Consider the following 130,989-nt stretch of genomic DNA (forward strand, 5'->3'; position numbering starts at 1 on the left):
TCCCAAAGTAGCCGAGCTCTGGGCCCGCCTTCCTCGGAGACGGCGCGCGGCGGTCTGGTCCGCGAGGCCCGGGCGCGCTCCGAGCGGCGCTTTGCGATTGGCGGAGAGCGCGCTCGGACCGCCCAGGAGCGTTGGCTGTGATTGGCAGGAGGGCGGGCCGGCTATTTGAAGGAGGCGCGCGGACGCGCGACGCTCTTCGCGGGCCACGGATTGAGGCGGCGGGAGCGGTTCGCAGCGACGCGGGTCTCCGCGCGAGCCCCCTCCCCTGACCCGACGCCGCTGGGGCGCGGGTTCGGCGCCAGCCCCGGCTTCAGCCGAGGCCCGGCGCAGCCATGGCCAAGGTGTCGGTGCTGAACGTGACGGTGCTGGAGAACCCGAGCCCTTTCTACAGCCCCTTCCGGTTCGAGATCAGCTTCGAGTGCAACGAGGCCCTGGCAGACGGTGAGGCTGGACGCTCCCCTCTCCCGGACACCCCAGACCCGGCGCCCCGCAGGGCCACCCTCGCTTCCCAGGCCTTCCCGGGGACACCGCCCTCTTCTCGTTCACCCCCACTTTCCCCGCAGACAGCTCCCCAGCCTCCACTCTGCAGCAGGACCGCACTGGGACGCCCCGTCTTCCCTCTGCCCTCCCGGACCTCGCGTGCAGCCCCCCGCTCCCCGCCTACTCTGTCCCCGATGTGGGACACCCGACCTCCAGCTCCTGCCCGTTTATTCTCCAGGGGGTGCTCCGCGGGCCACGCGTTTCCCACTCTTACCTACAACTCCCACATACCCTGTGCTCTCCCGGCTAGACTCACCGTGATCCGCACTGGTCCTGTGTGCTGGCATTGATCGCAGTATCCCGGCCCCTCTGGCCTCCCCACCTCGCCGCCTACGTTTCTCAGACTGGCTGAGGTTCTAAGGGACAGAGTCAATCCGCAGCGGGGTTTGACCCCTGCCAGCAGGCTTCCAGTGGCAACCTTGGTTCATCCATCCAGTGTGTGTGTGTGGGGGGGGGGTCTAAGCTGGGAGGCCTGGGCAAAGCCTCGCAGCTTCTGAGCGCGCAGGTCCCCCAAGTGTCCGCCTTCCCTCTGGCGCCTTTCCAGTGCAGTGGGGGCGGGGGGAAGAGGAGGGGAAGGGGGTTGGCACCGCAGCATCTGGGCAGTGCTGAGTTCCACTGCAGCTGAGGGCCCCTGCCTAGCCCCTTAATTCCATCCCTCCCTGTGTTTTGTCTTGTTTTGTTTTGGGGCTAAGCTCAGGGCTCACTCCTGGCTCTGAGCTCAGAAATCAACTCCCAGCAGGATGCGGGGATTTTGAATGTGGGGTGCTGGGTTTTGAACCAGGTCAGCCATGTGCATGACCAAGAGCCTTACCTCCTTCTCCTGACTCTGTACACAGGGGTCGCTCCTGCCCAGAGGACTCTGTGCCTTAGCATGAATAGAACCTGGGTCAGCTAAGGGCCTTGCCTGGCTGTTCTCTCTCAGGCCTCATCCCTGCCTAAGTGGAGGTACTAACTAGAGATCTAATCTGTAGCTACTAACTACACAGCAGGGTTAAATCCTCCTGGACCAAGTGTAAGTAAATCAGTGAAGCGTGTGTGCCGCTTCAGTGACATTGAGTTTTGGGTGCAGGCGGATGTGGGGGCTTGAGATGAAGCAGGCCGCTTTCATCCAGCCGTGTGTGTGACTCCTTTCCTCCAGGAAGCCCCTTTTGGCCTCATCACAGGCTCACGGCGAGTGGGAGTGGCAGGGGCTGAAGCCACCTGTTCACGAGATAGCGCAGAACTAGGGTGATGATGGGGTGACAGGGATGGAGAGTCACGCCCTTGACTTTAAAAAGGAGGCACCAGGGTTGGAGAGATAGCACAGCGGGTAGGGTGTTAGCCTTGCATGTGGCCGACCCGGGTTCAATTCCCAGCATCCCATATGTCCCCTGAGCACGGCCAGGAGTAACTCCTGAGTGCAGAGCCAGGAGTAACCCCTGTGCATTGCCAGGTGTGACCCAAAAAGCAAAATAAATAAATAAATAAAATAAAAAGGAGGCACCAGACCAGAGCAATAGGACAGCGGGGAGGGCACCTATTCTGCAGATCTAGTCAATCCCTAGCATCCCCTAAGATTGCCAGAGATCTGCCAAGAGTGACCCCTGAGCAGCTAGGTGTGGCCCGATAGAGCCACTTCCTCAGTGCTGCTGTGCTTCATGTTCTCTTCCTGGGTGTTGGAGGACCTCGAGCCGGGCTCACACAGGATGTGATGTGGCTGGGTGTGAGGTAGGGGTGAGTCTGGGCCTGCTGGGGGCCTTACCCCCTCTCAGGATCTATTGTTTTGGGTTTGGGTTTGAGGGCCACCCCTAGCTATGCTCAGGGTCACTCCTGGTGGGTCTCAGGAGATCCTTTGGAGCCCCATAGATTGAACCTGGATCAGACACATGCAGGGCAAGCACCCTCTCGCTGTCCCATTGCTCTGGCCCCCCAGGGGTCTATTATTTTGTTGTTTTGGGGCCATACCTGGCAGGACTTGGGGGGGGGCTCTGGGTGATGTAACCGGCTTTGTTCACGTGCAGGCAAGCACCTGACCCCCTGTGCCATTGCTCTGGCTTGGGGGCCACACATGGCAGTGCTCAGGGGCTACTTGGGACGCTGGACTGGAGGGAGGGACAGACCGACAGTGGCAGGATGCACCCAGTCCAGGGTCCCTGGGTCACTATATCCCCAGACCTGCGTGAGCCCCATCGAGGAAAGTTGGGGTGACCCACAAGGGGACAAAATCCTGCACGACAAGGAGGGGCTGGGATGACAGGAGTGCTCCAGACCTGCCTCCAGGTCCCTGGGGAGTGGGGGACCCCAGGGCCTGCAGCTGCCCAGGGCGTGTGCTTCCTGTGACAATCCGGGGCTTGTGCAACTTCCCCCACTGGAGACCAGGCTTGTGTAATCCCAGAGAGCCCAAAATAAGCCGCGCTGCTCGCGCCAGGCTACCCCTTGCCAGCCTGACCTTGCCCCTGGTACACTTGGACATCCTGCCCAGGCGGCAGCAGGCAGGGTCCCCTGAGCTCTTGTCACCCACCTCCACACTGGAGATGCCCCCAGTCCCAGCACTGATAGGGCACAAAAGTCAGTTGGGGTCTCATGGTGGGCTCAGGTCGCTGCCCTTGTGTCCCCAACCTGGAATTTCCGGGAACAAGCTGGATCTGGGGTGTTGGTTGTGTAGAGAGCTCAGGGCAGGGGACCCTCCAGCAGCCTCATCTTCCCCACCCGTGGCCTCAGGCCGCCCCTGCCCTGTTGTTGAGGGATTGGCCAGTGGCACCAGTTCCTGTGTGTGAAAGAGAATTCAGCGTCCACCCAGCGCCCTGCCCTGCCCTGCCCATCACCTGCTGCTCAATTCAGCCTCTGCCATATGGGCCCGGTAGCCCCTGGAAGGCCCCCATTCCTCCTGGATACATGAGCCAAGGTTACCCAGGGCAGGGGCACAGATGTCACCCCTGCCAGCAAAGCTCTCTGCTTGTCTTGGTGCCAGTGGGCTGAGAAGAATGTCCCCGAGTGGAGGGAGAGGCCAGCAGGGACGCGCTAGCTGCGCACACGCTAATCTGGCTGGGTCCCTGGCACCACAGCTGCCCCGGAGCTCAGCCAGGGGGGAGCAAGAACAAGGATGTGAGGAACATTCCATGGGTCACAGACCTACCCAGGGCTCACCCCCCCACACACACACACTTGCTGTCACACTGTCCCCTGCCCTCGTGTCTCTGCAGACCTGGAGTGGAGAGTCACCTATGTGGGCTCAGCTGAGAGCGAGGAGTTCGACCAGGTCCTTGACTCTGTGCTGGTCGGGCCTGTGCCTGCCGGGAGACACACGTTCCTCTTCCAGGTAAGGACGAAGGAGCCCCAGGTTCTGCCCCCGTTTCCCCAAATGTAGCACAACCCTCCCCACCAAAAAAAAAAAAATAAATAAAGATGGGCTTGGGTTTTTTGTCCAGGAGTGCTGACTCCACCCCAGTGTCAAGTTCCAGTCTTTGGGGCCGAGAGACAGGACTGTGGCGAGGGTGCTGGCCTGGGGCACGGCCAACCTGAGTTTGATCCCCGGTGCCCATATGGATCCCCAAGCTCACTGGGAGTGAGCCCTGAGTCTAGGTATGGCCCAGAAAGCAAAGATTGAAAGTGGAAAGAATGCAGTGGTCTGCTGTGCCTTGAACTGGTGCCCTCCTGGGCGGCACTGCCCCGGGGTTAGGCTCAGGAAGCCCCTGTGGACCTTCCTTACCTTAAGCACCATTTGGTGGGATTTAAGGATGGTGCTGCGGGTCTGGTGACGGATGCTACTACCCCAGATTTGTCTCCCCTAGGCCGATGCCCCCAACCCATCCCTCATCCCCAAGCTGGATGCCGTGGGCGTCACTGTGGTCCTCCTCACCTGCATCTACCACGAACAGGAGTTTATCCGCGTGGGTTACTACGTCAACAACGAGTATCCCAGCCCCGAGCTGCAGGAGAACCCACCCCCCACGCCTGACTTCTCCCAGGTGGGTGTGGCACCCACTGCAGTCCAGGCGGTGGCCTTGGCACCATGGACACGTGCGAAACTTCTCCAGGTTGGCCCGGGAGCCTGTGGAATGGGGGAGCGAGGCCTTTGTTTCCAGAAGCTTCCCCCTCACGGACAAGATTAGATAGCCCTGCTGTGGACAGGGGAGGCACAGGCCCATGCTGCAGTCCCACATGTCCCGTGTGGGGGCGAGGGTGGGACAAAGGTCAGCTGTGCCTGGGCTGGCACAGGGGCTCAGGTGCCCAGGCTGGCCTGAGGACCTGACGCCTCTGTCCCTGTGGCAGCTCCAGCGGAACATCTTGACCTCGAACCCTCGGGTGACCCGTTTCCATATCAACTGGGACAGCCCCGCAGACCACTTGGACAGCGCCGAGAGCCGGGATCTGACCCTGGCCTCTAGCCCCATCAAGGGCCCAGGACCCCCCAGCTGCATCTCCAGCCTCCTGACAGAAAACTCCATGGACTGCATCTAGCTGTTGGGACCCCGGCGCTAGCTGGGCGCACCCAGGACATCTGGAGGGCAGCTGTGGCCCCGGGAGGACCCATTGGCCAGCCAGGGCCTGAGTGACCAGCTTACCCCAGCAAGACTGAGAAAAGCAGGTACTGCTTTTGCACACTCCAGACAGAGACTCCCCTGGGGCCACTGTGCCCCAGACTCCCCAGAGCCAGGCCACAGGCAAAGAACCTGGATGCTCGCTTCCTACCCCACACCCTTGGTGAGGACTGGAGAAGCCCCTCCCTGTGGCCTCCTGAAGGATCTGCTTTCTTGAGGGGCCCTGCAATGCTTGGCCCAGGTGTGGGCAGCCAGACCTCCCCCCCAGCAACACACGGGACAGCAGGAACCCCCCAGCCTCCCTGCCCCACCTCCAGTGTCCTCGCTGCTATTCAGGTCTGCTGTGATCACCGTTTGTTTTAGACGGGTTTTATATTCAGTGTTTGGTTGGTATAAAAATAAAGGCACTTGGGACTGGAGCGATAGCACAAAGGGTAGGACGTTGGCCTTGCACGTGGACGACCCGGGTTCCATTCCCAGCATCCCATATGGTCCCCTAGCACCACCAGGAGTAATTCCTGAGTGCAAAACCAGGAGTAACCCCTGTGCAACGCCAGGTGTTACCCAAAAAGCAAATAAAAATAAGTGCATTTAAGGCTGGCTGTGGGTGCTGCCACAGGTGGGCCTGGCCGGCAAAACATCTCCCCACACTGGGAGCGCCTCAAGAGTTTTCCAGGTTGATCCCCAACGAGGCCTTTCTCGGCAGCAGTGTCCGGGCTGGACACATCTAGTGACGCCACAGACTTTGCCCTGGACCCACACAGAACGGTGAACCTTGTGATCTTGGCCCTCACACCCGGACCCCGCAGGAAGCAGCCCGATTACCTCCTGGAGCCGCCTGGAGGAGCCCTGCACTGGCAGGGGTGCAGCCAGGACGTCCATCCCCTAACCCCTCTCCTCACCTGAGAAACCTGCCCATGGGGTTGGGGGGGGGGGGGCTGTGACAATCGGGATATGAACCGAGTTGTCACAGCTGAGGGTGGAGTGAAGTCCCCATACTCCGCGCTGGCAGGGAATGAGGATGCAGAGACCCTCCCGGGGTGCTTGCAAAGGTCGCTCAGAAGGAAAACCCCGCCTGCCTCCACGGCAGAGACCTGGATCCCTTCTTTCTCGCTCTGCCCAGACCCAAGGGGGAGCCCTAGGCTCGCCGGCGCCCCAGATTCGGCCTCTGGAAGGCCCATGACGGTCCCGGCCCTGGACTGGAGGCGCGCAGGGTCCTGCTTTGCCGGCGCCCCAGGCGGTGGCCGGGAACACCCGCAGCCCACGCCGAACCGGCCACTGCCCCTGTGCGCGCGGCCTGCCGCGGCCCCGCGACCTCTGACCCCCACGCCGCCGGCCCCTCCCCCGCTGGCAGGTGGACGGCGGCTGCGCCGGGCCAGGAAGTGTGGCCCGCGGCGCCAGCTCTGGCCCGAAGCTGCCGCACTGGGCACGGGCGGGGGACTGCGGCGCGCACGGCCCCGGCCGGCCGGCCGCCCGCACCGCCTCCTGGGCCGCGCCGCTGCGCGAGGCCGCCTGCCAGGCTGGGCCGCCCCGCCCGGCGGGTCCTGGGCCCCGGCCGCCGGCCGCGCCAAGGCCCCGCCCCCTCACCCCGAGATTGACACGGGACGTTCTGCGAAGGGCGGGCGGGACGGCACGCCCCCACCAATCGGCAGCTTCGCTGGGCGGGTCCCGGGCCGCCTTTCGGGAGCCCCGGCCAATCAGGCGCGTGCGTCCGTCCAGCCCAGGCCTCGCGAGCGCGGGAGTGGCGAGGCGTCTGCGGCGCGCGTCACGGGGCCGCGAGCCTGTGACGGCGCGAGAGGGTCGCGGAGAGCCAATGGGCGGCGGCGGGGAGCCGTCAATCAGGCTGGCCCCGGCCAATGGGCGGCGGGCTGCGGGGGCGTCACGGACAGCAGCAGCGGACTTGGGCTGAGGTTCCCGGGCGGGCAGGCGGGCAGGCGGGCGGGCGGGCGCGGAGAGACGCGGGAAGCAGGGGCTGGGCGGGGGTCGCGGCGCCGCAGTCCGCGCAGCAAGCCCGAGGGGCCGCCACCGCCGCCGCCCCGCGCGCTCCGGGGCCGCCGCCAGCACCCGCCCCGCCGCAGCTCCGGGACCGGCCCCGGCCGCCGCCGCCGCGATGGGCAACGCCGCCGCCGCCAAGAAGGGCAGCGAGCAGGAGAGCGGTGAGTGCCCGGCCGTGACCCCGCCCCCGCCCCCGCCCTGGACATCACCGCCTGGCCCCTCCCCCCCGGAACCCCCTGCCTCTTTTTGCCGACCCCCCTCAGCACCCCTTACCCATGCCTGCCCAAAGTTGGGGACTGAGGTCCCTCAGAAGACCCCCGCGCAGGGGCCCCCGTGCACAGACGCGCCCTCGCTGCAGACTGTTCCCCCCCTTCCACACCCAGCTGTCACCGCCAGCCCTGGCACGCATGACCGCTGGGGCCCCACATGGAGCCCTGTCGCCAGTCCACCTCCTCTTCTCCTGGCCCCCCTTCCAGATTTTAACTCGCCCCCCCGCTGCCTCACTCAACTTCTTCCCAGATGGTTCCCCGGCTAGACCGTCCCGGACCCAATCCACTGCCGGTCTGGAAGTGCCGTGGGGTCCCCGTTCTCCCACCCCCACCCCAGTCCCCCAGACCTTGGTCACTTGGGTGACCACACCCTCCCCACCAAAACCCGGCCATCTTTCTCCTGCCCTTTCCCTCTTCACTTTATTGCAGACCCCCGCCCCCCCCAACATCTCCCAGAGCCACCTGCAGACTTGTTTTTCCCGTCTGTCAATTTGGGGGGGTCCCAGGCTCCTCTCTCTGGCGGTGCCCCCTCTGCTTGAGCGCCTGTCTCCCTGGAGAGCCCTCAGTGAGCCCACAGGAGTGGAGGGGTGCGTTCAAAGCCAAGTTTCAGTCCATCTTGTTGGGCCAGTGTATGCGCTCCCTAACTTGGGAGTGGAGGGGGCTGGAGAGCCCCTTCCCGGTATCCCACTGTGCAGTAAGCGGTAGGGCTCCTGGCGGAGCCCCTCAATAAATGGTTGTTTCACAAGTAAGGCTCCGTCTCTCGCCCAGTCCCCCCTGGCTTCTCCAGCAGCTTCTGACTCCGAGGAAAAGGTGGAGGAGGGGGGCGGTGTCGGGTGAAGCTGGGCTCATTCAACCTGAACCGGGCTTGTGTGTGTGTGTGTGTGTGTGTGTGTGTGTGTGTGTTGGGGGGGTGTCTGTTGGGACGGTAGTGGGTGACTCGTTTTGCCTGTAAGAGTCTGATCATCCCCACCCCTCAAACTCCGAAATGATGGTGCCTTTTGCTGCTAGACTGAGAAAGACCCCGTTTCTGGAAAGGCCTTGAAAAACCGCCTCAACCCCCTTACTCAATTCTTTCCACTTAAAAAAAAAAGTCATCACTCTAGGCCTAAAGATGGCCCTCAGCTAAGCCCTCAGTTAACCCTCCTCTAGATCCCCCCAGATTGACTCTGGGACCCAAACGGAACCCCCTCATGTAAAGTCTCCCTTCCGAGGACTATTCTGGATGCATCTGGTGGGCTCCCGGTCGCCCCTGTCCAGGGATTCACACCCGGACTCATGGCCTAGCGGCCAGTGGGGGACGTCTCAGCGATGGTGGGGGCCAGGGCGGCCAGTGGCTGTAGCTGAGCGCTTGATGACAGGGCAGCAGGTGGAGAGTGGCCCAAAAAAACATCCTCCGGCATGAGCTTGGAGGGGGAGCCACGGGCCCCAGCAGGTGAGGCCGACTGGGCAGTGGCAGGCAACTGGTTGCACGAGCTGAGTTGAAAGTGGGGAGGTGACAATCCTGGAGAACTTTCAAGGGTATCATATATAGGGGGCAGGGGAGAGGATCCCCAAGAAAAATAGCAGAGGCTCGGGAAAGAAGCATTAACTCTGTCAACTCAGCCAGGACAGCCGGGGAAACCGTCCCCTGCCGCCGACCCTCCCCACTGCTGGGCCACAGTCGGATGGAGCGTCCATGCAGCCAGCCCTCTACTGCTGGGCCACAGCCAGGACAGCCAGATGGACCATCCTTGCAACCGACCCTCTCCCTACTGCTGGGGGCAGCTGGGACCGCGGGATGGAGCATCCCGTGCAGCCCAACCCTTTCTCTGCTGTTGGGCGCAACATGCTTGGTGCCCCGCAGGTCCAGCTCAAGTGATCTCTCGGCTGCAGCAAGAGTGAGGCTCCCCACGTGCCCTGGGAGTTTGGCCCACCTGCTATCTTCCGCTATCTCGGAGTCAGGGATTTGCCTGGGGACCCCGGAGTTCCCTGCCCGGAGTTCAGCAGCCCCCTGGCCCTGACTTGGTTCTCTGCTTAGTCGAACATCAAAACAATGGGGGCTCCCCTGAGTTCGGACAGAAGCCTTGAGCAGCTTAGTTAAGCAGAGGATGCATCAAGTCCCGGTTTGCCCTGATCCACCATCAGATACGGGGCGCAGTATCCCGACAGGCTCATCATACTGGGGGGGGGTGTGTACAACCCACTTGGTGCAACGCCAACAGCCGGATTTGGGAGGCGCGAGGAAGCCCCCTGTGTCTGGACGTTCTGGTCCCCAGGATGGGATGAGGCCGATTTGACCCTCTCTGGTCGGGGGCAAGGGGCGGAGGGGGGGGGGGGGAAACAGTAGCGAGGCCTGCCTGCAGGGGGCACTGCCTGCATTTCCACCGCCAGCCCGCAAGCCCAAGGCCTCGGTGCGAGTGTGGGGCGAGTGAGCCCCGTCCTGTTCTCAGGAGGGCCAGGATGGGGATCCAGCCTGCGGTGTGGTGGGAGAAAAGGCGACACTTGGGCGGCAACAGACCAAAGCCCTGGCAGGGGCTCAGCAGAGATGCTGGGAGGTTGGAGGAAAGAAAAAAGGAGAAAGTCCAAGCTCTGAACCCCGAGCTCGGGCGGGCAGGAATCGAAAGGCAGCGGGGCCCCAAGAGGCCCCAGGGCCAGGCGGCCAAGTGGGGCGCAGGCCTTGGCTGGCACTGGGCAAAAGTACCCCTGGGGGCAGGCCCACAGGAGAAGGGGCAGCGCTGGGGAAGAGCCTTTGCGGGTCTCCGGGGCAAGCTTGGAGATGTCTCCCCGCGAAGAGGTGCAGCGGAAAACCAGCCCCCGCGCCTACAGGGGCCCACGGGGGCCAAACCCCTGCACGCGTTGGCCGTTGTACGGATGCCCGAGAGGGTCCTGCCAAGTTCCCACTTCCCTTCGCCCCCGTGGGGACTGTTGAGGTTTGAGGGTCCTGTGTGCGGGTCCCCTGCGCCCGTGGTCTCCTCGGGCGCCCCTTCCCTGCCCGCGCCCCCGGAGCGCCCCCTGGCGACGGGGTGTGGCATGGGCCGGCCGCAGTCTCGGGAGCCCTCGGGGCCGCCGTAGTCCGTGGCCACCCGGGAGGACGCGGTGGACCGAGTGAGTGAGTGAGTGATGGCCTCCAGCCCCAACGACGGTGAGCGCTGCCCTGTTGCTATAGCAACTCGCAGTCATGGAGGGGCGGCGGTGGGGATGGGAGCCTGGGAGACCCCGCTTGCGCCCGGGAGCCCCTCCCAACTGACCCGCCGGGCCAGGGACTTGGGGGAGGGGTTGACTCAGGTAGGGGCGATGGACCCCACTCGGCCTGGAGTGGTGGGTGGCGACCCCCGAGTCGGGGTTCAGCTCAGTGTTCAACTCCAGGTCCTGTTTGGCGGGTGAGGGTGTCAGGCCTAGGAAGGGGTCGGTCCGCCCCCTGGAGGACCCTGCCCAGTGTTGGATGAAAAGGGGTTCTGCCCCAGTGTTGGGGCCGGGCGGGAGGATGTTCTGACGTAGAGCGGGCATCGGAGATGCTCTGGGACAGCCCTTCCCTTGGTTCCCCACACTCTTATGTGCTGTTTGGGGGGCTGCCGGGGTAGGGTTACTCCACGGTGACCTAACTTTGTTTTAAGGGATGCCCGTGACCTTCCCTCTCGGGAGCACAAATGCGTTCAGACCAGGGTGCAGGTTGTCCCCCCATGCCCGGAAACACGGACAGGGTGGTGGCAGGTGCCTGCCCCTCCCCCATCTTGCCTGGGGCCCACAGGTGCCAGCCCCTAACCCTCCAATTCTTGGGGGATCTGGGAAGACAGAGAAAGAGGCAGGGTGCTCCCCCCGTTCCCCGCTGGGATTCACCCCGACCAGGCGCAGACCTCGAGGCCCAGTGTGGAGCAGCTGGGGTGGGGGGTGTGGCACCCCTTCTCTCGGGGTTGCAGAGAGCCCAGCCTCTGCCACCCCACCCCCACCTGCTCTTACAGCTAATTAACGTGGGGGGAAGACGTTAGCCCCCAGGGAGCCCCTGGCTGCTTCCTGGGCCAGAGGAGCCTTAAGTCCTTCCCCTCCACCCTCCCCCGCTGTCTTGCTGCCCCCAGAGCTGGTGAAGCCCCCCGCACAGGAAGTCAGCTTGAGCGCCCCACGGGTGCCCCGGGCAGTGAGTGCTGATGGGCATCCACATTACCAGCAGCTGCTTGGGCCCCTTTAAAGGGTTCCGTGGCAACAGGCTCCTCCTCCGTGGTCCCCAGGGACCCCCCACAGCCCTGCCTGCCTGCCCTGGGGCCCTGCGGTTCCGGGTCCTCAGCAAAGGAAAGGTGCCAGGGGGAGCCGCGACCCAAGCATGGATGGGGGCCCAGGCGGCCGGAGCGGGGCCTCGGAGCTCACGTTCCAACTGTGCGTGCAGCTGTTTCTCTGGGCACACCTGGCCGGGCGCTTCCTGAGCTACCTGCGCCGTGCCCGCCGAGCCCGCGCTCACCGGCCTGCACTCTGAACCCCACCCCCACCCTCTGTACCCTAACCCTGACTGGGGGGGGCAGGAAGCAGAGGTGAGTGAGGGGGCTCTGGGGATCCCCCTCCCGCACCCTTGTCTGTGCCTGATTCGTAGGGCGGTGCCTCCTATCCCCAGACCTGACCCCTCACTACCACCCGGGGACCACCTGACCCAGGGTGATGGGCAGCCAAGGCCTGGGCATCAAGGAAAGTTCTCCTGAGTCCTTCCCCCACCCCCTTTGACCTTTGCTGACTTCGGATGTGAGGAAAGGCACAGCCTGGGAAAATGTGGTCCCTTGGTCCCGCTGGGGGGGTGTCAGGCCCAGGCTCGTGCCCACTTCTCTTGCCGCCACTGCCCAGCGCCCGCCGCTGAGGTCCCAGGGGAGGTGGTTATCGCCTCAGCCAGGCAGGGTGGAGTTCTCCTGCCTCAGTTTCCCAGAGTGTGAAAAGTGGTGAAGGGAGACAAGGGGTCTGACTGTGTCCCTGGGATGTTTCCCGCGAGGCACCCTTGGGGCAGGCAACCCTGGAAGCAGGTCAGGCTCACACACCCCTCGCTGGGCCAGCCGGGGCCCCTGGGTGACAGCTGAGCCCCCCAGGGCGCCTGCTCACAGCCCCAGCCGCTCCCCAGAGGAAGGCCTGGCGGAGCAGCCAGATCGTGGCTATAAATACCTCGGGCGGCCGCTGCTCCCCGCTCCTGGAATGTCCTCGAAGCCCGGCGGGTGGGGGTGGGATGGCTGGGGTGCCGCTCCCCGTCCCCCTCAAAGTTACCCTGAGCTCCCCTGGACCCTGCAGGATCCCATCCCTGTCGTGAAGGGGTCCCAGGCCATCCCTGATCTACCCTGCACCCCGCAATCTGCCCCCAGGCCCCTCCAGGGACCCCGAGACCCTGGGAAAGGTCAGGACCAGGCTGAGACCCTGCACCCCACTCTGGGCAAGCAGCTGCACCTCAAGGCACCGGGTCCCCTCTAACTGTGCCCTCTGTTCCTTGCAGTGAAAGAGTTCTTAGCCAAAGCCAAAGAAGATTTTATTAAAAAATGGGAAAACCCTTCTCAGGTGAGCTCCCCCAAATGCAGGGCCCAGGGTGTGCCGAGGGGTCTCCCCCCACCCCCTCCAGCAGGGGCCCCTGCCCCCCACGCAACTGCTGGGCCCCAGGCCAGGCCAGACCTGGCCCTGCCACAGCCCTAAGAATGAGTGTGCCGCCAACCCCCCCACGGCCCCCCCCCCTCCTCGGCTCCACCTGCTCCCCAGGGGCCCCCTCTGCTGGTGGAGGACGGGATGCCCAGGTCCTGGGCGGGCGCCAGCCACTGACTCCCCTGGACAGTGGGTCCCTGAGCCGCCCCTGTGACGCCCACAGAACACAGCCCAGTTGGACCACTTTGAACGCATCAAGACCCTCGGCACGGGCTCCTTCGGGCGGGTGATGCTGGTAAAGCACAAAGAGACGGGGAACCACTACGCCATGAAGATCCTGGACAAACAGAAGGTAAGCCCAGGCAGCCGGGAGGGAGCAAACTGGAGGGCTTCCCGGAAGAAGTGGCACTGCCCCTCTCCCCCTGCATGTTGAACTGTAGAGAGGTTTTGTCTTTTTTTTGAGAGGGCAGGGTTTTTTGTTTTTTTTTTGTTTTTTTTTTTGCCTTTTGGGTCACACTCGGCGATGCTCAGGGGTTACTCCTGGCTTTGCACTCAGGAATTACTCCTGGCGGTGCTCAGGGGACCATATGGGATGCTGGGGATCGAACCCGGGTTGGCCACGTGCAAGGCAAATGCTCTACCTGCTGTGCAATCACCCCAACCCTGTGTTTTGGGCCCGCTTTTTTCTTCTTTATTTCATTTTCTTTTTTTTTTTTCTTTTTTAATGGTCAGGCTCCCCTTAAGCACATCACTACACTATAAAGCTCAGCACGTGACTTGGAATATTCTAGAAGCCCTGCGGAATAAGTTTAAAAAGTGGAGTGATGGGTCGAGATAGGATCAGGGAGTGTCCAAAGCACTAGGACAGCAGGGAGGGCGCTTGCCTTGCACCCGGGTTCGATCCCCAGCATTCCCTGAGCCCTGCCAGTATGATCCCCAAGCCCTGAGAGCTGCCATGTGCAGCTGCAAAACAAAAGACACAAAACCATTTCCAGAGAGCTGGAGCATGGGTTCGACCTTATCCCCACATCCGCCACGGCCTCTCTGAGGGCACCGAACGCTGAGCTAGGCCAGCCCCCAAGCACCACTATGTGTCACCCCCAAAACCAAAACATAAAAAATGGGGCGGCTCCAAGCGGGGAGTTGAGGTCCCAGACTCCGCCAGGCCCAGCGCCACGGCCCCCTGACCAGCTCCCCAGGCACTTCCGGAGAGACCTGCCCCCACAGCAAGAAAATGATAAAGTTGGGCGTCTGGGTACTCGCTTCATGTGCTGGGGGCGGGGACCCCGTGTTCCAGGTTCAGTCCCTGGGGGTGCCCCTGAGTTCTAAGTCACAGCCAACACAGCAGGGGGTCAGTCAGCCCCAAGCATAGCTGGAGGGCGGGACAGGGACCCAAGCCATAGGACAGCGGGGAGGGTGCTGGCCTTGCACACCGATGACCTGGGTTCTATCCCAGCACCCTGTAGGGCCGTCGAGTCCACCAGGTGTGATCCCCGAGTGCAGAGCCAGTAATACGGCCTGAATGAAACGAAGAAGGCAAAGAGAAGGGAGAAATGATGCAAGGAGAAGGACTGGGACGGGAGGGAGAACAGCCGAGGGAGGAGGGAGGAGGCCAGGGCAGGAGGGAGGAGGGGAAGGCCCACACAGGAGGCCTGTGGCTAACAGTGGCCACTACCTTGGCCCCACCGTACTGTTTACTAGGGACGACTCCACCCACAGGCTGTACCCAGGGGGTGGGGGTGCCGGGGGAAGGGCCCAGCAGGTGTGAGGCCCCGAGAGTTTGGGATCCAGTGCGTCCCCCGCCCCCCACAAGTACTGCTCATAGAGACCGAACTGTGAGAATGAGGCTCTGGGGGTCGAACTCGGGAGTCCCTCCCGCCCTGTCGCTGTCCCTACGGCCCAAGAAAGGGGCTTCACGCTGGCTGGGCGGCTGCTTTAGGTCACTGGGCCACCCTCTCGCACCCCTGCCCCGGTGTCTCTGGCTGTCTCAAGAAAGGGGTTTCATTCTGTTTCATTCATTTGGGTTTTTTGGGAGGCCACACCCAGCGGTGCTCGGAGGACTGTGTGGGGCACGGGGATAGGGCTCGGGTGGGCCTCAGGCATGGCTAGCGCCTTCCCTGCTCTCTCTCCAGCTCCTAAGAGGGTTTTTTTTTGTTGTTTATTTGTTTGTGTTTTGCTTTTTGGGTCACACCTGGCGATGCACAGGGGTTACTCCTGGTTCTGCACTCAGGAATTACTCCTGGCGGTGTTCGGGGGACCATATGGGATGCTGGGAATCGAACCCAGGTCGACTGCATGCAAGGCAAATGCCCTACCCACTGTGCTATCTCTCCAGCCCCATAAGAAGGTGTTTTTGACTCCCTAAGGCTATGCAGTTACTCGGCTTCTAGTTTGCTCTGGGGGGACTTTCCCAGCGGGGGCGTGTAACTCGGGAGCCGTGGTACTCTGGAGCCATGCAGTTACAGGGCTGGAACCTCAAAACTTGCTGACATGCGCTCCCACTCCAGGCCCCCAGTTTCTGCTCAGCGCTCCTTCCTCCAGGAAGCCTTCTTGGGCTGCCCCTGGGTTCTGCTCTCACCAGCCCCTGCTCGGGCCATCCACCGGCCTCCCATTTCCCTGGCTCCGTCCCCTCCCGGCGGGTGACTCCGGCAAAGAGCCGTGACCTTGCTGTCTGGGGCCGCGCCCGCCCACAGGTGGTGAAGCTGAAGCAGATTGAACACACGCTGAACGAGAAACGCATCCTGCAGGCCGTCACCTTCCCTTTCCTCGTCAAGCTCGAGTTCTGCTTCAAGGTGGGCTCTGGGCACATGGTGTGCCCCCGCCCACACTCTGCTGTCCTCAAGTCTTTGTTTCCTCAATGTGGGGGGGGTGGCGCAGAGTGACACTATTCCCCACGGGGTGCCGGCCAACCCAGACTCCATCCCCAGCACCCCAGAGCGGCCCCCAGGCCCCGCCAGGAGGGATCCCTGCACACCATGGGGGGTGGTTCCATTTGGAGCCTTCCGACCCCCACCCAGTGCTGACCCAGGCTGGCCGCCGCCCCCACAGGACAACTCAAACCTCTACATGGTGATGGAATACGTGCCCGGCGGGGAAATGTTCTCGCACCTGCGACGCATCGGGAGGTTCAGGTGAGCTGCGCCCTGGGGTTTCCCCCCCATCCCCAGGACTGCCCACCCGTCCGCACCCCTCCAGTGCATGTCCTGGTATAGCAGTGTCACCCAGGACATTCCTGCCCCCCAATAAACTCCATGGGTCGGGGAGGCGGCACCAGCTGGGAGCAGCACCTGGGAAACTGCCTCAGGCGCCAGATGGCGGGTCACCTCCGTGGTCCGCACATGGGCCCGGGCCCATCAGCACTTGGGGCCGCATTTACTGGATATGAACCACGGCCGAGCAGGCCCTACATGTGTGAGGCCCTGAGTTGGATCCCCGTCTACTGCCTGGCCAGAAACTTAATTCACCCCCAGCTCCTAGGTCCAGGAGCTACCTCTGGTCCCCAAGCTCTCCTGGCCCCTATAAAATTTATTTTTTTAAAATTAAAAATAAAGGGCTGGGGGTTGGAGCGACAGCACAGTGGGTAGGGCGTTTGCCTTGCACGTGGCCAACCCAGGTTCAATTCCCAGCATCCCATATGGTCCCCTGAGCACCGCCAGGAGCAATTCCTGAGTGCATGAGGCAGGAGTAAGTCCTGAGCATCACTGGGTGTGACCCAAAAAGCAAAAAAAAAATAAATAAAAATAAGGGGCTGGAGCAATAGCACAGCGGATAGGGCGTTTGCCTTGCATGCGGCCGACCCGAGTTCGATTCCCAGCATCCCATATGGTCCCCAAGCACCACCAGGAGTAATTCCTGAGTGCATGAGCCAGGAGTAGCCCCTGTGCATCACTGGGTGTCACCCAAAAAAAGGGGGGGGAGGGACACCAGCTCATACCAGCCAAGCTGGGCTAAACCCCTGGCACCACACAGGTTCCCCTGAACTCGCCAGGAGTGACCCCAGAGCACTGCTGGGTATGGCCCAACCATTCCAAATCAATAAGAATTAAAAAGTGCAAAGCTCTTTCACCCAAAGAGCGGGGCAGTTCAGGAGGCCGTGCTGTACCCAATGGTGGGGTCAAGCAGGTCTGGCTGGACGTGCACCTCCTTCCCCGGTGGGGGCGCCCGTGCTCACCCCCTGCCCTGTGTGCTGCCCCAGCGAGCCCCACGCCCGCTTCTACGCGGCCCAGATCGTGCTGACCTTCGAGTACCTGCACTCCCTCGACCTCATCTACCGGGACCTGAAGCCCGAGAACCTGCTCATCGATCAGCAGGGCTACATCCAGGTGCTGGGGGGCAGCCCAGGGGGGCCCCAGCCCACCCACCCCCGCTGCCCGCCAACCCACTTCCCGCACTGCAGGTCACGGACTTCGGCTTCGCCAAGCGCGTGAAAGGCCGCACCTGGACTTTGTGTGGGACCCCTGAGTACCTGGCCCCCGAGATCATCCTCAGCAAAGTAGGCGCTAGCTCCTCAATCTGCTGCACCCCCTCCATCACCCCTTCCCCCTCCACCTCACCCCTGCACCCCCTCCACCCCACAGGGCTACAACAAGGCGGTGGATTGGTGGGCTCTGGGGGTGCTCATCTACGAGATGGCTGCGGGCTACCCCCCTTTCTTCGCTGACCAGCCCATCCAGATCTACGAGAAGATCGTCTCTGGAAAGGTGAGGCCCGCAGGGTGTGGACAGCCTGGTCCACAGGAGGCTCTCAGCCAGCGGGGTGTGGAGAGGGCAGCCCAGCCCAGGCCCAGAATGGCGGAGCGTGCCACCAGGGTCACACAGCACCAGGCTGGGATGCCAGGGAAGGGGGCGGGGCTGTGGTGCTGTGAGCCCCGGCTGAGCGCTGCCTGCGCCCCCCAGGTCCGGTTCCCGTCCCACTTCAGCTCCGACCTGAAGGACCTGCTGAGGAACCTGCTGCAGGTGGACCTGACCAAGCGCTTCGGCAACCTCCGGAACGGGGTCAGCGACATCAAGGGCCACAAGTGGTTCGCCACCACCGACTGGATCGCCATCTACCAGCGCAAGGTGGGCTTGGGGGCGGCCCCGGGGGCGGTCCTGGGGAGCCCGCAGGCTGAGGGGGCCCTCTCTGCCCGCAGGTGGAGGCCCCCTTCATACCAAAGTGCAAAGGGCCTGGGGACACGAGTAACTTCGACGACTACGAGGAGGAGGAGATCCGGGTCTCCATCAATGAGAAGTGTGGCAAGGAGTTCTCGGAGTTCTAGGGGTGCGCCTCTGCCCCCCTCGCTTTGCTTAATTTTTTCTTTGACCTTTTTTTCCTTTCTTTCTTTTTTTTTTTTTTTGGTGGGGGATGGCGGGTTGGACAGCCCGAGGGTTCCTTCAGAGTCCAGATTTCACCCCCAGGAGGTGGGGAGCAGGAAGCCCAGGTGTTGGAAAGGGTGGGACACCGCGCCTCTCCCCTCTGCTTCTCTCCCCAGCCCCTGCCTCGCCCCACCCACTTGTTTTAAATGAGTTTTTCTAGGGTCGGGGTGCACTGGGGTCACATGGGAAGAGGGCAGCTCAGTCCAAGCGCCCCCTGCCCCCACGGCCTGGCTGTGCCCAGGGAGTGAAGGGAGGGAAGGAGCACGAAGGCCCTGGAGCATCGCAGCGCCCGCAGCTCGCTCACCCTGGGACCAGAGAACAGGGCGACCTGCGGAACGCGCACGGGGCTTCTCGCTGGAAGATTTGAAAAGCGGATTGACTATCTCACTTACTTTCCAGCAGTGCCTCCTGCCTCCCTCCCGCCACCCCTCTCCTGCCCACCCGCCTCCCCGAATCCATTTGAACCCGGCTGGGAAGCAGAGCACCTTTGGAGGAAGGAGCTGGAGGGCTCGAACCTCGAACCTCCACCGCTCCCTCTGCGGCTCACCGCCACCCTCTTCCTGCCGGGGCAGCTGGGGTCCCCGGCGGGCAGTCCCGACCTCCAGCAGCGCCGCCTTCTGCCCCGACACCATTCTCAGCCCCTCGGGGCTTCGGGACCCAGACAAAGAAGCCGCCCCTCTCCCTGCAAAAGTCGCAGGCGCCCGGGCCCAGGGCCCATTCGCCCTGCCCCCTTCCCCAAACTCTGCAGTTTTATTCTCAGCTACATGCCCAGCCGCCCCTGCCTCAGCTCAGTTGGGAAGGCAAGCCCCCCTAAAAAAACAAATACATAAAAAGACTTGGATTAGGCAGAGACCCTCCCCCACAGAGCCCGGGGTTCAAGGTCAGGGCTGCGGGGGAGGGGCCGCCCATTCCATCCACCCAGCAACTCCGGGTCTCCCACCCACCCCCATCCCGGCCCCCCACCCCCATTTCTGCTGTCTTCTCCCAGGAGAAAAGCGGGGAGCCACCCCATCCACCGGCCCACTTGTCCTTGTCCCAACTTCTCCCGGTCCCGGGAGGAGCTTCGAGGCCGGAGTGGGCGGCCCAGGGGGTGCTGGGGCAATTCAACCTGTCTGCGGGAAGGACCGACTTCCTGAACCGTGTGCTGTTGTAAACATATTTGAAAACTATTACCAATAAAGTTTTGTTTAAAAAAAAGTGTTGCGGGTGTTGCTGAGGTCGGGGGGCCCCCCAGCACCCCGGGGAGGCGAGGCCGCTCGGGACCCCGGCGTCCGGGCTGCGGCCCTGCAGAATCGCGGGTGCCGCTGGAATTCCGTCACTGCCTCTGCCCCGCGGGAGCTGGGGGGCGGGGGGCGCCGAGCTGCCCTCTGACCCCGGATCCGCGCACCCCCACCCCCACCCCTGGGCGCTGGGCGCCCGGCCCCCGGCCGCGAGGGCGCTCGAGGGAGCCGCCGGGCGGGTGCGCCGGGGAGGCCGAGCGGCGGCGGGGGCGGCCCTGGCAGAGCGGAGCCGCGGGGCGGGGTGCGGGGGGGTCGGTGCGCGCCCCCTCGCCGCAGCCGCGGCGCGCGGCAGCCGAGCGCGGGGGCGGCGGCGCCGGCCGGGGGGCCCCCGCGGCGGCGCGGCCCGCGGGCCGACGAGTTCCCGGTAAGTGCGGTCCCGCGAGCGGAGCGCGCCGGGGAGGCGTGGAGCGGGGGGCTGGGCGCCGGGGACGTCTGGGTCCCGCGCCCAATGGCTGGAGGGCGGCCGAGCGCCGCCCGCGCGGGGGCCCCGCCCGCCCCGCGCCCCTCCCCCGCGCCCCTCCCCCCCCGCCCCCGCCCCGGCGCCAACTCCGCGGCGCCTCCTTAAAAAGCGCGCGGGAGTTGTAAGGGGGGGCCGGGGAGAGCCGGAGTGAGCGCGAGCGCCGGGCGCGGGGGGCGGGCGGGCGGGGGGCCGCGCTCCACCTTAAAAGCGGGCGCGTGGGGGTGGGAGGGAGGAAGGCGGCGGGCGCGGGGAGGCGGAGGGCGGGCAGGAAGGGGGGCCGGAGTGTCCCGGGCGCAGGGCGCGCGTGCGGCGGCGGCGGCGGGGAGGGGCCGGCCGCGCCGCGCTCCCCTCCTCCCTGCTCGCATCCCCGGCCCCGCGCGCGCCCAGCACCGGCGGGGCTGTGTGTGCGTGCGTGCGAGTGAGTGAGTGTGCGCCTATTTTTTTTCCTCTCTTTTCTTTCTCTCTCACTGTTTTTTTCTCTCTCTCTCTCTCTGCCTCTCGCGCTCCCTCGCTCTCGCTTTTTTTTTTTTTTTGCAAAGAAACAGCAGCGCCGCCGCCGCTCCGCCGAGGCGCTGCGCCCCCCGGGGGGGGGGGAGGCGGAGGAGGCGGGCAGCGGCGGAGGGAGGGGAGCCGGGGAGGGGGGCGCCGCGCTGGGAGGGAGGCAGCGCGCACCGTGCAGCCGGGCCGGGCGGGAGGCATGGCGGGGCCCCCGGCCCTACCCCCGCCGGAGACGGCTGCGGCCGCCACCACGGCGGCCGCCGCCTCGTCGTCCGCTGCTTCCCCGCACTACCAAGAGTGGATCCTGGACACCATCGACTCGCTGCGCTCGCGCAAGGCGCGGCCGGACCTGGAGCGCATCTGCCGGATGGTGCGGCGGCGGCACGGCCCGGAGCCCGAGCGCACGCGCGCCGAGCTCGAGAAACTGATCCAGCAGCGCGCCGTGCTCCGGGTCAGCTACAAGGGGAGCATCTCGTACCGCAACGCGGCGCGCGTCCAGCCGCCCCGGCGCGGAGCCACCCCGCCGGCCCCGCCGCGCGCCCCCCGCGGGGGCCCCGCCGCCGCCGCCGCGCCGCCGCCCACGCCCGCCCCGCCGCCGCCGCCCGCGCCCGTCGCCGCCGCCGCCGCCCCGGCCCGGGCGCCCCGCGCGGCCGCCGCCGCCGCCGCCGCCACAGCGCCCCCCTCGCCCGGCCCCGCGCAGCCGGGCCCCCGCGCGCAGCGGGCCGCGCCCCTGGCCGCGCCGCCGCCCGCGCCCGCCGCCCCGCCGCCCGCGGCGACCCCGGCCGGCCCGCGCCGCGCCCCCGCGCCCGCCGCCGCCGCCCGGGAGCCGCCGCCGCCGCTGCCGCCACCGGCGCCGGCGCCGCCACAGCAGCCGCCGCCGCCGCCGCAGCAGCCGCCGCCGCCGCCGGAGGGGGGCGCGGTGCGGGCCGGCGGCCCGGCGCGGCCCGTGAGCCTGCGGGAAGTCGTGCGCTACCTCGGGGGCAGCGGCGGCGCGGGCGGCCGCCTGACCCGCGGCCGCGTGCAGGGGCTGCTGGAGGAGGAGGCGGCGGCGCGGAGCCGCCCGGAGCGCACCCGCCTCGGAGCGCTCGCGCCGCCCCGCGGGGACAGGCCCGGACGGGCGCCCCCGGCCGCCAGCGCCCGCGCGGCGCGGAGCAAGGTGAGCGCGGGGGGCGCGGGCAGGTGTGGGCCAAGTTGGGGGCGGGGTGGGGGCGCCGGGCCCGCGGGGGCGGGGGCTGCCGCGCGCGTGGTGACCTTGGCGAGCGACTTCATCCCCGCGAACCTCAGTTTCCTCGGGGGCGCACGGCGGCCCGGTGACAGGAGCGACCTCTTGGGGCGGCGGCGCGAGTCGAGGGCGGTTGCGCGGCCGAGTCGCGAGTGGACGCCGCCGAGCGAGGGCGGAAAAGTTGGTCCGGGGCGCCGCGCCGCGGGGCCGCGGCCGCCGCCCACCGGGCCCGTGTCCCCCCCACAGAGAGGCGAAGAGCCGGTGCTCGAGAAAGACGACGACGACGACGACGACGAGGAGGAAGACGACGAGGACGATGTGTCCGAGGCCTCCGAGGTGCCCGAGAGTGACCGCCCCGCGGGGGCGCCGCCGCACCACCAACTTAACGGCGAGCCCGACCTGCAGAACGCCAAGGAGCGGGTCAAGGAGTGGACGCCCGCTGGCCCCCACCAGGGCCCAGAGCAGGGGCGCGGACCCGCGCCGGGCACCCGCCAGATCTTCTCCATGGCCACCATGAGCAAGGACGGGGGCTCGGGTAAGGGTCCCTCTGCGGCCGGGGGGACGCCCCAAGCCGGAGCCGCAGGTGTGACCTGTACTCTTTCCCAGGCTGCGCCACCCCTGGACCTGACTGTCCCTCCCCCGTGCCTTTGCCCCCGGGAAAACCAGCCCTCCCTGGGGCCGACGGGATCCCCTATGGCTGCACGTAAGTGAGGGTGTCGGAACGCCCACGGCGGTGCCCACATATCCGAATGGACCGCTGGGGCGTTGAACCTCACTGTGCCCCCCTTCCACCCCCCCTTCCCCTGCAGTTCTGGCCGCAAGGAGAAGCCGGCTGATCCTGTGGAGTGGACGGTCATGGACGTGGTGGAGTACTTCACCGAGGCCGGCTTCCCTGAGCAGGCAACAGCTTTTCAAGAGCAGGTGACTCCCCCCCACACCCTGCCGGGCCACCCCAACCGCACACGCCCTTCGGGCCGGAGGAGGTGGGTCAGCCCTGACCTGTGCTCGTGCTCACGTGCCTGTCCAGGAAATCGACGGCAAATCTCTGCTGCTCATGCAACGCACCGACGTGCTGACTGGCCTGTCCATCCGCCTGGGCCCTGCCCTGAAAATCTACGAGCACCACATCAAGGTGCTCCAGCAAGGCCATTTTGAAGACGATGACCCTGACGGCTTTCTTGGCTGAGCGCCCGGCGCACCCTGCCCCGCCCATCCCTCCCGGCCCCTGTCCACTCCCAGCCCCGCCCCCCTGCGCCCAGTCCAGACACTGGACAGGGCCACACCCTTGGCCCTCATGACAGTTTCTAAGGAGGGGGCACCCCAGTCCTCATCTAGGGATGAGACAGGGACAGGGGCTATTAACTGGACCCCAGGAGGCCAGACCTGCCCCGCACCCCCTCCTCCCCCCAGCCCTGAACATTTTTTTTTTTTGAGAAGAAAAAGTGGTGGGCCTCCCTTCTACCCGAGATCCCTTTGAGTTCACCCAGATGTTTCCTATATAAATGTTTTGTTCAGCTGTTCTGTTCTTTGGGGTGGGCGGCCATACCTTGCTGGCCCCCCCTGCCGTGGGGGTGGGGGTCCCTGTGTCTTTCTTCTCCCTCCCCCCTTTCTTTCTGTTGGTTGTTGCTCCAGCTGGCTGTATTGCTTTTTAATATTGCACCGGAGGTTTTTTAAATAAAGTTTTAAGAAAAAGAAATGGGGAAAAAGAAAAAAAAAGGTCTGTATCCATGTCGTGGCTGGAGTGGGGGAAGGGAGGGCCCAATGGTTAGAGTTAGCCGAGAGGAGCAGCGTTTGCTGGGGTCTGTGCCCCAGGCCTTGCCCAGTGCCCAGCAGGCACGTAAATATCGGTGGTTCGCTTTACTTTCTTCTGCACCTTTGGAGCGGCTTTAAAGTTTGCAGCTGAGGGTAGGGGGGAGGCAAGTGCTTCCCAAAACCTCACTTTGGAGAGGAGAACTGCTCACCACCAGCCTTGGGGGCTGAGGGATGGGGAGTCACAGTTGGAGACCAAACCTACCCCATTTTATAATGCAAGTTCTAGAATAGTTCCCGGGTTATTTTGGAAAGAGGTTCCAGGACCTGGGCGTCCGAGGCTGCGCGTGGGGGCAGGGGTGTCCCGCGGATGTGTGGACATGTGGTGTTTGACCCCTCCTCCCTTGGGCACCAGCCCTCAGCACCCAGGCATATGGAGGTGCGCGCGGAGCCCTTTGGTGGAGGGGTCCCTACAGCGCCTCGCCCCCCCTACCCGCGCCCCTGGAGCGCGCGTGTGCGCGGGGCTCCGCAGGCGCGCGGCAGGGACCGCACGCACGGGCGCGCCCCGCCCCTCCCGCGTGTTGAAATTCAAACGAGGCGAACTCCCGCGGCTCCGCTCGGCAGAGAGGTCGAGGCAGGGCTGGGCTGGAGGCCCCCAGCGCGCCCAACCCCAACGACACCCAGCTCGCAGCCAGCCCTTGGATGGCCAATGAGCCGTGGTTCGAGGGGCCGCTGCTCCCGGGGGTCCCCGGAGAGACCCCGCCCCCCGAAGGCCTGGAGGCCCACGGGTCTCAGCCCCGCCGGGATGCTTCGTGGTTGACGCCCCTCGGCCCACCTGGCCACTCACCCGAGGCGGACGCCGAGGACTCCCGGGGGCCGCTGACCGAGCCGGCGCCCCCGACGCCCTCGCCCCCTGGGCCCGCCCCTGCGCGCTTTCCCTTGGAGGCGCTTTTCAGCCCCATCACTGAGCAGCTCCGTTACCTGCTCAAGAAGGCGGATGACTTCCAGAGCTACTTGCTATACAGGTGAGGTCCGAACTGCTGGCGCAGACGGGGGAGGGGGACAAATTAAGGCACACCCGCCAGTGTCAAGAACCCTAGGTCTTTTTCTGCACGTACTGCCGTATAAGCACCGCGCGCTAACCGATTGCGCCACTGGAGCTCCCCTAAGGTCTTTTTGAGGGGTGCGGGGCTGTGGTGCGCAGGGCTTAGTTCTGGCTCTAACTCCTGGTTTGTCAGGGTGGGGGCTATGCATGATGCCAGGGGCTGAACTCGGTGGCTCTGAGCAAGGCCAAAGCCCGCCCCTCTGTACTCCGGGACTGAGAACCCCAAAACTGAGGAGCCAGAGGCCTCCTGAGCAGGCTGCATCTGACAACCCAAAGCAAGCAAATGGCTGCGTGTCTTTGCTTTGTCTCTTTTGCCAAATCTTTCACCCCAGTTTCTCACTGTTGGTGAGACTCTTTGTTTGGGGGGTGGGGAGGACGGGGGTGGGTGGGTGGGAGTAAACCGCGGTGCTGAGGACTTGCTCCGAGCTCTTTGCTCAGGGGTCATTCCTGGCAGTGCACTGGGGTCCTATAGGGTGCTGGGGCTCGAACCCTGGTCAGCTGTGTGCACTATACTATCTCCCTGACCACATTTGCATAGAGTGGAATGAGGGTTGAGGAAAACAGCTGTTGGGAGTGATTGGGCCCACTGGTGGCCAGTTTGAGACTCCTAAGGAAAATGTGCTTCCCTCAACCAGGAACTGACGCTCACTGAGGCTCAGGTTTCCGTTGAATTCCCCTGAGAGGCTGTTTGCTCTGGTGGTCTCCAGTCACCAGCCTGCAGGTGTAGACGGGTTAAAAACCACTAGTTGTGATGAGGGCCATATGGGTCTGGATGGGTCCTTAGGCCAGGCACCAGCAAGCAAGGGGGGAACACTGGTATAAACTCGAATTTTGGGCTCCCTCCTCCAGGGAATTGTTGCTGTTTTTGTTTCTTTTTTTTTCTATTTTTTTTGGGGGGGGGCGGGGCACACCCGGCTGTGCGCAGGGGTTACTTCTGGCTCTGCACTCAGGAATCACTCCTGGCTATACTGGGAACATCCTATGGGATGTCAGGGATCAAACCCAGGTGGGCGACATGCAAGGCCAGTGCCCCACTCAGGAGCTTCTGAAGCTGCTGTCCACAGCGGATTCAGGTGTGGATGGTTCAACAAGTTCCACCGGGCCCGGAGCCAGAGTGGTGCAGGGAGGACGCTTGCTTGGTATGCAGCTGACCTGGGTTCGATCTCTGGCATCCCAGAGTCCCCCGATTCCTGCCTGGAGTGAGCACAGAACATAGAGCCAGGAGTCAGCCCTGAGCATCTCTGAGTGTGGCCCACAGATACAACAACAAGAACGTGACCCCTACTATGTAGCTGTTGGAAAAGATGAAGTCATGAAATTTACATACAAGTGGTACTACATGGAAAGTAGCATGCTAAGCGAAATGAGTCAGAAAGAGAGGGACAGACATAGAAAGATTGCATTCATCTGGGGAACATAAAGTAACAAAATAGGAGACTAACACCCAAGAATAGCTGAGATAAGTACCAGGAGCTTCACTCCATGGCTTGGAGGCCAGCTACACATGCTAGGGGAAAAGGCAGTTCAGATAGAGAAGGGAGCACCAAATAAAGGTGTTGGGAGGATCCTCCCAGGATGGGAGATGCATGCTGAAAGTTGACTATAGACCGAACATGATTGCCACTCAATGCCTTTTGCAAACCACAGCACCCAAAAGGAGAGAGAGAAGAAAATGGAATGCCCTGCCACAGAGGCAGGGTGGGATGGAGGAATGAGAGGTGGGAGGGATACTGGGATCAGTGGTGATGGAAAATGGGCAGTGGTGGAGGGATGGGTACTCGATCATTGTATAATTGAAATCCAAGCACAAAAATTTGTAAGTCTAGTGGAGTTCATGCACAATTCAATCAGCCTAATCAGTGGCTGAATAAATAGCAGTACTCCTACATAAAAAAAAAAAAAATGTAAGTCTACAATTGTACCTCATGGTGTTTCACTAATAAAAATTTAAAAAAGAAAAAAAAAAGAACGTGACCCCTTGGCTTTGAGGAGTCGGTCGTGAGAGAGGCGCGAAGGTTGGGGATTTGGGTCACGGGATGGGGAGCCGTGAGGGGGGCACTGAAGGACCCCCGCCTTTCTCTCCCTTTAGCAGGGACCGCGTGCAGAAGGAACAGCTGGCCAAGGCCATGCCCACCTTCCTGCAGCTGTGTGAGCCATACTTCCTGTACCTGGAGGCGGCGGCGCGGAGCGTACCTCCCATCTATGGGGGCCTGCAGGAACTGGTCCGCAAGGGGGTGTGTGCAGGTTACCCCAGCCCCTTTTGGTTGTCCCTCAGTCCTATGGAGGTCAGCAGGGGGTGCCCCTTGCCCCATGATTCATCCTGGCTCCCGCCCCCTGTAGCTCCTAGACATCTCCCAGCAGCTTACGCTGCGGCTGGAGCAGCTGGTGCTCATGTACGCCTCCTTCGGCTTCGTAGACCTGGAGGAGACGAACCCCCTGAGGTAGGGCGGGAGGAGAGCCGGGCAGCGGCCATGGGGATCTCGGCCCCATCTCATCCCCACCTTCCGCCAGCATCTCCTGCTTTTTCTGCGGACGGTTCTCCATCAGCCCTTCCCACGAGGTCTCCATCTTCCGCTACTGCTCGCCAGCGGCCTACACTGCCGGCCGCTTCCCCCGATACCTCTATAAGAAGATGCGCTGGAACGTGGAAAGCACCCTGGAGCCCGGCAGCCGTGGACGGGAACCCAGTGTGGATTAGTGAGTCCCCTCACCAAAGTCACAATGCTCTCTGCTGCCATGCAGAAGACACATCTTTTTAACTCATTCCCAGCCAACCTGGACAGCCTTTTGAAAAATTAGTATTTGTTCTGGGTCAGGAATTGAACCCAGGGCCCCACACATGCACAGGCAAAAGCCCCATCCCCGGCCCATAGCGAGGGTTTCTACAAAACCATCCTCCTCTGTAAGCATGCATCCTCCTATCAAAATAAAAGCTCTCATGGGAAAAGCAGGTGGGCAGGAGAGAAGGCGGGGTTCAGGCTGAGCCTACCTGCCCAGAGAAGCAGAGGCCTGCTGATGAGTGACCCTCTCAGCCAAAATTCAAAGCCTTGGGGCTGGAGCGATAGCACAGCGGGTAGGGCGTTTGCCCTGCATGTGGCCAACCTGGGTTTGATTCCCAGCATCCCATATGGTCCCCAAGCACTGCCAGGAATAATTCCTGAGTGCAGAGCCAGGAGTAACCCCTGTGCATTGCCGGGTGTGACCCAAAAAGAAAAAAAAAAATTGAAGCCATAACAGGAAGAAGCCAGGAAAGGGGCCACTTACACCTTTCTGCTTTGGGCAGTGCCAGGAACCGAACTAGGGTCTCAGGCGAGCACAGTAGGAGCTGCACCAAGGCCACATCCCGCCCGCCCTCCTCTGCAGCTATTTCCTGTGCTACCGAGACACCTGGGAAGATGCAGGGCAGAGTCCAGCCAACTCCTGCCTGCAGATCCAGAAGCTGTGGTCCATCGGCCGGTGGGTGCCCCTCGGGCCAGCAGATGATGACCTTTACTCTTGGTAGGTGCCAAGGCACGGCAAGGTGGGCGGGAGCTCCTGCGGGGTGCCCCCTCTCCCCAACCCGCCAGACCCACCTCTCCACATACACAGACACACTTTGCTTCCGCTGGGTGGTACACAGCATTTTATTGTGCTCTTCGAAGTGCCTTGTTCAGGGTGATGTCAGCACCCAGCTGAGGCCTATACTGCTGGCTCCCTTTTGGCCAAGAAAGGAAACAGGTGCCCAGAGAGGCCTAGCTCCCGGCCTCAGGACGCACAGCCAGCCGCAGCTCAGCCTCGGGGAGCCGTGACCTCCCTCCGTCTCTCACCCACAGGAAAACAGCTGCCCCCCCCCCCCCCAGCGTTCTCCCCAGCCCTGGCTGAAACAAAGCCTCTTTCAGGCCTCAGCCTCTCACTGGAGGGGAGGGAGGGGCTCCCGAGAAAACAAGAGGGGGTGACGCCTGTCCTCCCGGCTCCCAGGATTCTGTGTCCGCAGCCGCCCGGGGACTACCAGCAGCTGCTGACCATCGGGTTCGAGGAGCCGTCGCACATGCTGGCCACCGACCTGCTGGTACAGATCCTCACGGGCCAGGCCGGCCCGGCTCAGCCTCCGAGCGCAGGCGCGCCGTTGGCGTGGACCGCGCTGGGGTCCTGAACCCCAAGCCTGGCGCTTGACAGCTGCGGAGTCCGGGGGAGGAGGGTGGGGAGGGGAGGAGCTCACTTGTTCTCCCGGTGCAGCTCAGCCGCGCCGTCCCCGGGGCCCACCCGGGCCCGGCCGCTGCGCCCTGCGCGCGGACACAGCACTTTGGCGTGAAATAAAAGAAAGAAGTCGCAAGCTCCGTCCGCTCGCCGCGCCCCGCCCCACCCCGCCCCGCCGCGCCCCGCCCCGCCCCTGGGGGCGCGGAGGCCCCGCCCCAGATGCGCGCGCGGGGCATTCTGGGAAATGTAGTCTCCGGGAGCCGCGCTCCGGTGAGCGGCCAGGGCGGGTCGGGGCATGCGCAGCGGGCGCGCGTGAAGCCGAAAGGGAAGTAGCGAAGCCTGTCAACAACCGGAACCCAGAAAACCGCAGGTTTCGGGCCGCCGGGAAATTCCACCCCCACTGGTGGACGGCGGCGGGGAGGGAGCGACCGCCGGGGCCACGCCCAGCGTTTGACCCGGAAGTGGTTGCCGGTGCCGCTGCCGGCCGCTCCGGCGTTTCCCGCGAGCGAGCCCGAGTCCCGTCCGCCTCTTGCCTGTCGGGGCTCGTAGCCCGCCGGGTGTCCCGGGCGCGGGTCGCGGGGAGAGCTCCGACTTCGACGGGACGCGGAACGAAGGAGGAAAGACGTGAACAGCGAGCAGGTGGTGGAGCCCGGAGCGGGGTTGGAGTTTTGCGAGGGCAGAAGTGTACTTGCAGGTTCAGCATTCAGTGCCCCCCCGCACTGAACTAAGGGACGCCTCTGGGTGTATCCCCGGCTCCACGGGAGCCTGGGGACTCGCCTGGAGCCCGGGCTTGGTGCTTCGGAGCCAAGCGCTAATTTAGCTGATCTCCTGGGTCCTTGGTAGGATCCTGGGTTTCTGCAGGAAAACCCACGCAGAGGGAGACAGGATTGCAAACTTGGAAAGTGTCGCCAAACTCCGGGCTTCGGCTCCAGAGAGCAGGGAAGGCGCGCGCCTCGCAGGCAGCCGATCTGGGTTCCGTCGCCCCCAAACGCCACCAGGAGGGATCTCTAAGGCCCCCAAAAGAAACCGATCCTGGTTCTATAAAAAATGTGAAAGTGGCAGGGATATGGCTTCGAGGTAGAGTTGATGCTTCCCTTGGGTTTGATCCCTGGTCTGCTTAAAAAAATCATTTTAATTTTTTGTTTGCGGTTGGGGGGGGTGGCCACAGGTACCTGGCTCTCAGAGACTGCCCCTGGCTCAGTGCTAAGGTAGGCTCAGAGGCCAGGTGGCGTCAGGGGTAGAAGCTGGCCCCCCACGCCGGACACATTGTGCCCCAGCCACCAAGTTGTCTCTCCGGTCCCACATTTTTTTTTTTTTTGGAGGTGCTGTGGATGGAACCCAGGGCTCCTGCCTCCTGCAGCTTCAGCGAAGCATGAAATCTATCGCACCGGACCATCTTTCTCACCCCTAAATATATCTGTTACAGATTACAGACAGAGTGAGGGAGAGGGGAATGGTGAGACCCTGGATTTGAGCCCTACACCACAAAACATAATAGTGTGGCTATTCTAAAGTGACCAAAATATGTAACTTCACCCTTCTTTCTTTTTGCTTTTGTGCCACACTTGGCTGTGCTCCGGAAAACACTCCTCGTGGGCCCCTGGGACTCCGCGAGCTAGCTGGGGTCAGATACGTGCAAGGCAGGAAGCCCTAGGCCTGGTGGTTTCTAGGAGCCACAATAAAGGAAAAAGGTCGGGGCAGAGCCTAGCCTTTGCATGTGGGAGCCCCTGGTTCGGTCCCTAACATTTGTGGTCTCACAGTCCCGGGTTCTGTCCCCCATCAGCAGGGTCTCATAGCACCCCCCAGTGTGGCCCAGAGATTGCTTTGTTTTGCTTTGGGGCCCCACCCAACGACACAGTCATGACTTTCATGGCTCTCAGGAATCATTTCTGGCCCATAGGATGCAATATTCGAGGCAGAGGCCCTACTCTGCCCTACTCGCTATACTATCACGCTGCCACCCCCCCCAGCCCCGATTTTTTTTTGCTTTTTGGGTCTCACCCAGCGATGCACAGGAGTTACTCCTGGTTCATGCACTCAGGAATTACTCCTGGCCATTCTCAGACCATATGGGAAGATGGGAACGAACCCGGGTCAGGCCACATGCAAGGCAAATACCCTACCCGCTGTGCTATCGCTCCAGCCCCCCCCCCCCCCCGAGATTTTTTTAAATGAGAAAGGTCAAACCATCAGTAGGGCCATTTTGTTTGTTTTGGTTACACTGGCGGTGCGATAGCAGCCAACGTGGCCGACCCGAGTTCGATTCCTCCTCCCCTCTCGGAGAGCCCGGCAAGCTACCGAGAGTATCTCGCCCGCACGGCAGAGCCTGGCAAGCTCCCCGTGATGTATTCGATAGGCCAGACACAGTAACAACAAAGTCTCCAATGGAGACGTTACTGGACCCGCTCGAGCAAATCGACGAACACCGGGAGGGCCTTTACCTTTACCTTTACACTGGCGGTGCTACACTTAGGGCTCACTCCCAGCAGTGATGGGTGGGGGCTGGAGTGATAGTATAGCGGGAAGGGCGTTTGCCTTGCATGTGGCCGGCCCGGGTTTGGTTCCTAGCATCCCATATGGTCCCCTGAGCAATTCCTGAGTACAAAAGCCAGGAGTAAACACTGTGCATCGCTGGGTGTGACCCAAAAAGAAAAAAAAACCAGCAGTGATGGGGACCATATGTGGTACCAGGGATCAGTCCTGGCACAATGGAAGCGCCTTCCCTAGCCTACTATCTCTCTGTCCTCCTAGCAACATTTTTTAACCTGTACCCACTGAAACCAGAATATTTCAGCATATAATAATCCAGGTGAGAATTTGAGAAATTTTCTTTTTGGTTTTGTTTTGGGGTCACATCTGGCATGCTCAGGGGTTATTCCTGACTGCACTCAGGAATTATCCTGGCGGTGCTTATGGGGACCATAGGGAATGCTGGGGATTGAACCCTTGTCAGAGCTCGAATCCAGGTTGACCATCTGCAAGGCAAATGCCCTGTCTGCTGTACTATCACTCCTGCCTCTTAAGAAATTCTTTTTTTTTTTTTTTTTGGCTTTTTTTTGGTCACACTTGTCTATGCACAGGGGTTACTCCTGGCTCTGCACTCAGGAATTCTTCTGTTGGTGCTCTGGGGACCATATGGAATGCTGGAAATCGAACCTGGGTCGTCCCATGCAAGGCAAACACCCTACCCGCTATGCTATTGCTCCAGCCCCTCTTAAATTCTTGAGTTTGCTTTTCTTTGCTTGTTTGTTTCGATACTGAGTCCTTGATGTCTGGTTGGTAGGTTTGGGGCCCACACTCACCTGTGCTCCGGGCACTAGTGTGCTGCTGGCAGCTAAAACTGGAGTGGCAGAAGAGCCCCATGTGCAAGTGCAGCACCCTCATGTCCTGTTTCTGGGCCCAAAACCACGTTCCCCACTCTGCCCACGGCGAGGAAACCCTAGCTCAGGCATCTCCGCGCAGCTGCAGGCTCCTTTCCACGGGCAGTGGCCTTTGCGGGCCACAGACACCAGCATACTGGCGCGTTGCTCGGAAACTATCTCCCTGTAGGGACTATGCTCAGACCCACCAGCCTAAGCATCACCCATTGGGCCGGATGGACTCGTGGAGTCTGGGATGGGCCAGAGCCTGGCCTTGCTCAGCCACTGTCCTGGGCACCCTCGGGAGAACCAGCTGCACCCGCCTCATGGGCACCGTGCAGGCTCCAGGTCAGAACCCAAGGACAGAGGTGGGGAGCTTGACCCTGTGCTGATGCCAGGGCCCCCCTAGGTGTCAGGTACTGGACAAGGGCTGCCTTGGGGCTCATCACAGGCAGGAGGGAGCAAGCCCCGCCCCCCAACCTGGCAGCAGAATCCACTCTCTGTGACCTGCTTCCTTGGTCCAGTTTGGGGCCTGAAAATGGGTTCTGGCCTTGCAGCCAAGCCATGTTCAATCTCTGGCACCCTACCCAAAATAAAACTTTCAGGGCTGGATTAATAGCACAGCGGGTAGGGTGTTTGCCTTGCACGCGGCCAACCCGGGTTCGATTCCCAGCATCCCATATGGTTCCCTGGACTCTGCTAGGAGTAATTCCTGAGTGCAGAGCCAGGAGTAACCCCTGAGCATTGCCGGGTGTGACCCCCCCAAAAAAAATAGCAAAATAATTTTTTTTTTCAAAAAGTGGGCTCTGGAGCCAGAACAATAGTGCAGCAGAAGGGCGTTTATTTTGCATGTTGCGGACCCACGTTCAATCCCCAGCACCAACAGGGTCCCCTGAGCCTGCCAGGAGTGCAGAGCCAGGAGTAAGCCGCTGGGTCTGGCTCCCCCAAAAAAGGGGATTCCATAGTACAGCAGGTAGGCCACTTGCATTGAACTCAGCTGAACAGGGATCAATCCCCAGCATCCCATAGAATCCCCCAAGCCCATCAGACTGATCCCTAAGTACAGAGCCAGGAGTAAGTTCTGAATACCACCAGGTGTGCCCCCCCCAAAAAAGTGGGGTTCTTGGGAGCTATTTAGTATAGCAAGTAAGGCATCTTGCACACAGCCAACCCCAGTTCAATCCTTGGCACCTCATAGGTAAAGTAAAGGTAAAGGTAAAGGCCCTCCCGTTGTTCGTCGATTTGCTCGAGCGGGCCCAGTAACGTCTCCATTGGAGACTTTGTTGTTACTGTGTCTGGCATATCGAATACTCTCGGTAGCTTGCCGGGCTCTCCATAGTGTCCCCCAAACCCCACCAGGAGTGTTCCCTGAACATCACCAGCTGTGACCAAGTCCCGCACATCCTCAGCCAGAAGCACTGTGGGGTGTGGCCTCAAAGCCAAGAAAAACACGGTAAGAGGAAATAGAGGGGCTGGAGCCATATACAGTGGGTCAGGCTGCACAGGCCCAACCCGGGTTCCAGCCCGGGAACCACATATGATCCCCCCTGAGCACCCCTGAGTGTGACCCAAGAAAAATAGGACTCCCCGGAGAGCCGATAGAGGTGAAGAGCTTGCCAGCAGCAGCCCAGATTTGATCCCCAACACAAGGGGTCCCCACGGCAGCCTGGTGTGGCCTGACTTCCACCACGAAATGAAGTAAAAATGTTCACAGTAACCGCAGGGGTCTTTTTTTTGTGTTTTGGAGGAGGGGCTCGCAGGTCCTGCTGGGAGTTTGGGGGTCGTGGAATTAGGTACCTGTCTGCCAACATACTCCCCGGGTCCTGCGATTTTGCTTTCCCAACCAAGGAATTGGCATTCTCACCTGCGCCCCGCTATTTTTTTGCGGGGGGCAGTTATTGTTGATGTCCCCAGGGCAGGACAACTTCTTATCACCGCCTCCTCACTAGCGCTCAGCGCCCTTGGCACCAGGGAATGTTGGCACACGGGCGCCTGCAGGGGGAAGGGAGGCGTGTGACCGCTTGTCCGGCGGCTGCAGTTCACGCCCGCGCCGCCAGGGGGCGGGAGGGGCCGGCTGGGGGGCGGGATCCGCAGTCCCGGAACTGGGCGACGAGGTCACATTCCGACCCTAACTGCGACTTTCCAACCCCCGCTGGCCCCCAACCCCATGAAGGGGGCGGAAAAGAATACCAGAAACTGCGTGGCGGGGCTCGGGAAGAAGGGTGGCTTTATTGGGTGTGGCGGACGCGGCGGGGACCCGGTCCTCTCGGAAGGGCAAACTGGGCAGGTGGGACGGACAGTCACGTTCGCAGGAGGGGCGCGTGTGCGTGGGTTCGGGGGTCCATTTCCCAATGGACTTAACAGTTTTCAAGAGAACCGGGTCCGTTTAAGAAAGGTTCCAAGGGGGTCGATTTCACCTTCCCGGGGCGCAGCCGACGGGGCGTCCTCCTGGGGGTGCGCGTCCAGTGGGCGTTGGATTGGGCGGGTCCGGCCTGCTCCGGGCTCAAGGCTTCCGCTGGTCCTGAGAAGAAGCGGCCGGAGCTTAGGCCGGTCTCCAGGGGGGCAGGGCTGGGGGGGGAGCAGCGCACCGCGGGGTGGACTTGCCACGGGCCGCCTCGCCACCCCCTGGCCGCGCGCGGAACTGTGCGTCCTGCCGCAGGGGGCTTTGGAGAGCCGCAGCAGTGGGACGAGGGGGCCAGGTAGGGATCGGGCGACCCGCGCCCCAGCCGAGCGGGGGAAAGAAAGGGGTTCCTACCTGTTCCGGGGCGTTCTCCAAGTTCGTTCCGCGGGGAGGCCAGATCACCGCCAACTTGCCGTCGCCCCTGCTCGCTGTCGGGGGTGCGGTGAGGCGCTCAGTCGGGCGCGCCCCTCCTCTCGCCAGCAGGAGGCGGCCGCGCCCCTCAAACACGCTGGCGTCCACCCACCCCTCTCCCCACGGACGTCTCCATCTGGAGCGGGGGACCTGGCTGAGGTTGGGGGGAGGTGAACCCCAGGTGGGCAGAGACAGCCTGGCAGTGCCAGAATCCAGCCGGGGTGTCGTGACACCGACAAAAGCACCTGGAATCCCCGTCCCCGCCCCCAGGAATCTAGGGCAGCTGGACGGGGTGGGGGTGGGAGGGTGGATCCCTCCTAGCGCGGGGGTGGAGCAGCTCAGAGTTGGGCGGGAGGGACCCCTAAGAGCCCAGGGTGCGGAGCGGGGCGACCGTGGCGCGAGGCTTACGCGCGAGGCTGGGCGCGGGCTCGGCGCCCTCGGCGGTGCCATAGACGCAGCGGCGCTGGCGCTGCAGTTCCCGCTCGCGTTCCCGCGCCGCGCGCACCTCCTGCTCCAGCAGCGACGGCGCGGCGGGCGGCGGGGAGCGGGCCGGCCCCGGGGCACGGCCCCCGCGCTCGGGCATCCCGGGCGGGCCCGCGCCGCCCCCCGCCGCCCCCGCCTTTGGAGAGGAGCCGCCGCCGGCCGCCTCGAAGAAGCGCTTAAGTTCGCCCAGCGGCGGCGGCGGCGGCTCCGGGCCCACGGGGCTCACGAGCGCCGCCTGCCGGTGCGCCTCGCGCTCGATGTCCCGCCGCATCCGCGCGCCCGCCCGCGCGCGCTCCAGAGCGCGCGGGCACGCGGGGACCGGGTCGGGCCGGCAGAGCACCGGCCGCACGCGCAGCTCGACGAGTTCGCGGGCCGCGCGGCGCGGGCTCAGGCCCCGGCGGCGGCGCAGGCTCTCCTCGCGTTCGCAGGCCCGGCGGATCTCCCGTTCGATGGGCGTCTCCATGGGCGGCGGCGAGCGAGGGCGCCCGGGGCCGGCCGAGCCCGTCCCCGCGGAGCGACAGTGCCCCGGTACCCCCGCGCCGTGGCTGCCGGGCCCGGGGCGCTCCAAGTCCCCAGCTGCGGCGTCCTGACCCGCCGGGCCCGGGCTCTGGGGCTCGTTGGCGCACTCTTCGGGCGACCCCGGAGCCCTGCTCTCGAGCCCCGGGGCCCGCGCGGGTCCAGCCCCGAAGCCTCCGAGGCTGCACGCGCCGAGGTTTGGATGCTCCGAGCTGGGTCGCGCCGGGCCCTGCGTGGTACCTGTGTCCGCCGCCCCCACCGCCCGCAGATTCCGAGGCGTCGCCGGCACGGACCGCGTCTCTGACCCGCCCCGGCCTGGGGACTCGGCCCCAGGGGCAGGGCCGGGCACCGCCCCCAGCACCTGTCCGAAGGCCTCAGCCCGCCCTCGCCCCGCCTCCGCGGCGGGTCCGCCTCGACGCCCGCGGCTTCGGTCCGGGCGGGCTGGGGAACCCGGCTCGGGGCGAGAAAGGCCGTCCCGGACCCCGCCTGCTACCCGGGGTCCGGGCTGCGCGGCCGGTGTCTCTCCGCTGAGGGCCACCCTGGCACCTGCCCGCCCCGGCTTGGCTCACGCTGAGCGCTGGGCCGTAGGTGGTACCCCCGTTTCCCTGGCGGTGCCAGCCCGGCAGCCCCTCCACCCTCCACCCCTGCGGCGCACCCCTCGGGCTCTAGGGGGCACCAGGTGCCGTCCCCCGGAGCGCCCCAGCGCCGGGGCTGTCCCGAGGCCACTCGGTCTCCACCGCCCGCCCCGCGCCGAGGGCGCCGCCCACTGCGCGCTGGACAGGGAGGAGGGGACGCCGCGGCCGCGGGGGGCGGGCACCGGGGCTGGGAGGGCTGGACCGAGGGAGCCGGGCTGCGCGGCGACCCACCCAAGGTCTGTCCCGCCCCGCCTTCCTTTCCTCTTCCTTTCTCTTCCTCTTTTTCTTTTCCCATTTTTCTCTCCTTTTCCTTTTTTTTTTCTTTCTTTTTGGGTCACACCGGCAATGCACAGGGGTTACTCCTGACTCTTCACTCAGGAATTCCTCCTGGCGGTGCTCAGGGGACCATATGGGATGCTGGGAATGAACCCGGGTCGGCCGTGTGCAAGGCAAACGCCCTACCCGCAGAGCTATTTATTGCTCCAGCCCCTCTTCCTTCTTCTTGCCTTTTCTCTTTCTGCCTCCCTCCCTTCTTTTTCTTTCTCTTCCTCTTTCTTTTTTTTTCTCCCTTTTCTCCACCTGCCCCCATTAGGGATCAAATACAGGCCCTCACACTAACATATTCTGCTGAGCTACATTTATTGTGGGGGACCCTCTTCGTGACGCTTCCCCCCCAGAAGTCCCCAGTGATCTGACTGCTTGTTCCCCTCTCACGCCCCCCTGCTCCCGCAGCTGCCAACACGGTGCCAGGGCAGGACCCCAGCTTTGCGAACTGAATCATCGCTGGTACCCTCCCGGGTGCTTCTGTTGGGGCCACATCTGTGGGTGCTCAGAGCGTTGAAGGGAGGTTACTGGCCGTGTGGGACGCCCATTAGTGACCCGCAATCTCTCCAGGCTCTGCCCCTGTGTCCCGGTCGGACAGTGCGTGCTCTGTCTGAGTGGAAAGGGGCTCCCCAGCAGCCACTCCAGGTCCCCTCCTACTAGCGGCCAACTTGGGTGTCCGTGTGTCCCCTGTGCCCACCAGGCACCCTCCACTCGGCAGACCACCCCTTTTTCGAGTTCTCATCATTACTCAGTGAGGGCTGCAGACCTTTCCTGCACCCATCTTCCAGGCCATTGCCTCTGGGAGTCCAGCCCTGTCCTGCCTGCACCCTTAGCCCTCTCAGGCTCTCCAAGCTGCCTCCACCCTGCCTGAGAGGCACGAGCACATTCCCAGCATGCCTGGCCGACTGGTCAGATCGCAGCCACTGATGGACTGAGCTCCAACGGGCATTCCAGGAGGCTGAGCCCTGAAGCCCCGCCCCTCCCACCCTGCCACAGGTCCTTTGCATGACCCCACCCACCCTCTCCATCTGTCATCCCCCCCCACTTGCTGCACACGCTCAGCCCTCCCCTTTACTCAGTGCACCTACCTTTCTGACTTGCTTTATTTGCATGTTATCTCTCTCCTGCCATAGCGTGGGCTTACCAGGCCTTCCTCCCAGCTACCTCACCACCTTCCTCTCTGCTCCCTGTGCTTAGGGACCTGCCCGGGGCACCTCATATGGTCTCCCAAATGCTGCCAGAAGTGATCCCTGAGCACACAGCCGGGAGTCACCCTGAGTACCGCCGCGTGTGACTCCAAAAAAGCAATAAATAAGATACTATGGGGGACAAAGAGAGAACGGGGCAAGCCTTGCATACGGCGGCCCCGACTTGATACCTCCAACACAAATGGTCCTCTGAACACAGGAGTGAACACGAAGCCAGGAGTCAGCCCTGAGCACTGCCAGATGTGGGACAAAAATAAGAATCATCCTGTAGAGGAGATGGCTCTGCAGGCAGAGCTCTGAGTTATTCACCTGGGGGGACTGGGAGTACCACCAGGTATGGCCTAAGAGATAAATAAACAAGCAGACAGAACTTTTTTGTTTCTCTTTTTGGTAACACCCAGCGATGCACAGGGGTTCCTCCTGGCTCTGCACTCCGGGATTACTCCTGGTGGTGCTGGGGGACCCTATGGGATGCCCGGGTCGGCTGAGAGCAAGACAAATGCCCTACCCGCTGTACTATCGCTCCACCCACCTTCCCCACAACATTTTAAAATAGGTTCTTTGGGGCTGGAGCAATAGTACAGGGGGTAGGGTGTTTGTCTTGCATACAGCCGACCCCGGTTTGATCCTTGGCATCCCATAGGGTCCCTCAGCCCTGCCAAGAGTAATTTCTGAGTATAGAGGCAGGAGTAACCCCTAAACATCGCAGGGTGTGACCAAAAGAGAAAAAAAATTATGTTCTTTGGGGCTGGAGCTCGCTGGAGCAATAGTACAGGAGGGTAAAGTGTCTTGCACATGGCCAACCCGGGTTCGATCCTTGGCATCCCATAGGGTCCCCCCAGCACTGCCAGGAGTAATTTCTGGGTGCAGAGTCAGGAGTAACCCCTGTGCCAGGTGTGACCCAAAAAACAAACTAAAATTTTTTTTTTCTTTTTGGCTCACAACCAGCAATGCTCAAGGGTTTTCTCCTGGCTCTGCACTCAGGAATTACTCCTGGCAGTGCTGGAAGATCTTATGGGATGCCGGGGATCGAGCCCAGGTCGACCATGTGCAAGGCAAACAAACGCCCTACCCACTGTAGGGTAGGCATCCCTACCCACTGTAGGGTAGGGCGTTTGTTTTAATTTGGCTCTGACCCCAAATTAAAAAAATTTTAAATAAAATATTCTTTTAGGCTGGAGCGATAGCACAGCGGGTAGGGCATTTGCCTTACAAGCGGCCAACATGGCCGACCCGAGTTCGATTCCTCCACCCCTCTCGGAGAGCCCGGCAAGCTACCGAGAGTATTCGATATGCCAGACACAGTAACAACAAAGTCTCCAATGGAGACGTTACTGGGCCCGCTCGAGCAAATCGACGATCAACGGGAGGGCCTTTACCTTTACCTTATTCTTTTAGGGGCTGGAGAGATAGCATAGCGGGTAGGGCGTTTGCCTTGCACGCAGCCGACCCGGGTTCGATTCCCAGCATCCCATATGGTCCCCTGAGCACCGCCAGGAGAAACTCCTGAGTGCAGAGCCAGGAGTAACTCCTGTGCATCGTCGGGTGTGACCCAAAAAGCAAAAAAAAAAAAAAAAAATGTTCTTTTAGAGCCCCAGTGTGATGGTACAGCAGGTAAAGAAAGGTGCTTGCTTTCCACACGGCTGATGTGAGTTTAATTTCTGACACCACATAGGGTCCCCCGAACCTGGCCAGGAGTGATCCCTGAGCACGGAGTCAAGAGTCAGTCCTGAGCACCTCCAGGAGTGACCCACAAACAAAGGAAAACAGTGACCTGGACCCCATTATCCAGTTCCTTGGAACCCCGACGGGCTCCCGTGTGCTTAAAGGCCCCCAGCCCCTGTCCCTGGCTGGACTCTGAGAGGGAGGGCAGAGTCTGAGGGACCCAAGGAGGGGTCACCCTGGAGGATTGGGGGTGCCTATTCTCCTCGAGGGGGTCTTGGGACCCCCGGTGGGGGGGCTCCAGCCAGCTGCCCCAAGCAGGAGAGAAGCTGGAGGCCCAAGCCCGCCTGCTGGGGCCGGAGGCCATGCTGGTGAATAATTGATCAGGAAAGCTGATAGCGCCGCCCAGGACAGCCCGCCAGCCCCCAGCCCCCGGCCCAGCCGGCACCGCCTGGGGCCCAAACCCGCCAGACCTGCTCACCCAGTGCCACCCCGCAGCCCCCCACCCTACCCCACCCAGGTCAGAGCTTCCAGAAGGCTGCAGGGAAGCAGAGCTGCTGCCCGGCCAGGGAGCCATGGCCCTCGACAACCATGTGTGGGCGCCGGCAGCACCCATGTAAGTGTGGGGGTGGGGTGGGGGCGGAGGGCACGTGCGGGGCCGAGGGGGGGCCGGGGCTTGGCGCCCGGCATGAGCATCATCGCTTCTGTCGCTCTGCTCCTCAGGAGCCATGGAGGGGTGGGGCCACCCCGGAAACTCCCCAGCCAGTGAGGGGGGGGACAGAATACGGACCCCTCTTTTTTCCCTGGGAAGTCCCAAGCGCAGCCTGCAGGGGAGGGGTGCGGGCACGTTCTGGCTGAATTTTATCTCCGGATTCCCTCATGGGTGTTGAGGGCTGACGGTGCCACCGAAAATGTTGACTGTTCAGGCCGGACAGCACAGTGGAAAGTCCCCAAACTCATGGCCAGGTGTCCCGGGGGCCCCCCAACTACAGCCGCTGAGCTGCCCTGAGAAATGGTGCCGTGGGGGACCCCACAGGGGGTGGAGGTGCAAGGCATTTCGCTACTGGGGCTTGAGGGGCTTTTCAGGGATGAGGTGGACTCAGTTCCAGATGCTTGCAGGACACCTGCAGAAAAGGCGCCCCCCAGAGAACCCCAACTTAGCTTTTCACTCTTTTGGGTCCCCAGTTGCATTATTCACCAGCTGCAACCTTGGTAGCTTGGAAACGGGAACCCGATCCCCCTGCACCTCCCCAGCAAAGAAGAGGCAGGGAGATTAGATATTGGGGTGAAGCTAGGAGGGACGGCCCCGTGCAGGCTGCAGGGAAGCAGCATCATTGCCCCCCGCCAGGGCTGCCCAGGCTGCTCCCCGCTCAAGTCCCCCTTGGAAGGCAGCAGGAGACTTCTGGACACATCTCAGAGCCTCAGGGGCCGGAGCCATAGCACAGCGCGGAGGGTGTTTGCCTTGCACGTTGGCTGACCTGGGTTCAATCCCCGGCATCCAATATAGTCCCCCCCAGCACCACTAGGAGTAATTCCTGAGTGCAGAGCCAGGAGGAACCCCTGAGTATCGCCAGGTGTGACCCAAAAAGAAAATAAATAAAATAAAATCCCAGAGCCTCAGTTTCCCCAGCCACCAGACGGGTAGTGCTTCCGCCCTCTTGGGAAGGAGGAGAGGGGGAGCAGGTGACCGTGGGCTGCATTATCTATCCTCTGTCCCGGTGCCAGGCCACAGTGGCAGGGCTGGCGGAGGTGGTGAAGGGCCTGCCGCCCGCGGCTCTTAGAGGCCTATATATAGTAGGCGCTAAGTACCTGCAAGGTGCGGAGCCTTCCTGGGGTGGCAGGGGACATCTGGGCCCCCAGCCTCTGGGCTCTGAGGTCACCGCCGATGCATCACCCAGGCCTTATTCCGGCCCCACCTGCGGGGAGAGGCGGGAACCACAGGCCAGGTCATTCCTTCTCGGTGCTGGCCTGTGTCCATGCTGCCTGTCCATCATATACTGCGACTGTCCCACTGTCCCCAGACACCTGGAGGGGGATAGGAGAGGGGGCCAGGGATATTCTTGAAGACTGGGAAATGGGGTTGCTGGTCATCCCAGAAGGAGGAGGAAGTCGCTGAGGGTGAGGGAGGACGACCTCAGGTTAAAGTTTACACCGCAATTCTACCTCCCAGCCCAGAGTCCAGTGCTAGGCAGGATGACTGCGTGACCGTTGCCCCAAGAACAGGGGCCGGCATATGCCAGGATGCCACAGGCCACTCCTGGGAGTTACCTCGGCCACTGCAGGGTCACGTGACCCTGTGCATCGTCCTTCGGCTCCTCACCTGTCCCCCACCCCTGCAGCATCTGCTCTAGCGCCTCCCAGACAGCGCTAGTGCAGCGGTCCAGAGAGGGTGGGCTTATAGAAAGAGACACACAGCACACAGGATGGCTGGAAAGGGTAAGACCTGGGGTGGGCTTATTAGGTTGAGAGTATCAGGCTACGAAATGCAGTTTCCAGCTGGGAGAGGCTCGCGGGCCCTGAGGGGCTGTGACCCGGGTGCTGAGACCCGGGCCTCAATAACCCCGCTCAGGCCCTGCCCCTTCCCTTCAGGCCGATGGCCGAGAGCGCCCTCTACCGACAGCGGCTAGAGGTTATCGCGGTAAGTGCTGCTGTTCCCCGGAGCGACCGGCACTCCCTGGCTGTGTCTTTCTCTGGACACCCCGGAATGCAAAGGGGGCGGCTCCCGCGCGCCAATTGCCCGGTTCCTCCCACACATCCCGTCTTAACTCCATCTCTAACTTCTCATTTCTCTGAACCCCCGTCCTTTGAACTTCCACGTCTTTACCCTCTTGGCTGTGAAACCCCCATCCTTGGGCACCTGTGCCCATGAACCCCCAACTTTGGAGGTCCAGTCTCTGCAGCCTTTCTCTCAGGGCCCCCACTATGGCACTTGCCCCAGTTCTCGTGCCCACTCCAATGATCTGGTTTCTACATTTGATTTTTGAGGCCACGCCCCGCGGTGCTCAGGGCTTATTCCTGGTTTCTGGTCTGGGGGGCTCATTGGAATGATTTGAGGTGCTGGGGTCAAACAGGAGGCAAGAAAAACACCCTTCCCACTGGCTTAACTATCTGGCCCACTTTTCGCTTGCAATTTTGGACTCCATCTTATTGGACCCCATTCCAATCTCTCGCCCCGTTCCCAAGACTGCCCTTTCCCTTCCTTCCTTCCTTCCTTCCTTCCTTCCTTCCTTCCTTCCTTCCTTTCTATTTTTTTCTTTTCTTCTTCTTCTTCTTCTTCTTCTTCTTCTTCTTCTTCTTCTTCTTCTTCTTCTTCTTCTTCTTCTTCTTCTCCTCCTCCTCCTCCTCCTCCTTCTCCTTTTTCTCCTCCTCCTTCTTCTCCTCCCTCTTCTCCTTCTTCTCTCTCTCCTCCTCCTCCTCCTCCTTCTTCTTCCTTCTTCTTCCTCCTTTTTTTTCTTTTTTTTCTTTTTGGGTTCTCAGGAGTCACTCCTGGCTCCACACTCAGATATTACTCCTGCTGAAGCTCGGGGGACCCTGTGGGATGCCAGGGATCGGACCCGAGTCAGCCGCTTGCAACACAAAATCTCTCCCTACTCTCCGGTCCCGTCCCTTCCTTTCATCTCTAGATCTGAATCCTCTTTTCCTTAAGCCCCTACAGCTCTGGTCTTCCAGCCCCATAGCTCTGGATCTCCTCTCTGACCCCCATTTCCAGCCCTCCCTCCCCTGCCCAGCACTTAACCCACAGACCCAGGTGGGAGCTAACCTAGTCTGCAGCATCCTTACCGCAGGGCCCGCCCCCCATCCGGGCCCCGCCCACCCGCCCCTGCCCCGTCCCGCCCATGACCACGCCCACAAACAACACCCGGGAAAGACCACGCCCTCTGACCCCGCCTCCCGCGCGCGACCACGCCCCCGCCTGCTGCTGAGTCAGCGCCCCGCCCCAACCCCGACGTGCGCCCCGCGCCCCGCGCTCCGCAGCCCCGGCCCGGGTGCACCCCCCGCCGAGCCCGCGGGGGACCGGGCCACCTCGCCCCGCTCGCAGGCAGCTCGGGGGTCTGTGCGCAGGAGAAGCGGCGGCTGCAGGAGGCGATCCGGGCGGCGCGGCGCGAGCTGGAGGAGGAGAAGCTTCGCGTGCAGCGGCTCAAGGTGCGGGACGAGCGGGGCGCGGGGCATCTCCGCGAGAGCGGGTCCGGGGCGAGCGCATCCGAGCCGCTGTCCGGTGGGGGAACAGCTGGGGACATTGCTTGCAAATTTGGCGGGGATGGGGGGGTCATCGATTCATGTTTGGGAAGAGGATGGAGGCTCCGCAGATGTTAGCCCAGCGCGGCCAGGGGCCCATGGGGACACTTCTGTCCCCTTTAGGGGTGTCCGTCCCATTGCGGAAGGATGGAGATGTGAGGGGTGATTTTTGCGGCCCGGGAGAAATGTCCACCTGTGTGGTATGGGGGCTGGGGCGCCGATATGCCCAGCTGGGCTGCCTTCCATGTCCAGAGAAAGACTCTCCGGGACCGGTGGCTTATGGAGGGGGCAGCTGAGGAGCCAGAGGGGCCGGAGGACCCCCCGACCCCTGAGTCTCAGGCTCAGGCCCGCATCCAGAGCCTAGAGGACAGCTTGTTCACGTGAGTTGCGCTCCCTGCCCGCTGGCTCTGCCCAGCGAGGGTGGAGGGGGGGAAGGGGGGCCGGAGCACTGCCGGGTGTGAGCCCCCCAAAATCCAAGCAGACCAACTGTGGGAGACTGGGGGTGTCGGTGGAGCCGGGGGCCCAACCCCTCTTCTTGCCCAGTCTCCAGGCCCAGCTGCAGCTGTTGCAGAGTGCGTCCACAGGGGCACTGCACAGGCCCGGGAGCAGACCCATCTGGCGCCGACAGGTGAGTGGGGAGCTGGGGGAGGGGTGTGGCTTGGGGGTCCAGGCCAGCCCCCTACCGGGGCCGGGGGCGGTGCTGCTTCTCTGCCTCTGCATCAGTTTCTTCCCTCAGACCTCCCTTTCCCCAGTCGCTGAGCGCTGAGGGCCCCGCCAGGCAGTGGGGGGATCTGGAAGCACCCAGCGGCTTGGGCTTCCGCAGGTGGGTTACAGCTGGTGGCCGAGACGGCCTAAAGGGAGAGCCGGGTTCCATCCCGGGACCTTCAGGACCCCTAAGGCCCCCGCCCCCCTGAGAGACCCTAAGGGAAAGAGATGCAGGCCTAGTGTCCTGCAGCTTGGGGCAGGAACGCAGTTTTTTTTTTTATTAATGTATTTATTTTTGGTTTTGGGGTCACACCCTGTGGTGCTCGGGGGTTACTCCAGGCTCTGAGCTCAGGAACCATTCCTGGTGGGGCTCAGGGGACCTGATGCGATGTCGGGGATTGAAGGCGAGTTGGCCATGGGCAAGGCATATGCCGTCTCTGCTGTCTTGTGGCTCTGGCCTTGCGTGTGGGTTTGGGCTTCTGTTTCGGGTCCACTTTATGGCGTAGCATCCATCCGATGCAGGCCTGAGAGCCCGCGAGCGCCACATTCTCAGCTGTCTCCACTTATTTCTGTTTATTTAGGTGGGGTTGGGCCATACCTGACCATGCTTAGGGGTTACTCCTGGCTCTGTGCTCATGAAAGACCCTGGGTGGTGCTCAGGGGACCCTGTGAAGTTCTGGAATTTGAACCCGTGCGTGGGTGGGTGACACCTTCCCTCCTACAGACTCACTCTGCATGTTTGGTGCGGTTGGGTTTTGGTTTGCGGATTTTTTTTTTTTTTTTTTGCTTTTTGCATCACACCTGGTGATGCACAGGGGTTACTCCTGGCTCTGCACTCAGGAATTACCCCTGGTGGTGCTCAAGGGACCGTATGGGATGCTGCGAATCAAACCCGGGTTGACTGAGTGCAAGGCAAACACCCTCCCTGCTGTGCCACTCCAGTCCCTGGTTTGTGTTTTTGTCTTTGGACAACTCATGGCTCTGCACTCAGGGGTCATCCCAGACAGTGATCAGGACCCCGTGCTAGCAGGATTGGAATCAGCCCAGCAGTGCAAGGGGAAGCATCTTAGCCACTATACCAGCTCTCAGGCCCCTGGTTTTTTGTTTTATTTTTTATTTTTTGGGGGCAGGGGTTTGGGCCAAGAGTTGGAGCCTTACTCTGTGTTCAGGAGTTGCTCCCGGTAATGCTCAGATGACCATGCCACACTGGGCCTCCTGCTTTTGAAGCCTGTGTCCCCGCCCCCCGGCTGTCTTCTGGTCTCTCCCTGTGCCATGCCACCTCCTCCAGGAAGCCCCCCTGCTCCTTAGACCTCTGGGAGGCCCCCCAGCGCCCCCCACCTGCTTCCCGTTTCCTCCCAGACCCTTCTTGCTCCTGGACGGGATCTATTTCCTTGCCTAGATCTGTGTTCACTGCCTTTGCCTGCTGGAATGGAAGTTTTCATAGCCCCTGGCCTGGTCACCAGGGCAGCTGGCGGGGCAAAGCCCCCTGGGATCAGTCTGTGTCCAGGAAGCGCTGCTGGGGGTGCTGAGGGGTCTGTGAGGGTCCGATGGTGTGTCGGGGGGACCTGGGTGCCCCTGACCTGGACACTGCCCTTCCCGCAGGGCCAGCGTCCTCTCTCGCAGCCCCCTATGGAGCCGGCCCCTGCAGGTGCGTGTCTGAACCCCTCAGCCCCGGGGGTCCCAGGGAAGGTACCTCGGGGCTCCCCCTCACCCTGTTGTCCTGTCTCTCTCCTGAACCCCCCCCCCCAGGCCAGGCTGACCAGGACAAGCGTGCCTCCTTGCCAGCTGGACTGGCGGGCACGCCCCCAGAGTGCCCCCCTGGGCCAGGACAGGTGCCCAGGGCAGCGGGAGTGTCTGCAGAAGCCAATGGCCCCGGCCTGGAGTCCAGCTCTGTGCCGGCTGTAGAGGGGGCAGCCAAGGGCGAGGACAGTGGCGTGGGTGTCGTGGAGGTGGTGTGGGAGGGCCTGAGGGCCACGGAGGACAGTCCCGGGGAGCCCACGGGCGCCGAGCTGGAGGCCAGGGTGGAGGCCATGGTGCTGGAGGCCATCGGGGAGAGGCTGGACGTGGGCAGGCCCGACCTCCCGGCCTGGGTGAGGGATGACCGGGCTGTCGTTGAGGTTGTCTGGGAGGGGGTCGGAGGGGACTTGGAGGTCCGGGGGGAGCCAGGCAGGGACCCCCCGGCACCACCCAGCCTCCCTGAAGGCTCGAGAAGGGGTAGCCCTGACGGGGCGGGGCAGGGGGGCCGTGGGGGCGAGGACGGCACCTTCATCTGGGTGGAGAGAGTGACCGTCGCTGAGGACTGGGAGGAGCTGGGGCTGGAGGGGACTGAGGGGCCGCGAGACAGCGGGGGCGCGGCCAGTTGGGAGCTGGAGCGGAGACAGGCGGAGGAGCGTGGAGCACCGGGAGGAGGTGAGGGTGTCCTGGAGGAGGCCAGCAGGGGTGAAGGAGCACTCATGGCCAAGGGGAGCAGGGACAAAGTTGTTGGTGGCCCAGAGAGGGGAGGGGAGGAGACTCGGGCAGCAGAGGCCGCAGGAGGTGAAGAAAGGGGAGATGCGGCAGGGGGGTCCCCAGGAGTGCCCGAGGGAGAAGGAGGTGAGGACCCATCGCAGGTAGGCAGGGAAGGAGGTGAGGAATTATTGGGAGGAGCAAGAGGAGGAGGTGAGGAATTATTGGAAGTAGCAAAAGGAGGTGAGGAATTATCGCTGGGAAGCAGGGAAGGAGGTGAGGAATTATTGGAAGGAGCAAGAGGAGGAGGTGAGGAATTATTGCAGTCAGGCAGAGCAGGAGGTGAGGAATTACTGGAAGTAGCGAAAGAAGGAGGTGAGGAATTAATCAGAGTAGCAAGAGAAGGAGGTGAGGAGTTACCGCAGGAACGCAGGGGAGGAGGTGAGGAAGTATTGGAAGGAGCAAGCAAAGCAGGTGAGGAGTCACCCAAAGCCGAGAGAGTCCGAGGTGAGGAATCTTTGAAAGTAGCTTGCAAAGGAGGTGAGGAAGCCCTGAAGGCACAGAGAGAGGAAGGGGAGGAGTCACCCAAAGCAGACAGAGGAGGAGGTGAGGAGCTATTGAAAGAAGCCAGCGAAGGAGGTGAGGAATCGATGCAGATGCAGGCAGAGACTAGCGGAGCCAGGGCTGTTTCCCAGTCGGAAGCGACCCCCGAGGTGGAGAAGGACATCAGTGCAGGACAGAGAGCCCCTGGGGAAGGGCTGGAGGGGCCCACCGAGGAGGCAGAGGCAGGGGCTGCCCTGAGGGCCAGGGAAGAGCCCACCCAGGAAATGGAAGCCCAGCCACCCCAGAAGACCACGGAGGACTGCCTGGAGGTGGAAACGGCCTCAGGGACACCCCAGACCCCAGCTGAGGGCCCGAGCCCCTCGGGCAATGCCGCGCCCCTTGTGGAGGTGACCCCAGCCCCAGCAGAGCAGCCCCCAGAGTGCCAGCCGCTGCTGCAGGCCAAGGGGCCCAGGACCAACCCCAGTGCCCACCCTGTGCCCAGCTATGCCCCTGCCCGCCAGCCCCTGCCCTCCGCTGCTGCTCCGGAGGCCTCCGAGACCAGTGCTCCAAAGCAGAAAACGTGCCAGTGTTGTGCGGTTATGTGAGCCCAGGCCCTGCTCCCCGCGCCAGGCTCTCTCACACCTACCTCGGCCGCTTGGCACCCAGCAGAGGGTCCCGGGCACAGATGGGACCCACGGGCCCTGCCCGCCCCACCCCTCCACCTGGGCTTCAGGATCCCCGCTGCTGCCTGTGACCCTGGCCCCCGTGGGCGACCAAGCCTTCATACTTGAAAAATAAAACCTTCAAGCACTCAAGAGCAGCACTTGGCCACGTGAGTCGCTGTCGTGGGTGGGGGGTGAGGGGCTGATGTGGCTGGAGCCTACGGGGGGGGGGGGTTGTGGCCACTGTGGGGGACTCACTTCAGCGCTTGGGGCACTGATGAGGCATCAGACCGCAGGACTTTTGTTTTAAGAAAGATCAAGAGCGTTTTTTTCTTGGGCGGGGTGTGCCTTGCATGCAGCTGACCTGGGTTCGATCCCCGCAATGCCATGGGGTCCCTCAGCACTGCCCGTGTTTCTCACGAGGAGGGCAGACCAGCCATCAGTGCTCAGAAGTCGACCCTGCTGGTGATGTGGGACGGGGGGTGGGACACAGTTCAAACCAGGGGTCTGAGGCACGAAGCGTATGTTCAGCCTGTTAGGCCGATAGGTTGAGATTTATTTTTCCTTTGGGAGCCCAGAGTGTGACTTGGGCTGGCAGGGCCTTAGGGCTCAGTTCCTTTTGTGGCCATAAAGATACACTCCTCTGGGGAAGGCACTTGGGGACTCAGATTCCTTTAATGCGGGGGGGGGGGGGGTGCACACTGGGTTTGCTCAGGGCTGACTCTTGGCTCTGTGCACAGGGCTGACGCCTGGCTCTGTGCTCAGGGCTATCTCCCGGCTCTGTGCACAGGGCTGACGCCTGGCTCTGTGCTCAGGGCTGACTCCCGGCTCTGTGCTCAGGGCTATCTCCCGGCTCTGTGCACAGGGCTGACGCCTGGCTCTGTGCCCAGGGCTCACTCCTGGTGGGTCCACAGGATCATATGGGATGCCGGGGATCAAACCCCAGTTGGCTGCGTGCAGGGCCGGCGCCCTCCCCTCTGTACAGCTGCCCCGGCAGACCCTTTTCCCCTTATTCTTTTGGTTCTGGGGCCCATTTCTTATCACATACACAGTTAGAGCGGGAGGCCACTCTGCTGTTCCAGCTGACGGGAGAGGAGACTCCGGTGCCCCGCCCCCATCTCATCGTCATTGATTCAAGTCACCTCGGCTCAATTCCCATTGGCAGAACCGTCCAGGGGTCATCCCTAGCTGCAAGCATGGTGGCGATGTTCCCAGTGAGGCTTCTAGACTGGGAGGCGGCTGCAGGGACTCCCTCAGCCCTCCAGAGCAGATGCCTTCTCTCTGGGGAGCCATCCCTCTCAGCATCTCCCTGTGTGTCCTCAGGCAACTGTCTCAGCTTCTCTGATCCTCAGCATCTTCATCTGTCCACTGAACATCCCTCTCCCTGGACGAGGCTGGTTCAGGCTCAGCCCGGGAGCCTGGGGAACACGGGGGCAGGAGGCCCAGTGCCTCAGGTGTGGGTAGGAAATGTTTCTCATACCCAGTATCCAGCAGACGGGAGGCCTTGGGGGGGCTGGGGGGCGCTGGTGGCTCCATCTCCTCCACTTTCAGGAAAGGCAAGTCCCCAGGGGGTTGGGCGTAGGGCGGCTCCTGACAAGGAACAGAAGGAAATTCTTTTCTTTTTGGTTTGGGGGCCACCCCCGCTGCGCTCAGGGGTAATGCTGGCTCTGCACTCAGGTGTCATTCCTGGAGGACTGGGGAGACCATACGGGGTGCAGCGGGTACAGCTGGGCTGATTGCCTGCAAGGCAAGTGCTATGCCCGCTCCGGCCCCCCAAGTTCCCTGCATTCCTGACTCCCCAGCATCCCGCGAGACCCCACCAGCCACCCTTCTGCTCACCTGAACATGGGGCTGGCGGAAGTAGAAACTGCTGTTGGCAGGATCTGGAGTCTTCTCCCACACCCGCTGCGAGCACCTGGCAAAGCGGGAAGAGTCAGGGCTGGGGTCCCAGTGGCCACACAGCCGTGCCCAGGCTGCGGGTTTGTCTGCGGGCGTCACAGCACCGGGAGCCCACCCCTGGCCACGCTCCCAGGCATGTCCACCAACCCGGTTGCCACCCCGCATCTGCGGCCTCACCTTCTGCAGAAGAGCAGGCCCAGCAGGAACACGCTGCAGGAGGCGAGGAGAACCAGCACCACTTTCCACGCCGCTGGGGCGTTTTCTGCGCGGGGCGGCAGGGGCGCAAGAAGGGGCGGGGCTTAGAAGGGCGGGGCCAGTGTTGGTGGGTGGGGTGAAGCCTGTGACTAGAACAGTCACTGGTTAAAGAGCCTTAGTGGGCGGGGCTGAGGCTCAGGAGGCGGGCCCATGGGCGTGACTGCTGTGGGCGTGGCTAGGCGGGGCATCCCGGGAGTGGGGAGGCCCCTTCAATAGAGGGGCGATGTTTAGGGAGCCCAAAAGAACCCCAGACGCACCGTGAATGTGACCCCCAATTCGAAACCCTGGGCTATTGCATAACCCCTTTCAATGCAGCAGGCCCCCCACCTCATAGCCCCACTTACCTGGCAGGTAAAACCGAAGGCTGGGGCCAGGGGGGCCCTGTCCTACTCGGGTGGACGCCGTCATCCACAGCTCGCACGGACCCCAGGAAAGGCTGGGTAGTGGGAGACTCCGGGTACTGCCACTCACTGTAGGTAGGAACATTCACAGGGCTTGCAGAGATGGTCGCCAGCTGAGGGCGTAGTTGCTTTCTGCAACAGGGCAGCCTCCTCACCTCCCTCCTCATCTCCCAGAGGTTTTCACTCAGTGACCCGCTCTATACTCGTGGAGCAAATACAGAACAGGTAGAGCTCTTGCTTTGCATTCACAGGAGACAGGATAGTTCATAGGCTCTGCATAGGGTCCCCCAGTTATGCCAGGAGTGACTACTGAGTGCAGAGCCAGGAGTCACCACTGAGCACTGCCGGGTGTGGCCCCCCAAACCATAAACAAACAAAAGAGCAGCCTCAGTCCCTTGATGGTGGATCCCCTCACCCCAGTTTGGGGGCGTTCTGGGCTGTATCTTGCTTCTGTGTCCCCTTCTTCTTGTAGAACAGGTTGGGGCACCCTCAAAATGTGGAGAAGGGGTGCTGGAGAGATAGCACAGCGGATAGGGCGTTTGCTTTGCACGCGGCCGACCCAGGTTCGATTCCCAGCATTCCATATGGTCCCCTGAGCACTGCCAGGAGTAACTCCTGAGTGCAGAGCCAGGAGAAGCCCCTGTGCATCGCCAGGTGTGACCCAAAAAGCAAAAAAAAAAAAAAAAAGAATGTGGGGAGATTGTGGGATTGACCATAACAGTAAACCTTTCCAAAGGGCTCCGTCAGAGAGAGAGTAAAGTGGGTTCAGAACTTTTCTAGCTCAAAGCGCAGAGAACAAAAACCAACCTTGTCTTGCTTGTGGCAGACCAGGTTCAATCCTCAGCACTCAGCACCCCTCATGGTCCCTAGAACCACGCTGGGGTGATCCACCCCAAAACCCAGAGGAAATTCAGCTGTGTACCCCCCAAAAATTTGGGATGGCAGGTATTGAACCAGGTGGCTTGCATGAACGGAAAGAGCCCTCCCCGCTCTGCTACTCCTGCATGACCAGAGGCTGTGGACTTGATCCTTAATGACCCATGGTTAACATTGGGGCCCTATTTTCCCACGCTTAAGGTTTCCAGCCCTTTAGCAAACCCCATGGCTGGAAATCTTGGGGAACTCCATCACTTCCACCGTGCTACCACAAGAGGGCGCTCTGGGGCGTTTCCATCACTCCCCAGGGGCGCTTCTCTAAGAAGTGTTCTCCCCTGGTCCTGACCTCCCTCCAGAACCTGTCATAGCTCCCCAGGACCCTCAGAATTTCTGCAGAGGGAAGCCAACCCCCACCCACTGCCGCAGCCCACCTCACTGATTGGCCCAGCAAGTGTTTCTGGCTTCTGGATTTTGGGGGGTGGATGGCCACAGCAGAGCTTCTGGGAGGGCTCAGGGGACCCTATATGTGAGGGGGTTCGAACCCAGGTTGGACATAGGTCAGGAAAGTACCTTCCCTGCAGTACTATCTTGTCCAGATCCCCGCTCTTATAAGATTCATATCATGGTCATCCTCATGCCCATCACCCCACATTTCTGAGAGTGCCATGTTCCTTCCTGCCCGCCAGAAATTTGGGGCTTCATATATATATATATATATATGTATATATATATATATATAGAGAGAGAGAGAGAGAGAGAGAGTCCCAAAGTCCTCTCTTCTCTGTGGAGAAGGATGACAAAGGCAAAATTCAGTTATATGTGGTACCCCAGAAGTTGGTGTGAAAGAACACACGGTCAAAGGAACGGGGGTGATTTGGAAAGAATGTTCATTATTACCGGACAAGGAAATAATCTTCAGTGGAAATGCGAAATACAAGCTAAGCGCCTTCCCTGCTCTGCTACCGCTGCAAGACCCAGGTTGCATGCTTGATCCTTAATGACCCCATAGTTAACATTGAAGCAAACCCAGGGGCAGAAATTTCATAGAGAAACAGGACTGGGGAGTGATGAAAATGACCCATAGCGCTGTCGCGTGGCGTTTTGGCGGGACTGTCCCGGCCCGATTTTCCCACGCTGAAGGTTTCCAGCCCTTTTCTTTGCTTCAGTGTTAGGTATGGGGTAATTAAGGATCAAGCACTCCCCTTCCACCGATGCAGCGGGAGCAGATCGGTTATGGCTCTTGCCTTGCATTCACAGGACTCTGGTTTGTTTGTAGGCTCCCCATATGGTCCCAAATCATAGCAGGAGTGAATCCTGTGTGCAGAGCAGGAGTACTCCCTGAGCATCAAAGGGTGTGTCCCCCAAACCACAAACAAACAAAAAACAAAGTAGCCTCAATCCCTGGATCGTGGATCTCTTCACCCTTGGGGGATATCTTGCTCCCATGCACCCTCCTCCTTGTAGAACAGGATTGGGGCACCCTCAGAATGTGGCGTGATGTAAACCTTTCCAAAGGGATCGGTCAGAGAGATAGCAAAGTGGGTTCAGAACTTTTCTTGCTTGAAGCAAAGAGAACAACAAGAAATATCTTTGTCTTGCTCGTGGCAGACCAGGTTCAATCCTCAGCATTCTAGAACCACACTGGGGTGCCCACCCAAACCCCCAGAGGAGACTCAGCTATGTACCCCCAAAAGTTAGGATGGTGGAAATCAAACCCAAATCAAGCTGCGTGCTTGATCCTTAATTACCCTATACTTAACACTGAAGCAAACCCAAGGGTGGAAATTTCTTAGAGGACCGGGTCTGGGGAGGGACTGGAACACCCACAGCGCCACCTCGTGGCGTTTTGGTAGAACTGCCGTGGCCCGACTTTCCCACGCTTAAGATTTCCAGTCCTTTTGTTTGCTTCAATGTTAAATATGGGGTCATTAATGATGAAGCGTGCAGCTTCCTCCAGTGCAGTGGAAGCAGAGTGGGGCGGGTGCTTGCCTTCCACGTGGGAGGCCACGGGTTCAATTCCTGCCATCCCAACTTTTGGAGGGGTACATAGCTGAATCTCCTCTTAGGGTTTGGGGTGGTCACTCCTTTTTCCTAGGGATCATGAAGGGTGCTGCGCACTGAACCTGGTCTGCCACAAGCAAGACAGTTTTTTTTGTTATCTTCCCTTTGAGCAATAAAAGTTCTGATGTGGGAGGGATACTGGGATCCATGGTGGTGGAAAATGGGCACTGGTGGAGGGATGGGTATTTGTCATTGTATAATTGAAACCCAAGCACAGAAATTTGTAAATCTACAACTTTACCTAATGGTGTTTCACTAATAAAAATTAATAAAAAAAAAGAAAGAAAAGTTCTGAACCCACTTTGCTATCTCTCTGATTGAGCCCTTCGGAAAGGTTTACTCTTATGGTCAATCCCACAGCACGTCACCCCACAATTCTGAGGGTGCCGGTTCTATGAGAAGGAGCATGTGTGGAAGCAAGTTACAACTCAGAACCCCTCAAGCTGGAAGGGACTGAGGCTGCCTTTTTTGTTTGTAATTTTGGGGTCACCCCCAGCGAAGCTGTAGAACAAGTGGTACTCCTGTTCTACACCAGGAATCACTCCTGGCATGACTGGGGGACCGTATGGGGAGCCTACAAACAAACCAGGGTCCCCTGAATGCAAGCCAAGAGCCCAAACCGCTATGCTCCCGCTACAGCGGCGGAAGGGAGTGTGCTTGATCCTTAATTACCCTATACTTAACATTGAAGCAAACAAAAGGGCTGGAAATCTTAAGCGTGGGAAAGTCAGGCCGCGGCGGTTCCGCCTAAACGTCACCAGGCGGCGCTGTGGGGCGTTTTCCCCCCCTCCGGAGGCCCGTTTCTCTAAGAAATTTCCACCCCTGGGTTTGCTTCAGTGTTAAGTATAGGGTAATTAAGGATCAAGCTCGCAGGTTTAACCGCTGCAGGGGGAGCACAGCGATTAGGGCTCTTGCCTTTCATTCAGAGGACACTGGTTTGTTTGTAGGCTGCCCATGCAGTCTCCCAGTTCTGCCAGGAGAGATTCCTGACTGCAGAGTTAGGATCACCCGAGACTCACCGCGGCTGGAGTGATAGTACAGCGAATAGGCCGTTTGCCTTGCATGCAGCCGACCCGGGTTCGATTCCCAGCATCCCATATGTGTCCCTGAGTACTGCCAGGAGTAATTCCTGTACATCGCTGGGTGTGACCCAAAGAAAGAAAAAAAAAAGAAAAAAAAAAAAAGAAAACAAAGTAGCCTCACTTCTGATGACAGCTGATTCCCTTTTCCACAAAGTTGGGGATATTAAGTTGAATCTTGCTTCCACAGCCCTTTCACATAAGAACAGGGAAATGTGGGGTGGTGAGTTGTGGGGTTCATTATAACTGGAAACTTTTACAAAGGGGTTCAGCCAGAGAGAGATAGCACATTGGGTTTGGAACTTGCCTTGTTCAAAGAGAAAGAGGACCAAAATTTTTTCGATTCAATTATTTTTTAAGTGGCTGGAGCAATAGCACAGTGGGTAAGGTGTCTGCCTTGCATGCGGCCGACCCGGGTTCGATTCTCAGTGTGTCATATGGTCCCCTGAGCACCGCAAGGAGTAACAGTGCAGAGCAGTTACCCTTGAGTGCAAAGCCAGGAGTAACCCCTGTGCATCACCAGGTGTGACCCAAAAAGCAAAAATAATAATAATCATTATCATTTTTTAAATGGTAACTTGCCTTCCTTGTAGCAAATGAGATGCAATATGAGGCTTTGATAATGGCCTCCAGAACCCCACTGACCCATCCTGAAGCCCCAAATAAAATAAAAAATCCTCAGTGGAAGTGGTGTAGCTTGTATTTCCAGGGAAGGAGACTGCCCCATCCTACTCTCATTGGTTTTGTGTTAATTAACACTCCCCTGGAGCGATAGCACAGCGGTAGGGCGTTTGCCTTGCACACAGCCAACATGGCCGACCTGAGTTCGATTCCTCCGCCCCTCTCGGAGAGCCCGGTAAGCTACCGAGAGTATCTCACCCGCACAGCAGAGCCTGGCAAGCTCCCCTTGACGTATTCGATATGCCAAACACAGTAACAACGAAGTCTCCAATGGAGACGTTACTGGGCCCGCTCGAGCAAATCGACAAACAACGGGAGGGCCTTTACTTTAAAAGTAAGTAAACTTACTTTTAACACTCCTCTAATGCACCACAGTTCCCATAAGGGAGGTGCCTTCACCCAAAATTTCTGGAGGTGCTGAGCTGAATCTTGCCTCTGCCACCTTCCTCCATGGAGAAAAGAATTTTGGGATTTCTCATATGTATAGGAACCCCAAAGCTCTCTCAGCGAGGGAGGAAGATGGCAGCCTCAGAAATGTGGGGTGATGGGGCACGTGGATGCTCATGCCAGAGACCTTTAAGAACGCGGGTCGATTTGGAGTTTGTACTGCGGACAAGGCACAATCCTCTCCGGTGGTCAACCTGGGCTAGATCTCAGGAACCACTCAGGGTTCCCTGAGCCCCCAAAAAGTGTTTTGGTCACCTACACCCCACACCCCAAAATAAAGAAGCTAGAGTCACCTGTTCGGCCAGTCAATGTGGTGAGCTTTGGCGGTGGGCGAGGATCGGGTATCTGAGGGACCTGGGGGCTACAAGGAGTTCTGGAGGGAAGTCACGACCAGGGGCGGAAGTTAAAGAGACTCGGGCCAGGGAGGGACAGAGGGCCCCCGCAGAGCCCTCTTGCGGCAACACTGTGATAGTGGCGTGTCCCATGTTTGCAGGAAAAGAGATTTCCAGCCTTTTGGGTTTGCATCAAGGTTAATTATGGATCAAGTTAGTACCCTCTGGCAATGGAGAGCAAACAACGCCTAGCGGTCAGGTTAGGGAGCTTGCCTTGCCTGCGAGCTACACCGATTCAATCCCCAGCATTGGATATGGTCGTTTGAGCACCACTAGGCCTGCAGCCAGGAGTAACGCCTGGTGTGGCCCCAAAAACAAAATTAAACAACCAAACTAAGCAGCCTCATTTGACAGCGGATTCCTTCACCCAAACTTGTGGGGGACAGAGAATCTTATATTCCCCACCTCCTTCATCTGAAACAGGGAAGGGGGCATCCTCAGAATGAGGGTGATGGTATTTACCACGGGACGTTTGATGAAGGGGTTCGAGCAGATGGGGCAGATAGCTCAGTGGTTTAGGATCTTGCCTTCCTCTTGGGTGACGCTCCAGCACTCCCTGAACCCCCTTTGGGGCAACACACCCAAAACCCCAAATAAAATAAAGAATTCGGAGCTACCTAGGGTGCAAGCCAGCAGTCGTCTACAAAGAGGGTGGGGGGTCGGGAGCCCGAGGGTACTGCAGGAGCCTGAGGGAACTGGGCTCTTTCTCAGTGGTAACTTAACATTCTCCCAAAGGCTCCTTTGACACTGGGGTTCCTTCCTTCGGGGGTACTGAGTGGAATCTTGCCTCTATCCCCGTGGAAAGTAGGGGAGAACGGGCCTTGGGATTTCTCGAAGCTATAAGAATCCCCCATGTTCTGGCAGGGAGGGAGAAAGGGGACACCCTTGGGAAGCTGATGTGAGGGGTGAGCCGCAGCACAGCGGGCCGGAAGGGCGCTGGCCTTTCATGCAGCCAATGTGGGTTCGATGCCCGGAGAGCTCACCAGGAGAGACCCTGAGCTCAGAGACAGGAGTCAACTGAGCACATCTGAGTGTGACCCAGAAACAAACAAGCCAACAAACACCCAAACCCGAGAACAAATATTTGGGGATGCGACTGGGGGGGGTGGAGAGGTAGCAGGGTCTGGAGGCCTGTATGGGTCTGGGAGAGCAAGAAGGACTCGGCTGGAGCCGGCCTGTGGGAGACTGGGAATGACTGAGCCCACTGTGCAAGACGTGGGGTCACTGGGTCTGAGGGAAGGTGTTTGCTTTGCACACGGCCGACCCGGGTCCCATCCCCAGCATGCTGTAGGGTTCCCCAGCACCGCCAGGAGGGATCCCTGAGTGCAGAGCCAGGAGTCAGCCCCCGACTAGGTGTGGGTCCCCAAACACAACAATAACAAAAACGCTTGGAGGGTAACGGGTGGGCTGGCTGAAGGGGTGTCCCGGGGTCGGACGCAGGGCACCTCACCATTGCTGCAGGCCGGGGCGTCAGTCCCTGTCCGCGTGCACAGCGTGTAGTGGGAGAGGTGACCCCGAAGCTGGTGCCTTGGGAGTTCGTCCCACGCTATGATGGGGGTCCTGAGGGGAGCATCCTGGAGTCTCCGCAGTGTGGGCCCCTTGAGGGGTGCTGGTAGGGGGTGAGGGGAGCAGTGAGCAGCTGCACAGGCAGTCGAGCTCCAGGGCCCCCCAGACCGAAGCCCCACCTCTAACCTAGTTCCTCGGTGAACGCCCACAAGGAGGGGGCAGGGGCCAAGCCCCTCTCAGAGACAGCAGTGACCGTGACCCGGTAGGGGACCCCTCCTTCGAAGTGACCTGGGCAGGAGGAAAAGCAAAGATCCATGAACATCACCCCTGCCCCATTCTCCCTGGGCAGGTGCTCTTACAGTGCTCAGGGGCTACTCCTGGCTCTGTGCTCAGGGATCCCACTGACGGTGCTCCACGGGCCATGTGAGGCTGGGAATCGGACCCAGGTCGCGAGCACCTTTCCCCTGGTTGTATCTCTCTGTCCCCTCCCACTCGCCCCCCATAGCGACTCTGTAGCTGTTGCCTCCGCGCGGGAGGGTCCCCGCCCCCCCAATCCCAGCCTGTCAACTCTTACCTGGCAACAGGGCACTGAGGTTCTCGGGGGGAAGCCGGACCCAGCTGAGTTCCCCAGGGGTGTCTGTGTCCGGGACCCAGTCTACCACGTATCCCCAGGCTGCCTCCGAGCCCCGACGCCAAGTCACCAAGAGCCCACTGCCCCTGGCCACGTGGCGGAGCACCACGTCCTGGGGGGCGGAGCCTGGAGCTGGGGGCGGGACGGGGAGGTCTCAGCGGGCCAATGGGGAAAGCCCCGCCCCACCCAGCAGGGAAAGGCCCCGCCTCTTACCCGAACAACCCAAGGAGAGGTTGGCCCTGGACTCCGGGCTGGTGACCCCATTGGAGAGAGACACCCCTGCGGACATGGCCGTGGTGGGGATAGGGGCGCGACAGCAGGGGACCCCCTTCTGGCTCAGCAGCTTGCCCTCCACTTGGTACCAAACTGTATAGCTCGTTTGCACGCTGCTTGCCGGAGCCTGAGGGAGGAGGGCAAGAAGATGGACCCAGCCCTGCCCCCTCAGGGGCACTGCCCAGTCCCAGCGCTCAGACCCTGGGGCTGCCAGCATCGCCCCTGGGTCATGTGAGGCACTGGGAACCCCAACTCACAGCCACACTCATGCAAGAGAACCCCCCCTCTGGCCCTTTCTTTTTTTTCTCCTTTTCTTCCCGGGGTCACACCTGGTGACCCGAGGGGCCCTTTCTCAGACGACATGGCTCCACCCAGCCCACTGAGCGATGGCTCCAGCGTGGAAACAACTTTTTATAAATAAATGAAAAGACTTCGGAGGGGTTGTTCTTTCACTCTCTCTAAATGTTGTTTCCCTGTACCACGTCCAGCACTGCTGGGCATCAGGGGGATGTCACCTGGCAGCTCTCAGGGGAACTCAGCCACGTCAGAATGGAGCCTTGAGACCCCACAGGCAAAGTGTGCGTCAAGTTCATGCCACAGCTCCTGCGCCATCCCCCCGACTCCATCTTTACCCTTTATCCATCTCTATCCATCTCCATCTCCATCTTTATCCATCTCTATCCTGCTTTATGTTCTGGGCCGCGCCCAGCTGCACTCAGGGCTTGCTCCTTCTCCACACTCAGGTCATCCCCGTGTACTCTGGGGACTGTATGTGTGTTGGGGATTGAACCAGGCTCACCCACATGCGGGGCAAACACTTTAATCCCTAGACTACCTCCTGCTTGGGGTCACACCCAGCAATCCTCAGGGCTTAGGAATTACTGCGCTCTGAGCCCAGAAATTACTCTTGGTGGTGTTCAGAGACTGTATGAAATGCCTGGAATCGAACTGGGGTCAGCCGTGTGCAAGGCAAACACCCTCCCTGTCCTTGTATTGTTCTGGACCCTGAGACTATTGCATTTTGGGGGGAAGGCTTTTTGGGACACACCCAGCAATGCATAGGGGTTCCTCCTGGCCCTGCACTCAAGAATTACTCCTGGCGGTCCTCGTGGGAACATATGGGATGCTGGGAATCAAACCCGGGTCAACCACGTGCAAGGCAAATGCCCTACCCGCTGTGCTATCGCTCCAGCCCTGACTACTGCATTTTTGTTGTTTGTTTTTTGGGTCATACTCGGCGGTGCTCAGGACTTACTGGTGACTCTGCACTCAGGCCTCACTCCTGGTGGGCTCATGGCACCCTATGGAGTTGCCAGGCTTGAACCCGGGGCAGCTGAGTGCAAGGCCAGTGCCCTCCCCGCTGTGTTATGGTTTGGCCCCTGGAGTATTTCTCGGGCCCCTGAATACTCATGTCTTGGTTCAAATCTGCCAGAAAGCGCTGGGGAGATGGTTTCTCAGTGGGCAGAGATGTCGCCTCGTGTATGTGAGACCCTGGGTTTGATTCTCAGCAACACACACACACACACACACACACACACACACACACACTGACGGTCGTGCCTGTATCGCAGGAACCCTCAGCTCACCTTCCACAGAAGCATGGGGTCCTGTGCGTCCAGCGACCCGCAGCCATGCCCCAGAATCCACACCTCCTCTGGAGCTGGTGAAGAGAGAGAAGAGAGGAGGGTCAGATGGGGGGGGTCTCCGGGTAGGATACGCTGAAGGCTGAGGGCACCCCAAGCCCCTCACCGGGTGGCAGCGTCTGGAAGGAGAGAATAGGGCTCAGCTCGCCCCAAAGGTCCTCCTCGGTTTCCACGCGGCACTGGCCATGCACTTCGTAGGTCGTGACCGGCTGCAGGTCCTGGAGTTCCAGAGGGCTCAGAGCGGTGGACCCCAGCTCCAGGTCCAGCTGGGGAGACACGGGCAAGAGGCCCAGTACTGAGCACAGAGTTTGATTTTGTTGCGTGTGTCTGGGGTGACAGCCAGCAGTGCTCAGGGGTCACTCCTGGCGGGCTTGGGGCACCCTATGGGGTGCTGGAATCACCACCTGGTCAGCCACGTGCAAGGAAAGAAGTGCTCAGGAGGGGCTGGGGCGATAGCACAGTGGGTAGGGCGTTTGCCTTGCACGACACTGACTCGGGTTCAATTCCCAGCATCCCATATGGTCCCCCAAGCACTGCCAGGAGTGATTCTTGAGTGCAGAGCCAGGAGTAACCCCTGAGCATCGCCGGGTGTGGCCCAAAAAACAAAAAAAAAAAAGAAGTCCTCAGGGTTGGGGTCGGAGCCCTAGTACAGTGGCGGGGCATGGCTCCTGAGTACAGAGCCCTGAGTTAGCCCTGAGCACCTCTGGGTGGGACCCGAAAAGAAAAAAAAAGAAGTGCTCAGGGGCCAGATAGATAGCACAGTGAGTAGGGCGATTGCCTTGTACACGCCAACCTGGGTTTAATCCCCAGCATCCCATATGGTCCCCCCAGCACCGCCAGGAGTAATTCCTGAGTGCACAGTCAGGAGTAACCCCTGAGCATCACAGGGTGTGACCCAAAAAGAAAAAAAAAAAGTGCTCAGGTTCTTCTTGGGTACAAGGCCCGGGTGTGGCATCAGACATCTGATGAGGGAGCCAGGCGTGTCCCCATGCCCTGGGAGCCAGGAAGGACCCTAAGCCCCGCCAGATTTGGCCCCCGAGCAAAGAAAGACCCAAACAAGAGAGACAAAGGATTCCAGGAGGCTGGGCAGCGCTGTGTGGGAGGTGCACTCTGGTCTGAGGGCCACTGTCTGTCCATCTGTCTGTCCATCCGTTCATCTGTCCTGACCGTGTTCCTGCCATCCCGCGTGGTTTGGAGACACGCAGGATGGGAGACGGGGCAGCGGGGACAAGAAGGAGCGTTGTGGCTCAGTCTTGGCAAACTTTTCCAGGGTCAAGGGCAGACCTTGGGGGGTTTCGGATGGAGGGGTGATGTTCAGAACAGGGTGGAGTGTCCACTCGCCTGGGTCCAGGTGTTTTCCTGGCCTCGCCGATAGTAGAACCTGCAGACCAGGTGCTTGTGCCGCGGCCAGGCAGGCGGGCGCCACGTGATCCTCGCCTCCCCGGGCGCCTCCTCGGGAAAATCCACGGCAGGGTCCAGGATGGGCGCGTCCGGCTTCACTGGGATCGGGAGAGCCCCTGCAGCAACCACCCACGGCCCGGGAGTCCCCCACAGCCCCCCGCGTCTGCCTCTTACTTCGGCTCTCCAGGTTCACCAGGACCGGGGGCCAGAGGCGTCGGCCCCCCATGGCCCCCCAGACGAGGAGCTGGTCAGACGCGGTGAGGTATTCCCGGGCCAGGGTCACCCAGCCCTGCCCTGGGGGCACTGCCACTGTCCAGGTCCTGTTGGGGTGGCTGAGGAGACATGGGGGGGTGCCCTGAGCAGTGCCACAAGGCTGTGAGGCTGTGTGTGCCCAAGTAAGTGACTCAACCTCTCTGATGCGCAGCTCAGAGAGCAGCATGGGGTGGGGGTGGGGTGTGGGCCTGACAAAGGAACCAGCGGGGGTCTTCTCCCCTGCACCGGGAGAGAGAACTGGGTCCGCCCTGAGCACAGCTGGGACCCAACCACCAAAATAACAATAATGAAGCAGCAGAGGGCTGGGAGGCAGGGGGCGAGGACCAAGGGTCCTGGCAGCCCACCCCTCACCCCGCATGCTCCAAAGTACTCACTACTTCTGGCTCTCCAGGTGCAGGGTGGATGGTACTTCCTGGTCCCCAAGACCACCCCAGGAGCAGTTCAGGTCCCCCCACAGCCCAACACAGTAACATTGCAGGGGGTCCAGGCTGCCTGTGGAGGGAGGTAGAGGGTCCCCCCCAAGAGCTCTTGCAGGGGCTTCGCCTGGAACCCCAACTTCCCCCCCACCTCCGACCCAACACGTTCTGGAGTCCCCTGTGGAAGCGGGCACTGGCCACCCCCACCCGGGCTCTGGGCAGGACCCGCTGCCCCTCTGTGCTAACATTCTGTACCCAACGGGGCGCCCACCCCCAGCCCCTGAGGGCGCGACAGCACTGGCGAACCCCCCACCTGGGTCCTTCAGCCTGCACCTTGCTGCGGTCAGGCTCTGCGGGGTGGGGGTGAGGTTGAGGGGAGGGGCCTCACGGCGCCCCCCGAACTCACCGTGGAGACGCGCCGCGCGGGTCAGTAACCAGAGCACCGGCAGCAGCGCCAGCGGGTGGCAGGGGTCCTCTGGAGCCCCCCGCATGGCGCCCCCGGACCGTTTGGTTCTCGGCCCGTTTGCTCGCGCGCAGTCAGGGAAGCAAAGCGGGCGCCCGGCCCGCCCCTTCCCCCCAGACACGGAAAGTCCCCAAGAGGAGGGAGGGAGGGAGGGAGGCGGGAAGGGCCCTCCCGGAACCTGCATCCGCACCCCCAACCCCCCAAGAGACACACAAGTTGCCAGGCATTTTAGAACTTTGAAGTTTTATTATGGGGGGGGGGTCGGGGAGGTTCAGGTGCCTTCGCCCCGCCCAGCTTCCTTGCAAGACCCAAAGGGATCCCGCCATCCAGCCGGCCTTTAGGGGAGTGGGGGGATGGACTGGAAGGCAGAGGAGGGAGGGTCACAACTTGGGGGTCACAGCGGCTGCTTCGTGGGCAGGGGGCATGTCTGGGGGGCCCTGGGGGGTGGTGCCCAGACGGGCTGGGGAGAGAGGAGGACAGGATCAGAGGGCAGAAGGGCAGGCTGGCAGCGGTCACTAGGGATGCTGGGGAGTTTGGAGGGCAGCAGCGGGCAGGGGGGTCCCCCTCTAGCAGAGTCTGCTGATCTCAGTTTTGCTGCACCCCAGTTTGCAACAGTAGCTGGAAAGCCCAGTTGGGATATCCCGGGTGACCCGCGGGACCCCAGGGGCCCCCTGCCAGCCGCGCTGACCCCTGTAGGGGTCCTGGGGGTCCTTGGCCAGGGTGAAGGAGAGCCACTCGCTGGAGGCGACGTCCAGGCTGTCATCCGCATTGAAGTTTGAGTCTGGGAAGGCGTTGCCTGCAAGTGGGGAGCATCAGTGTTGGGCCCTACACTCGGCACCCCTAGTCCTTGTCCAGGGCAGCCCCTGGTTTCTAGCTCCTCTGACCTTGTATTCATCCGTTTCTGGTTTTGAAGGGAGGCACCCTGTGACGGCTAGTGTCAGTTGCCCCCCTTCCCTTGAGCCCCCCCCCCCCCCTCAGTGCTGGAATGAAACCCAGGACTGTCAGCTCAAAGTCTGCAAAGTCTCAAACTTTGCTCTCACGCGCTTTCCCTCCGCCCCCCACCAGCCTTCTGTCGTTTTATTTGGGGCCAATCCCAGCAGTATCTGGGGGACCCAGATGGTACCTGGGACCCCCGCAGATAAATGCTGTCCACTTAAGGGATGGCCGCTGAACCTGGGAGCCTCAGTGCGCCCCGGCCCGCGACCCCTGCGCCCCAGTTATTCTGCAGGACGAAGGACCGCGCCTGTCTGCAGATGCATGGTGGGAGGTTGGGGGCAGCCTCTGGACTGTAGCTCTGGCCTGGACGCCGCCCCCCCCCACCCGACCCCACACGCGTGCCCCGGCCTCCCTCGCACCCAGCCCATCCCCGCCTCACCCTGGCCGGCTCGGCGCCAGCGGGAGCCCCCGCAGGAGAAGATAACGGCGCGCACGAACTCTCGGCCGCACAACTTCAGGCGCGCCGGGGCTGCCCGCGGAGGCACCGCCCAGGCGGGGTCCGCGGCCGGACTGTCGGCGGCCAGCAGCGGCGGCAGCAGCAGCAGCGGCAGCAGCAGCGGGCACTGGGCCATAACGGACGGGGCGGCGGCTTCCCGGCGGCGGCGCCTCCCCGCCGCCCGGACCCCCGTTTATACCCCTACCCCTGCTGCCCTGCAGCCGCCGCTGCCGCCCGACCCCCGCGCCGCGACATTTCCCACTGCCCCAGGTGAGATAACCTTTGCCTCGGGATGCGCTGGCGTCGGACGAGGCAGGGCAGGGGGCAGGGGGGGCTGGCTGGTACGAGCTGGTGCCGGGAGCCCGGGTGCAGCCTGAGGGAGGCACAGGGCTCCCTCGGGGCCTCCTGCCAGCTCACAGTGATTCTGCCTTTTGCCAGGAGGCTGGGGGGGGGGGGGCGTAGGCTGGGCCTTGTTCTAGCATCTTCTATGGCTGAGTGAAGTGGCCTTCACAGCTCAGTCTCCTGCTGCTTTTCCTCCTGGCAGTGCTCAGGGCCGGCTCTGGGCTCTTCACTAACGGATCGCTCCCAGCAGGTGTGTGAGGGACCCAAGGGACATCTCCCAAGAGAACGCCTCTCCCTGTCCAGGCACTACAGCCCATCAATTGTTGACTTGATTTGGTTTTTGTTTTGGGGCAACAACTGGCAGTGCTCAGGGCTGACTCCTGGGCCTGATGTCAGGCATCACTCTTGGCAGGGCTCAGGGGACAGACGGGGTGCCGGGGATCGAACCTGGGTGAGCCACATACAAGGCAAATGCCCTTCCCACTGTCCTATCACTCCCCCTTAAACTGTTGATCTTAAACAGGTCAGTTTCAGGGGCCTGGAGTTATAGCACAGCGGGTAGGGCATTTGCCTTGCACGCAGCCAACCCAGGTTCGGTCTCCGGCATCCCATATGGTTCCTTGAGCACCACCAGGAGTAATTCCTGAGTGCAAAGCCAGGAGTAACCCCTGAGCATCGCCAGGTGTGGCCCAAAAAGCAAATAAATAAACAGGTCAGTTTCAGGCTGGGGAAAGGAAGCAGGGAGACTGTGTGCAGGAGTCTTACCCCTGAGCACAACTACATATGGCTCAAAAAAATCAAAACCAAAGTAACCCCTACCGCTGCTTTGCAGGCAGGCGAATAGGCAAAGGCCCTGCAGTGGCACTGGCTCACCCTAAGGCTGCCAGGAGGTTCCTGGCGGACACAGGAACGGAGGCTGATGGACCTTACCTGGTGCCACTGTGGCCGAGAAGGCTGCCCCCACTGCCCGGAAGCTCTCGCAGGAGCAGTCCGGGGAAGGAGTGTCAGACACCATCAGCTGCGACGCTTTCACCTCGGGAGAAAGCCCCACGCGGGGTGGCTTCGGAGAAATCCCATGTAAGCTAACTGGAACAAAGGAGCGACATTCACGTGACGTGCCAGCCCATGCCCGCTGGGGGGCTGAGCATACGCTGCCCGCTGAGATGAGCACTTTGTACCTTCCTACTCAAAGGATGGATGCATGGGGGGCTCCATTCTGGGCCAGCCTGCAGTGTCTCCCTGCTCCAGAACTTGCAAAGGAAACCTGAGTGGAGGGGCATAGTGGGGAGGGTGTTTGTCTTGCACGTGCCCGCCTGGGTTCCAGTGTCTGCATCTCACACGGTCCCCAGAGCCAGGAGTAACCCCTGAGCATTGCCAGGTGTGGCACCCCAAAAAACAAAACAACAAAAACAAAACTTCACCGTCTTTACTTCACTGTCCAGTTTCTCCTGATTAGTTATTTTTTTTAAATGTTTGGGTCACACCCTGCGGTGCTCAGGGATCACTCCTGGCAGGGCATTGGGGGACCATAATAGGATGCCAGGGCTCAAATCCAGGTTGCTGCATGCAAGGCAAATGCCCGCCGTGTCCTCTCTCTCTGGCGTGGGGCCAGAAGGCCTGAGTCGCATCTCCGCCCGACTCTTCTGCACTGAGCGCAAACTCTGCAGTACCGAGGTGCCCACCTCACGAAGCCACCAGATCCCACCTATTCCCTCACATTCACTGTACTTGTCATATGCAGCTCAGGGGCTCAGTGGCTGGGGAACCTGGATCTGAACCCCTTTCCTGCTGTGTGACCTCAGCAGAGTCGCGGAACCTCTCTGTACCTTGCTTTCCTCACCATCAAAGCAGGGAGGGTCTGGGGCGGCAGCCTGTGTGTGCCTGGGCAGAATCTCTCTGGACACCTCCCCAGCCTCTGTCACTTTCATCCCTGTCCTTTTCTCCATGACAGATTCCAGACTCGGTTGGCCACTCCCGTGGGTGTCTGGGGCCAAGGGCCACGTGGCAGAGTCAGGAGCCAGGGCAGCGGGGGTGCTGGGAAAGGGCTGATGAATAATGCGGCCTGCCCCCTGCCCCCGGCCTCGACCAGCCTGCACCCAGCCTGCCTGCAGATGCGGCTCTGCCCTTTCCTGCCTCCCTGGGGCAGGCGGGGACAAGCTGGCGATGACACACGCAGGAAGTGTCTGCACTGGACACAGGCCTCTAAGGCCCCGAGACATACACAAACACACACACACACAAGCTCAAACACACACAAACACACACACGTTCACACACAAACACATACTCTTAAACACACACACACATACACACACATACACAAACACACACACTCAAACACACACTCAAACACATTCTCTCAAACACACACATTAACACACAAACACATACACTCACATACTCTCAAACACACATTCATATACTATCAAACACACACTCACACAAACACACACACACTCACACACATACTCTCAAGCACATACACAACCATACACTCACACATATTCACACACAAATACACACTCAAACACAAACACACACACTTTCAAGCACTCACATATACAAACACACATGCACATTCACACACACTCACACACATTGATACACAAACATACATACTCTCAAACACACACTCACTGATTTATTCACAAACACACTTTCAAACACACAAATATACACACTCACATTCACACACTCACACACATTGACACACAAACACACATACTCTCAAACACACTCATTGATTTATTCACAAACACACTTTCAAACACACAAATATACACACTCACATTCACACACACTCACACACATTGACACACAAACACACATACTCTCAAACACACACTCACTGATTTATTCAAACACACTTTCAAACACACAAATATACACACTCACATTCACAAACACTCTCAAACACACAAACACACATACTCTCACACATTCACACATAAACACGCACATTCACACACACATATTCACAAACACATACTCTCAAACATATACTCACTTATTCACACATACATTTTCAAACACACACAGATACATTCACAAACACACTCATTCACAAGCACACTCACTCATACAAAACACATAAACACACAATCACAATACACACACACTCGCACTCATACACTCATACACTTTCACAAACACACTCAGACTCACACACTCTCAAACGCACACAGAAACTCTCAAACCAACTCATACACACTGCACGTCTCAAACACATATTCACACTCAGACACACATTCACACAGACTCACACATTCGAAAACACACTCAGACACACATTCACACACTCGGACACACAAGCAAACACACTCTCACAAACACTCACATACACTCTCACTCAGACACACATACTCACACAGACTCAGGTCTGTCCACTTCATGAGGGTGTCGGGACTTTGGTAGGTCCTGCAGAGCTACAGGGCTGGGGCGCACAGAGATACCTTGGCTTTAAATCTTAGCACCACGTGTCCATACTTGCCAACTGCCAGGTAGGGGCTTGGTGGCCTCTGAAAACCGCTATTACCTGGGGCTTCTGGCAGTGTGTGGGACAGCTCCCTCCACCCATCCAAAATCATAAAAGCATGTTTGTTTCTGGGTCACACTGGTGAACCCTAGGAGGTGCTGGAGATCAAACCTGGGTTGGCCGTGTGCAAGGCAAGTGCTATACCCTCTGTAGTATAGTTCTGGTCTCTGTGGTTTGGGTTGGGTGTAGCCCAAAGACAAAAACAAAAATAAAAACAAAACCCTGAGCTTGGGACACAGCAGCGGCAGCGTCACTCCCGCGGGTCCCAATCTGAGGGCTTCAGCTGTGCAAAGTTTAGTATTTTTCCATCCTACATTTCTTTCTCTCGCTCTGAACTTAAAAAAAATTCTATTGGCAGGGGAGATACCACGATGGCGAAGGTGGTTTTCCCAGGATGAGGCTTGGCTGTTGCTCTCCGGATATGCTGACCTCTGTGATTTCTCCAAATGTGGGAAACTCAACTGCAAAATTTGTGGTAGTGGGGGGCTGCGTTCACTCTTTAAAACACACACACACACACACACACACAAACACAATCTCTCTCTACAATGGAACTGGAGAGATAGTACAGCAGCTATCTGTCTTCGATTCCTGGCATCTCTGAGATTGTCAGGAACAATTCCTGAGTGCAGAACCAGGAGTAACCCCAGAGCAACGCCGGGTGTGGCCCCAAACCGAAAAACATATGGGGGCTAGATAGGAGAGCGAACCGGGGAGCACTGGGGGAGGGGAAGTTGACGCTTGTGGCAAGATGGTGTTGGAAACCTGTTCGTCAACAAACCAACTAAGAATAACTTTTATCACTCACTGTGCATGAGTAAAACAAATTTTGGGAAAAAATACTGTCGTATAGATCATTATAATCTGAAGGTCTTTTTTTGCGCCCGAGGCGATCACCCTCTGGCCTTTTTTCTCCCTGGGGGAAATTGAGGCTGGGGGGGGGGAACTCAGAAGAGAGTGGGAGAGGGCGGGGTCACTGCGAGGTCCCGCTGGGCTGCCCCAGCCGCTAATCCCTGTCCCCGCGCCGGTGGCCTGGGCACAGTGACCTTTCCGGCGACAGCGGCCAGGACGGCAACAGAGGAGGGAGGCGAAAGCGCCCCAGTGACGTCATCGAATCCCCAGACGAATCCTGTGTTGACGTCACAGAAGGGGCGCCCTGCGTCCCCGCATTCCTGCCGTGACGTCAGCGCGCGAGGCCGGGCGGCTGGCCGAGCAGGGCAGGGTGCGGGGTGCGGAGGCAGCGCTCGCCTCCTTCGCCCTTTTGTTTGGGCGCCGGTAAGGCGTCCGCGGCTCGCGATCCCGACTACCACTCCCAGCCCACCTTGCGCGTGACGCACGCGCGCGGACTGCAGCCAGGGGGCGGGACGCAAGTGTAGATTGACCCACTTTCCGTCGAACCAAGAGGCAGGACTCCCCACCGCCCGCCAATCGCGACCCGGCAGTCTCCGCCCCCTTGATTTTTCGCCCTCTGCTTCCTTGGGGGAGTGACGGGCTACGCGGCCTTTGAGGGTTCAGTTTCCTTTGATGGGCATTCCGACCGGTGAATCAGAGCGCCAGGAAGTCCAGCGGGAGTTGAAAGGCGTATTTCGCCACCAATAGCCTAGCGGCAGGGCACGGCGCGGCCCAATCACCGCTCCCGGCACCGCCAATCACCCGGGTCCCCGCCCCCGGAGCGTGACGTCAGTAGGGTGGGTAGCAACAGTTGCCCCGGTGAGGGAAACGGAGGCGCCATAGCCACGGTAGTCGTGGCGACCAAGCAACCCGGCAACGCGAGTCAACAACAACAACCACCCGGCCGACCCCCACCCCCACCCCCCCCGTCCGGCCCTGGGACCCTGGCACGTTCCGTCCCCCTCCCAGCATCGCCTCTGAGACCTCTGGGAAGGCCTTCCGCGGACAGAAGTGGGGAGAAGCCGAGGTAACCGGGGCGGCCCAGGGCGGCCGGGCGGGCTGGGCGGCTGGGCCCGTGTGGCGTGTGTCGCTGTAACCACAGCCCGCGGGGAAGGGGCGGGCGGTCAAAATGGCGGCGGCCACTGTCGGGGCCGTGGGGGAGGGGGCCGGGGCCCGGCTGGGGCGACACCACCCGCCCTCCGGCCCCGCAGTCCAGCCCCCGCGAGGGGCGGGCGCTTGCAGGCCGCCGGCAAGTGGAGGTCGGCCGGCCCGGGCGGGGGGCTTTTATATGTCGGGAGGTGCGAAGGGGCGGGCCTAGGGGAGGCTAGGCCAATGGGAGCGAGGGAGGGGCGGGGCGGGGCCGAGGTGAAAGGGCGGAGCCAGGTGGGAAGGTGTAGGCGGAGTCAGCCCGGGCCCCCGGGAACCAAGTGGGGCTGCGGCCTCCGGACCTTTTGGCTTCCCCTCTGCGGTGCTCCGAGGTGTGGTGCACCTGTGCTGCGTCTCTGTATAGCTCCCAGCGGACTCGGAGACTTAAAGTCTACCACCTCGAGGCCTCAGTTTGCCATCCTTGTGGAATGGGGAGACTGATGCCCATGGTCTCAGTTGCTTTTTGGGGGAAAAAAAACCAACGCTTCCGTTTACGGAATGACTCTAATGCACTTTCTGTCCCCACCAACCGTTTACCGTTTACGAATGTGATTTTGACGCATCGGCCATCAACCCCGTCTCAGATTTTTAATCCGCTCTGGCACGGCACCCTGTGTCTTCCGAAGGCTTTAGGGGCAACCCAGAGTTTCCCCAGGAGCTGTGGGCAAGGGGTCTGTTTTTAGCGCAGAGAATCTTGCAGCCCGGAGGCGAGGGGAAGAGAAAGTTTTTAGGTTGTCAGTGGGCTGCTCTGCCAGATCTCCAGCTTCCCCCGAGATCCCCCTCTGGGCCGGGGAGCAGATGGCGTCTGAGGATGGTTCCTGGCTTTCTTAAACCGTCCCTTAGGCACATGCATTCTGCTCAGTCCAGTTGGTGTCAAGGGGCTCACATGTCACCCGGGAGGTACCAGCCTCCAGAGCCACGTGGGCAGGCGCGGGACACGGAGGTCAGAAGGAAGGGGAAGTGTTCCGGTGTAGCATGGGTTTCTGGTGTGCGCGCGCGTGTGTATGGTGGAGGGGCGTGGCCTAGAGCTGCCAGCCTGGGGAAGATTTTTTTCCCCAAATAGCTCCCTGGGCCGGGAGCCCTTTGCTTTGCTCTTGCTTCGTTCTGGAGCTGGTAATAGCGTCCTGGCCTGCCTCCGCCGGCAAAGGATGGAAGCCGGCTCGCTCCTGAGAATTGGGGAAGAGGCTTCAGGGCTTGGGTTGGGGTTTTGAGGCCCGGGAGCCCCCTTCTCCTGGAGCTTTTCCTGGACCAACACAGGCCCTGCGCAGATGACCCTGCCAGGGAAACTGAGGGCAGAGGCGAATGTCAGCGAAATGCTCTGTGTCTCCTTAGGGGCTCACCTTTGTTGAGCTGCCCCGCCCCCAAAGCTGAAGGTGATATTGGCGCTTGTCCTGTCATCCCTCACTTTTGCATTTGAGGGGGCCTCTGGCTCAGGGAGGGGGCAAGACTTGGTTTGCTTGTCTGGTTTCCCAGCTGTGTGCTCTTAGGCCTCAGTTTCGTCAGGGGATGGACAGAGCATCCTTGGTCACTGTCTGTTCCCGCAGAGAGGCACACCCACTTTTCTGCCTGGTTTCTCCCCCACCTACATTACATGGGGATATTCCCCCCACCTCCACCCCCCATGACTTTGCACCCATCACTTTGCAGAAAAGGCAGCGTTTTTGTTTTGTTTTTACACCTGAGTAAGATCGGGGCTTACTCCTAGGGGCTTGGGGGGCCCCTAGGTGGTTTCTGGGATGGTCAGTTGCATGTAAGGCAAGTGCCTTCCCTGCTGTTTGGGGGTCCTGGGACTCCCCAGCTGCCCCCGGTTCCCCCTGGGCTCCAGACTCCTCCTGGAAGAGTGAGCTGGGGTGCAGAGTCCTGGGAGAGGCCAGGTGGGACCAGGGGTCTGGAGCTGGGCCGGGGTGTTGTGCTGATCCCTTGACTCACAGGCCAAGCTGTGCCGGCCAGCCCTCCCCACCCGTGTGGTCACCAGCATCGCAGCAGTGACAGGCAAGGTAGAGACACAGCTGAGCCAGTGAGGACAGGTGGGTGAGAAGGCTTCTCTGGAGGGGGATTGGGGCCATATCTGGCAGTGCCCAGGGGCCCCTGTGCCAGGCTAGGGCCCAAACCACATGCAAGGCCGGTGTCTTCCCTGCTGTACCCCGTTCCAACTCCTGACAAGTCTAAAACTGAAAATGAGGCCCCCCTGCCCTGCCATGTTGAATTTCACCTTTCACCCCCAAATTTATCAGAACTGTACTTATCATGCTGTATTTCACTGGGTGTGGGGAGCACGAAGGAGGTTTGGGGAGGCGGTGGATATGCTGGGACATTAGAGAGCACTCCAGAACTTGGGTCACTGTCGCACGAGCTAGGTTTGGGGGTACCGGCAGACAGAGCTGCAACAAGGGAGTGAGGCTGGCTCTCCCCAAGTGCCAAGTCCCATGCCCCCCCAAGATGGCTGCTGGCCCCAGGACAGGGCGAGCCGAGGTCTTAGATTGATGGCGGGACCCTCTGTACCCCCTTGGTGTGATCCCCTTACTTTTCGGACTGCATTATTGGGGGTTCCCACTGCCGAGGGCCTTGTGCTGTTATTCGTGCTTTTCTTTTTGTGGTGCCAAAGATCGAACCTAGGGCCTCATAAGGGCAAGGTGTGGGCCTCATAAGGGCAAGGTGTGCCCCTCACCACATGCTACCTCCCAGGCCCTGGACACAGATTGGTGACTCATCCCTCCAGGGAAGCTCCTCCAGGCACTGCAGAGCCCAGCCCCCCATACATAGGAAAAGGGGGACCCCTAGTCAGGAAATGTGGGAGATGGGGTGTTTCCGGTCATCTTTCCTGGAGATGACCATGACTGTTTCTGGGGAGAGGCGAGTCTCAAGGATTTGGGGGCTCCAACTTGGTCACTGAGCAGAAAGGGATGAGGCCTGTGGCTCCGCCTCACAGGGAGGAGTAAGCCCCAATGGGGAGCTTTTAAAGCCCACTCTTGTGGGCAGGTCTAGAACTGCCTCTCTCCAGGCCACAGGGAAGGAGGGGACCCCCCCAGACTGGGTTGCAGGCCCAGGAACCTGCATTGGCTCAAAATTTGGGTGAAGTACCCGTTCAGTCTCTCTTGGTACCCCCCTTCGGAGAACTTGGGGTTCATGTCTGTCTTCTGCCTGCCCCCATGCCCGCCTGGCCCCAGCACTTGCAGAATTAATGATAATGGTAGTGGCAGTGCTGGCGGCGGTAGGAATGAGAGTGACAGCTGCTCACTGTCCTCAGCAGTCCCTGGGTGCTGGCTGGTCGCTTGACCCCCTCAAGATCCAACCTGATGTGAGTCTGCCGTCTCTTCGCCCCCAGGTGCAAGAGACAAGTCTATGAATTATGAGTCGGCTGGGTTTCTTTTTGCTTTTATTTTTTTGGTCACACCCAGTGAAGTTCAGGGGTTTCTCCTGGCTCTGCACTCAGGAAAAACTTCTGGCGGTGCTCAGGGGACCCTGTGGGATGCCGGAGATCCAACCCAGGTCAGCTGCGTGCAAGGGGAATGCTCTCCCCACTGTATTATCGCTCCGGTCCCATCGGCTGGGTTTCTGGTGGGGTCCCTGCTCGCTCGTGCACAGGAGTAGGGGGGCAGGGGGGGGGGGTGGGCCTGCCCATTGGCCCCCAGGGCCCGCTGCTGGGGAGGGCAGAGCCGGGGAAGCAATAATCTGTCCCTGTCCCAGCAGGCAGTGGCCTCCTGCCCTGCGGTGCCACGCCTGCCTGGCCCCCAGCGCCCCGCCACCCAAGTGCAGACAGGAGCAGACGCCCCCAAGTGCCTCCTTTGTTCTCAGCAGCCCCCTGCGCTGGGCCCCTGGAAGGATGCCAGACCAGCAGGCTTTGTTCTCCCTCCGGAAGCCACTTCCTAAGTGCTCATAATGCACCAGGCGCAGGGCCAGGCATTGCCCACAGGGTCAGGCAGAATTCCAGCGGGGAGCCCCCTTCCCCTCAAGTCATCCAGCTCAGGCACCACCAAGTTCACTCAGACCCCGCCCAGTTCCCCCTTGCTGACTCACCTCGGATTTGGCATCAAAGGGCGGAGCCCAGATCCCCGGGGCGGCATGAAGGAGGGATGACCGCAGCTCAGCCCGGCAAGGCCTCTGAGGGTGGGGCGACACTGAGGCTGGTGGTGAGAAGGGAGGGGTGCCCAGAGCCTAGGCTCAGATGGCCCCTCCCCCAGTGCTGCCCCAGCACTTGGCCACTTCGTCTCTGCATCTGCAGAATGGGACTGGCTCATCCAGTGGACCCCCACAAGCCACCAGCCATAGGGAAGCACCCACCGGGCTCCCGGATTCAAGCAGCACTTGTTTTCTGCTACTTCCCGGGACGTCTCACCACCCCTCGGAGTGCGGGTACCTCCCCTCCGCCCCCGGGGTTCTGGGGGTTCGTTGAGAAGAAACCGTATTGCAGCCTCCACTTGGGCCTGGGGTGCCACCGAGCTGGCCGAGAAGGTGCTGTAGCTGTTGGCCACAGGATGAAGGGGGCCTGTGAGCCCTGGGGGGAGGGAGGCGGGGCTCAACGAGAGGGAAGCAGGGCCTGATATGGTGAAGTTGGGGGCTGGCCCAGATGGACCCGGTGTGGGAGGTGGGGCTTGAATGGTGGGAGGGGCCTGTTCAAAGGGCTTCTCAATTTTTCTTTTTTTCTTTTTGGGTCACACCCGGTGATGCTCAGGAGCTACTCCTGGCTCTGCACTCAGGAATCACTCCTGGCGGTGCTCGGGGGACCATATGGGATGCTGGGAATCGAACCCGGGTTGACAAGACAAACGCCCTACCCGCTGTGCTATCACTCCAGCCCCCAAGGGCTTCTCAATATTTTGCTTCTGGGAAAGACGCCTGTGCTTGCCCCAGCGGCCTCCATTCGGAAGTCAGCAGTGGCTGCTGGACTTATCTTGTCCGAGGAGGGCCGTGATGAACTCACAGAGAATGTGGGGGTCAGGAACTGTCTTTGGACAAGGACCAGAGTAGCGTGGGGACTCCACACAGCAGGACTGGGGAAGCTCTTTGGCGTCAGACTGAATGTGACTCCCCATTGGGAATGAGGGTCCAGCCAGATCCCAGGCCAGGACGGCAACCCTGGTGACCCTCTGCTCTCAGCCCACCCTGCCCTTGCCGGGAGAAGCCGCCCCTGGCCCCTGCATGGCCAGGCAGCCCTGCTCATGCATGGCTCCTTGATTCAGTTCCTGAAACTCCCCAAGGCAGGCACATGAGCAAATCTGCCCACACCTTGCTCCGCCTGTGGAAACCTTCCAGGGAAAGGCCTCTATTGGTTTTCTCGGGGTAAGGGACCGAGTGTCCCCCAGGAAGGAGAAGGCGCTGTCGGGGTGAGCACAAGAGGCCCAAACCCTCTGTCCATCAGTCCGCCGGCCTCCCAGCCTCCTGCTGTAATTAAGTTAGTGTTGAATCACTCAGGGCTGCCCTCCTCTGGCCCGTGTTAACCCTTGCTTTTCCTTCTTCTCTTTCCTCTCCCTCCCCCTTCGCCTCCTTCCCAACAAAGAAAGAAGAAGAAAAAGCCTTATTTATTACCATTTTCCCCACGGTTGGCATGGCGACGCAGGCGTATGCCGCAGAGCTGCAGGCGACCCCACAGCCACCGCAGCCGCCACAGGCCGCGCCCCCGCCACCCCCCGCGGCGCCCCAGCCCCCTCAGCCGCCCACTGCTGCCACCCCCCAGCCCCAGTATGTCACAGAGCTGCAGAACCCCCAGCCCCCCGCACAGCCCCCCGGAGGTCAGAAGCAGTACCTGACGGAGCTCCCAGCTGGCCCCGCGCCCTCACAGCCGGTCAGCGCGCCTTCCCTGTCCCCCGCATCCCAGCAGTTCATCGTGGTCACCGTCTCTGGTGAGTGGATCTGTGCCCACAGGCAGGACGGCTGCTGGGGAGTTCCTGGGCGCACAGCTGCCTCGATGTGGGGGGCTGTGATGTGGGACCCTGTGTGTCCCTCAGCCCAGGTGTGGGTCTCCTGGGATGGGATTTGGTGGGGGAGGGGGGGTCTGGGCAGTGCCTGTGTCCACGCCAGGCTCACTGGAGAAGATTGGGTGGTTGGGGTCATCTGGGCACCTGGCCCGCCCACAACTCTGCCTCAGTTTCCCTATCCCAAAAGAGATCCAGAGGATGTTATGGGCTGAGGGGGCGGTCCTAGATACCGTGGGGACAGCTCCCTTCCCTTCCATTTGATGGGCGGGGTTTGAGAGCTGGCTCTTGGCGGGGTGCCCCGATGCATGAATGGTCTTCCCAGAACAGTGCCCCCTCCTCAGGTACTGAACGGGGACTCTCAGGGACACCCTCGGGATCCTGGGCTTTGAGTCTGAGTGGGGTCATGGGGTGGGGGGCTCCCACCTGAGCCCCTCTCTGTGGGACAGGCCTCCCAGCCTCTTCTTGCCCATATCTCCAGACCCTGGTCACAGAGTCCCAGCCCTTGTCCTGGACTCGACAGCCCCTCCCTCACCTGCCATCCCGCCTGCCCCAGTGCCCCCCAGGGGAGCCTGCTGACCGTTGCTTACTCTCCTACCCCTTCCCCAACTGCCTTCTTCCTGGTCTATTCGTAAGGCCGACTCCTGGCTCCGCACTCAGGAATCACTCTTGGCTGGACTCGAGGAACCTTATGGGGTGCCAGGGATTGAACCTGGACTGCTGTCTGCCAGTCAGCATCCTCCCCGCTGTCCAATTTCTTTTGGTTTTGTTTTGTGGCCTCACCCAGCCGTGCTCAGGGCCTGTTCCTGACTCTGTGCTCAGGGATCACTCCTGACCGGCTTGGGATCCCAGGAACCAAACCTTGGTCAACCGCATGCAAGGCAAACGCTGTCCCTGCTGTGCTATGGCCCTGGGTCTCTCTGGTCCCAGGAAAGTGCTTTAAAAGCTCCACACTCGGCAGACCTGGGCCCAGCCGCTGTCCACCACCATCTCACCTGTCCCTTCACAGCCTGGCTGCACCCCCAGCCATGAAAGTGGTCTCTGCAATGGCCAGCAGCTGCCTTAGTGCTGAGTCCTGACTGTACCCAGTGCCCTGGAGGCCCCCTTCCCCCTGCCCTTCACCCCTCTCCACACAGGGCCTCCCGCTGGGCCTGGCCCTCCTGGGTCACCCTTTGCTGCCTGATCCATGTTCCCTAGAGTGAGGGTGCAGACGCTAGACCAGAGAGTGCCCCAAGTCTGCCACCCTCCCTGTCCTCCCAGGATGCCAGGGTGCTCTGAGGTCATAGCATATATGGGTCGGGCTGGCCCCATGGGACGGCCTCTCCCCGCTGCCCCCCAGGGTGCAAGAGCCTGTCTACGATGGGCAGCGTGCTTTCCCGGGGGCACCCCTGCGGACACCCTCTCCCTCCCTTTCCCTGATCCCTTGATCCCCTGATCCCGGGCTCCATGCTCCTCCTCAGTGACTGTCTGTCTTGGGGTGCCTCTGGGCCAGGGTAAGTGGTCCCCGGGCAGCGGGTGGGGCTGCACCCAAACCCAGAGTTCAGGCTAGATGCCTGTCCCCAGGACGCTGCCCTCCATGACAGGCTTGAGGGCTGGAAAGGTGGCTGGAGTCTCCCTGTGCAGAACCCGCCCTCAGGATCCCCGACTCTACCCCCAGACCTCCCTTGTGGCCGGCTGTGAGTCAGCCGCCCGCTGTGGGAAGGCATGGCCCAGAGGATGCTCCGGTGCAGTGACAGGAAGTCAGTGGCCAGCCACATCCTGCAAGGCCAGCACGGCAGCCACGCCCACAGCCCCATGGCCTTGGCCTGGCTGCCCGTAATCTTGGCCCCAGGAACAGGAAGCCCCTGGTGGGTCCAAAGGGCGCCCGCGAACCTCCCTAGCTGTGCTCGGAGCCCGGGCAGGGCAGGGCCATCTGTCCCACTGCAGACAGGCTCACCCATGGTCTTGGCAGCCTTGTCAGAGCCCCTCAGGTCTAGCAGGTGACAGTGGCCAGTTCTCGCCAGACATGCCCCTGTGACTCACAGGCACCTCCCGCCCCCCCTCCCCCCCCCCCCCCCCCCCCCCGCCTCTCAGACACTTCAGGAGACTGGGGCGAGGATTCCAGCAAAGCCTAACAGGTGGGGGGGCCAGAGAGAGAGGCTAAGGGGAAGGCGCTGGCCTTCATATGGCTGACCCGGTGCCATATCTGGCACCCCATAGGACCCCCCTGCCCCCCAGCCCTGCCAGGAGTGATCCCTGAGCACAGAGCCAGGAGCCGATCCTGAGCACCCTGGGTGTGGCCCAATAGACAAATAACTAAAGTTATTTCCTTTTTTATTTTTTTTCTTTTGGCGTCATACCTGGCAGTGTTCAGGGGTGACTCCTGGCTCTGCTCTGCACTCAGGCGCTGCTGGGGGGTGGCGGGGGGGGGGAACCGTATGGGATGCCAGGGATCAAACCCAGGTCTGCCGTCCTACCTGCTGTTTGGGCTCTGGCCCCAGACCAGACTCAGAATGGGGCTCCAGGACCAGCTTGGCGGCCCCACATGGCCCCCCATGGCCATTAGGAGGCGCTTCCTCAGCACTAGCCACGCCCACTGGCCTCTGCTCATGGCCCTTTACTGGCCACTCCAGTCACCCAGTCACACCCTTGCGCTGGCCACACCCTCCCTTGGTGTTGGGGCTTGCCTTCCCCTGTCCTGCACCCCGACTTTGACCCTGCTGCGCCTCCCAGCAGCTGGGGGCAGCCCCCAGCTCTGGGTTCCATGTGCGGCTGCGGCGCCTGGGGGCGCAGGCCTGGGCTGCGTCCCGTCCCTTCTGCTCCCGTATCTCAGTTGCCTTAACTGAAAGGGGGGCCACTAAGTGCCCAGGAAGTACCGAGGGGCTCCTCCGCCCTGTCCCCTTCCTGTGGCCCCGGCCGGAAGGGCTGGCCCTTGGGTCTGGAAGGGCCAGCCTTGGGGGCCCCAGCAGCCAGCTCCCGGGGCCACCTGGCTCCCCTGCGCATCCCTGGGCAATGAGAGTACAGAAACCCGAGCCGGGCAGATAGCATCTCCCTGTGACCATGCGCACCGGACCTTCCCGCCAAGGCCTCTCCGTGGGCGCCCTGCGGGGGTGTTTCTTCCCAGGGGAGCTGGGCGCCGCGTGCCACGGGGCCATGTGTGTGTCAGGGGGATTAGCTTCCCAAGGTTGTGGGTATAAAGCCGCTGGGCCGGGCTGTTCCCAGAGGGCGGAGGCGGGAGCGTGCGCAGGGCCCGGGGGCGTGGGGCGCCATGTTCTACGACTGCCTCTTCTCCGCTGTGGGTCAGCGTGAGTACCCCCGGGCCTCTAGCCGCGGGAGGGTCGGGGCCCTGCACGGGCTGACGGACTTCTCCTGCAGAGGGCAGCATGCGGGCCAGCGAGACCGTGTCGGAGGCCAGCCCCGGCGCCACGGCCAGCCAGACTGGAGTCCCCACCCAGGTGGTGCAGCAGGCTCAGGGCACCCAGCAGGTAGGTGCCCCCTCTCCCTGCCCGAGCCCTCTGCCTGCCTGCCGCCCCCCCTCCCCCTCCACTGCCCGCCTGGGAAGGTGCTCATCCCCGCTCCCCCAGCGGCTCCTGGTCCAGACGAGCGTGCAGGCCAAGCCGGGCCACGTGTCTCCGCTGCAGCTCACCAGCATCCCGGTGCCCCAGCAGGTAGGCCGGGGCCCAGCGCGGGCGCTGCTGCAGCTGCCAGGGTCAGGGGCGCCGTCTGTCATGGCCTGTGGCCAGGCGCCCTGGACGTTGACCCCAAGTGCAGCTCCCAGGTGCGGGGAGCTGGCAGACCCTTCCCGGGGGGGAGGGGTGACCCGGTTGCCATAGCCCCCCTTCTCTCCGGCCAGGTGCTCCCCGCACAGCGGCTGGTGGTGCAGAGCACGCCGCCGGGCAGCAAGGCCGGCCCCATCTCCCTGGCCGTGCACTCGCCCCCTGAGGTAGGTGCCCGCCCCTCGTCCCCTGCTCTATGGGGGGCACCCTGTGCTCGGGCCTGCTCACTGCCCAGACCCTCCTGGCGTCCCCTGCTTCCCTTGGTCAGGAGGGCCAGAAGTTCCTTACTGGGGAGTGGTCTTCCTGAGAGCAGAGGAGTTGCGGCCCCCTGGAGCCCTGGGTTTCGGTGGGCGGCCAGGGCTGCGGGAGGCAGAGGTCTGATGTACATGGTACAGCTGGGGCCACTGCAGCCCCAAGGGACACACATACCCCCCAGGTACATGGACACACATATGTGTATATGCACATCTCCATACATATGCATATTATATGCATGTACACATTCGTGTATACATGCATCTGTGTGCACACACAGCTCCCTTCTCTCCCCCCTCTCAGCGCTCGCCTGTGCAAGCCAACAGCAGCTCCAGCAAGACGGCGGGGACCCCTGCAGGCACAGTTCCCCCCCAGCAGCTGCAGGTCCACAGCGTCCAGCAGAGTGTCCCCGTCCCTCCGGAGGTGCCAGGGCGAAAGGGGACGGGGTTTAGGGCCCCTGGGGTGCAGCTCCCACATCCCTGCCGGAATGGAAGGGGGTGCCTGCCGGAAGGCACCAACCGCGGGGCCGTGTCCCTGGGGAGGCCCTCCGTGTCTGGTCCTGGCTGACTGTCTGGCCCGGGCGCCTATGCGGGATAAAGCAGGGTTGCCGCTGGGCTGTTGTTACACTCTGGCTGTGGGACACCCCCCCCAACCACACTGGCCTGTGGGAGTGCCCGGGGAGGGAAGCAGGCACTCGGGGCTTGGTTGCACCCCACCCCTCTGCGACTCGGACTGTGCGCCCTGAATCCAGTGGGGGCACGAGGAGATGGGGTGCCGGTCCCCTTGTCTGAGCGCAATTTCCTCCGCAGAGGTCCGTGGTGCAGGCCACCCCGCAGGCCCCCAAGGCTAGCCCGGTGCAGGGGCTCGCGCAGGTGCACGTGGCACCCGAGGTGGGTGTGGACTGGGCCGGGGCTTCCCCGGGAGAGGGGCTGTAGCCCCCCCGGCCACAGGGAGGATGCGGAGGGACCCCCGGGCGCGGGGAAGGTGGGCCGGGCCGTCACCCGCCAGTGTCTCTGTTTGTCCTCCAGAGCTCAGGCAGTCAGTGTCCCGCTAGGAAGGCAGAGCAGCTGGCGCCCCGGCCTGCGCCGCCGCCGGAGCCGCCGCCCTCGCCCGGGCCTGGGGTGCCGGGCCACGGCCTGACCCCGCCGCTGGGCAGCCAGAGGCCCGCGCTGGCTGCTTACGAGGCGGGCGCCGAGCAGTGGGTGGAGCTGGTGGGCACGCTGCCCCCGCACCTGCTCCTGCCGCAACCCCTGTGCGGGCTGCCGGCCCAGGCCAGCCCCGACCAGAGGGTCAGGATCCAGAGAGTCCCCCAGGTGCTAGTGTTCGGCACCGCCGCCACAGCCCTCAAAGTAGGTGGCGGGGGCGGCGGGGGCGCATGCGCGCGCGGGTGGGGGCCGCACCCCGGAAACCCCCACCCCGGCTGCCCGCCTGCCAAGCCCCCTGCACTGCCCGCGCCCGGGGGATCCCAGGGCAGCCCCGACCCCGCCTCTCTGTGCACCCTAAATCGGGTGGGGGATGGGGATCTAGCCCCAGCGGGGCGCGGGCCCTGGGTCCAAGTCAGGCCCCTGCCAGGAGACGCTGGGGGGTCCCGCGGCAGGCCTGCAACCCTTATCCTTGCAAGGCGCCGGAGCCCCTCTTGACACACCTGGGCCTGGTTCTCCCCTCACCCCTTGCCCGTCCCCTGCCTTCAGCCAAGGTGGTGGACCCCAGGACCCCACCACCTTACCCGAATCAAGCAGGTGGTTCCGAGACTCCAGAAGTGCCACTTGACATGGGGGAGAGGGGTGTGCAGGGGCAGGAGGTGTTCTGGGTTTCTGGGACCCGCGTGGGCCTTGTACCCCCACCATGTCCTTGTTGCCTTGTTGACCCCGCCTGCCCTGCCTGGCCAGGTGCAGCAGCTGCAGCAGGTGGCCGGGCCCCACGTGTACCCCAGCCCAGTGCAGTACGTGGAGGGCGGCGACGCCAGCTACACGACCAGTGCCATGTGAGTCCGGGGGGCCAGAGTGGGCTCAGCGCTGGGGGATCTGTGGGTCACGCGGTTGCTGTCACTGCTTTAGGTTGTGTTGGGGCCGCAGCTGGCTGTGCTCAGGGCTCATGCCTGGCAGGGCAAGGGGGACGCTATAGGGGGCCTTGCTCAAGGCAGATACCCCCCCTGTACCATCTCTCCCTCCCCTGCCTCTGGTTTTTAAGCCCCCATCCCCAAAATAGGAATCATTTTACGGGGCCGTGGAGACAGCCCAAGGGGCAGAGCACGTGCCTGGCTGCGGTCACTGGAAGTGGGGCCTCCCCTGTCCAGCCGTTTGAGGGTTCAGTGAAACTGTCCCCCTGCCCCAGTGCAGGAGCACCTCCCCAGGTACTGGGTGGCCTCAGGGTCCCCCGCCCCAGCTCTGGCCCTGACCACCCCCTGCTGTCCGCAGCCGCCCCAGCACCTACCCCTATGCAGAGACGCCGCTGTACACGCAGACCCCAGGCACCGGCTACTACGAGACGGCAGGCACGGCCCCCCAGGTCAGCACGCCCGCCACGTCCCAGGCGGTGGCCAGCAGCGGCTCCGTGCCCATGTACGTGTCGGGCGGCCAGGTGGTGGCCAGTGCCACCAGCAGCGGGACTGCGGCCAGCAACAATGGAGGCGGCGGCGGCAGCGCTGGAGGTGGCGGCGGGGGCAGCGGGGGCGCCAGCGGAGGCGGGGGCAGCGGCGGCAGCGCGGGCGGCACCTACGTCATCCAAGGCGGCTACATGCTGGGCAGCGCCAGCCAGTCCTACTCCCACACCACCCGTGCCTCGCCAGCCACCGTAAGTGCTCGGCGGGGCGGAGGGGTGGGGGGTGGAAGCCCAGCGCTCTGGCCTCTGTTTCCGAGGAGCCCCTGGAGTCCGTCCAGGCAGCGGGCTGGGGTGGAGGGCAGCGGCGCGGCCGTCTGAGGCCCACATGTACACACCATGCCTCTCACGAGCTCCGGAAGCCCCTTTCTGCCCAGCCCCTTGTCAGCTCTGTGGCCGTGGGGTCCTGCGGTGCCCCCCCGCCAGCCTCTCAGAGCTTGGGGGTGGCGTGGCGGCTTCCCTCGCCTCTGCTGCCCTCCTTTTGGGGGCCCAGTGGACACACTGTGGAGGCAGCCCTCTCCTGGCGCAAGTCGGCACAGACGCAGATAGAGCAGGGTCCCCGCGCAGTGCCGTTCTAGGGAGTTGTGGCGGGCGGTGCTCAGTGCCCCCCTTACCCTGGCCTGCCCAGGTGCAGTGGCTGCTGGACAACTACGAGACAGCCGAGGGCGTGAGCCTGCCCCGAAGCACGCTCTACTGCCACTACCTGCTGCACTGCCAGGACCAGAAGCTGGAGCCCGTCAACGCCGCCTCCTTCGGCAAACTCATCCGCTCCGTGTTCATGGGCCTGCGCACACGGCGCCTCGGCACCAGGTGCCCCGCCCCCCCCCTGCCCCCAGGCCTTTGCACAAGTGTGCCCCTCTCCCTGCAGGCACCTGCCCCAGCCTTTGTGTGTCTGCATACCTCACCTGCTTCCTCACCTTTCCTGATTGCCAACATCCCCTGTGCCCCTCAGTACCCAGCTCTTCCCCTTGCCGCACCCCTCCCCCCCATGTTCTGGCTTCCTATTCTGTCTCCCTGGGGAGTATGGGGTGGCGACCGTGTAGGGGGGTACTTGGGAGTCAGGGTGCACAGGGCAACCACCCACTGCCTCCTCAGCTGGGCCCCACTGCCTCTGAAGGCAGACAAAGGGGCGATGCTAGGTAGGGGTGAGGGGCTGCTGGACCCGCTTCCCAGAGCTCACTGTGCATATGAGGACACACTTCACCCCCTGGCATCGAGGAGGTGGGTTTGAGTGTTTGGGGGAAAACCCGCATCTAGCCTCCCCGCTCCCCGCAGAGGCAACTCCAAGTACCACTATTACGGACTGCGCATCAAGGCCAGCTCCCCGCTGCTCCGGCTCCTGGAGGACCAGCAGCACATGGCCATGCGGGGCCAGCCCTTCGCGCAGAAGCAGAGGTAGGGGGCCCCAGCTGTGGGCAGCCGGGCTGGGCGTGCAGCCCGGCCAGCCCCCGCCATCATTGCATCCCCCACTGCAGGCTCAAGCCCATCCAGAAGCTGGAGGGCATGACCAATGGGGTGGCCGTGGGGCCGCAGCACGCCAGCGGGCTGTCGGACATCAGCGCCCAGGTGCAGCAGTACCAGCAGTTCCTGGGTGAGTGCCCCCTGCACCCGGCAGGAGCCATTTCTCAATGGGACCCACCCTCTCTCCCTGCCCCTGGCCCCACAGTGCACCCAGGAAGACGATGTAAGACTGAGATGATTGGGGTTCTTTAGATCGGGGCCCCCCGGCATCCTGGGGTGACACAGGCAATCCCCTGTTCTGCCAATCCCAGCAGCCCTGCACCTTTCACCCTTGATTGTGTTGCTGGCCTGGTGGGCTGAGAGAGCTAGAGAACTAGTAGCCACCTCCCCACCAGGCTTCCCCTTCCCCCAAACAAGGAATCCTGTGGGATCTCAGCTCCCTGCCCACAAGCCCACAGTGCCCGTGGTGATGCTCTGGGCCACAGGCTGAACCTCCCTGGGGCCAGAGCTCAGGGAACTGTTCCCTCCTGCTGGCCCGAATCCCCCCAGCCCAGGGCTCCCCATCGCCCCCCACTAGCACGCAGGACCCTCATGGACTCCAGGGCAGGGGCTCCCCAAGCCTCACTGTGTCCCTGCCTCCAAGGGGGCACCACGGCAAGGGAGGAAAGGGAGCATTTCCCAGGGAGAGGTGGGGGAGGGGCGGATAAAGGGCACCTCGGGGATCTTCTCCCTCAGATGCCTCAAGGAGCCTCCCAGACTTCTCGGAGCTGGACCTCCAGGGCAAGGCACTACCTGAAGGTGTGGGGCCGGGGGATTTGAAGGCCTTCCAGGTCCTGTACCGGGAACACTGTGAGGTAGGGCCAGGGGGCGGGCCAGGGGCGGGCTCTGGTGATGGGCGGGGCCTGTGTAGGGGCAGGCTCTGGTGGTGGGCGGAGCCTGTCCAGGGGCGGGCACTGGTGATAGGCAAGATCCAGGAAAATGGGGCAGGGCCTGGAGGGGAAGGGACCTGCTTGACCCCACCCCTCTGAGTGTGCACCCGCTTGGGCCCCCTTACCTGGCAGGCCATCGTGGATGTCATGGTGAACCTGCAGTTCACTCTGGTGGAGACCCTGTGGAAGACCTTCTGGAGGCACCATCTCAATCCACCCAGTGAGGCGCCGCCGCTGGCTGTGTGAGTCTGCCGGGGTGGGCATGCTGTAGGCTGGTGCTGATGCCCCCTGCCCTGAGCCCCTCAGGAACAATGCGCCAGGGTGGCTCAACTTTACCACTTTAGGGCTGTGCTGGGGTGGGCACCATTGTGTGGCCGTTTGATCCTGGGGTCTTGGCAGCCTGACCCCAGATTGTGGCGTGGGTGGGCGTGAGTGGGTACCTGTCCCAAGTGTACTTGTGTGACCCCGGGGTGGGTGGGTGTCCACAGGCACGACGAGGCCGAGAAGCGGCTGCCTAAGGCCAGCCTCGTGTTGCTGGCCAAGTTCGAGCCAGTGCTGCTGTGGACCAAGCACTGTGACAACGTGCTGTACCAGGGCCTGGTGGACATCCTCATCCCTGACGTGCTGCGGCCCATCCCCAGTGAGCGCGCAGCCCTCCGCCCAGCCCCGCCCCCGCCCCGCCTCCTGGCCCCAGCTCTTCCTCATCAGCCCCCGACCCCCCCCCCAGGTGCCTTGACCCAAGCGATCCGGAACTTCGCCAAGAGCCTGGAAAGCTGGCTCACCCATGCCATGGTCAACATCCCTGAAGAGATGCTGCGGGTGAAGGTGAGACGAAGGCCGTAAAGCAGGGCAGGGGAGGGGCGGGGCGCCCGAGTGAGCACTAGGCTAGCCCCAAGGCGAGGCGAGCCCCCATGGGAAACACAGCCCTCTGCTGCAGCATTTGTAGCACCATCGAGTCGTCGACGAATAAAAAACGAATGAAAATTGGAAGCAGTTCTCTTACCCTACTGGGACAGAACCAGATGCACCTGGGTCAGGACTGAGCACCTGTATGCTTAGGCCTGGGGCGCGCCCCCCCCCACTCCCCCAAGAAGTATTGCTTCAGTTCCCAAAACGCAAACAAGACAGCTAAACAGAACCAAGGTCTGAGGGTGGGGAGGGGGGCACTGTTGTGCATGTAAATAGAAGCCAGGTCCAGGGAAAGGCCAGTCGGAGCCACGGAGACCACTGGTCCATTTACTCATGCACTTCATGAGCGCCCACCGTGTACCAGGCATGCTGGGCCCCGGAGCACAGCCTGGACTCAGCGTGCACACACCGTGATGGCGGGAAACCCAAGTGCAGGATTGTGTACTCAAGTGTCGGGGTGTTCTGAAGGGCACTACCTTTCACCTAAAGATGCTGCTAGCCAGACACACGTTTTTGAGGCACACTTGTGGGTGGGTGGGTGGGTGCCCAGACTTTGAAGAGCTGTCTCGGCAGAAGAAGGGAGGCGACCCTCCTCCAACAGGGCCCCCGCGGCGGCTGCGGCTGGGCCCCAGGGTGGGTTCTGCGCACCAGTCACAGCCCCCTACCCTGCAGGTGGCAGCGGCGGGCGCCTTTGCGCAGACGCTGCGGCGTTATACGTCGCTCAACCACCTGGCACAGGCAGCGCGCGCTGTGCTGCAGAACACGGCTCAGATCAATCAGATGCTGAGCGACCTCAACCGCGTGGACTTCGCCAACGTGCAGGTGAGCACAGGCGGCTGGGGACCCCCGGGAGCCGCATGGGGGCGGGGGCTGAGCCTGGGCTCTGCCCGCCCGCTGTGCTTAGGAGCAGGCCTCGTGGGTGTGCCGCTGCGAGGACCGCGTGGTGCAGCGGCTGGAGCAGGACTTCAAGGTGACGCTGCAGCAGCAGAACTCACTGGAGCAGTGGGCAGCCTGGCTGGACGGCGTGGTCAGCCAGGTGCTGAAGCCCTACCAGGGCAGTGCCGGCTTCCCCAAGGCTGCCAAGCTCTTCCTCCTCAAGTGGTCCTTCTACAGGTGTGCCCATGCAGAGGGGAGGGGCCAGGGTGGCCATCGAGGGTCGGGGGCATGGTCTGACGGGCCCGCGGGGCCAAGCTCCTGCTGAGGGGCTCCTGTCAGCCTCTGATGAGCCTGTTCTGGGCGGGGCCGGAGAAGGCCCCAGATCTATTGGGCCTGCCCAGGGAGGGCCTGGACACTTTCCCTGGGGTCTCCCCGGAGCCTTTTATAAAGCCCGGTTCCAGCTTGGCGTGGGCGGGCCAAGGGGGAACCCCGCACGGACACCCTAGGGAGGCCCGCGGGCTGGCCTCACAGTCTTCCTCCGCTGACCCCAGCTCCATGGTGATCCGGGACCTCACCCTGCGCAGCGCCGCCAGCTTCGGCTCCTTCCACCTCATCCGGCTGCTCTACGATGAGTACATGTACTACCTGATCGAGCACCGCGTGGCCCAGGCCAAGGGCGAGACCCCCATCGCCGTCATGGGAGAGGTGCGTGGCCAGGAGGGGGGGCCTCTGAGGCCCGGGGCGGGGCGCCGCAAGATGAGGCGCTCACCTCCTCTCTCACCCTTTGCAGTTTGCCAACCTGGCCACCTCGCTGAACCCCCTGGATCCGGACAAAGGTGGGATCGCCTGTCCCGACCCAGGGCCCTGGCATGGGGGATGGGGGAGGGGGTGGTGCCAGCGCCCCCCCTCCGCTCCCTGCGCTGGCACTGAGCCGGGCTTGCTTTCCATGTGCCCCAGATGAGGAGGAGGAAGAGGAGGAGGACAGCGAGGACGAGCTGCCCCAGGACATCTCGCTGGCGGCCGGCGGCCAGTCGCCCGCGCTGGGTCCTGAGGCGCTGGAGCCTCCGGCCAAGCTGGCACGAACGGATGCGCGGGGCCTCTTCGTACAGGCACTGCCGTCCAGCTAAGCCCGAGGCCTCCCCGTCCCAGCCGCCCGCAGCCCGCCCCGCAGCTCCTTCACGCCAGGCTCCCCTCACAGCTTCCATAGGGCTTCCTGGCCCCTGGCGGTAGGGGGCCTGGAGACAGGGGGGGCCCAGGGAGCCCCTTCCTGCTGGGCCGCGCTGAGTGGCCGCTGCAAACTGACATAAACCATGTGCCTTAGGAACCTGCTGGTGCCCGGGTGCCCCTCCGGGCTATCCCGGAGGCTGAAGCATACCCCCCCTAACCCGGGGCACAGGCAGGCCCCCTCCCCCTGCGGAACCGTTAACTTATTCTGCTCGCTGGCTTTGCACAGCCCGTCCTGGGCCCAGCCCTGAGCCCGGGTGGGTGCAGGTGGGCATCACCTGGGGATGACCCCACTGTCAGCAGCCGCCCTCTCCCTCCCCCACTTCCCTCCTTGGTCTAAGTGCAATTAAAGCCGTGGGTGTCCATCTCCAGAGCTGGGCCCTCCCTGCCCCGCTGCCCTGCCCTGGACCTCCAGGGGCGCTGACTGCCAGCTGTGGGGCAGGCAGCAGGGGCTTGGCGTCCAGCTTCCAAAGAGCCACCGGCTGGGCCGGGCACTAGGGCGGTGGGGTTCTGCTGCGGGCAGTGGTGTGCCCGCCTGCGCGGAGTTGGTAACTCGGTGGGATTCCCCAACCATCATGGCCTTATCTGTTCTGGTTTTCTCAAGTGTTTTCAGCCCGTGAGATGTCTAGGGCCAAAAAAGGAAAAAGGAGAAAAAAAAAAGGACAAACAGCAAATATGAAGGGAAAAAAAGAAAAATAAGGAAACATTTGGCCTAATGTATAAAAATCACTATCTTGTGCGCTCCGCGTGCTATAGCTTTTGGGGCGGCCTGCCCACACCCCTCCCGCGGTGAAAGTGTCCACGCGTGTGTGCTAGTGTAGCGCCGAGCTGTTTTCTACCTTTTGTAGTCTTTCTTAATACAATAAATCCTGCCGTGAGATTTGACTATGACCGACTTAGGCCTGGCTGGGCGGCAGCAACAACTGGGGCGTGGGGCGGTTCAGAAATAAACATTTATTACACGAGGAGGCACCGAGGTGCAGACGGGGGTGCCCAAGGTTTGCCGCCTCTGCCGAGGCCTGGGTGCGGGGAGGTCAGTCCTTTCCTGGAGCCCAGGGGCCCTGAGGGGTGCATGGGCAGTGGCTCCCCTGCCCCTTCCCAACTTAAATAGGCATAAATAAGAAGCACCCCGCCTGGCACCCCGAGGCGGGGGCTGCCCTGCCCAGTCCTCCCCGCACCCTCGGGCCGGCCGGTGGCAGGGAAGAGGCCGGAGGCGGCTCCCGGCCGCGGAGGTAGTCGAGTCAGTGTCTGGCGGCCGGCGCTCACAGCACGATCCACGTGTACCGCTCGCTGTCGGCCAGCACCTTGAGCGAGCACCCTGCGGGCGGGGACAGCCATGGAGTCCTCCGTGCCTCCCCCACTACCCCCCCACCATGGCGGCTGTGCCCACCTTTGTGCAGGGCCTCATTGGTCATCCTGTTGACGTAGCGCCCGCTGCTCTCGGGCACCAGCCACTTCATCACCATGTCCACGCAGCTCTTGCGGTACGAGCTCCACACACTACCACTAGGGGGACAGGAGGAGTCAGAGGGGTCAGCAGCTGTGGCCCCCAGCCCGCCCCGCTTTGCACCAGCCCCGGCTGGCTCACCTGGTCTGCCCTTTGACCTCTGTGAGGTCCCCCACATTGACAGTGACGAAGACGCCGGTGTTAAGGTCCCAGGCCACCTTCAGGCTGGTGTGATAGGTCTTCGGTCTGCAGCAGGGAGGGGGCGGGAGAGGGGAGCACTGAGTGAGGGGGTGCTGGCAGGCTAGCAGGGGCGGGGCAGGAGGCACCAAAGGGGGCCCTGGGGCTCACCGAAGCTGGCCCTCCTCGGTGGGGGACGGGAAGGCCAGGAGCAGCAGGCCAATGTTGATGAGGACCTGGTTGGTTTCCGGGCACACCTGGGAGCGTCCGCAAGGGAAGAGAGAGTGTTAGCCCTGCACGGGGAGGCTGGGGCCCCCCGCCACCCCCAAACCCCCAAACGCTGAGACACCTCTAGGATGACGATGTCATAATCGCTGAAGGAGCAGAACTGGTGGCCCCACGTGGCGTCGTGCCGGATGACTTCGTTGATGACATACTCAAAGTCCAGCGTCAGTTGCTCCACCGTCAGGTACTGGCCCTGTGGGCAGAGGCGAGGGCCAGGTTGGCAGGCATGCTGGGAGTTGCCCCCGCCGCGACCCTGCCCGCACCCACCTGCATGGTGGCCCGCTCCCGCATGGGCCTCAGACTGCGGCCCCGGAGGTCCGTGACCACAAAGGGCAGGGAGATCTTGTCGTCCTCCAGCTCTGGGGGGTGAGGGGGCTGTTCAGTGGGGCGCAGGCCGGCCCCCCGCACCTGCCTGCCCAGGGCCCCCCACTCACCTTCCTCAGGCTCGGTCCCCTCCCCTGAGCCTAGCACGTAGTAGAGCTTCGTGTAGTTGATGTAGCCAGGTTCTGGGGTGCCTGGCTGGGTGGCAGGGGAGCTGTCCCGAGGCACCGCCTCCCCCGCTGGGCCCAGGGGCTCTGCGGCCCCTCGGCAGCGGCTGCTGGAGGGCTCAGGGCAGGGAAGCGGCCGGGCGTCCTCGGAGGCACTGCCCTTGGCCTCTTTGGCTCGCCGGAAGATGTCAGCCACAAATTCCTTGGCTTTGGCGATGGCGGGCGAGGGCTCAGGATCCCCAGGAGGCCGGGGTGCGGCTTCCTCGGGACTGAGGCTAGGGAGGGTGGGAGGTGCCTGTGGGCTGGGGGGCCCTGGGGGGCTGGGAGGGGTGGGGGCAGAGGGAATGGTGTGATGATACAGGATCTGGCAGAAGCTGCTATCACCTGCAACGAAAAGGATGGCCAAGTGAGCCTGGCTGCAAATGTACAGCCCATTCCAGGGTGGGGTCCAGTTGGAGCCTAGCACGCATGCAGCCCCCTTCTGGGGGCCAGAGCCGCTGGCGGGGAGGGGCCAGCACTCAGCCGGCAGCTCCACCTTACCACGCCTTCTGCCACATCCTGAGAGCCCGCGACCCAGCATCGAGGCCCTGTGGAGGGGGGTAGGCACACGGAAGCACGGGGCCCACCTGCAGAGTGCACGGAGACGGCGCAGGCCACCAGGGAGTAGCTGGTGTTGAGCAGCACCACCTGGTCCTTCTTGAGCTGGAAGGCAGGCTGGAAGGTCGGGAAGGGATACACCACCTGGTACTTGGTGTGCAGCATGAAGCCGTGCCGCAGGCACTGCGCACCGGGCTCTCCTGTGGGACACACACACTTGCACGCAGGGCCCGGGGGCGGGGCGTAGCCCCACCCCACCCCCACAAGCCCCGCCCCTCACCTGGGTGCAAGCGGCTGGCTTCTCGGCAGGCAGCACAGTGGCCAGGTGGCGGCACGGCCACTGTGCTGATGTAGATGTCACGGTGGTTCTCGTCACTCATCATCATCATGTTCATGAGCATCCCGTTGGCAGAGCGGGTGCTGGGGGTGGCACGCCTTTAGTGGGCTGCCCTGCCCCCCTCTCATCCCTGAAGCTATTTTGTAAGGGGGCCAGGCAAGCCAGGCTGGTCTCGGTGGACCAGTGGGCTGGGCGTCACCAGGGCCACGCCCTGCAGGGGATGCAACAGGAGCCTCAAGATGGAACCCAGGTGTCCCGCACCCTGGCCTGCTGCCCCCCTTACTTAAAGCCGAAGACGATGACCTTGGAGGCATCGCTGGGCCACTCGCACACGGTCAGGTACAGGTCGCTATAGATTTCCTCGTCCTGGAAGAGCCGCACCTGCCGCACCTACAAGGGAGCAGGCAGTGCTGGGCTCGAGGAGCCCCAGGAAGCGCCCTGCTCGGCAGCCCTCCGCCCTCCTAAAGCTGGGGATCCAACGGGGGTGTCCAGGAAAGAAGAGGTGCATTGTCTAAAGGGGCATTGAGTGGGCGGGGTCACTGAGTGGTGGGTCCGCCAGAGCACGGGAAGAGGCGCATGTGCCCACTCTCACCTCCTGCACGGGGCTTTGTGCAGCTGGACCAGGAGTCCCAGAGCAGGGGAGGGGGTGGGGAGGTATGGGGGGCGGGGCTCCCAGCCTACCAGCTTGAGCTTGCTGTGCACGTTGAACTCCCACCAGTAGAGGTGATAGATGTAGAAGGAGAAGTCGTCATCCCCACTGCTGCTGGTGTAGGACAGCACGTAGCGGCCACACTTGGAGAAGCCTAAGAAGATGTGTCTGCAGGCCGGGGTGCTCTGTCAAGTACTGGGGGCACTTCACCCCTGTGCCCCCCTCCCGGGAGGGGGCCTTGCCTCACCCAGCATAGAGGAAGTCCTCATCCACGATGCTCTTGAGGGAGACGCAGACCCTAGGGGGCAGCTTCCGGAAGAGGCGAGGGGAGAGCTGGCCACTGATCTGGGGAAGGGATAGGCAAGGCTCTTGAGGTGCCCTGAACCCTGGGCTTTGAGCCCACCACACAGGCTGCTGCCTGGCAAACCAGGCGCCGGCGGTGATGAGACGTGGCCACAGGGTGGCTCCTGCCCCAACTCCCAATCCCCAGCCCAACAATGCCATCGTTACCCCCAGGGAGGTTCCAGTAACAACCCCCCCCCCCCGCCCGCCCACACTGGTGTCTTCCAGGGCACAGGGTGCCCATCACCACGACAGAGGCTGGCATGCTGTGGTGACCCACCAACCCCTACACCAGGTGCTCAGCCTCCTCCAATGGACAGGCTTCTCAGCTGTGCCCAGGTGCTAAGGACAGGCAGAAGAATAAGGCTGACAATGGCCTTGGGCACCTTCCCTTCTTCTAGGTGACTCCCTCCACCCCAAATTTTGACATAGGATCGGAAGTCAAGAGAGGTAGGAGCCGGGTGTGGAGGGTCCGCGTGTCCTCATGAGAGCTGCATCCCAGGAGGCATCGGAACAGCCCTGCGAGCTGGAGGCCCCACGGGAGCCACAGTCCAAAACGGAGTTCTGGGCCGAGGGTTGGAGGCTGTCCCTGCTCAAAAGCAGGGGACACTGCCCGGAGTCCCCAGCCTGGAGGAAGAGGCACACCCTCCGCGCAGCGACAGCCCCGCCGAGCCCTCTCTGCCCTCCCACGGACTCCAGGGGCAAGCGGCTGCGCGACCCCCTGGGGTCTGGACGGACTTCGGGAGCCGAGGGGCTCGCTCCAAGGGGAGCACGAGAGGACGCAGATACGGGGCTCCTGGGTCCCGCGCACACAGCCCGCGGAAGGCTAACGGGGGCTGGGGGGAAGCGCGGCGCAAAGCCCAGGGCGAGGGGCTCGGGAGCCGGAGCCGACCCCTTCCCCCAGGGTCCTGCAGCGGCCCCGCCCCCAGCCCTCCCGGGCAGCCCCCTCCTTCCCGGCCCTCTCCCGGGGACCCCGCCCAGCCTCCCTCCATCCGAGCCCCCTCCCCCGGGACTCCGCCCCCCACCCCTCACCCAGCGAGCGCCCTCCCTCCCTCCGCCTCCCGCGCCCGCATCCCCACCCTCCGGCGCGCTCCTTCTAGACTCCAAGACTCACCTTGACCCGCTCCAGCTGCTTGAGGACGTGCTCCCGCCGCCGTCCCGCTGCCCGCTTTCCACCGGCGCCCCCGGGGCCGCCGCCGCCACTCCCGGCCCCGCTGTTCCGCTCCGATTTCGAGCTGGGCGCCATTTTCACCCCCTCCCTCCACTTCCGGAGCAACCGGCCTCTTCGCCCCACCCCCGGCGCCGCCTCATTGGCCTTTTATCCTGACTGCGACCCGCCGATTGGGTAAAAGCCCGCTCCCCGGGCCGCTTCCCGCCACGCCTGTCAATCACGGCCACCTCGGCAATTGATTGGTTGGGATAGTACAACCCCCGCGGCGCGGCGCCGTACTCCCGCCTTCCCGCTGGGACGCACCCGTCAGGGGCCTCATTTGCGGCCCTTGGAGGGAAGACTTGGAGCCGATAGGTGGAGACTGAAGTTCGTCTCGAACGGTCACGCCCCTCTGTAGCTGCTGGGTTTCCACGGAGACTGCAGGCGGTCCAGGCCCGTGGGCGGGGCGATGAGAGTCTGTGGTCCAGCAGGGCCTGAATCCCCAGCCCAGGGATGCCCCGTGTCTTTGCCCGTACACTGAGGATTTGCCTGCTTGCAAACAAAGAAGCAAAGATAGGACTCAAGATCCTTCCGATGAAGGGGCTGGGGTTTTAACCCACTCAGAGGTTAAGTACTTCCCTCGCACGTGGGATATTCTAGGTTTGATCCTCAGCACAGGAGGGAGGGAGGGAGGGAATCTTTCAGTTGGTCTGGGAGGATAATGAGGATAACAGCATTGATTTTTTTTTAAAATAGCACTTTACTCAGTCCAGGCATGTTTATGAGCTACAATTTTATGGACTTGGTCGCTGTTATCCCCTTTTTACAAAGGATAATAAGAACAGTACCTGAAAACATCATTTTCATGAGCATTAGCTTATTTCACTTTTTTTTTTTTTTGCGTTTTTGGTCACACCCAGCGATGCTCAGGAATTACTCCTTGGGAAACCGTATGGGATGCAATGCCAGGGATTGAACCTGGGTCAGCCGCATGCAAAACAAACGTCTTACTCGCTGTATTATCACTCCAGTCCTATAGCTTATTTCACCTCTGCAAGAATCTTGGAGATAAATCCTACCTTAGTTTTGCATATGGTGTAACTGAGTTTGACAGCCGGCCTCTTGAGTACCTGGCAGGTACCCCAGGTAGCTGCTGTCACCAAAGATAGAAAATCAAGGCATCTCACTCTTTTTTTTTTGGGGGGGTGTCACTCTGGCGATGCTCAGGGGTTACTCCTGGCTCTGCACTCAGGAATGACTCCTGGTGGTGCTCAGGGGACCATAGGGGATGCTGGGAATCCAACCCGGATTGGCCACATGCAAGGCAAATGCCCTACCCGCTGTGCTATTGCTCCAGCCCCAAGGCATCTCACATCTGCCAAGCTCAGTTATGTATTGAACATCTACTACATCCCCAGGGAACAAGACAGCAAATAAACAAAGAAATAAATTCCTGTTAGCTCCCTACAGGTCGCACTATAGGCCCAGACAAAAAGTCTTCAGTGACCGGGCAATCAGAGAGGAGTCTATCCTGCTGAGGAAGAGAATGTTCCAACAAAGACACAGATGACCAGTCTGATTGGGGGGGTGGGGGGGAGAAGAGGGTGTTAGATGAGGCAGGAAGGGGAAAAACGTAAGAAAAACCGACAAGGACCTGTAGGTGGCTAGAGAGTGTCCAGGGCTCTTATGTAAATAGAATTCTTGGATTTTAATTCTGTGTGTGTGTGTGTGTGTGTGTTGTGGGGGAGGGCGGAGGGTTACCCAGGTGTGCGCAGGGGCTTACAGCTGGCTCTTGTGCTCAGGGATCTCGTCTCTCAGGGCTCAGGAAACCACATGCCTGGTATTGAACTCAGGCCAGACATGTGCAAAGCAAGAGCCTTCCCCCTGAACTGTCCCTGCAGCCCCAGGATCTTCACTGATTTGTTTTTTTGCCTGGGACCATATCTGGCCATGCAGGGGGCTACTCCTGACTCAGCTCCCATGGGTGCTGGCGATCACACCCAAGGCTTCTGAGGCAAAGCTGTCTTTCCAGCCCTTGGAGCCGTCTTGCTAGCCCAAACATTTCAGTTTGACTCCCAAGCTTACAGGAAGCTTTTGGAGGTGGTATGCTTGAAGATGGCAGAGTTTTAAAGGATTTCTCTGAGTCAGAGCAATAGTACAGAGGGTAGGATGCTTACCTTGTACTCAGACAGCCTGGGTTCGATCCCGACACCCTAGAGGGTCTCCCAAAGCCTGCCAGGGATTCCTGTGCACAGAGCCAGGAGTGAACCTTGAGTAAAGCAGAGAGCTTGGAGTAGCCACTGTGTGTGTTCCATGCATGTGACCCAAACATCAAAACCCAGACGGCAACAAACCACTCTAGAAAGTCATAAACTCTGTGGAGTCTTGAGAGCATGTCAGAAATTCGACCCCAATAGTAAGGACCTTCCATCTCAGCCTGAGTGCCAAGGTTGTGGAAAGGAGGCATAGCCCAAACACGGGGGTGTATGTGTGCATGTGTGCCTGCTTGTGTGCACATGTTATACGTGTGTGTGGTCACGGTCACGTCACGGTCCTCCCGTTGTTCATCGATTTGCTCGAGCGGGCCCAGTCATGTCTCCGTCATGGGATTTGTTGTTACTGTGTTTGGCATGTCGAATACGTCACGGGGAGCTTGCCAGGCTCTGCCGTGCGGGCGAGATACTCTCGGTAGCTTGCCGGGCTCTCCGAGAGGGGCGGAGGAATTGAACTCGGGTTGGCCATGTTGGCCGCTTGTAAGGCAAATGCCCTCCCGCACACGTGTGAATATGTGAGTTTGCACATGTGCGTGCATATGCACAAGTGTGCTCTGTGTGCATGTGTGAGTATGCATGTGTGTGCGTGCATGTGCGAGTGTGTGCATATGTACGTGTGTACAAGCATGTGTCTCAGGGTTAGAGGAGTTCTAGGAGGCAGGATTATGAAAGGAAATTGGTGCTGCCCAGAGGGAAACTGAGGCCAAGAGCCGAGGCTTTCTGCTCCAGGCAGGCAGGTTCAGTATACTCATAGGCATCAGCCTGAGCTCCCATCACAGACCTTCCCTACAGGCAAAAAGAGTTAGGGGGCACTGACAGGCCAAAAGGCCTGCTGGTGAAGCAGGGGTGGTCCAGGGCTGAGAGTGGGGAGCCACTCCCAGCTGCTGCTGGCGCCCCGGAGCGTCCTCAGTCCCCGTGGTGTCCCCAACCCCGTGGCTGCGGTCTGCACGAATACCAGACAGAGAGCATCTCGGCTTCCCCCAGCATTCCTGGTTCCCAGCCCCAGCGGGGCGGGCTGAGGTTTCGCAACAGCCAAGGATGGTTGGGGGGCGGGGGGGTCGAGGGGACAGGCTGGCCTCACCACCCATCCGGCCCAGGGAGGGCGGGCCAAGGGCTGGGCCAGCTCCTGGAACCCCCTGGAGAGATGCGGGGGGGGGGGGTGGCGAAAGGCTGGATTCCATTAGGGGAGTCTGTCGGCAAGGAGGCACAGCTGGCTATGGTAAGTGGCGGAGGGAGCACCGGGCACTTAGACCCCATGCCAGGATGTGGTGCCCCCCCAGAGTGGGGGGGCTCCCTGACTCCCCTGTGCCTCCCCCTGCCAGCGGCTGAGCCTGCTGCTGCTCCTGCTGTGGGTCAGCCCCCCACCCGCCCCAGGCATGGAGGACAGCGCCTTCCCGCACCCTGGGGAGAGCGTGCGCCCCCTGCCCTGGGCCTGCCCCCCTCGCTGCTCCTGTCTCCGCTTCGACATGGTGGATTGTGGGGGCCTGGGGCTGAGGGTGTTCCCCTCCAACATCAGCAAGAAGGCACAGCACCTCGCGCTACAGGTGGGGGCTGGCAGGGCTGGGGTGTGGGGGCCTGGGGAGCCAGGGTGGGGGTTTGCAGGGCTGAGGTCTGGGCCCTTTGGCTCTCAGCACTGATGCCAGTGGAACACTGTAAGGGTTGGGGTCCTCCGGTCGGAAGGGGGGGTGCTATAAGTTGACACGGCGGAGTCAGCAGGGATGCTGGCCCACACCTTGGCATGGAGCACGTGGTGTCCTGAGTGGGGGTGACAGGGTGGAGGGTGGAGAATTAGGGGATGCAGTGTTTGGGCTAAGCTCCCCGGCACCCCCAGAACAACCAACTCCAGGAGCTCCCCTACAACGAGCTGTCCCGCCTCAGCGGCCTGAGAACCCTCAGCCTACACAACAATCTCCTCTCCTCGGAGGGTGAGGCGCCCCCTGGCCCCCACCGCGGTACTTCCCAGCAGGGCCTTCTGCTGAGCTCGGTGGAAAACTCACACTGCGGTCTGGGGGTGGAGGATGTGCTCCCCCTGCCCCTGCCATTTCCCAGCCACGAATCCCCAGGCAACGCTGTCCCCACACTGCCCCCCCCAGGCCTGCCCGACGAGGCATTTGAGTCCCTCAACCAGCTGCAGCACCTCTACTTGGCACACAACAGGGTGAGCCCATCCCTCCCTGCCCCCGCCCTACCTTGAAGCCTCAAGGGTGAGGGTGCAGCGCCCCCAGGAACAGCATGGCCTTGCTCCGGCAGCTGTCCATGGCGCCCCAGTTCCTGCCCACCTCCCTCCGCGTGGCCGACCTGGCTGCCAACCAGGTGACAGAAATCTTCCCACTCACCTTTGGGCAGAAGCCCGAGCTCAGGTAACGGGGCCTGGGCTGGGCCAGAGGGGTCCACACCGGGCGGGGACAGATGCTGGGGGGTGAAGGGAGAGTTTTGGGTGATGCAGCACCCACATGCGCAGCCACACATGTGCACATGTGCACATGGCAACACCCAGGAATGCACATATACATGCCTACCACAGCACACATACGCACGTGCCAGCCCACACAGGTAGCATGCACGTGTTCACATGGGCCATACACACTCACATGTCACACTCATGTGCACTCGCACTCATTACTCACACCACACACATGCACACTGCACATTCATACACATGTTTACACAACACTGCATGTAGAGCGGAGTGATGTACACATGACATACAGGCACATGTTCCCACACCTGCACACACATGCACTTGAACATTCACCCGCATGCACACATACCCACAGTACCCGCCCAAGTGCCGAATCAGGCATGTGTGGGAGAGCGCAGAGCCTCGGGCAGCCCAGGGCAGGTGCGAAGTCCGGCTCCTTGCAGGTCCGTGTACCTGCACAACAACCAGCTGAGCAACGAGGGGCTGCCTGCCGATGCCTTCCAGGGCTCCCCGCTCCTCACCACACTCAGCTTGTCCAGTAACCGGCTGCACTATGTGCCACCCAGCTTGCCGCCCTCGCTGGAGGGGCTCCATCTGCAGGTGCGGCCCCCACCCCCCCACCCTCTGCGACCCTCCCACTCTAGAGTGGGGGCTCAGGCTCCCCAATTCTGGGGGTCTTCTCTCCCCCTTGCCAGGACAACCTGATCGCCAAGGTGCCCCGAGGAGCACTGAGCCTGCAGACGAAGCTCCGAGAGCTGCATCTGCAGCACAACAAGCTCACGAACAATGGCCTGGATGCCACTGCCTTCAGGTGGACCCCTGCGGGCAGGGCAAGGCAGGGTTCTGGGCAGGGACTCTGCAGCCCCTGCCTTGGTGGGACACTCCAGCGGTCTCCACTCCCCTTTCCCCCCAGCAAGCTGTGCCGGCTGGAGTACCTGGATCTGTCCCACAACCAACTGACAGCGGTGCCGGCGGGCCTGCCCCCCACCCTACTCCTCCTGCACCTGGGCCGGAACCATATTGGCCACGTGGAGGCAGCGCGGCTGCGCGAGGCCCGCGGCCTGCGCTACCTCCTCTTGCAGCACAACCCCCTGGGGGTGGCGGGGCTGCCGGCCGGGGCTCTGCGGCCGCTGCGGGAGCTGCACACGCTCCACCTCTATGGCAATGGGCTGGAGCGTGTGCCGGCCCGGCTGCCCCGCCGCCTGCGCGTCCTGATGCTGCCCCACAACCGCGTGGCAGCGCTGGGCGCCCGCGATCTGGCCGCCGTGCGGGGCCTGGAGGAGCTCAGCCTGGCCTACAACCTCTTGGCCAGCGCCCGCGTGCACCCGCGCGCCTTCTGCCGCCTGCGCGCCCTGCGCAGCCTCGACCTGACCGGCAATAAGCTGACGCGGCTGCCCGCGGGGCTGCCCGCCGGCCTCCTCCGCCTGCGGCTGCAGCGCAACCAGCTGCGCGCGCTGGAGCCTGAGCCCCTGGCCGGCCTGGCCCGGCTGCGGGAGCTCAGCCTGGCGCACAACGGGCTGCGGGTGGGTGACATCGGACCGGGCACCTGGAACGAGCTTCAGGCCCTCCAGGTCAGGGTCCGGCTGGCTACTCCCAGGTGCCCTCCATCCCGGCTTCATCAGGTCCAGCGCTGCCCCCAGCTAGTGGCCCCCAGACCTTTGCCCCTCTCCCTGGGTTCTCCCCGGCACCCCCAGCTGCAACCCTGTGTGTAGCTCTTGCTCTGATTTCGGGGTCTCCCCGGGTGCCAGGGGTGCCAGGCAAGGTTTGGGGCACGCACATGGTAGTTAGGGGGCCAGAGGAGGGACCAGTTCGTGATGGGGCGAGATGGACTCTGTGTGACCCACGCCCTAACTCAGGTCCTCATCTGAGGCCTCATTGCCCAGTGAACAAGGGAGCAGGGGAGGTGGGAGCACCAAGTTCAGACCCCCACGCTGCTGTTTCTCCTCACTCCCCCCCCCCCCCCCAGGTCCTGGACCTCAGCCACAATGCTCTGTCCTTCGTGCCCCCTGACCTGCCTGAGGCCCTGGAGGAGCTGCACCTGCAGGGCAACCGCATCCGCCAAGTGGGCGCCCACGCCTTCCTGGGCACACCCCGACTGCGCTTGCTCTTGCTCAGGTGCCCGCCAGGGGTGCTGCGGGCCGGGTAAGGGGCCTGGGGAGGGGCTCCACCCTAATGCCCCCCTCTACCTTGCCTCTTGGTCCAGGGACAACCTGCTCCACAGGACGAGCGTTGCCCCCGAGACCTTCCTGGACCTCCTGCACCTGCGCCTGGTGGACACATCGGGGAACCCTGAGCAGGTCTTGGTGCGGCTGCCGCCCCCAGGCCCGCGACGACCCAGGACAGGGGTCCTGGTGGCTGGCGGGATGGCCAGCTGAGTCAGGGAGCCTGAGGAACAGCGTCCACCCACAGCCTGGCCGACTGGACCACGCTCACTTGTGGGGGAGGAGCCTGAAACGCCCCGCCCACCACTATTCCCGCCCCTGAGAGAGCAGCAGCCAATAAAGTAACTCCTTATTAGTCTTCCACCAATCAGGTGTGTCCTTATGCGCACGCCAGCTAGGCACAGCAGGGCATGGGGACTGGAAACGGGCTTTGGAAACTGAAGGAGCTCCAGATTGTCTCCAGACTGGCTGGGGTCCTAGGATCGGTGAACAGCAGGGCTGATTATGGGTGAATCTGGGTCTCCAGGAACAGTCCAGGGTGACCCGGAAACACGTGTGTGTGTGTGTGTGTGTGTGTGTGTCTGGGGGGGAAATCCCTCCTGCCTAAGGCTGCCGACCCTGGGGACAAATGCAGGGAAGCTTGGTGTCAAACACGACCACCCTGGCAAGCTGGTTTCCTCGCACCCCAATGTGGCTGTAGGGGGCTGGAGGCCTGTCAGGAAACACACAACACTGGGCATAGTCCTTGCTGTTTATTTGTGGGGGCCCGCTGGAGGGGCTGGTCTAGCTCTGCTAGGGCTGTCCCCGGGGGAGCACATTGTGAGGGGGGCCTCTAGCAGGCCTCAGTGGCATCTTTGGGGTGCGGGTGGGTACGGGGTTAAGGCAGGGAGAGGAAGTAAAGTGCGCAGGGGCCCTAGAGGCTGGGGCCCAGCCGTCCTCCCACCTCCGGGCGAGCCAGGAGCCCCAAGCCCCCAGACTGTGCAAACGGGACTCTGGAGGATGGGGCCCACCTGCCAGAGCCTGGCCAGGGGCAAGTGCCGGCAGGGATGGCCCCGCGGGGTCAGGGGAGCCCTCAGGTGGCCATCCGCTGATTGTCTGCACGAGGGACAGCAGGCGGCTCCTCCGGGTACCAGGGCTTCGGGCCTTGCTCCCTGATGGCCCGCCGGCAGGGGGCGCTCACCTGCGCAGCCGCTGCAGCTGGAGGCGGAGCCACACGCGTCAGAGGGGATTCAGGGCCACAGCCTCCACCTTCCCCGACTCTCCCATAGAACACCCACCCCAGCTGCTTACCTCGCTCTCCACCAGGTTCCGCCTGTAGAGTGCCTCCTTTGCGGCCTCCTGCGGGACGAGGCAATGGGGGTGCTCAGCAGGCCGCTCCTAGCCCCTTCCCGCCCCCCACCCATCCCGAATATGAGCCTGGCCCCCTCCCGGCTCACCCTGCTGCCGTCATTGCCCAGACGCCGGGCAGCCTCGGTGTAGAACTGGAGCTGCCTCTCCAAGTGGGCCACATACTCTAGGGAGGGGGCGCAGCAGGGAGGGGATCAGGATGGGCCATGGCACCGCCCCACCCCAGCAAAGCCCACCCTCCACCTGCCACTCCCGGCCTAGCCACGCCCACACGCCGCCCCTCCCCTCTAGCCCCGCCCCCTGCATGCCCACCACCACTCCGGGCCCTACCACGCCGTATGGCCGGGCCCCCCTGCTCCAGCTGTGCCCTCTGCCACTGGCTTCGCTGCACAATGTCCTGGTACTGCTGTGCCACTTCTGGGGGTACCGGTCGGTGAGCCTGCCTGAGTGCCAGGATCTGGGGGTGCACAGAGATCAGCGAGACGACCCTCAGCCCATGAGTCCCACCTCAGCCCACCCTGCAACTCAGAGGAGCAAACACCCACCTTCCGCTCCAGACGCTCCAGGTCAAAGGCCAGCACACTGAGACTATGCAGGGGCCGGGAGGATCTGCAGGGGGGCGGGGGGAGGGTGAAAGGGCACATGGACCCACCCTGTCATCATTCCCCACCCTGTCAATTCCACAGACACACTGGGAGCACTAGGGAGTGCGTGGGAGTGCAGCCAGGCAGCTTGGAGGTTAGTGATCAGGAAGGACTTCCTGGAGGAGTGTGACTTGGAACTCAAGGGAATCAGGTGGGGAGAGGAGCATGCAGAGAGCAAGTGTGGGGCTGTTAGTGCTTAGGACATCATGACACGGAGTGGCCCTGGGACCAGACAAAACTGGGCAAAGTTCAGCGAGAAGGAGCTGGATGAGGAAAGTGAGCTACAGTATGGACAATGGTCAGATCATGAGTGGTCTTAAGGATCAAGTCATGGAGTACAAACTGGATCCTCTGAAGAGGGGCAGGAAAGCAGGGGAAGGGCTTGCTCCAGTGTGTGCCTCGTGAAAAGCACTGGGGAGGGCTGTCTTGGGAAAAAGGGACTTCTCCCTGACACTCAGCCTAACTCTGCCACTTACCTGTTCCCTGGCTCCCTGGCAGGGGCTGGCACCAGAGGCGCCTTCCCTTTGGGCCCAGCCACCTGCTTCAGAGGACAGAACAGGTTTGGTGAGTCTTGGTGCCATGAATCAGCACTACCCACCCCACCCTGGCACTGCAGGCAGGCAAGAGTCTTACTGTGGGCATGGCCCGGGGCCCAGGGTCAATGACCAGCCACCTCTCAGTCACTGTCTCCAGCTGCTGAGAGGTCAGAGGCTCCCGGATCCGCACCATGACCTCCAGCCGCCCTCCCGTGGGTCTGCGACCATCCAGGACCTGGCAGGGGGATGGCAAGTGTCAGGGCTGCTGGGAATCGGGTAGGAGGGCTAGAAGTACCCGGGGTCTGGGCTTCAATGGGACTGAGGTGTTCAGAGCGCTTGCTCAGCGAGTCTACGGCAAGATGCCAGCCCCAACCGGCCGGGTGAGCCGCATGTGCCCCAGCAGGATCTGGGCAGCCCTCCTAGTGAATCCTGTCACATCTAGTGCAAGAAGCGATATCCCCCACAAGATACCCAGTTGTATGTCAGACTCCCAAAGGGGCTTAACACCCCACCACACACACACACACACACACACACACGCATGCCACAACTATGAAACATGCCTGTTCTGGGCTATTCTGATCCTAGCCAAGCAGGGCAGGTTTGTGTGGGAATGTGTTTTTAAAAGCACAAGCCGGGGCCCAAGCCATAGTCCAACGGGGAGGGCATTTGCTTTGCTCGCGGCCGACTGGGGTTCCATCCCAGCCACCGCATAGGGTTCCCGGAGCCCCACCATGCAGAGCCAGGAGTAAGCCCTGAGGACCTCCAGGTGTGGCCCCAAAACTAAAACAGCAAAACTGAAATGAAATGCATGTGCCAGCGCCACCACCCACCCCGCCCCCGGTCCAGGTCTGCACTGGTCACAGTGTGCAAGCTGCTGGGGGCGTCCGGGTGTGGGGGGCGAGCAGAGGGCCCCGCCCCCGCCCAGAGAGCAGGAGTTGTGGCCTCGCACCTCCAGGATCTCCCGGACCTCGCATGCCGACTCCAGCGAATCCAGCTTGAGCTGCGCGGTGCCCAGGACCCGGTCTGTCTTGAACAGGCCCCTGTGGGTGTGAGAAGTTGGGGGCAGGATGGAGGGGGCGCGGTGGCAACTTTCCCATCCCAAGCAGGTGGCACCCCGTCCCCACCCACCACCCCCCACAGGGCCCCCACACGCCTCTGCTCACCCCTTGTGCACCACTTCGAACTTGATGCCTTTGGTCTGGATGGCCCGGCGGAAGCCGCGGTGGCCGCGGCTGATGCACAGTTTGAACTGTTCCTTGAACTCTGCCAGGAGGAGGGGGCGTGTGGGGATGAGGTCGGCGGGGTTGGGACCTGCGTGCGGGGAGGGGGGGTTGTACTTCTCCTTCTACCCAGGACAGGGGCTTACCTGGGGAATCTGTGCCCTTGATCACGCCGGTCTTGTCTTTCTGGGCCTCTTCCTGCAAAGGATAGTGCAGGGAGGAGGTTGAGGTGCTCAAAGATGGGGACCCCCCGGGAACCCTCCCACGCCGCTCACTCCACCTACCACATTGGGGTAGGGGAAATCAAAGCGAATGAAGACGTCCAGGTCACCGGGGGACAGCCCTGTGGGGGCAGAGGGAGGGTCAGAGCCACTAGGCGAGGCCTGCCCGCCCCTGCCCGCTGGTGCTCACCTGGCGGCGTGGGCAGACTGGTGCCCCTCACGATGAACAGGAGCATGTCATTAGCGCTGAGGTCGGGAAAGATCCTTGGGGGAGAGAGACACTGTGACCTCAGCCGGGGCCTGCGGGCACCCCCACCCTGCACCCTTATGGGGGTGTGCAGTCCCCAACGGCAGCGTCCAGGCCTCACTTGATGAAGCTCATGGTCCTCTGCTCGAAGCGGGCGGTGGGCGTGGGTAGGCCCCGGGCAAAGGCCTGCTTCAGGCTGTCCATGCTGCGCTTGCAGTCCTCGGCCAGTTTCTCAAACCTGCCGGGGACAGGCGGCGGGGGCCCCTGCTCAGACCCCAGGCGTGGGGTGACGGGGCGGGGGCGGTGCAGGGGCTGAGGGGCCGGGGGGACAGTGTTTACTTGCTGGTTTCCACGATGTTGCCCAGCTGCGTGAACTGGTTGGAGTGATTCAGGCACATCTGAGGGGAGATGGGGCCAGTGAGGGGGCCTTTTGGGGGCGAGGGGGGGCTGGCCCAAGCCCCAAGCAGGTCTAGAGAGGACCGCCATCGACACGGACCTCATGCTGCTGCCTGATGAGCTTGGTGAGCTCCCCGTAGCGCCGGGCCGACTCCTGAGACAGCCCCGGGCCGGGCCGCTGGACCAGGGCGAAATCGTCCTTGTTGACCGGGGCGGGAGGCACCTGGGGGAGCGAAGGGGGGTCGAGGTGAGGGAAATGGAGCCCCTGGGCCCTTCTGCCCTGCAGTCAGGGGTTCTGGCTGGCCCAGGATGCCCAGCAGACTACACGTCCTCTGTCACGGTCCCCAAACAAGGCCACTTGCCCAGTGCTCTCCCTCCCCTGGCACCCACCCCGAGTGGCAGGCAGGGTCATTGGAGGAAAGGAATCGGGGTCGTGGCCGGCTGAGTTTTCAGGGGGCACACGTCACAAGAAACACAGCCTGAATTTTCTTGTTCCGGGGCCACACCTGGCGGTGCTCAGGGCTGACTACTAGCTCTGCACTCAGGGCGAGGAGCAGGGATGTTGGAGATTGAACCCGGGTGTGCCATGTGCAGGCAAACGCCATCCTTGCTCGACTATCGCTCCAACTCCTAATGTATTTATTTTGTACGGGACCACCTGTGCTAGTGCTGGGACAGAAGTCAAAGGCTGTCCACATGCCAGGCTCTCCCAGGTCCAGAATCTTTCAGAACAAGTGGTCTTGCTCCACCACTGTTTTCCCATTTCGGGGTGGGGTGAGGGGTGAAATGACACAGCACCTGCACCTGGAGGCTGACTAGGGGACAAAAGCAGGGGCGCCTCACCTTGGCGATGTCCACGGGCAGCCCGTTGCGCGAGGCCTCCAGCATGGGATCCAGCCCCTTGGCCTGGCGCAGGTGCATCTTGGCGCCCTCCACATCGTTCTTCTGCTTGGCCCGCAGGGCGGCCTGCAGGAGCTGCTTCTTGCGGTTCTCCAGGAAGGCCAACTGCTGCTGGGCTGCGGGCACAGGGCAGCTGCTGGAGTGGCCGCGGTCCGGTGCAGGAGTGGGGGCCGGGGTGCACCTACCTCTGGTGGATGTGCCTTTGGGGGCTGCTTTGGCTGTTGGGGCGGATCCGGCCTGGGGGGCCCTCGGGGCTGGGGCCTTGGACTGGGCGGAGGGAGCCAGTGGGCTGTTGGGCTGCAGGGAGAGAAGGGGGGGGAGTTGGCACACACTTGGCCTGCAAGAGCCCCTCCCCCATAGAATAATGAAGAAGGGTGTGGGGCCAGAGTGACCCCCCGACCTCCCCTCAGGGGAGGCGTACCTCCCACAACCCTTCAGTGCGAACAGGGCCACCCAATAGATCCAGTGCTGGGAGAAATAATCTCAGTTGTGGTGGTGCAGGGATCAAAACACAGGACGGGGGAACCAGGAGACAGGGAAGTGACACAGAGTCTTTGCGGCTCAAGGCCAGGAGGGTGCGGAGTTCCCCGCGCAGGCTCCAGGGTGTCACACCTTCTTGAGGTCTTCGTCCTCTTCATCCTCCGGTCCATCGTCCTGGCTGGCCAGCTTCATGGCTGTCTCCAGGACACCCACTAGGCTGGGCTGTGCAGACTCTGCTGCCTCGAGGCCCTGGATGGGGGGAAAGCCTGGACGGGTGGAAGGTCAGATCAGGCAGGAAGTCACCCGAAGCCATGGCTGTGAGGGCACAGGCGGGGTGCTTGGGATGGGGCCAACAGGGGTGGGCGGGCCTTCTGGGGCGTGGCTATGGGGTGGGCGTGGCCAGCAAGGGTGTGATCAACCCCGGGCATGGGTGGGGCCTACCGGGAGGCACCGGCAGCTCTGCCACGTCTACTGCTCGTCCAGCTTTGTGGGCACGGATGGCATCTTGGTATTGCTGTGGGAGGTCACCAGAGTTAGGACCACCCAGGCCAGGTCTGGGGGGGTGATTACTCCCGCACTGCCCCGCACCCGCACACCTTGACGATTCGCTCATGCATGCGGGCCTTCCGCTGGTCTCCTTTGGTCTTGGCCTGGGTCGCGGCCAGTCGGTACCGCTCCATCCGCTGCTCCAGAGCCTCCAGCAGAGTTCGCGGGGCTGGGGGCACCTCTAGGCAGGGCAGGGGGGCGAGGGAAGGGTTCAGTCTGGAAAAGGGGGAGGGCCCGTAGGTGGGGCTCCAGAGTAGAGGGGCTTACCTGGAGTGGAGGGCGTGTTGGGGGGAGCTGGAGGCTGCGGGGGTGAGGATGGTGGGTCGGGGGACAGCTGGTCTGGGGGGCAGAGAGGTGCAATGGCCATGAGAGGCAAACCCAACAGCCCTCTTCATCCCCAGGCTGGACGGGTGGGGAAGGGTCTCCACAACCCAAAAAAGAACAGGGCAGAGACTTCCTGCCGCCCTGGAGAGCAGACAGGTGCGCGTGGGGGTCCTTACCAGGGGGAGGGGGCAGACCAGACAAGTTCACAGGCTCTCCGCGGCTCAAGGCCTCCAAGACAGCATCAAAGCTCTGAGGGAAGCAGAGAGGTGGCGGTTGTGGGGAGCCAAGACCCCTTCCAACCCACTTCATAGAGGCGATAAACCCAGCAACAACCAAGCAGGTGCTGGGAAAGGGGGGCCCCTGCCCACAATGGCCGCCCCCCCACCCGCCAGTCTGCACACACCTTGGCCATGCGGAAGAACCTGGTGGCGGCCGCCATGTCGCCCTGCTGCTTGGCGTGGAGGGCGGCCAGCTTGTACTCATGCTGTCGGCTCCGCAGCTGCTCCAGGGGCCCGGGGCTGCAGGCACCTGCGTACACACCTGCTCACTTTCTTCTGGGCTTGGTGGGCCCCATGGCCCTGAGCCACCCCCTTTGTAACATTTTTGTTTCTCCTTTTCTATTAATCTAAGCAGTGAATTCTCGTCAATAAACCACTTATCACTTCTGGGGTTTTTTTTTTGGGGGGGGGTGGTTGCCACACCTGGCAATGCTCAGGGATGACACCTGGATCTGTGCTCAGGGATCACTCCTGGAAGGGATCTATGGGGTACTGAGGATTAAACCTGCATCAGCCACGTGCCAGGCTCCCTGCCTGCTGTGCTACTGCTCAGTCCCTCTGGTCTTATTTCCCTTTGGTGCCCAGGGAAGCCTCCTCCACCTTCGTCATTTCTGAGATGGGTGGCAGGTGCTTTGGTGTGAGACCCCGGCCATCACCCTAATACACCATCATGGGCTGGGAATCCCTCCTCAGCACACCTGGGGCTTTCGTGGGGGCCAGGGATGCGGCGGGGGCAGTGGGCAGAGGTGCCTCCACGGAGACCCGGGGTTCCGAGACAGGTGGCCCAGGTGCCGGGGTGTGGCTGGGCGTGCTGGCAGGGCCCTTCCCCACTGCCACCGGTGGTGGGATGTCCTCTTCGTCAATGGGCTTGCCCTTCCGCACGGAAGCCAGCAGGTTCTCCAGCGTCTGGGAGAAGGCGGGAATGTGGCTTTCAGAAAAATGGGGTGGGGGGATGGCGTGGGAGAGATGGAAGCCCAGGGCTCCCAGCGGCTGGCTCACCTTCAGGCCACGGTCATAGCGGCGCATCTTGGCGCCGTCCCCAACTTGCCTGGCACTCTCTGCGGCCATCTGGTAGAGGCCCAGCCTCTCCTGAAGGGTGGCCTCCAGGCCCGGACTGGGAGCTGTGAGGCTGGGCTACGGGAAGGAAAGGGCGCATGGTCTGGATGGTGACCCCTGAGCCAGTATCCCCCAAAACAGTCACACACACACACACACACACACACACACACACACACACACACAGAGGAACTGTCATGCAGAGGTGACTGCGGGGATGAGATGCAGGGAAGCAGGACCAGGTGGTCTATCAGGGCTGCGGCCTCTATGGACATGGCCTGGCATGGGCCTGGCTTGCTTGTGGGGCATGGCCCATTGGTGGGGTGTGGCCTGCTCTGGTGGGGCTTATTTGCAGGGGGCAGGGCTAAGGGCCAAGGGAGGGGCCAGGAACCCAGGTTGTAGGGGGCAGACCTAAGATCCGGGTCTTACCTGGGTGCCTGGGGGCTGCGGCTGCACAGCCTTCTGCTCCTCCCCGAGGACCTCATTGAGCTCAGCCTACGGGCAGTGAGGGGTGAGGGCCTGTGGGCGGGAGCAATGGCACCGCACCCGGGCCCCCCCACTACCCCCGACTCCTGGGCACTCACGAGCAGATCGTCGTCAGCCTCCACATCCTCATCGGTGTCCTCGTCCCCATCCTCGTCCCGCATGCACAAGCTGGCCATCTTCTCAATGGCCTCCATGGGCAGGGGGCCTGGGGTGGAGGGGAGGCCCAAGCTGCAGGCGGGGCCCCCGGGGCTCCCAGCCACACACACTTGGGGACCGGTGGGGGCACATGGGAGGGGCATGACCCACTCCTTCCCCAGCCTGGCCAGGTTCCAAGTGAAGGCCGAGGGCAAAGGTGAAGATCTTGGTGAGGGATTCACTTCCCGGGATGGTTTTTATCTGGCTGGTCTCTCAGTGAGAATAAAGTAAACAGAGGGGGGCCTGGAGCAATACTACAGTAGGTAGGGTGTTTCCCTTGCACCCTGGACGACCCAGATTCGATTCCCAGCATCTCATATGGTCCCCCCAGCACCACCAGGAGTAATCCCTGAGTGCATTACCAGGTGTGACCCAAATTGTCAAAAATGAAAAAAAAAATTAGAAAGTTCTTGAAGGATAGCGTGGGGGGCTTAAAAGAATGTTTTTGGGGGCCGGAGTGATAACACAGCGGGTAAGGGGTTTGCCTTGCACTCAGCTGATCTGGGTTATCTCCCCAGCATCCCATAAGGTCCTCTGAGTCCCACCGAAGTGATCCCTGAGTGCAGAACCAGGAGGAAGCCCTGAGCAACACCAGGTGTATCACTTCACTTATATCACTTATCATCCCATTGCTCATCAATTTGCTCAAGCAGGCGCCAGTAACATCTCCATTTGTCCCTGTCACGTGCTAGTGTAGCCCAATGGCATATGCTCGCTCCAGGAACACTATGTGTGATCCCAAAAATTAAAACTATAAAGGGGGGGCTAGAGAGATAGTACTTCGGGTAAGGTGCTTCCCTTGCATATGGCCTACCTGGGTTCGATCCCTGGCACCCCTAAACATCACCAGGAGTAATTCTTTTTATTTATTTATTTATTTATTTTGCTTTTTGGGTCACACCTGACGATGCACAGGGGTCACTCCTGGATCTGCACTCAGGAGTTACTCCTGGCGGTGCTCAAGGGACCATAATAGATGCTGGGAATCGAACTCAGGTTGGCCACATGCAAGGCAAATGCCCTACCTGCTGTGCTATCTCTCCAGCCCCCAGGAGTAATTCTTGATGTGCAGAGCCAGAAGTAACTTTGAGCATTGCCGGGTATGGCCCCAAAAACAAAAATAAGCAACCAAAATAGACTTTCTCTGCAGCTGAGTTGCAAACATGGAATGTGTCAGGAGTGAGCGAGGCAGCCTCAGTTCAAAAGCAGAACCTCCAGGGGCTGGAGTGATATAGTACAGCGGGTAGGGCGTTTGCCTTGCACGCAGCCGACCCAGATTCGATTCCCAGCATCCCATATGGTCCCCTGAGCAAGTGCAAAGCCAGGAGTAACCCCTGTGCATTGCTGGGTGTGACCCCCCCGAAAAAAAAGCAGAACCTCCCACTGTCCCTGGGCTCCAGCCCCATGGGCCAGAGCAGAGTCCCCTGTTCCCTGCCTTCTACCCCGGGACTTTTGGACATGCTCCCCAAGTCTCCACCTGACTCACACCCACTGTGCCTGCTGGCTTCCACTCCAAGTCCCTTACTTCCTGCTCAAGGGCTCTCTCTGGGGCTTTGTACCTCCCCCAGCCTCAGCCAAGTCAACCAGGAAGGGGTGGGGCTGCACGAAGACCCTTCTTCTAGGTTCAGGCCCGAGGCCTCCCCTCTTCCCTGAGTCTTCTGTAACTCAGAGGGAGCATGTGTGTATAGGTGGGACTGGGGAGGAGAGGGGGGCCTCACCTTTGCCTTTCAGCTTCTCCAGGGCTTGAGGCTGGCCCCCCACCAAAGCCAAGAACTCGGCCTCCAGCTCCTCATCATTGACTCCATCCTCAGGAATCATCAGACCATCTGGGGACAGGCCCATCAGGAGGCCCAGCTGTAGGAAACACGGTACCTCAGAGCTCTGAGACTGGGAACAGCAGATGTCTCGAGCTGGGCCAGGCTCTCTGCCCCAGAGCCTCGGGGACAAAGGGCAGGACTCTGGATGCCAGACCTGCCCAGGTGAGTGTGGGGCTGCCCGGGGAATGCCATCCCCTAGGCAAATTCACCCTGAGACAGGGGCTGTGGCTTCTGCTCCTGGCACTCTCCGCAGAGGGGCAGGAAAGAATGTCTGGAGAATAAGGGGGTGCTGGCGGGGACCAGGGGCCTTGCTGCAGGGCCCACCCATCTTCCCTTCCTCTCCCTCCTCTCCCCCATCAATCCGCAATCCCGGCTTTAGGTGGCAGGTGGATCGGAGAGCATTAGATGCCACTGGAGCAATAGTACAGCGGGTAGGGCATTTGCCTTGCATGCGGCCGACCCAGGTTCGATTCCCAGCATCCCACTGGGTCCCCTGAGCACCGCAAGGGAGTAGTTCCTGAGTGCAGAGCCAGGAGTAACCCCTGAGCATCGCTGGGTGTGATGCAAAAAAAAAAAAAAAAGACCTACGTGGGACAGAGAGATGGTGTGGGGGGAAAGATGCTTCCTTCTGTGAATGCAGCTGACCTGGTTTCCATCCCTGGCACCATACAGAACCCCCTAAACACCGCGAGGATTGGGCCCGGAGCAATGAGCCAGAAGTGGGTCCTGAGCAGCACAGGGTGTGATCCCACCCCCCACCATCAAAAAGGTCAAATATGGGCAACCACAGGCCCGTCAGCATAACCATGGTCACATGATGATGGCAGGTGAGCCTCGGGCACCAGCGACTTCCACCATTCTCCCATGCTGCCTCGCCATTTCCACAGATGAGGTAACAGGCTTACGGCTGGGCCCACACCCACTGTGCTGGGCATTTCCAGTGGACTGGGATTTAATGCCACCTGGTTGCTCACTGGGCTGGAGACGGTGGGAAGGCTGCTGACCTTGCCCGCGGCCTACTTGGGTTCAATCCCCGGCACCCCATAGGATCCCCTGAGTACCGCTGGGAGTAATTCCCGAGCACCACCGGGTGTGGCTCAAAAATAAAAACCAAAGAAATAAAAAAAATCAGGCAGACCAGGGGCAGAGGGTTGGGCTGGGAAAAGGGGCTGGGGGCTAGCTCCGGATCTGCACTCAGCAATGCTAAGCTGTAAATCCCCGTGACCTTGGAGGTGCTTCTATCTCTCCTGGCCTTAGTGTCCCTCTCTGTACAATGGTTAGAGTCCGTCCATCTCCCCGGCCTGCTGACGGCGGCTCAGGACCAGACCTCGGGTTCCAGGCCTTTCCCTCCCGGACTGCAGCTGCTCAGGGCAACAGGTGTCCCCGAGCCCGGGGCGGGGCTCCGGGAACTGGGAGACCAGAGCCAAGAGTGCCACTTCGGGAGGGTGGGTCAGGCCTCACCTGGATCTGGGGCTTACCTGGGGGCGGGGACGAGGCCGGAGGGTAGGGGGTGGGGCCGGTCCAGCGAGGGTGACAGGGGTGCGGAGGTTCTCTGGGCGGAACCGAGGGACACAAACTCACCTGGTGGGCAGCTGCGGCGCCCCGGCCCGGGGGTCCGGAAGGTCCCTTCCTCTTGTGCATCTTCCCGGCTGGGTGTCTGGATCACCCGCCCCCTCTCCCGGCCAGGCCCTGCCTCTGCCCCCTCTCCCACCCCCAGGGCCTCTGGCCGCGCACGCGCCGTTCCGCAGCTCGGCGCCTTTCCTCGACACCCTGCGGCCGGCGACGCCGCGCCCTCGTCCCTATCAGGGTGGACGGTCCCCTACCGACCGGGCCCTCAGGAGGCGCCGCACCGAACCTCGGCACCGGGACTTGCCGGGCCCGCCGCGCCGAAACTACATTTCCCGGCAAGCAGCGCGCGAGGACGCATGCGCGCTGGAGGCCAAGCAGGCGGCGTCGCGGGCAGCGCGGGAAAGGGGCGGGGCGGGCGGGGCCGGAGTTGCGCGTGCGCACAGCCGGGCCCGGCCGAGCGCGGGAAAGAGGCGGCGCGAGGGCAGGTGTGAGGGGCGGCGTCGCGCGGGCGCAGCGGGCTTCGGGCCGGCCTCACTAGTCAGTGGCCGCTGTCCAGTCAGAGAGGGACCGAGCGCTGCGGCGCCACCGCCCGCCTCCTTGAGGGCCCAATTTTTCCCGTTGGCTATTTTTTTCTCCCGCAGAGAATTTTCACACAAGCCCGCTTTTTACACAGCCCCCCAATCCCCTTGCCCCAAGGGGTCTCCCCAGTTCCATTTCAGGATAGAGGGACCCGGACTGCTTCCTCCAACCAGGTCGGTTTGGGCCTGTGTCACCCCCAAGGTCAGAAAGATTCTGCCTCTCCAATACCCGAGGCAACCCCCTACAGGGGCCCTGGCATCCCCTGAAGTGCCCCGTCTGTGGGAGAGGTTTCACTCGGGTAGCCCCAAATTTGGAATGACCGGGAGCCAGTGCCTTGGGGTGGTGGGGAAAGGGCTGAGGTGGGAACGTCAACCTGAGAGGCCCAAGGTATATGGGGTCCCCCAACCCAGCTGCAGGGTTGGGGAGGGGTGCATCCACCCTGAGCCAAGGCCAGAGGGTGGGGGTACCCCCACCACAGGGACCCACTTCAGATAGGACCTCACGCACGTGTCTTTGCAGGTTTCTCAAGGGAAGGGCACAATGAGCAAGAGGAAGAAATTGCACCCCTCAGGTATGCCTGCATGTATCCCTCAGGTACTCTAAACTGCACCTCTTCTTACCAAGGAGGGTCACAGCAGGAGGTTCAAAGGTGCAGGTGGTGGGACTGATTACCCCTTATCCGACTGTACTGCCCCTTCAAGTATCTGAGTGAGCCTTGAGCACTGGCAGCTGTGGGCCCAAAATACAAAAAAAAAAAAAATCAGGACTGGTCTTCAGTGTACTGCTTCTTCTAAGCCTTGTCCTCACAGAGTGGGTTTGTGTGTGTTTTGGAGGGGATTTGGATTTTTTTTTTTAATTTTGGGCCACATCCAGTGATATAAGGGATTACTCCTGGCCCTGCAATCAGGAATTACTCTTGAAATTGCTCAGGGGACCATATGGGATGTGGGGGATTGAAGCCGAGAAAGATGCACGTCCTCCCCACCGTACTAATTGCTCCAGCTCGTCCATGGGGGTTGGATTTTGGGGCCACACCAAGCAGTGATGGGCTGAATGTCAGGCAAGCGCCTCTCTGCCCATGCAATCTCTGACTATCCTCCACCTTTCTCCTCATCCCCAGCCCACCCAGAGTGATTTTATTGGGAAAGAGAATCTCAGAGGCAAACGCCGTTTGTTCAGTTTAGAAAGGCTGAGCCCGGGGAAAGTTCTCATTCCCACCACACACACCGCTCTCCCTGTGGAAGAGAAATGAGTAGGTTCAAAAGGTTCCATGTGCAGATGAGCTCTGACAGATGCTCAGACCCTGGGGAGGAAGCTGCAGATTGCCAGGCCCGCCCATGGTGAGCCACTGGGGCCTCTTTTGGAAGTGGATGCTCAAGCTCAGGACCTAGGACAGCCGTTTTTGTGTGTTCTGGACACGATTGGAGAGAGGAAGCCATTGCTGGCAGGTGGTAAAAGAGGCCTTGGAGCCTCCCCAGGCTTTTTATTTATTTATTTATTTTTTGTCTTTGGCGTCCAAACCAGCTTCTGCTTTGTTTCCCTTCACTGAGGCCTGTGAAACACAGCCCAGGAAGGAAATGGAAGATGCTTCTCTTCTGTTGGCATTTTTGCCTTTTTATTTTGGGGCTACCCCCACCCCGTAGTGCTCAGGGCTAACACCTGGCTCCGTGCTCAGGTACTGGAGATTGAAGTGAGATCAGCTGTATGGAAGGCAAATGCCCTACCCACTGCACTCTCTCCAACCCTGCCCTGTATGGACACAGGAAGACAGTTAAAAAGACATACTTTTGTAACTTGGGAGTTAATTGACTCCAGATAATATTACCTTCGGACATCTGCTCTCTCAATTTAAACCTCAGTTGCCCTTCCTAGATTCCCCCAAAGCAGGGTCCTGACTAATATACTTTTTTTCTTAATAACCCCACATGGGGGCCAGAGGAATAATACAGCGGGTAGGGCATTTGCCTTGCATGTGGCTGACCAGGTTTGATCCCTAGCACCCCATATGGTCACCCAAACACTGCTAGTAGTAATTCCTGAGTGCAGAGCCAGGAGTAACGTGTGAGTATCACCCGGTGTAACCCAAAAAGAAAAAAAAAAACTTCACATGGTGCCCAAGATATAGCACAGGGGTTAAGGCATTTGCTTAGCATGTGAATGAATCCCAGTTTGATCCCCAGCACCACATAGGGTCTCCTGGGCCCTACTCCTGAGCACAGAGCCAAGAATAGCCCCTGAGTAATGCCAGATGTGGCCCAAACTTGACCCATCTCCCCCTCAGAAAAAAAAAATAGCTGGGGCCTGAAGAGAAATGAGGGACAGGCCCTCTAAGCTGAGATCCACAGGACTGGGCACACCCCCCTAACCCAGGGGACCAGGATGCTCTGTGGAATGTGCCCAGGACACTATGGTCAGGGTCTCCCCAGGCCAGGCTCCAGTGCTCCTGCTGTTCTTGTACATGCCAGGGCTGGGGCTTCCTGCCTTGGAGATTAGCCAGTTCTCGTGGCAGAGGTGACTTTGCAGAGTGTGTCCATCCCCTCTTCCTTTGTGTCTGAACCAGGAGTCCGAACCAAACCCCCCAAGACTCCAAGACTGGAAGACACTGACGAGGGGTCCCCAAGTTCCCAGCTGAGCCAGTTTCCTCCTTCTCATCCTCCGGAAGAGTCCAGTGACCCAGAAGTACTGTCTGCCCAATGCAGCAGGGCAGACCCAGAGCTGGTGGCCCCCAGGTAGGCGGTGCAGAACCTTCTGGTAAACATAGTGCAACAGGCCAGAAGGCAGGGCACAAAACGAGGAGGAGCAACGTGACCAGGCATGTTAGCCATCACCTGGTGGGCTCAGGACTCTGGGGTGGCACCTGTCCACACCTCCTGCATATTCCTTTCCTGAGATGCCGGCGGGAAACCTTACTTTCCAAGCCACCTTGTTAGATGCTGCAGTTTGATGTCCCCTTACTGCTCATCTCTCATGCCTTTTCTTTCTTTGGGGTGAGGGCCATGCCCTGGGCCATACCCGGCTGAGCTCATTTGGTTTCTTCCTGATGAAGTTTGGAGTTGGAGAGGCCATGTGGTGGTCAAACTCAGGGCCTCATTCATACTAGGCACGTGCATCACAAGCCCCTTTTATTTTCACTTTTTTTAGGGGGGTCATTTTTTTTAGGGGGGTTGGAGTGATAGCACAGTGCATAGGGTGTTTGCCTTGTGCGCGGCTGACCTGGCTGACCCAGGTTCGATTCCTCCGCCCCTCTTAGAGAGCCCGGCAAGCTACCGAGAGTATCTCGCCTGCACAGCAAAGCCTAGCAAGCTACCTGTGACATATTCGATATGCCAAACACAGTAACAAGTCTCACAATGGAGACGTTACTGGGCCCGCTCGAGCCGATTGATGAACAATGGGAAGACAGTGACAGTTTTTTAAGGGGGGCCTCCCAAGCAGTGCTTAGGGGGCCTGGGGAGCCACTGCCTGAAGCATGGCCAGATAGTAGTTGGGTGCTTCAGACTGAGGGCCACCAAGTCCTGGTGGCCACCTAACCTGCAGTGCTCATGCTCTGTAGTTTTGGGGTTAGACTTGGATATCGTGTGAGGCTTGCTCTGTCTCTCAGGCCCTCATATTCCTCCTGTTTTAGTCTTTGTTCTTTATTTTGTTGGGGGGGATGGGGGTTAGGGGGTTAGGCAACACCCAGTGGTGCTCAGAGTTTACTCTTGGCTCTGTGCTCAGGAATCACTCTTTGTATTGCTGGAGTCCCCCTCCTTCCTGCCCTAAGCCAGGGCATTAGTGCCCCACTTACAGGAGAGATGCTCAACTCTACTTTTCCTTCGAATTGAGCTAGGACATGGAAGAAAGCCCTTGGCTTGCACACAAGATGACCTAGGTTTGATCCCCTGTATCACACAGGGTTCCTCAAGCTCCATTAGGAAAGATCACTGAGCACAGAGTCAGGAGTAAGCCCTGAGCACTGCCAGGTGTGGCCCAAAAACCAAAAAAAGAAAAAATCTAAACACTGGATTCTATGTGTGTGTGTGCATGCATGTTCCTTATCTAAATTTTCTCCACTCAGCTCCCCTGATGAGGAGGAAGCAACCTTGTCAACCAGGCCTGACCAGCTGCCACAGAAGGAACCAGCTGCCATTCCTCCTTCCCAGGGACTGACCAGTAGTTCAGTGAGCATGTGTGTGTGTGTGTGTGTGTGTGTGTGTGTGTGTGTGTGTGTGTGTGTGCATGTTCGTGTGCAATCTGGTCTGTGTGGTTATTTCCTGAGTCCTCACTTCTCTCTCTTGTTTTTCTCTACCATGTCTGTTTCACAGACCTCTGCTGGGAGGTTCGTCCCGCAGTTTGCCAGGTCCAGGAAGACAGCACCAAGACAAGTGGAGTCAGAGGAGGAGCTCCAGACCCAGGCCGTTTGCTCAGTAAGCTCTGAGAACCTACCAGGCTGAGCCCCACTGAGCTGAGCTGAACCTTGGTTCTCTTTGGCCGAGGCTCCTCCTGCCCTCTGCCCACTGTGCCACTCAGGCCTATGGGTGCTGGAGCAGGCCCGTGAAGAGCCCTTCCAGCCAGGCTGTGAAAGAGAACTCAGGCGGAGAAGGGCTGCCCCATACCCCCCAACCCCCAAACCTCTTTGATTCTCCAAACTTTCAAGTGAATTGAGGGGCTTGGAAGGGTATCTTAGAACATGTTCTCTTGTCCTTGACATTGAGCTTCATGGGTATAATGATTCTGGCAGGAGTGAAGGAGAACTGGGGAGAGAGGTTAAAAGGCTGGAATATTTGCCATCTATGTGTGTGACCAGACACTGCATCCCCACCCCAACACTGCTGGCCCTGAGCATTAAACTGTACTGTCCAGCCTGGGAGTGGCCTACAGGCTCCCTGAACACTGTTTTGGAAGCATCACCCTCCCTTTCCAATATCCCCCCCACCAAAAACAAAAGGAGAGAAATTCTCTGCTTTGTATGTTTTACTGCAATTGATAAAGCCAAGATGTGGACTGGGGGGATAGTATGAGGTTAAAGCACTTACCCCTGTCTGCTCCACATATCACATAGGGCCTCCAAGCTCTGCCAGGAGGGTCCCAGAGCAGACAGGAGTAAGCCCTCAGCACTGCTGAATGTGCCCCAACCCCACACCCAAATAAGATACCCCAGCACAGGGAGGTCAAGAGGTGCTGTCCAGCACTGCACCTACTCTTGTGCTTATAGCTCACCAGCTCTCGGCTATGGGCCACTGCGTGCTCCTTAGATATTTGGATTGGGAGGTGGTCCACACCTGGGGTGCGAGGGACTATTCCTGACTCTGTGCTCAGGAGTGGTTCCCGGTGGTACCCGGGGGACCCTGTCTATATGGTACAGGGATGGATGCCAGGTTGGCCAGATGCAGAGCACACACTCTAAACCTTCTGCCATCTCTGACCGGAGTTTGGGGTTCTTTTCTTTTTTTTTTTTGCTTCTTTTGCTTTTTGGGTCACACCTGGAGATGCACCGGGGTTACTCCTGGCTCATGCACTCAGGAATTACTGCTGGTGGTGGTGCTCAGGGGATCATATGGGATGCTGGGAATCGAGCCCGGTTGGCTGCATACAAGGCAAATGTCCTACCTGCTTTGCTATTGCTCCAGCCCCTGGAGTTTGGGGTTCAGGTGCCCAATGCTGCCGGGGCCAGGAAGATCCCCCTTATTCCTGGCATGGTTCGTGGACCCATTCTTCTTGCTGTCCCTGCGCATCAGCGCCTGGGGGGAGCAGGGACCTGGGAAGAACTACTGGTCAGTCCCTGAACCTGAGAATGTATGTCTCACAGGAAGCCCAGCCGGAGCCGACCCAGGCCGAGGGCATCTGCCCACAGCACAGCGGCCAGAGCCCTGGCAAGGAGGACCCTCCACCAGCAGTTCCCCCTGGCACCCCTCCTGAATGGGGGTCTATACCCTGTGCTTCAGAGAGTCAAGTCTCGGCATCTGGGAGCTGCCCTCCAGATGGCGCTGCTGCAGAGAGTGGGCCTGGCCTGGAAGGTCACCTGCCCAGCAGCGACGCTGGTCACTGCCCAGACCCAGGGGTGACCCATGGGGGAGGCGACACTGAACTGCCTGACCAAGGCACATACCCAGAGCCCCAGTCTACAGCCGTTGATCCGCCCGAGAACTCCCCTGGTGGGCCTGGCAGGGGAGCATGTCAGAGCAGTCAGGGTGCCCTATGTGCCCCCTCTGGGTCCCTTGTCATCACAGATGAGAGCACAGACCTCGAGGAGCCAGAGCAGAGGGCCGTAGAGGGGGCTGGGAAGAACAGACAGCCGGATTCAGGGGCCCCAGGGGACGATCACAGAGGGGTCCTACCCCTTCTGGAGTGTTGTGCACCTCTTCCTGGAGAGACGGTGGCTAGAAGAGGGGAGCCAAGAGGAGAAGACGAGATTCCCTATATTATCCCGGGGCGGGAAGCAGCTTCCCATGTCCTGGCTCCCACCATCCAAGACCCCACTGTGGCTGCAGAACTTTCTAGCCACCTGGCCCCAGAGGCACACCCCAGGGGTGCTCACACACAGATGCCAGAGGCGCTGGGGGATGGGGTACCCCCAAATTTGCTTTCCCAGCCCCCAGGAGAGCTTTGTTGCTCCAGCCAGAGCTCAGTGTGTCAGCTCAACCCCCCAGCACCTCAGGATGTGGAGGGTGTGCCTTCCTGCAGCCCTGCAGGCCAGCCTGAGCAGCCCGCTGACCCAGCAGAGGAGGCTGACTGGGGCGGTTCTTCCGCCCTAGAGCTTGACTTCCTGCTGGACAGCCAGATCCAGGATTCCCTGGTCGCCCCTGACCCGACACCCCCTGATCAGGTAAGAAGGTTGCCATATGGTCCCAGGAGTGAGGGTGGGTGCATGGACTTCTTTTCCCCTGAGAATGGACCGGGGGATAGTAGTTTTTTTTGAAGTGGCAGTTTTAGGGGGTATAATGGGTTTTTGGGAAGGTACAGGCCCTGAGGGGCCTGACCAGGAGGCACTGAGGACCCCAATTAGAATGGATGGAGCTCCCAGGGTGAGCTACCCTACCACCCTGCACTGTGTACCCTGGCTCAGGTTCCTGGGGGTAGGCTTGAGATCTGCACATATCGGGGTGACCTGAAGAGGCCAGTGACCTCCAGCTAGGCCGGTGGGAAGGTCCTCACTCCCTGCTTCAGGAAGGAAACTTTGGCCCTCATCCACCTTTACATGGCTTTAGGGGACCTGGAGACTGGCCTTTTTCTTTTTGTTTTTAGGCCACACCCTGCAGTGCTCAGGATAGAGCAATGCCAACACAGCCCTCTGTGCCATCTCTCCAGCCTGACAGGGCCTGTTTCATTTTTTTTCTTTATGGTGAAGCAAGAGTTTTCAATGAAACTTCATTTAGAAAGATGTAAGGGGTGAAAAAGAGAGAATTGGTTTTCATTTAAGAGCACACAGGCAGGGAGCTGGAGCGATAGCACAGTGGGTAGGGCGTTTGCCTTGCATGTGGCCGGCCCAGGTTCAATTCCCAGCATCCCATATGGTCCCCCGAGCTCCACCAGGAGTAATTCCTGAGTGCAGAGCCAGGAGTAACCCCTGTCTGTGCATCGCCGGGTGTGACCCAAAAAGCAAAAAAAAAAAAAAACAAAAACAAAAAACACATAGGTGGGACAAGGAGCGATAATACAGTGGTAGGGCATTTGCCTTGTGTGCAGCCGACCTGGGTTCAATACCTGGCATCCCATATGGTCTCCCAGACACTGCCACCTGAGCATTGCCTGGTGTGACCTGGAAAGGGGAAGGAAAAAAGAGCACACAGGCTTCTCCAGAGTGGAAACAGGCAAGGAAAGAAACAGGCAAGCAAGAAGCAAGTGAGAAACGTGCTCATAGGAGAACTTGGGTTTGAAGAGCAAGCCCAGCCCCATGGAGCCTTTCTCAAAGGGAGACATGGCAGGAGGGTTTCTGGGAGATGCTAAAGGTGCCAGTCCCACCTTGGCTGCTCACCTGAAGGCAGTTGCAGCTCCAGGTGCCAGTCTGGTCCCCTCCACTCCCTGAGGGCAGTGACTGCCCCAGGAAAGCACGGATGTGACACACAGCCCCGTGGGGTGGGGACAGTGGGTGATATCCAGTGCCTCCATCCCAGCACAGCTTCACAGCAAGAGCGGGCGCGGGGCCAGGGCCCTGACAGGGCGGAGGCGTGGTCCTGGCTGCACCCTGAGCAGATGCGTTTTGTTTTGATACTGGGTATTCCTGAAAAAGTCAAGGCGACCAGCACACATGCAAGTTCCCAGGGAAAGGTTCCAGAAAGTCCAGTGGGCAATGACCACTGGAAACTGTGCATACCTCTCACTATCGGCTGCAGCAGGGGATACAGGAAGGTTACAGGGTGGGGGCTATCCTCCAGGAAGGAGAGCAGTCATGACGGTGCTGGCCAGACCTTCCCAGTGGTAGATGCTCACAGTGCCCTCACCACCAAGAGGCGTCCTTTCTATTCTGGATGTGTCTCTGCCCTCAGGGACAGACGACAAGGCCAGGACCCCCAGCTGGCGCTGACCAGCCTGTTGGGGTGCAGGCCCTGGCGAGGCTCTGCAGGTGGCCAGGAGTTCACTTCACTCTCTCTGCAGCTCTCCCTGTGGAGTGGGCTGAGCCCAGGCCAGCAGGCAGAGGAAGGCCACCACGTTCCAGCCCTTCCAAGGTAAGGGCATCCCTGCTTTACTGGACAGGACCCTGCAGCCACCCTTCACCCCTGCCCCAGACTCTCTGCCCACAGCAGCGAGGGAAAAGACCACTGTGTGCCGTGAACGGGTCTGCACCATCTGACTTCCCTCTGTCCGGCAGGGGTCACAGCCCTGTCTCAGAGCATCTGTCCCAGCCCTCAAGTCGGGGCTGGTGGACCACCGTTCCCTGGAGCAGCCCAGGAGCAACCCAGGATCTCCAAGGAGTGGGGGCTGGACAGCCCTAACAGCCTGACCTGGGGCTCTTGGGGTCATCCCAGCCAAGACAGCCTCTCCTGTTACCCACACTGACCCGTCCCTGGGGAGCCCCTGATCAATTATTTAGGGCCCTTTGTTTCTGTCCATCCAGGGCACAGGAGGTTGAGGACAGGGCTCTGGGCCAGGTGATCTCCCCAACTCCTGCTCTGTGCCACATACTGACAAGCCCACACTAACATACATCCACACACGAAAACACCCCCAGCAGACACCCACACACATCCCACAAACACATTCCACAGACACATCCCACAACAACACAGCCATCCCACACACATCTACAGACACACACATATACCCACACCAACACTCCCACACCCAAACACATCTACAGATACACACATATACCCGCACCAACATACCTACACACATCTACACACATAAACATACCCGCACCAACACTTCCACACCCAAATACATCTACAGACACATACACATACCCGCACAACATACCTACACACATAAACAGCCACACCAACACTCCCACACCCAAACACATCTATAGACACACACATACCTGCACCAACACAGCCTCCCACATCTACAGACACACACACACATACCCGCACCAACACACACATCTACAGACACACACATGGTACCCACAGACACACACAAGCCCTGCGCAAGGACCAGCGGCTGCTGGGTGTCAGCACCTCTGCCCCAGCTGTGTGTGTTGAGTGGGGCTCCCGGGGGCCTTGGGTCTGCTGGAGGTCCCGAAAGGGGGGAGGGGGAAGGCAGGTCCTTTGGAGGTGCAGGTGAGGGAGGAGCTGGGCTTCCCACAGTGACCTGCAGTGCTACTGCTTCCAGAAAAGCTCCTGAAGGGACCCTGGGAGCCCTGTGGGGAGACACGTCTTCTGGGGAGAGCCAGGCAGACCAGCCAGGGTGAGGCGCTGGGGGAAAGGAAGGGAACATGGTAACTGGAGGAGTCAGGGACACCTTTGTCATTTGACAAAGAACATTCCAGTGTCCCAAGAAGTACCCAGGGAGGTCCGGGCTTCAGTGTGGCAGAGCAGGGAGGGGAGGCGAGACGAGCACGGGGCCTCATAGGGAAGATTCCCACTCTTCAGCACCCCGCTATGTGAGTGGAGGGGGCCTGGCAGGAGGGTGGGAATCCTGCAGGCCCCTCTATCATGATCAAGATGGGGTGGCCTTGCCTGGCGATGCCGGGTTGAGGTGCTGCATGCGGCATGCTCAGGCTCATCCTTACCCACCTTGTGCCAGGTCCCAGGTGGCGGCTCCAGCCCACCAAGCCGCCAGTGTGGAGGATGCCACAGACATGGTGCGGGGCCTGGTGCTCGAGCTCTCTAACCTCAAGTAAGGGCCAGCCCCAGGGTAGGGGTTGGAGGTGGGAAGGGGCCTGTAGGACCCAGCTTACAGGTGTGTGCTCCCACAGCCGGCTGGTCATGAGCACCCACCGCGACCTGGAGGCCTGCAGGCGGCTCCGCCAACGCAAGGGGAAGCCTGTGACCCCCGGGACCCGCCCTCCTCGGGGGCCTTCCTGGCGGGAAGACCTATAGGCGTTTCTGGTCAGGGGAAACCACGCACGTGCACCCCAGGGCACAGCCTCAGAAAGTCTGTGGGCCACATGTTTCTGCAGGGATGCTGGGAACAATCCCTCTGGGCCCTGTGCACCCCCGGGTCTGACTCTCCCAGGTGACCTCTGCCCCTGGGCATCTGTCCTGAATGGCTTTCCGTGCAAGGGAGCTGGCTTTCCTGGAAGAGGGAGAAAAGGGCCCCTTGGAGGACCGCCCCTTTGTCTCCTGGATGACCATCAATAAAATGATCCCCCAAGGATGCAGCCTCAGTTTGGGGTGTGAGAAGTCCCAGCTCTTCCTTCTCAGCTGCCTGGAACAGCCCAAGCAGTATCTGCGGCCACAGGAAGCCCACGAGACTAGGCGACGGGTCCCCAAGTTCACAGGCACCTTTGCCTTCAGTGCAGAGTGGTGTGGTGGGGGAGGGGTGCATAGGCCAACCGCCTTTCACAGACAAAATTTGTGTGTCTGCCCCATAGCTCACTGCGGCCAAAGAGATCCTTCACGCCCTGGGGACCCCATGGTCTGAGGGTACCCTGCGGTTCCCAGTCTGAAGAAAAGCTCAGCACTGGCCCCACAGGCCAGGCTGGGAGAACAAGATCTGGAGCGCAGGAGGCAGACGGGGTGAGGGTTGTCCCAAGCAGTGTCCTCCCAAACAGGATTCACACCCCATCGCCCACTCCTGCCCCAGACACTGGGTGATGGCCTTGGCTGAACACGGCTGCAGAGAGGAGGTAACATTCATTCTCTTGACACTGCCCCCCACAAAATCAGACCCTCTTTCCAAATCAAGTGTCAGCGTAGGGGGTGCTAGGGAGACTGTGTGTCCCCCAAGGTGGGAGAAACAATCACAGGGAACCTCCCAACAGCACCCCAGGGGACCCAAAATCAAAACAGCAATGGGGGGTGGAGAGGGCTGAGGGGAGGCTCTAAGTGAACAAGGAGGCTGGAGCCCCAGGTCCAACCCACTGCACCACAGGGTCCCCTGAATTCAAAACAAAAGCAGCAATTGAGGGGATATCAGAAAGTAGGAATCGGTGGGGTCAGAGCTCAGCCCGCCCCCTGCCCACCAAGCTGTTCCCACGACCTCATCCCAAACCCACTGTCAGTCTATGTGAATCCATTGTAAGTATTTATTGAGCATGTGGAGAATGCCCTGGGCTAAGGAAGTTCCAGCTGTCTGAGGACCACAGCTCCCCTCCCACAGACTCTGCCGGTCACCCCATCCCTCCCCAGACCCCCAGGCAGAGGGCCGAGGAGGGGGGCAGGTCCCAGAAACCCAGCCTCCAGCAAGCCTGGAGCCCCCTGCCCCAGCCAAGGTGGCAGCCCCGGCTCTCCGCCGCGGCCTCCTAGGTGGAAGTGGAGGGACAGCAGGAAGAGGGTCCAGGATGTCCAGAAGGCTTGCCGGCTCCTCGGGGACCTGCGTGGGAGGGGGAGGGGGAGCAGAACAGAAAGAAACAGTGAGAGAACCACCGAGAACCCCCTGCCCAGGTGCCGCCCCGGGACGCCGCCACCTGCTGGGCTCTCGCGCCGCCTGCAGGCTGCTGCTGGAACAGCGCCCCCGACCCAGTCCGCGCTCAACCCAAGGCTAGAATTCAGGAAGAGGCGCCCACCCTGCCTAGCCAGCCACAAGGCCTGAGGACCCCGAATTTTCTTTTTGCCTTTTTGGCCACACCCAATGGTGCTCAGGGGTTACTCCTGGCTCCACACTCAGGAATCCCTTCTGGCAGGGCAGGCTGGGGTGGGGAAGTGGGTGCAATTTGGTGTGCTGTGGATGGAACCCTGGTCTCCATATCTGCTGTACTCTGGCAAGGAGGACCCCAAATTTGTGACACCCAAAATGCTGTCAGGTAGTCTTTCTGAGCCAAGCTTAAACAGGTGCCTAGCCCTCCTCCTTCTTGATGGGGGGGGGCAACAGATATTGTTTTTCTCTGGCACTAAGAACAGGGATTTCCCCCTCCCCCCCTTATAATCTTCATGCTGGGGGAAGTTTCTCATCCAACCCCACAGGGAGCACTGTCTTCAGAGTCTGTTTCAACAAATATTCACAGTGCAACTTAAAGGATCTACAGAGAGGGATCCCTCCTACCCGGTGCTCCCAGTGTGGTGTGGGGTCTGGACCCCGCCCAGACGGAGAGCAGGCACATGGCCCTGCCATGAAGGGGGCTACAGCCCAGGAGAGCACAAGTCTGCATGGCTAGTAACAACCCCAAGCCTGCTCACCCGCAGGGCATGGGGGACCCCAGACTTGCTCTAGCCCCAGCCGGAACCTGCATTTGATTAGCGAGATTGGGATGATCCAGAGAGGCAGAGAGAGGCCCCAAAGCTGATCCACACACCCCAAGCTCCACAGCACCCCGCAGTGTCTCCCCAGGCTCCTGGACCTTCTCTCTGGGGGATCCCATCGGGCTGTCTCATTAGTCCTTAACAGCAGCTGAGCTGGTTTGGACACTCCCCGCATGCCAAACTGGGAAAGAGACGCAGAGCCTGGATCTTGTGCTCACCCCAAACCTTGCAGCACCCACAACCAGCGCACATGCACCCTGGTGTACCCTCACAACCTTGCACGAAACAGAACGAGGCTGCCAGGAAGCCACCTGGGGTCCCCTACCTCCCCCATCCGTGCCCATCACCTTGCATTTGACTGCTGCTGCTCAGCCAGAGCTGAACAGGCACAGAAACAATCTGACAAAAGTGAAAGCTGGGCACTAAAAGGCTTCCTCACGCCATATAGCTCCAGGGTGCCCTGGGGGGCTTGTCAGGGGATTCCCCATCCGGGCAGAGCCCCAGGGCCTCCCTGCTGCGGCTGTTCCCCAGCTAACTCCCCAGGGGCAAGGATCCACACACACACACACACACACACACACACACACACACACACACACACACAGGCGTGGCCCCCCCACCCATCCACCTGACAGGTACCTTTGATGTAGGCAGGTAGATAGGGAAAGGCCCTTTGCAATGAAACAAAGTTTCATGGAAGAATTCTAGGAATGACCCATCTTGTGGATACAGAAAACAAAGGCCTGATAAAACCATCCAGGACCATTCGCAGACCCTGAGGATATAGGCCTCCTCCCCATGAAATTCCTCTTTTTGGACCTCCCTGGTAACCTCCTTAGCAACAGACTTTTACCTGGGAAAAAGCTTCACGTGGGGGCAGGCTGGAGAAACCCTATAAAGGTCACCTTGAACAAAGGAAGGGCGCACATATACTGCCTGAGCCCATGTGGCTGAGCATATGTGGTGCCCGAGCGCACGTGTCGCCCGCATCTCCCCTCTTGAGATGTGTACTTTCATGCTTTCGTCTCTCTCTCTCTCTCTCTCTCTGCCCCTCCCTCTCCAAAAATCCTCTAAATAAAATCTATCTGTTTCACTGCTTGTCTACTCCTGAAATTCCTTTCTGCGAGGCGAGACAAGAACCCAGTAACCCTAGGTCCCGGGTGGCAGAGGCGGGTGGAGTGAAAGTGACCGTGTTTCTCCTCCCCGCTTCACATAAGTCACCCGTGGGGCCCACCGACATCAGATGGCGACCACGAAGGGACAGATGCAGTGAAGAAATCCACGAGGAAGGAGGTAATCTGTGGAAAATCTGCTGTGGAGGTATGCTCCCTTGGAAATCTCTAGGGGGGACGGGGAAGGAATGTGATAACCTCTGTGTGAATGTGTGTGTGTATGAGCACCTCGATAGGTCCTCCTATTGGGCGTGATTTTGTAGCTCCACGATCTGGCACTCTTAAAGTCCCTCTAAAGTCACGGAGCTCGAGTGGGATGCCTGTGATTCCACGGAGAACATACAGTCAGTGGTGGCACTGGCATAGCTGCCGGTTGCAAGTCACAACACTGAACCACTAAGGCTAAGTTCTCCACCGGCCAGGCAAGCATCTGAATGGTCTCTGCAAAGAGGCACCCCTCCTTTGTCTCGCGTCACCGTCCACAATGGGAGGAATGAGAGGAAAGCCCACTAGTGAGAAGATCCTGGGAAACTAAGGCAGATCAATTTCTAGGTAGAAATTCCTTTTCCCAAGCAGTCTCAGCAGAATCAGCTAGAGGTCAATTCAAATGCCAATGGAGGCAGTCAGCAGGTTTAGCTCTAAGCAAAGTAAGGCAGAGAAAAAAAAAGAGATAAAAAGACAGGCAAGAAGTTTGTGGAAGAAAGCAAGTCAGCAGGGAGCATTGGAATATGTGGCAAGCTAAGAAAGGCAGAACCTTTCTCTTCTCCCCTTAATAGGCTTCTTGGAAACCCATGGCACTCTAGGTATGGCTCCACACGTGCAAGCCATGGTCGTGTGGACGCTCGCGAGGCAGGCCCCAGGGACGCCTGGGGTGAGTCAGAAATCTCTAAAGGAGACGTCCTTTCTTGAGAGATTTTTCTGATGGGCCGGCATGCAGTTGTGGTCATGTCCACGCTCTCTCTAGAACCACAACACCATGGGCCGGCATGCAGTTGTGGTTGTGTCCGCACTCTCTCTAGAACCACAACACTAGGAACTATTAGGAGGAGAGCTTGCTAAGGAGTTATCCTACCCTAGATTTTTCTTTTCCCTCCCTTTCATAGGTTATTGCTGACACTTAGGAGATACGGGAAATTCTACATCAGTACCTAAATATTCTCCTTTGGGTTGCTTGTTAAAACACCGGAAAAGTCTGCAGCTAGATAGCTTAAATAAGAAACGTCTTGTTGACCTCTAACACCACGTGGCCTGAGTATAAGCTAGAACTTGGGGAAAGATGGCCAGTGAATGGCAGTTTGCATTACCAGATCATTTTGCAGTTAGATCTTTGCAGGTAATAAAAGAAATAGGATTATCAAAGCAGAGGAGGCAGGAAAAATGCAAGATCATATGATTAATTGTTTGACATCAGAAACAAAAAAGTGTCACTAATGCAGTCTATCCCCATGTCTGATAAGAAGAGACCAGCTCCCTGCCTCAGAACTAGCCTTGATCAAAATATGGTAACATCTGACAACCTTAGGTTTCAACTGCTTTGTCATAGTTTATTTTGCTCGCTTATATCAACAAAAGCGCTTTCTTGACCCATTTTTTTAACAAACAGGAGACTGTCTGGTTAGGCTGGGAAACGGGAAGCAGTGTTCCCAACTGGCGACAGAGCTTCTTTGCCCTGGGGACTGCCCTTCCTTTCTCAGTCCATCAGTTTTCTCCCTGCCATTTTTGAAGGGTCAGATCGATCGATCAATTGCAGATGTGTGTACATGTACGTGTGGTGGTCTTTCAGTCAGTTCATTGTCTGTCTGTCTGTGTGGAACACTCGAGTGCTGGAACCAGGTTGAAATCAGAAGTAGAAATTCTAGAGAAGTCAGTGATATGCAACTCAGTGATTGAAGGAATGCAGTTGTTTTTGGAACTTGCCAGATGAGGTTTAAAAAGAAGATTTCTTATCAGAAGGTTGAGCCTACAGAGAAAGCAGAATTCTCAATCTAGATTTCTTATTAGAAGAACGTTAATGATTAGTAACAGTTGAAATCCTTTTGAACTTAAGAATCTGTACTATCTAGAAGAGCTGTGGAACTAGAGCCTGAAACTAAAGTGAAATAAAGTTCAGAGAATGCAAGGCTTTATCTTACAAGCCTCAGCCAATTGTAATGAGGAATTTAGCTGTTTTACAAACAACAGAGGCACATAAACTACTAAAATAAAGTTTCCTCATATTAATAAATAGTTCTCTTATGTTACCATAAACATTGACAGTCCAAGTGCTTTTTTCTATGCTAATATCAAAGTTTGGTAAAAACTAAAGGGCTTTTTCTGTGTCTGAAAGTATGTTTGTATTCTTGTGGAATTGGTAAAAGTATCTGGTGTAGAAAGCTTATGATTGAAATAACTAAGGGACAAGAACTATTGAAATTAAGCCAAAGAGGGTTTTATCATGTTTTATATTAATTGGCGGTTCAAAGGTTTTATGCTGTTATATCAATGTACATATCTGTATCTGCATTGGATTAGAATATTTGACCTAGAAAATCTTGTGAGTTGAAATAATGTACATAAAAACAGGTTCATGTTTATTTTAAAATATGAGTTTCTAGAGTTATAAGGTTGGTTGCAAAACTTATCCTACCAGTGATTTTATTTGATCTCTGAGACTTTTGGTAACTAAAATTTCTAAAGGTAACTAGCAAAGAATTATGAGTGATCTCAGATGTCATCTTGATAGTCTGAAGCTATAGCATTGCACCTTGGTGAAAGTATGAAATAACTGTATTGTTAATCAGCCTGTCCAGTATGTGAAAATGCACGCTAGTATTATGATAACTTTATTTCATGCCAAGCCTCGTCACCAGATATCAACCTAGTCCTGACCTTCAGAGAAATGTGTGAAATCCTTTCTGTTTTATGGTAATCTATGAGTGCTTTAATCTTTTTGTATTTGTGTTTTCCTAGAAATCAGAATTCTAAGATGTCTCTTGGTTAATTTCTAACGTGAAGTGAACTTTTGCCCAGTGAATATATGTTGTAAGAACTTTTGGGAGTATCTCTAAAGCCTTTTAAATACCTATAGAAACTGATGTAATGCTTTTGAAATGGTACTGCAGAGTAGTTTTGTCATGTTAAATGAAATGATTGGTAACTAGTGTCCAAACTTGGGAGATCATGTTGTACTAAGTTCAGTAAAATAAGAGTTTAAACTTGTGGGATGACTATTAGGAATATAGACATGTATCTTAAGTCAGAAAGTAATGGATGGAGATATCAATGGGAAAAAGGAAAGGAATCCTGTTAAAGTGAAGTTGATTTTTACAGAATGAATGTAAAGGAATGTGTAGAAGGTTTGAGGTTGTTTTAAGAAAAGGAACTGATCAAATTGTTTTGTTGTAAGAAACTCTTTAAATCACATGCAGAATTGTTCTAGTAATTTTTGGTAAGATCTATGGAAAAGATACTGGACGGATTATCTGGACTCCTGTTACAGTGTTCTTAAAATAATTGAATTTTCAAAAGTTGCAGGAAATCAAGGGTTTTGACATGGGTTTGAAAATATATGCTTAACGATATGCTTTATCTCTACAGATTTTAGCTT

The 130,989-nt window shown here is 60.7% G+C and overlaps 14 protein-coding genes and 1 non-coding gene across 21 annotated transcripts in view; 9 read left to right on the forward strand and 6 right to left on the reverse strand.

Annotated features, from left to right (window-relative positions):
* The first annotated feature begins 277 nt into the window (after window positions 1-277).
* Window positions 278-5,015, forward strand: ASF1B (anti-silencing function 1B histone chaperone). Its single transcript, XM_056119518.1, has 4 exons — window positions 278-441; window positions 3,723-3,838; window positions 4,311-4,487; window positions 4,792-5,015. Exons 1-4 carry the CDS (start codon window positions 333-335, stop codon window positions 4,978-4,980), a joined length of 591 nt encoding a protein of 196 aa, XP_055975493.1. The 5' UTR covers window positions 278-332; the 3' UTR covers window positions 4,981-5,015.
* Window positions 5,016-6,960: 1,945 nt separating this feature from the next.
* On the forward strand, window positions 6,961-18,716 carry PRKACA (protein kinase cAMP-activated catalytic subunit alpha). Of its 2 annotated transcripts, none has more exons than XM_056119516.1 (11): window positions 6,961-7,216; window positions 12,759-12,820; window positions 13,122-13,250; window positions 15,592-15,690; window positions 15,947-16,029; window positions 17,094-17,220; window positions 17,295-17,390; window positions 17,476-17,598; window positions 17,794-17,958; window positions 18,030-18,157; window positions 18,652-18,716. In XM_056119516.1, the coding sequence occupies exons 1-10, from the start codon at window positions 7,171-7,173 to the stop codon at window positions 18,153-18,155; spliced, it is 1,056 nt and encodes a 351-aa protein (XP_055975491.1). In that variant the 5' UTR covers window positions 6,961-7,170; the 3' UTR covers window positions 18,156-18,157; window positions 18,652-18,716. The 2 variants fall into 2 exon arrangements, with proteins under 2 accessions (XP_055975491.1, XP_055975492.1); XM_056119517.1 differs by having other exon boundaries at window positions 18,655-18,716.
* Window positions 18,717-20,210: 1,494 nt separating this feature from the next.
* On the forward strand, window positions 20,211-23,412 carry SAMD1 (sterile alpha motif domain containing 1). The gene is made up of 5 exons (XM_056119351.1): window positions 20,211-21,646; window positions 21,959-22,247; window positions 22,319-22,415; window positions 22,522-22,633; window positions 22,740-23,412. The coding sequence occupies exons 1-5, from the start codon at window positions 20,690-20,692 to the stop codon at window positions 22,896-22,898; spliced, it is 1,614 nt and encodes a 537-aa protein (XP_055975326.1). The 5' UTR covers window positions 20,211-20,689; the 3' UTR covers window positions 22,899-23,412.
* Window positions 23,413-24,163: 751 nt separating this feature from the next.
* CUNH19orf67 (chromosome unknown C19orf67 homolog) lies at window positions 24,164-28,900 on the forward strand. Its single transcript, XM_056119575.1, has 6 exons — window positions 24,164-24,486; window positions 26,656-26,800; window positions 26,907-27,007; window positions 27,078-27,263; window positions 27,930-28,064; window positions 28,524-28,900. The coding sequence occupies exons 1-6, from the start codon at window positions 24,164-24,166 to the stop codon at window positions 28,696-28,698; spliced, it is 1,065 nt and encodes a 354-aa protein (XP_055975550.1). The 3' UTR covers window positions 28,699-28,900.
* A 5,480-nt stretch (window positions 28,901-34,380) lies between these two features.
* MISP3 (MISP family member 3) lies at window positions 34,381-36,285 on the reverse strand. The gene is made up of 3 exons (XM_056119574.1): window positions 35,322-36,285; window positions 34,857-34,930; window positions 34,381-34,622 (listed from the first exon to the last, which is right to left on the reverse strand). Exons 1-3 carry the CDS (start codon window positions 35,857-35,859, stop codon window positions 34,605-34,607), a joined length of 630 nt encoding a protein of 209 aa, XP_055975549.1. The 5' UTR covers window positions 35,860-36,285; the 3' UTR covers window positions 34,381-34,604.
* A 3,981-nt stretch (window positions 36,286-40,266) lies between these two features.
* On the forward strand, window positions 40,267-48,425 carry PALM3 (paralemmin 3). Its single transcript, XM_056119685.1, has 8 exons — window positions 40,267-40,357; window positions 42,331-42,379; window positions 43,804-43,884; window positions 44,230-44,357; window positions 44,521-44,605; window positions 46,285-46,330; window positions 46,432-47,091; window positions 47,668-48,425. The coding sequence occupies exons 1-8, from the start codon at window positions 40,317-40,319 to the stop codon at window positions 48,273-48,275; spliced, it is 1,698 nt and encodes a 565-aa protein (XP_055975660.1). The 5' UTR covers window positions 40,267-40,316; the 3' UTR covers window positions 48,276-48,425.
* Window positions 48,426-49,664: 1,239 nt separating this feature from the next.
* Window positions 49,665-63,057, reverse strand: IL27RA (interleukin 27 receptor subunit alpha). Its single transcript, XM_056119686.1, has 14 exons — window positions 62,973-63,057; window positions 62,525-62,642; window positions 62,052-62,209; window positions 61,818-61,975; window positions 60,583-60,742; window positions 60,420-60,493; window positions 58,774-58,960; window positions 58,504-58,692; window positions 58,116-58,217; window positions 57,874-58,032; window positions 50,831-50,956; window positions 50,409-50,493; window positions 50,172-50,247; window positions 49,665-49,922 (listed from the first exon to the last, which is right to left on the reverse strand). The coding sequence occupies exons 1-14, from the start codon at window positions 63,055-63,057 to the stop codon at window positions 49,665-49,667; spliced, it is 1,935 nt and encodes a 644-aa protein (XP_055975661.1).
* A 524-nt stretch (window positions 63,058-63,581) lies between these two features.
* On the reverse strand, window positions 63,582-64,597 carry RLN3 (relaxin 3). The gene is made up of 2 exons (XM_056119687.1): window positions 64,405-64,597; window positions 63,582-63,825 (listed from the first exon to the last, which is right to left on the reverse strand). The coding sequence occupies exons 1-2, from the start codon at window positions 64,595-64,597 to the stop codon at window positions 63,596-63,598; spliced, it is 423 nt and encodes a 140-aa protein (XP_055975662.1). The 3' UTR covers window positions 63,582-63,595.
* A 4,084-nt stretch (window positions 64,598-68,681) lies between these two features.
* On the forward strand, window positions 68,682-68,839 carry LOC130029049 (U1 spliceosomal RNA). The gene has a single exon (XR_008793264.1). It is a non-coding gene; the product is annotated as a U1 spliceosomal RNA (small nuclear RNA).
* A 1,223-nt stretch (window positions 68,840-70,062) lies between these two features.
* Window positions 70,063-89,180, forward strand: RFX1 (regulatory factor X1). 3 transcript variants are annotated; one of them, XM_056119352.1, is made up of 21 exons: window positions 70,063-70,256; window positions 75,873-76,215; window positions 79,642-79,751; window positions 79,851-79,934; window positions 80,120-80,209; window positions 80,601-80,720; window positions 81,107-81,187; window positions 82,187-82,281; window positions 82,715-83,090; window positions 83,524-83,705; window positions 84,171-84,290; window positions 84,371-84,486; window positions 85,092-85,210; window positions 85,418-85,527; window positions 85,774-85,925; window positions 86,013-86,110; window positions 86,867-87,016; window positions 87,099-87,307; window positions 87,622-87,775; window positions 87,861-87,906; window positions 88,028-89,180. In XM_056119352.1, the coding sequence occupies exons 2-21, from the start codon at window positions 75,921-75,923 to the stop codon at window positions 88,195-88,197; spliced, it is 2,877 nt and encodes a 958-aa protein (XP_055975327.1). In that variant the 5' UTR covers window positions 70,063-70,256; window positions 75,873-75,920; the 3' UTR covers window positions 88,198-89,180. The 3 variants fall into 3 exon arrangements, with proteins under 3 accessions (XP_055975327.1, XP_055975328.1, XP_055975329.1); XM_056119353.1 differs by lacking the exon at window positions 81,107-81,187; XM_056119354.1 differs by lacking the exon at window positions 70,063-70,256 and having other exon boundaries at window positions 75,887-76,215; window positions 79,642-79,934.
* An 83-nt stretch (window positions 89,181-89,263) lies between these two features.
* DCAF15 (DDB1 and CUL4 associated factor 15) lies at window positions 89,264-93,870 on the reverse strand. Its single transcript, XM_056119355.1, has 13 exons — window positions 93,731-93,870; window positions 92,522-92,619; window positions 92,307-92,442; window positions 91,909-92,015; window positions 91,569-91,708; window positions 91,318-91,488; window positions 90,638-91,075; window positions 90,471-90,562; window positions 90,268-90,396; window positions 90,090-90,175; window positions 89,883-89,987; window positions 89,685-89,800; window positions 89,264-89,612 (listed from the first exon to the last, which is right to left on the reverse strand). The coding sequence occupies exons 1-13, from the start codon at window positions 93,860-93,862 to the stop codon at window positions 89,557-89,559; spliced, it is 1,806 nt and encodes a 601-aa protein (XP_055975330.1). The 5' UTR covers window positions 93,863-93,870; the 3' UTR covers window positions 89,264-89,556.
* Window positions 93,871-97,183: 3,313 nt separating this feature from the next.
* On the forward strand, window positions 97,184-100,836 carry PODNL1 (podocan like 1). Its single transcript, XM_056119689.1, has 10 exons — window positions 97,184-97,258; window positions 97,362-97,583; window positions 97,871-97,964; window positions 98,133-98,197; window positions 98,290-98,399; window positions 98,905-99,061; window positions 99,157-99,272; window positions 99,375-100,032; window positions 100,428-100,576; window positions 100,665-100,836. Exons 1-10 carry the CDS (start codon window positions 97,184-97,186, stop codon window positions 100,834-100,836), a joined length of 1,818 nt encoding a protein of 605 aa, XP_055975664.1.
* Window positions 100,837-101,360: 524 nt separating this feature from the next.
* CC2D1A (coiled-coil and C2 domain containing 1A) lies at window positions 101,361-113,227 on the reverse strand. Of its 4 annotated transcripts, none has more exons than XM_056119304.1 (29): window positions 112,901-113,227; window positions 111,221-111,356; window positions 109,406-109,512; window positions 109,251-109,316; window positions 108,765-108,899; window positions 108,464-108,671; window positions 107,891-108,015; window positions 107,664-107,736; window positions 107,431-107,502; window positions 107,214-107,344; window positions 107,059-107,131; window positions 106,750-106,883; window positions 106,323-106,434; window positions 106,081-106,253; window positions 105,338-105,460; window positions 105,181-105,239; window positions 104,963-105,079; window positions 104,785-104,858; window positions 104,658-104,716; window positions 104,520-104,571; window positions 104,317-104,416; window positions 104,103-104,193; window positions 103,248-103,385; window positions 103,091-103,152; window positions 102,516-102,579; window positions 102,301-102,427; window positions 102,060-102,136; window positions 101,914-101,961; window positions 101,361-101,820 (listed from the first exon to the last, which is right to left on the reverse strand). In XM_056119304.1, the coding sequence occupies exons 1-29, from the start codon at window positions 112,958-112,960 to the stop codon at window positions 101,800-101,802; spliced, it is 2,817 nt and encodes a 938-aa protein (XP_055975279.1). In that variant the 5' UTR covers window positions 112,961-113,227; the 3' UTR covers window positions 101,361-101,799. The 4 variants fall into 4 exon arrangements, with proteins under 4 accessions (XP_055975279.1, XP_055975278.1, XP_055975277.1 ...); XM_056119303.1 differs by having other exon boundaries at window positions 103,091-103,155; XM_056119302.1 differs by having other exon boundaries at window positions 107,891-108,027.
* Window positions 113,228-117,756: 4,529 nt separating this feature from the next.
* Window positions 117,757-123,930, forward strand: BRME1 (break repair meiotic recombinase recruitment factor 1). The gene is made up of 5 exons (XM_056119690.1): window positions 117,757-117,873; window positions 119,256-120,300; window positions 122,010-122,112; window positions 123,635-123,727; window positions 123,807-123,930. The coding sequence occupies exons 1-5, from the start codon at window positions 117,757-117,759 to the stop codon at window positions 123,928-123,930; spliced, it is 1,482 nt and encodes a 493-aa protein (XP_055975665.1).
* A 1,217-nt stretch (window positions 123,931-125,147) lies between these two features.
* NANOS3 (nanos C2HC-type zinc finger 3) overlaps window positions 125,148-130,989 on the reverse strand; it is a 9,262-nt gene continuing 3,420 nt past the window's right edge. The window contains exon 2 of the mRNA XM_056119544.1: window positions 125,148-125,365. Coding sequence (XP_055975519.1) covers window positions 125,295-125,365 — 71 coding nt within the window. The 3' untranslated portion in view covers window positions 125,148-125,294. The remainder of the gene's footprint in view (window positions 125,366-130,989) is intronic.

The sequence above is a fragment of the Sorex fumeus genome, unplaced genomic scaffold (genome assembly GCF_029834395.1).
Source record: "Sorex fumeus unplaced genomic scaffold, SorFum_2.1 ptg000041l, whole genome shotgun sequence".
NCBI lineage: Eukaryota > Metazoa > Chordata > Mammalia > Eulipotyphla > Soricidae > Sorex > Sorex fumeus.

Coding starts and splice junctions, on each gene's coding strand:
- SAMD1 (XM_056119351.1), top strand. CDS start 20,690: ATGGCGGGGCCCCCGGCCCTACCCCCGCCGGAGACGGCTGCGGCCGCC. Junction 22,248..22,318: donor GAGCAAGGACGGGGGCTCGG/GTAAGGGTCCCT, acceptor ACTCTTTCCCAG/GCTGCGCCACCCCTGGACCT. Junction 22,416..22,521: donor GGGATCCCCTATGGCTGCAC/GTAAGTGAGGGT, acceptor CTTCCCCTGCAG/TTCTGGCCGCAAGGAGAAGC.
- CUNH19orf67 (XM_056119575.1), top strand. CDS start 24,164: ATGGCCAATGAGCCGTGGTTCGAGGGGCCGCTGCTCCCGGGGGTCCCC. Junction 24,487..26,655: donor CAGAGCTACTTGCTATACAG/GTGAGGTCCGAA, acceptor CTCTCCCTTTAG/CAGGGACCGCGTGCAGAAGG. Junction 28,065..28,523: donor GATGATGACCTTTACTCTTG/GTAGGTGCCAAG, acceptor CCCGGCTCCCAG/GATTCTGTGTCCGCAGCCGC.
- DCAF15 (XM_056119355.1), bottom strand. CDS start 93,862: ATGGCGCCCAGCTCGAAATCGGAGCGGAACAGCGGGGCCGGGAGTGGC. Junction 90,563..90,637: donor GGGGACCGAGCCTGAGGAAG/GTGAGTGGGGGG, acceptor CTCACCCCCCAG/AGCTGGAGGACGACAAGATC. Junction 90,397..90,470: donor GGGAGCGGGCCACCATGCAG/GTGGGTGCGGGC, acceptor CTCTGCCCACAG/GGCCAGTACCTGACGGTGGA.
- MISP3 (XM_056119574.1), bottom strand. CDS start 35,859: ATGGAGACGCCCATCGAACGGGAGATCCGCCGGGCCTGCGAACGCGAG. Junction 34,931..35,321: donor GCCCGCGCCCAGCCTCGCGC/GTAAGCCTCGCG, acceptor CACCCCCGACAG/CGAGCAGGGGCGACGGCAAG.
- CC2D1A (XM_056119301.1), bottom strand. CDS start 112,960: ATGCACAAGAGGAAGGGACCTTCCGGACCCCCGGGCCGGGGCGCCGCA. Junction 108,028..108,463: donor GGCCCCCACGAAAGCCCCAG/GTGTGCTGAGGA, acceptor GAAAGTGAGCAG/GTGTGTACGCAGGTGCCTGC. Junction 105,080..105,180: donor AACATCGTGGAAACCAGCAA/GTAAACACTGTC, acceptor TGTCCCCGGCAG/GTTTGAGAAACTGGCCGAGG.
- PODNL1 (XM_056119689.1), top strand. CDS start 97,184: ATGCGGGGGGGGGGGGTGGCGAAAGGCTGGATTCCATTAGGGGAGTCT. Junction 98,400..98,904: donor GGGCAGAAGCCCGAGCTCAG/GTAACGGGGCCT, acceptor GGCTCCTTGCAG/GTCCGTGTACCTGCACAACA. Junction 100,033..100,427: donor ACGAGCTTCAGGCCCTCCAG/GTCAGGGTCCGG, acceptor CCCCCCCCCCAG/GTCCTGGACCTCAGCCACAA.
- PRKACA (XM_056119516.1), top strand. CDS start 7,171: ATGGGCAACGCCGCCGCCGCCAAGAAGGGCAGCGAGCAGGAGAGCG. Junction 13,251..15,591: donor AGATCCTGGACAAACAGAAG/GTAAGCCCAGGC, acceptor GCCCGCCCACAG/GTGGTGAAGCTGAAGCAGAT. Junction 17,391..17,475: donor CCGAGATCATCCTCAGCAAA/GTAGGCGCTAGC, acceptor TCCACCCCACAG/GGCTACAACAAGGCGGTGGA.
- IL27RA (XM_056119686.1), bottom strand. CDS start 63,057: ATGCGGGGGGCTCCAGAGGACCCCTGCCACCCGCTGGCGCTGCTGCCG. Junction 62,643..62,972: donor CCGCGCGGCGCGTCTCCACG/GTGAGTTCGGGG, acceptor CTCCCTCCACAG/GCAGCCTGGACCCCCTGCAA. Junction 50,494..50,830: donor CCTTCGGTTTTACCTGCCAG/GTAAGTGGGGCT, acceptor CGCCCCGCGCAG/AAAACGCCCCAGCGGCGTGG.
- BRME1 (XM_056119690.1), top strand. CDS start 117,757: ATGTCTGTTTCACAGACCTCTGCTGGGAGGTTCGTCCCGCAGTTTGCC. Junction 117,874..119,255: donor AGACCCAGGCCGTTTGCTCA/GTAAGCTCTGAG, acceptor TATGTCTCACAG/GAAGCCCAGCCGGAGCCGAC. Junction 123,728..123,806: donor CTCGAGCTCTCTAACCTCAA/GTAAGGGCCAGC, acceptor GTGCTCCCACAG/CCGGCTGGTCATGAGCACCC.
- RFX1 (XM_056119354.1), top strand. CDS start 75,921: ATGGCGACGCAGGCGTATGCCGCAGAGCTGCAGGCGACCCCACAGCCA. Junction 80,721..81,106: donor GTGTCCCCGTCCCTCCGGAG/GTGCCAGGGCGA, acceptor TTTCCTCCGCAG/AGGTCCGTGGTGCAGGCCAC. Junction 84,291..84,370: donor CCCTTCGCGCAGAAGCAGAG/GTAGGGGGCCCC, acceptor CCCCCACTGCAG/GCTCAAGCCCATCCAGAAGC.
- PALM3 (XM_056119685.1), top strand. CDS start 40,317: ATGGCCCTCGACAACCATGTGTGGGCGCCGGCAGCACCCAT. Junction 42,380..43,803: donor AGCGGCTAGAGGTTATCGCG/GTAAGTGCTGCT, acceptor GTCTGTGCGCAG/GAGAAGCGGCGGCTGCAGGA. Junction 44,606..46,284: donor GACCCATCTGGCGCCGACAG/GTGAGTGGGGAG, acceptor CCCTTCCCGCAG/GGCCAGCGTCCTCTCTCGCA.
- RLN3 (XM_056119687.1), bottom strand. CDS start 64,597: ATGGCCCAGTGCCCGCTGCTGCTGCCGCTGCTGCTGCTGCCGCCGCTG. Junction 63,826..64,404: donor CTGGCGCCGAGCCGGCCAGG/GTGAGGCGGGGA, acceptor CCCCACTTGCAG/GCAACGCCTTCCCAGACTCA.
- ASF1B (XM_056119518.1), top strand. CDS start 333: ATGGCCAAGGTGTCGGTGCTGAACGTGACGGTGCTGGAGAACCCGAGC. Junction 442..3,722: donor CAACGAGGCCCTGGCAGACG/GTGAGGCTGGAC, acceptor GTGTCTCTGCAG/ACCTGGAGTGGAGAGTCACC. Junction 4,488..4,791: donor CCACGCCTGACTTCTCCCAG/GTGGGTGTGGCA, acceptor TCCCTGTGGCAG/CTCCAGCGGAACATCTTGAC.